This window comes from Hemitrygon akajei, unplaced genomic scaffold (assembly GCF_048418815.1).
Source record: "Hemitrygon akajei unplaced genomic scaffold, sHemAka1.3 Scf000049, whole genome shotgun sequence".
NCBI lineage: Eukaryota > Metazoa > Chordata > Chondrichthyes > Myliobatiformes > Dasyatidae > Hemitrygon > Hemitrygon akajei.
Genome location: NW_027331935.1, coordinates 852,913 through 997,091, shown reverse-complemented (window position 1 = coordinate 997,091; position 144,179 = coordinate 852,913). Strand labels below are relative to the sequence as shown.

General features: G+C 43.8%; 2 protein-coding genes across 3 annotated transcripts; one reads left to right on the top strand and one right to left on the bottom strand.

The window, feature by feature from the left end:
• Positions 1-5,349: 5,349 nt before the first annotated feature.
• LOC140721042 (NACHT, LRR and PYD domains-containing protein 3-like) lies at positions 5,350-36,915 on the top strand. Of its 2 annotated transcripts, none has more exons than XM_073035921.1 (14): positions 5,350-5,457; positions 9,131-9,299; positions 13,519-13,633; positions 17,501-17,667; positions 19,391-19,562; positions 19,659-19,724; positions 27,953-29,690; positions 31,158-31,244; positions 31,402-31,572; positions 31,714-31,884; positions 32,041-32,211; positions 32,360-32,527; positions 32,691-32,811; positions 36,432-36,915. In XM_073035921.1, exons 3-13 carry the CDS (start codon positions 13,624-13,626, stop codon positions 32,776-32,778), a joined length of 3,009 nt encoding a protein of 1,002 aa, XP_072892022.1. In that variant the 5' UTR covers positions 5,350-5,457; positions 9,131-9,299; positions 13,519-13,623; the 3' UTR covers positions 32,779-32,811; positions 36,432-36,915. The 2 variants fall into 2 exon arrangements, with proteins under 2 accessions (XP_072892022.1, XP_072892023.1); XM_073035922.1 differs by having other exon boundaries at positions 5,374-5,457; positions 9,135-9,299.
• Positions 36,916-68,401: 31,486 nt separating this feature from the next.
• LOC140721000 (scavenger receptor cysteine-rich domain-containing protein DMBT1-like) lies at positions 68,402-129,653 on the bottom strand. The gene is made up of 20 exons (XM_073035865.1): positions 129,417-129,653; positions 129,174-129,266; positions 115,513-115,617; positions 114,981-115,040; positions 107,022-107,054; positions 104,975-105,155; positions 102,987-103,301; positions 101,638-101,745; positions 90,745-90,969; positions 88,551-88,865; positions 87,626-87,940; positions 79,089-79,403; positions 76,989-77,306; positions 76,835-76,909; positions 75,111-75,422; positions 74,946-74,981; positions 73,118-73,234; positions 72,188-72,295; positions 70,231-70,320; positions 68,402-68,709 (listed from the first exon to the last, which is right to left on the bottom strand). Exons 1-20 carry the CDS (start codon positions 129,651-129,653, stop codon positions 68,696-68,698), a joined length of 3,372 nt encoding a protein of 1,123 aa, XP_072891966.1. The 3' UTR covers positions 68,402-68,695.
• Between the last annotated feature and the right edge of the window lie 14,526 nt (positions 129,654-144,179).

The following is a 144,179-nucleotide window of genomic DNA, read 5'->3' as shown; positions in this document are numbered from 1 at the left end:
TTCCAGTGAGACAGGGAGTTTATGGAGGGGTAGAAGTTCAGGGCATAGTTGTGTGGAGTACAGCATTGGTACGTTCCAGTGAGACAGGGACGTTATGGAGGGATACAGGTTCAGGGCATATTTGGGTGGAGTTCTGCATTGGTACATTCCAGTGAGACAGGGAGGTTATGGAGGGTACAGGTTCAGGGTATATTTGTGTGGAGTTCTGCATTGTTTCGTTCCAGTGAGACAGGGACGTTATGGAGGGGTACAGGTTCAGGGCATATTTGTGTGGAGTTCTGCATTGGGACGTTCCAGTGAGACAGGGAGGTTATGGAGGGGTACAGGTTCAGGGTATATTTGTGTGGAGTTCTGCATTGGTACGTTCCAGTGAGACTGGGAGGTTATGGAGGGGTACCGGTTCAGGGCATATTTGTGTGGAGTTCTGCATTGCTACTTTCCAGTGAGACAGGGAGGTTATGGAGGGTACAGGTTCAGGGCATATTTGTGTTGAGTTCTGCATTGGTGCGTTCCAGTGAGACAGGGTGTTTATGGAGCGGTAGAAGTTCAGGGCATAGTTGTGTGGAGTACAGCATTGGTACGTTCCAGTGAGACAGGGACGTTATGGAGGGATACAGGTTCAGGGCATATTTGGGTGGAGTTCTGCATTGGTACATTCCAGTGAGACAGGGAGGTTATGGAGGGTACAGGTTCAGGGTATATTTGTGTGGAGTTCTGCATTGTTACGTTCCAGTGAGACAGGGACGTTATGGAGGGGTACAGGTTCAGGGCATATTTGTGTGGAGTTCTGCATTGGGACGTTCCAGTGAGACAGGGAGGTTATGGAGGGGTACAGGTTCAGGGTATATTTGTGTGGAGTTCTGCATTGGTACGTTCCAGTGAGACTGGGAGGTTATGGAGGGGTACAGGTTCAGGGCATATTTGTGTGGAGTTCTGCATTGGTACGTCCCGGTGAGACAGGGAGGTTATGGAGGGTACAGGTTCAGGGCATATTTGTGTTGAGTTCTGCATTGGTGCGTTCCAGTGAGACTGGGAGTTTATGGAGGGGTACAAGTTCAGGGCATATTTGTGTGGAGTACAGCATTGGTACGTTCCAGTGAGACTGGGAGGTTATGGAGGGGTACAGGTTCAGGGCATATTTGTGTGGAGTTCTGCATTGGTACGTCCCGGTGAGACAGGGAGGTTATGGAGGGTACAGGTTCAGGGCATATTTGTGTTGAGTTCTGCATTGGTGCGTTCCAGTGAGACTGGGAGTTTATGGAGGGGTACAAGTTCAGGGCATATTTGTGTGGAGTACAGCATTGGTACGTTCCAGTGAGACAGGGAGGTTATGGAGGGGTACAGGTTCAGGGCATATTTGTGTGGAGTTCTGCATTGGTACGTTCCAGTGAGACAGGGAGGTTATGGAGGGTACAGGTTCAGGGCATATTTGTGTGGAGTTCTGCATTGGTATGTTCCAGTGAGACAGGGTGGTTATGGAGGGGTACAGGTTCAGGGCAAATTTGTGTGGAGTTCTGCATTGGTAAGTTCCAGTGAGACAATGAGGTTATGGGCGGGTACAGGTTCAGGGCATATTTCTGTGTAGTTCTGTATTGGTACGTTCCAGTGAGACAGGGAGGTTATGGAGGGTACAGGTTCAATGCATATTTGTGTGGAGTTCTGCAGTGGGACGTTCCAGTGAGACATGGAAGTTATGGACGGGTGCATGTTCAGGGCATATTTGTGTGGAGTTCTGCATTGGTACGTTCCAGTGAGACAGGGTGGTTATGGAGGGGTACAGGTTCAGGGCATATTTGTGTGGTGTTCTGCAGTGGTACGTTCCAGTGAGACAGGGATGTTATGCAGGGTACAGGTTCAGGGCATATTTGAGTGGAGTTCGGCATTGGTGAGTTCCAGTGAGACAGAGAGGTTATGGAGGGGTACAGGTTCAGGGCATATTTGTGTGGAGTTCTGCATTGGTATGTTCCAGTGAGACAGGGTGGTTATGGAGGGGTACAGGTTCAGGGCAAATTTGTGTGGAGTTCTGCATTGGTAAGTTCCAGTGAGACAATGAGGTTATGGAGGGGTACAGGTTCAGGGCATATTTGTGTGTAGTTCTGCATTGGTACGTTCCAGTGAGACAGGGAGGTTATGGAGGGGTACAGGTTCAGGGTATATTTGTGTCGAGTTCTGCATTGGTACGTTCCAGTGAGACTGGGAGGTTATGGAGGGATACAGGTTCAGGGCATATTTGGGTGGAGTTCTTCATTGGTACATTCCAGTGAGCCAGGGAGGTTATGGAGGGTACAGGTTCAGTGTATATTTGTGTGGAGTTCTGCATTGCTACGTTCCAGTGAGACAGGGAGGTTATGGATGGGTACAGGTTCAGGGCATATTTGTGTGGAGTTCTGCATTGGTACGTTCCAGTGAGACAGGGAGGTTATGGAGGGGTACAGTTTCAGGGTATATTTGTGTGGAGTTCTGCATTGGTACGTTCCAGTGAGACAGGGAGGTTATGGAGGGGTACAGTTTCAGGGTATATTTGTGTGGAGTTCTGCATTGGTACGTTCCAGTGAGACTGGGAGGTTATGGACGGGTACAGGTTCAGGGCATATTTGTGTGGAGTTCTGCATTGGTACGTCCCAGTGAGACAGGGATGTTATGGAGGGTACAGGTTCAGGGCATATTTGTGTTGAGTTCTGCATTGGTGCGTTCCAGTGAGACACGGAGGTTATGGAGGGGTACAGGTTCAGGGTATATTTGTGTGGAGTTCTGCATTGGTACGTTCCAGTGAGACTGGGAGGTTATGGAGGGGTACCGGTTCAGGGCATATTTGTGTGGAGTTCTGCATTGGTACGTTCCAGTGAGACAGGGTGGTTATGGAGGGGTACAGGTTCAGGGCATATTTGTGTGGTGTTCTGCAGTGGTACGTTCCAGTGAGACAGGTATGTTATGCAGGGTACAGTTTCAGGGCATATTTGAGTGGAGTTCGGCATTGGTGAGTTCCAGTGAGACAGAGAGGTTATGGAGGGGTACAGGTTCAGGGCATATTTGTGTGGAGTTCTGCATTGGTACGTTCCAGTGAGACAGGGAGGTTATGGAGGGTACAGGTTCAGGGCATATTTGTGTGGAGTTCTGCATTGGTATGTTCCAGTGAGACAGGGTGGTTATGGAGGGGTACAGGTTCAGGGCAAATTTGTGTGGAGTTCTGCATTGGTAAGTTCCAGTGAGACAATGAGGTTATGGGCGGGTACAGGTTCAGGGCATATTTCTGTGTAGTTCTGTATTGGTACGTTCCAGTGAGACAGGGAGGTTATGGAGGGTACAGGTTCATGGCATATTTGTGTGGAGTACTGCATTGTTAGGTTCCAGTGAGACAGGGAGGTTATGGAGGGGTACAGGTTCAGGGCATATTTGTCTCGAGTTCTGCATTGGTACGTTCCAGTGAGACAGGGAGGTTATGGAGGGTACAGGTCCAGGGCATATTTTTGTGGAGTTCTGCATTGGTACGTTCCAGTGAGACAGGGACGTTATGGAGGGATACAGGTTCAGGGCATATTTGGGTGGAGTTCTGCATTGGTACATTCCAGTGAGACAGGGAGGTTATGGAGGGTACAGGTTCAGGGTATATTTGTGTGGAGTTCTGCATTGTTACGTTCCAGTGAGACAGGGACGTTATGGAGGGGTACAGGTTCAGGGTATATTTGTGTCGAGTTCTGCATTGCTACGTTCCAGTGTGACAGGGAGCTTATGGCGGGTACAGGTCCAGGGCATATTTTTGTGGAGTTCTGCATTGGTACGTTCCAGTGAGACTGGGAGGTTATGGAGGGGTACAGGTTCAGGGCATATTTGTGTGGAGTTCTGCATTGGTACGTCCCAGTGAGACAGGGAGGTTATGGAGGGTACAGGTTCAGGGCATATTTGTGTTGAGTTCTGCATTGGTGCGTTCCAGTGAGACAGGGAGTTAATGGAGGGGTACAAGTTCAGGGCATATTTGTGTGGAGTACAGCATTGGTACGTTCCAGTGAGACAGGTAGGTTATGGAGGGGTACAGGTTCAGGGTATATTTGTGTGGAGTTCTGCATTGGTACGTTCCAGTGAGACAGGGCGGTTATGGGGGGGTACAGGTTCAGGCCATATTTGTGTGGTGTTCTGCAATGGTACGTTCCAGTGAGACAGGGAGGTTATGTAGGGTACATGTTCAGGGCATATTTGAGTGGAGTTCGGCATTGGTGCGTTCCAGTGAGACAGGGAGGTTATGGAGGGGTACAGGTTCAGGGCATAATTGTGTGTAGTTCTGCATTGGTACGTTCCAGTGAGACTAGGAGGTTATGCAGGGTACAGGTTCAGGGCTTATTTGTGTGGAGCTCTGCAGTGGTACGTTCCAGTGAGACAGGGAGGTTATGGACGGGTACAGTTTCAGGGCATATTTGTGCGGAGTTCTGCATTGGTACTTTCCAGTCAGACAGGGAGGTTATGGAACGTAGAGGTTCATGGCATATTTGTGTGGAGTTCTGCATTGGTACGATACGGAGAGACATGGAGGTTATGGAGGGGTACAGCTTCAGGGCATATTTGTGTGGAGTTCTGCATTGGTATGTTGCAGGGAGACAGGGAGGTTATGGAGGGGTACAGGTTCAGGGCATATTTGAGTGGAGTTCGGCATTGGTGAGTTCCAGTGAGACAGAGAGGTTATGGAGGGGTATAGGTTCAGGGCATATTTGTGTGGAGTTCTGCATTGGTACGTTCCAGTGAGACAGGGAGGTTATGGAGGGTACAGGTTCAGGGCATATTTGTGTGGAGTTCTGCATTGGTATGTTCCAGTGAGGCAGGGTGGTTATGGAGGGGTACAGGTTCAGGGCAAATTTGTGTGGAGTTCTGCATTGGTAAGTTCCAGTGAGACAATGAGGTTATGGGCGGGTACAGGTTCAGGGCATATTTCTGTGGAGTTCTGTATTGGTACGTTCCAGTGAGACAGGGAGGTTATGGAGGGGTACAGGTTCAGGGTATATTTGTCTCGAGTTCTGCATTGGTACGTTCCAGTGAGACAGGGAGGTTATGGAGGGTACAGGTCCAGGGCATATTTTTGTGGAGTTCTGCATTGGTACGTTCCAGTGAGACAGGGACGTTATGGAGGGATACAGGTTCAGGGCATATTTGGGTGGAGTTCTGCATTGGTACATTCCAGTGAGACAGGGAGGTTATGGAGGGTACAGGTTCAGGGTATATTTGTGTGGAGTTCTGCATTGTTACGTTCCAGTGAGACAGGGACGTTATGGAGGAGTGAAAATCGTGTTTCCGTTATTGTCCACACAGATCAATACATTGCAGCAGTACAAATCATTCTGGTTACAGAGGAAGTGCAGTGCAGGTAGATATGTGGTGCAAGGTCACATCGATTTAGACTGTGAGGTCATGAGTCCACTCATCACGCTGTTCGCTTCTAACAGCAGTATGGACACCGTCCTTGAGCTAATGGTATGTTTCTGTTTGATTTTATCTTCGCCCCTATGGGAGGGTGAAAAGTGAGGATGTTCAGGGTTGTGGGGATCTTTCATTATGTTGTTTGCTTTACTGAGGCAATGGGAAGTATAGATAGAGTCCATGGAGGAGAGGTTGGTTTCTATGATGTACTCTGTTGTGTTCGCAGTTCTCCGCTATTCCATTCAGTTAAAGGAAGAGCAGTGGCCGGATGAAGATGTGAAGAATCGGGATGGGATACTTTCTGAGGTGTATTAATACTGAGTGTAGAATAGAAAAGGGCATATACCAAAGTTCTTATTGTTTGTCCTGGCTTTGTTATATTGGAATCTGTTATCTATTAGTGTGCACTATTATTTCAGGATCTGTGTATTGCTGGAGGACCATTAGAGATCACCGTTGATCCCTTCTCCCTTCTGGGTTCATTTGCTCGTCTCCTGCCCATCTGCTTCAACCTATGTGCAGCCTCTACACCACCATTTCAAAGATATATATCAACTATCTTGTTCAAACTCTGCCCAGCCTGCATCCCACCAACTCAGTGATATACATCAACCATCTTGGTCAAACTCTGTCCAGTCTGTATCCCACCACTTCAATGATATATATCAACCATCTTGTTTTACCTCTGATCAGCCTATATCCCATTGCTGCAATGACATATTTCAGCAATCCCTCTTCCAAACTTTGTCTTCATTGTGAAGATTTGTTTTGTATCTTTTCCAGGGTAGGAATACTAGAGGTTTAATTGAACACAACACGTGCCAGGGTAAAAAACAGCCATTTCAATTTTATTTTCACCATTACAAAATGGCTGCAGTGTTAATCTTTGTCATAATGGAATTCATAACATCTGATGTTGAGTTTATTATTTCCTTTCTCGGTTATTTTCGGTGAGCCACTTCCTCCGTTTCCAGGGTAACGGCCCGTCAGAGCTGCAGCAAGTGTTGCACTTTATTACCGCTCTGTGGTCACCGCCTCTCAGCGTAGAGACAGTGGCCCCAGGAGCAAATACAACAGAGTGAGAGTGGGAGGAAAGAATGCTGTGAGCATTGACCGTATGGAGTGTGTTGCACAGGGTGGGAATGAACAGAGAACCAAAATATTGGTGGGAGCAGGGTGACACCTGCTCAGTTCGAGGTGTTGCAGACATTTTGCAATAAGGAGGAGGGAAAAATCTACAGTTGCAGGAAATGTAAAGTAAAAAAAAAGAGACAATGCTCGAAACGCCCAGCAGATCGTCGGCAACTTGCACTGTCCCAATTCTGATACTAAGATTTCCACAATTTCTGATTTCACAGATGTAGCCGGATGTACTCAGTTTCCAGCATTTTCTACTTTATAATTTTACATTCTGTTCCTGCTACACTGCGGGAAACATTGCAGCGTATTGTGCTGGGCAAGATCCCACACAGCAATAAGATAGTGATCAAATGTGCTCCGCTTAGCTGCTGCAGACAAGCTGGAGTCCCAAACAGCAGAAAAAGGCAGATAAAAGGAAAGTATAGACAATTTATCTTGACCTCAGTGTTTGGGAAAATGTGAGAGTCAATTGCTAAGGATGCTGTGATGGAGTGCTTGGTGCCACAGGACAAGATTGTACAAAGTCAGCATGGTTTCCTTCGGGAAAAATCACGCCTGTCGAACCTCTTGGCATTCTTTGAGGAGATTAGAAGTGGGATAGACAAAGGGGATGCAGTGAAAATTGTGTACTTCGATTGTCAGAAGGCCTTTGACAAGACGCCACACATAAGGCTACTTACCAAGCTTAGAGCCCATGATATTACAGGAAAGTTTCTAACATAGTTAGAACATTGACTAATTGGTAGGAGGCAACGGGTGGGAATAAAAGGATATATTTCTGGTTGGCTGGCAGTGACTAGTGATGTTCGCCTGAAGTATATCTGGGGAGAGACCAGAGGAGGTTCACAGCGCTGATTAGGTTCCAGGCATCCTCTGACAATCTACAGACTGGTGAGCCAGCCGGAGCCCCGGTCCCGGCAGAGGGTGATTAGGTTCCAGGCATCCTCTCACGATCTACAGACTGGTGAACCAGCCGGAGTCCCGGTCCCGGCAGAGGGTGATTAGGTTCCAGGCATCCTCTCACGATCTACAGACTGGTGAACCAGCCGGAGCCCCGGTCCTGGCAGAGGGTGATTAGGTTCCAGGCATCCTCTCACGATCTACAGACTGGTGAACCAGCCGGAGCCCCGGTCCTGGCAGAGGGTGATTAGGTTCCAGGCATCCTCTCACGATCTACAGACTGGTGAACCAGCCGGAGCCCCGGTCCTGGCAGAGGGTGATTAGGTTCCAGCTCCACCAGAGTTTGTGAATGGGAAATGGCAGGACCACCACTGCAAAACACTGACATCTCCTCCCTCACACCTTCAATGCATTTCCTCTGGTATTACAGATTTCCAAACAGCAAAAAGATACACCCTGCCTACACTATCTATTGTTTTCATGATCTTATAAAGCTCTATCAGATCTTCCCTCAGTTCCCACCGCTCTAAAGAGAACAAACCAAGATTTCCCCTTCAAGCTGAATAATATTTGAATTCATTCGTACTTAAAGTTAGGAAACCGAATCATTAACTTTGTACCTCTCCCCACGGCAGTTCCTTACATGCTGAGCGTTTCTATAATTCCAGTTTCTCTTTACTACATTCACCCTGGAACACTTTAAATCGGTTGGAAATGGACCAGTGCACAAGCTCTCGTTTTGTGATAGTGGAACGGTTAAAAAAAACATATCTTTCCCCTGTAAATTATCCTGGAACCAAATTGCCAGTTACACCTGGAAATGTGTTCAGTACAGTTGTTGCTAACAAGGTTCACAAGAATAAGCTGAGGAATGATAAACGTTATGCATGAGGAGCATTTGATGGCCCTAGGCCTGTGTTCAGTGGAATTCAGAGGGATGGTGGTTGACGAGGTGTGGGCCGGGAGTGATTATTTACACCAATTGAATAACAACAAGTCTGGATGCACTGGAAATGAAGAGGCTGCCTCGATTAGACGGAGAGTCTGGGATCTGAGAGTACCGCCTCAGAATAAAGAAGCGTCACTTTAAAACTGACATGAAGGCAATTACTTCAGCTAAATGTTGGTTGATCTGTGGAATTTGATGCCACAGAGGGTGGTGGAGGCTATCGTTGTGTATTTTCATGTTCTGGATTGCTAATTAGGTCTAGTATTATAGAAGGAAAGCAAGAGTACAGTTTTGGAACCAAACAACCTCCATGATTGATTATGGAGCAGACTAGAATGACCGAATCACCTAATTCTACTCATATATATTATGACTTGTAACTGATACCATGACTGGTCCCCGGTATGAGTATCCCACCACAAACAAGATAAAGTCATCAGATGCTGGAAATCCAAGCAACACACACACACACACACAAAATGATGCACTCAGAAGGTCAGGCAGCATCTATGGAAGAGAGTAGAGTCGACATAGAGATGTTGCCTGGTCTGATGAGTTCCTTCAGCTTTTTGTGTGTGCTCTTTTATATCCCATGCCAGGTTTTGTAAAGTGTGAGGGACGGTTTCAGCTTTCTTCACTCGGATCATTATATATGCGTTCAAGATTTAAATTTCAATGAGTTTAATTCTTTGTTCTCGTTTGTATTGTTAACATGCTTCCTTATCTCTCTGGTTAAAGTTAGACCTGTGTTATGAGATTTATCGGAAGAAAAACACACAACGGGAAGCGAACCACGACTGAAGACGAGGGAACAGCAACAAGTGAACCAGCCCGAGGACTGTGAGCACAAACTGGAGAGAACCGTTCTGACTCGGAGTTTCCATTGACTCAGTCAAGAGAAAGTTTGGTGAGTCTCATTTACTCTAACACTTGTCCTTCAGACATTACAATTCTCTACCAAGGAAGGAAATTGTTGGAGTGAGACTGAATAAACCTAGAAGTACGAGTTATGCCTAAATCAGTCCCAGCTGTAATTACTCTAGATCTGTTAATGTGCTGTCAGCATCCCAGCTCTTTAAATTCACTCCCATTCCTTCACAGCGTTTGCTCATTTCAAGCTCTAGTATTTTCTGAGTTCAGACGTTTCCTTGCTTGGCTGTGTTACGTCATAATCATCTCAAAATGCATTGAGAATTTCCTCCCTTTATAAGATGCCCCAAATGCTTCGCGCTGTAGTGGTTGCGGAAATGTGGAATTACCAGGAACTACAGCAACATGTCACTAATTCCTCTGGCTATTGTAAACTGCAATTATATACTTCCCCTCGAGTATTGCGTTATGCAAGCCTTTGCTAAGAACCAACTCATATGAAGCCAAAGGTCCAGCACCACATTTCATTTAGTGCTAACAAGCAAAACCCAGTCAATAATTTACATTTACATACCTTGGCCTCATCAAGTACTTTTCAACTAATTAAATTGTCAGAACCTATGAACCTGTAATTAAGCAGAAATAGGTATTGGAATGAATTATGTTCCAATTTTACTCTGTACCAAAGGCACGGGTTAGTCACCACCGGTTTTGAATATGGCCCAGGTTTCGGAGTGAGAAAGACGGAAGCAGGCTGATATTTCACAAACTTCAATGGAGACAGAGTTAAAGGGAAAAGAAAACAATAAACCCCAGGCCAAACAGGGTCATTAACTAAAACTCTCAAGTCTCGACAAATATTACGACGGAATGAATGGAGTTAAATACTGTCACAATGACCTAATTAGCTGACACGTGCTTATTCACATGCGCATTTGCCGAATATGCTAAAGCTGCCGAATCTGTGGTTGTGACACACGTAGTTAGTTGGGTGGGTTGAAATATGTTTTCTTCAATAACATATTAAGAACAAGAGTAACTTCCAACATGTTTCAGTGCATGGATAGTACATGTTATCGCCATTACACAGATTTGACTGTTACAACGGTAGGATTGGCTGTTTGATGTTCCAGGGTTCAGTTGTTTCAGAATGCACATGGAGGGAAGTGAAAAGGGGACAATTGGCATAACTAATCAGGGATTATCACGGCTACAGAAATGGAGGAGATCGTGGAGGGACCAACGACAGACTCCGTGTGGGTGTAAGTCAGATACTGGAAGGGCGCTATCATTCTGGGAGTATTATATAGGTGTCCCACAAAGCCACTAGTATATTCAGGAGCAGATAACTTAGCAGTGTTTGGAAAGGTGCAAAAGCAACAAGGTTGTTATCAATGTTGACCTCAATGTTTCCGATGTTGATCCCACCTCCTTATTCCAAAATGTGTCAATGTGGTGGAATGTGTTGTGCGTACAGGAAGAACTCCTGACTTAGTGTGTGGATGGACCTATTGGGGAAGATGCATACTGAATCTAATTCTAGGCAATGATGCTGGTCAGGTTGCAGACGCGGCGATGCGTGATCTTTTTTGAGATAGTGAAAACAACACCAGAACTTTTATCAAAAGGATAGTAGCTGACGATACGAAACAGTATTTAATTAGAGGATGAATAGTTACAATGGCATTCGTAGCAACTTGGGACTATAAATTCGGAAAACATTTTCAAAGGGCAATTCATAACGAAACGGTGATGGTCAGGAACACTTACAAGGAGTTCTGGATGAATTTGTACTACACGCAGGGAAAAAATATATAAACAAACCGTGGTTTACAAGAGATGATAGCATTTAGACAAGAGGAAAAATGAAATTATTCTGGTTTCGGAAGCAATATTCAAGCAAGTCTCTAGAGAATTATAAGGTAGCCAGGAAGGAGCTTATAAAGGTATTTATAGGTCCAAGGGGACTTGAAAGGTACTTGTCAGGTGGGATGAAGGAAAGGTCAAAGGCGTTCTACAGGTGGGCGAAGAAGATGGGGATGAATAGATTGAGGGTAGGACTACCTGGGTGCAAAGATGGAAACATGCCTGGAAGATGAGGTGGTAGGTGAGGCGCTTAATGAATGTTTTGCTTCAAGGTTACCAAGGGGATGGACTGTGATTGTGACGTTAGCATAGGAGCACGACAATGTTACGAAAGGGGTATCATTGAAGCTTCCAACGTACACCACATTACTACAGGAAGTGGTGCTGGTGCTTTCAGAGGCATTGACAGTGACCTTTGTGTCCTCTCTCGCCACAGGAGCCGTCACACGTCGGTGGTGGCCAAACTCTTGGAACGATATTTGGAGAAGCATAATCTTACAACTTTGGTTTTTTGGTGGTAAATGGAGAAAAGTGTAGGGGAGATGCCAGAGATAATTTTCCACAATATGTGCCAACATTTGGATCGACAGAGTCTGATCAGAAGTCAGTGTAGCATTATGCATGGGAAGACTTTGTAAAATTTTTGAAGACGAGTGTCATTGAGGGTAGGACAGTGGATGTTGTACATTGTACTTCAGTAAAGCCTTTGAAAAACTGATACGTGGCAGCTTTGTCTGGAAGATAAGGTCCCATGCAGTCCGGAGAGAGAAAGTTAGACAGATTACAAATTACTGTGAAGGTAGCAAGCAAAGAACAGTGGTTGAAGATTTCTGCTCTGAATGGTCGCGTGTAACATGTGGTGTTCCGCAATGCTACATGTTGGAAACTTTAATGTTCATTATTTTATAAGACCATAAGTAATAGGAGCATAAGTAGGCCTTTCGGACCCTCGAGACCGCTCTGCCATTCAATCATGGACTGATCTAATTCTTCCAGTCATCCCTACTCCCCTGCCTTTCCCCATACCTTTTGTTGCCCTAGCTAATCAAGAGGTTTTCTATCTCTGCCTTAAATGAATCCAATTACTTGTCATCCACAGCCGCTCGTGGCAACATATTCCACAGATTTACCACCCTCTGGCTAAAGTAATTTCTCCATAACTCAGTTCTAAATGGACGTTTCAATCCTGAAATCGTGCCCACTTGCCCTTGACACCGCAGTCATGAGAAATAACTTTGCCATATCTAATCTGTTCAGGCATTTTAACATTCGAAATGTTTTTATGAGATCCAGCCTCATTCTCCTGAACTCCAGAGAATACAGCCCAAGAGCAGCCAGACGTTCATCATACAGTATCCCTTTCATTCGTCGAATCATTCTCGTGAATCTTTTCTGAACCTTCCCCAACATCAGTAAACACTTTCTAAAATAAGGTGCCCAAAACTGCCCACAATACTCTAAATGTGGTCTCACGAATGCCTTATAGAGCCTCAGCAGCACATCCCTGCTCTTCTATGCTGTATCTCTAGAAACTCATGCCAACATTGGATTCGCCTTCATCACCATAGACTCAACCTGCAGGTTAACCTGCACAAGTCCCTTTGCATCTTTGCATTTTGAATTCTCTCCTCATCCAAGTAACAGACTGCCCATTTATTTTCTACTAAAGTGCATGACCCTGCACTTTACAACATTGTATTTCATTTGCCACGTCTTTGCCTATTCCCCTAAATTATCTGCGTCTCGCCGCAGGCTCTCGGTTTCCTCAACACTACCCGCTCCTCCACCCGCTCATCATCGGCAAATTTCAATACATTAATCCCATAGTCTAAATCATTGACACACATCATAGTTTAAAGCAATGATTTAAATACGAATGCACAAGGCTTGACAAGTAAGTTTGAGGATAACACAAAATTCGTAGATGCTTTTCACAGTGAAGAATATCGTTGCTTATAGAGGATATAAATGGCAGAAGAGTAGTAAATAGAATGCAAAACCAACACAAGCAGCAGCGATTTCATGCAGAGGCTGATGAAAATGTGGATAGAACTTCCATAAGAAATTGATGAGCAGGCACAATTGAATAATTCCAGAAAAAAAGATGAGTTGTGCAGATGGAGTGAAGAGGCCATGAGGAAATGGGCCCATTACAGCAAATTGAAACCATCTTGGTGGGCACTGTGGTCAGCGTTGTCTCGTTGGACTGAAGGGTCTCTCCCTGTGCTCTATTGTTCTGAGCATTTATCAGTGGAATGGACAGGTGGAGAGACAATGTGTGGAAGTTCAAGTTAATGGTGAATGTTTAGTACCTAAGCCAACTGGTGATCTGATACAGGGGATTGAGATACTGTCATATTTGCAAAGTAATTGTACTCTCTTTGACTCAGATTGCTGTGTGTAATTCAGAGCATCACCAGTAGGTGCAGGTTTCCCGCACTGGGACAAGGTGTACACAAGAAGACAACAATCAACAATCGTCAGTCAGAATCAGGATGGCTACAGGTATGTTCACTTTATAATTCAACGTCTGTTCTGTTGGTGCACAATAGTTCAGATAAAGAAACTTACACAGGTATTAACAGAGCACAGAAACGTTTCATCAATCAAAGTTTCCATGTTTCTAAGCAGGGTCGTTGATCTCACTAGTAAAGCAGATTTGAGTAATTGATCTATCTAAAAGTTTCAGCACAGGGACCTGACACGGGTAATGGTCGCATCACTTCGCTCAACGTTAAGTCAAGTCAAGTCAGGTCACTTTTTATTGTCATTTCGACCAGAACTACTGGAACAGTACACAGTTAAAAAGGAGACAACGTTTTTCAGGACCATGGTGTTACATGAAACAATACAAAAACTACACTGAACTACGTAAACAACACAACAACTACACTAGACTACAGACCTACCCAGGAGAGCATAAAGTGCACAATACAGTGCAGGCATTACAATAAATGATAAACAAGACAATAGACACAGTAGAGTTGGTGTTAGTCCGGACTCTGGGATTAAGGCGTCTGATGGCTTGAGGGACGAAATTGTTACATAGTCTGGTCGTGAGAGCCCGAATTCTTCGGTGCCTTTTCCCAGATGGCAGGACGAATAAAATTTTGTATGAGAGGTTCGTGTGGTCCTTCATAATGCTGTTTGTTTTGCTGATGTAGCGTGTGGTGTAAATGCCAGTAATGGCGGGAACAGAGACCCTGATGATCTTTTCAGCCAACTATCTGCTGCAGGGTCTTGCGATCCGAGATGGTAAAATTTCCAAGGCAGGCAGTCATGCAGCTGCTCAGGATGCTCTCAGTAACACCTCTGTAGAATGTGGTGAGGATGGGGTTGGAAGATGGACTTCCCTCAGACTTCGCAGAAAGTAGAGACGCTGCTAGGCTTTCTTTGCTATGGAGCTATTGTTGAGGGGCCAGGTGAGATTCTCCGTCAGGTGAACACCAAGCAATTTGGTGCTCTTAATGATCTCTACCGAGGAGCCGTCGATGTTCAGCGGGGAGTGGTTGCTCCGTGCCCTCCAGAAGTCAACAACCATCTCGTTTGTTTTGTTCACATTCAGAGACAGGTTGTTGGCGCTGTACCAGTCCGTTAGCCGCTGCACATCCTCCCTGTGCGCTGACTCTTGCTGATGAGACCCACCATGGTTGTGTCACCGGCGAACTTGATGATGTGGTTCAAGCTGTGTGTTGCATCACAGTAGTGCGTCAGTCGAGTGAACAGCTGTGGACTGAGCACACAGCCCTAGCCACCGCCCCCACCCCCCGCCGTGCTCAGTGTGTTGGTGTTGGAGATGCTGCCTCTGATCCGGACTGACTGATGTCTCCCAGTCTGGAAGTCTAGGATCCAGTTGCAGAGAGAGGTTTCAGGCCTGGTAGGCTCAGCTTTCCAATCAGTTTCTGAGGGATGATTGTGTTGAATGCTGAACTGAAATCTATGAACAGCATCTGAACGTATGTGTCTTTTTTGCCCAGGTGGGTTAGGGCCAGGTGTAGGGTGATAGCAATGGCGTCGTCTGTTGATCGGTTGGGACAGTACACGAACTGCAGGGTTCCAGTGAGGGGGTGGCGGGGTCTTGATGTGCCTCATAACGAACCTCTCGAAACACTTCATCATGATGGATGTGAGTGCAAGGGGACGGTAGTCACTGAGGCAGGACACTGAAGAATTCTTCGGCACGGGGTCGATGGTAGTGGCCTTAAAGCACGGTGGATTGGCGGCGCTGCTCAGGGAGATGTTGAAGATGTCAGTGAGAAAATCTGATAGCTGGTCGCCACATCCTCTAAGCACTCTGCCAGGAATATTGTCTGGTCCAGCAGCCTTCGACGGGTTGAACCTGCAAAAGGTTCTCCTCACATCGGCCACGGTGAGACACAGTACCCGCTCATTTGGAGGCAAACTTCACCTGAGTGAAAAAAACAGGAGATCCTGAATCAGGTGGTTGTGAGTGTAACACAGACAGGAATGTAACAGCTGGCTTGAACTTTATGTAAAAATCCAGGGTCAGGGTCTGTTTCACCTCTGGACAGACCCTGATGTGTAAGACGTCTCCAACTTTCATTTATAAAACTCAACGCCAGATGACAGGAACCTTTCCAGTATTTCAGAGATTGTGTTGTAACAGAGCATTCCAGGTTTTGGAAGAGCAATCTCGTTAACCCAGGGTTTTCTTGGCTGCTGCGCAAAGGAAATGAGGGGAGTTTCAGAAATCTGTTTTCTGTAGCCGAGCCGAGAACATTGCTAGAGTTGCGAATGGCTGAGGATCAGGAGACAGCATTTAATACCCCAATGAATGTTTGGGCTGTGGACAAATATTAGATGATCTGCTACTTGAATTTACTTTCCCAGGATCTCTGATGGGGAAACCCGGTACAACCAAAGACCAGATGTCTGTCTCCTGTAGGCATTGTGATTGTGCAGAACTCTGCCATTCCAGGTGGAATAAAAACGATTACATTGTGGAAACCGGCCTTTCTGCTCATTTGTTTCATGCTGATCAAAATGTATGAGCTTGCCCCATTTTCCTGGAGCTTTTCCCAATTTTCCCTTTTCGAGTTTTTCTCCCGTTTTTCCTGCCCACATGTTCTCAACTTTGTACTTTTATCTGTGTATGCAGCCTCCTCTGGCTGCACGTAATTTATACCCATCACCCGTCACGTGAAGAAAATGCCCCTTTGGTCCTCTGTACTCAAGTCTTGGGCTCCCTTACCCTGGGAAAAAGACTATGAGCATCTACCCTATCTACAGACCGCTTATGTTATGCACCTGTATAAGGTTATCCTTCAAGCTCCCATGATCCAGAGCAAACTGTCCCAGCGGATCCGTATAACACAAAACCCAACACCCCTGTCCAGTACTATACTGGTCATTGTACACTACACTCTTTTCAGCTTCATCACGTACATCCTTTAGATTAGCATCTGCAACTACATGCAAAGCTCTCTAAGCGAGACATTGCCAATGACTTGCATTGTTATTAAATTACAATCATCATGGAGGGGATAGGATGGGAACCAGAGGATCGGACATCATAAATGTCAGGGTAGTTATCAGTCTGCAAATCAGGGAACCGGATGATGTGCGTCTCAAAGGTGTGGTCAGTCTGTATTCAAGGGGACTGGACATCGTGTGACAAAGCAATTTGAGAATGTGTGATCCAGCAGATCTGTCCATGTGCAATGCCGTGCCTGGTCTGTGTGTGAGACACAGTCTGCTGGACAGTTAGTGACCAAGGGAGAATTTTGTTTGTGGAAGATAACTGCAGTGATACTTCCCAGTATCACAGGGGACCCTGGTCATCCGTGTGTTCAACTATTGTGTATTACTGTGTCTATCCTGTTCTTTTTCTGAGAAAGAAAGTGTGTCCAGTCACAGGCGTATTGGGATGGTCACCTGACAGGAAGGGCATTTCACATTCACCAGCACAGTCCCACCCCAAATCTGGTCAGCGTGAGTCTCTGCTCCTTTGCATGCAGAATGCCCAGAATTTTGTACTGGAGGAAATGCATCTGTCCAGATTAGAGAGTATTTCCAGGACGTGCATTAAGGGAAATGTATTCACCAGGATGGGGAGAGTATCTCTGGGAAATGACTATCATTGACAGTCCCAACATTTATTGCTCATCTTACACTTAAATAGGTGAGTGGGTGGGATGGTGGCAGAGACAGGTTTCAAGTAAATGGGGTCCTCCTGGTCACGTAATGCCCAACTCATTGTTGGATCGGTTTTAACGCCAGTGTTGGAGATTGGGAATAAATCCATCTTAGTGGCTGGAGCCAGGTGAACACTGAGGTTTGTTGAGTTGGGTGAGAGCGGTGGAGATGAGGGACATTTGAGTTCGTCTCTATATTCTCTTTTTATATTCACAGAGCCACAGTTTACAATTTCTGGCCTCCTGGAACAGGGGGGTGAGTATCGACTCTACCAACTGACAAAGTTCTACAGGGACAGACTCAAACAAGCAATTGAAGAAAAGGTTGAACGACTTGGTTGGATGTTGACAAAGAAGGGACATTTCAGTAGAGAAGAAAATGAGGTGAGTGTATTTAGTGCATTGTCACCGAACTGCCGGTATCAGAGGAGATAGTGATCAATATTAATCTCCTACATGTTTTAGGAGTTCTAAACGGCAATGGAGATTTTGATCCCTGACTTGTCTCTAGCAGATCTGATTTCAGCTGTTAAGGTGGGGAGAGCTGGGAACTACAGGTTTAGCATCACCTTTTCCTCTCACACCTTCTGCATTTATCAGTGTGATATAAAAGCAGTGGCTGTATATATAGACTGTTGAGCAGGCATTCAGTCTAAAATTAATTTTGCATCTTATCAGAAGATTGAGTGGAGGTTTGACAGAGGTACACGCAATTCATCTCAGCTCATTAATCCAGAATGAGTATTAAATTGTCAGATTGTAAATTGGGCCAACTGGCTTCACTGTAGCACTTGAGGGAGGGAAAGCTACTCTCCATCCGAGTTCCAGAACAATGAGTGGCTGTCTTTTCATATCAAAGTAGTATACAGGTCCCTTGGCCCATCTATTCCATGCCGGACCTCTGAAACTGCCTATTCCCATTGACTTGCGCTGGGCCATAGCGCTCTATACCCTTATCATTCCTGATCTGTATAGATCTCTCTTAACCCTTGCACCACTTGTGCTGCTAGCTTGTTCCACACTCTCATCACCCTCCGAGTGAAGATGTTACCCCTCATGTACCCCTTGAACTTTTCACCCTTCATCCTTTACTGAAGACCTCTTGTTGTGGTACTTTGGTACTTTTTTACTTTGGTACAAAATGCCTGCCTGCATGTACCCTATCTACACGCCTCACAATTGTGTGTACCGCTACCAACTCTCCACTTAATCTTCTGCGTTCCAAGGCATAAATTCCTAACCTGTTCAATCTTTTCTTATAAATCAGATCCTTCACACTGGGGAACATCCCTGTAATTTTTTTTTCTGGACTTTTTCAACGGTATTTACATCTGTCCGATAAGTGGGTGACCAGACCTGTGCACGGTACTCAAGATTAGGCCTCACCAACGTCTTATACAGATTCAACATCATATCCCATCTCCTATTCTCAGTATTTTCATTTATGAAGGCAAGCGTGTCAAATACTTTTTTTCCCCCTATCAATCTATCTCCGCTGACACTTTTAATGAATTTTGGACCTGTATTCCCAGATCACTTTGTTCTACCACACTCCTCAGAGCCTGTATATAATTTCTATCAGGGTCATTTTACCTGTGCAGTTTCTTAACATTAACATCTTCCAATCCGATATCACCTCTTTCTAAGAACTTTTGTTTTTTTATGACAACAGTGTCAATCCAACACTTCCACCTACCTGCCTATCCTTTCGATTCAATATTTATCCTTGGACGTAAGCACCCAACTATGAACTTCTTTCAGCCATGATTCAGTGATGCTCGCCATCCATTTTATACTCTCTCTCGCTCTCCCCTCTCTTCCATTCTTGTTGTCACATCTTGTTGATGTAATGGTGCACATTAATGGATCGAAGAAATTAATCACGTTGAATATACTGCAGGATTCAGTAAATCCTTATTCTTTCACAATATTGATTTAGAATTTCCTTTAGTTACTGTTTCTCTGTTAATGGCTGAATCCAGGGAGGATGAGGCAGCAACCCAATGACTGCATCAGTTCTGAAGCTACTGGGACCATGAACAGATAGTTTCCCTCGCATTCTCTATGTTTGTCTGCTCCACAATAAAATCATTGCTTCCTTTTGTAGAAAGTCACTGAGCTGACAGAGAAGGGAAATCGGACAGAGAGTTCCAGACTATTCCTTAGTTTGGTGATGGGCAAAGGCTCCCAGGCCCGAAGGGCGATGTGGGAAACCTTTGTGACATGGAGGACAGAGCTACCGAAGTTGGACAAAATACTGAGAGAAATACAGGAACTCGGTATGTTAAAGTCACGCACTGAACAGAAAGGCACATTGAAGTAAACAGTTTAATTATATTAGCTCTCTTTTCATGACCTCTGTTATATTTAAACAGGTCCTGATCCACAGGAATACATGAATATCCACCAAGGGTTATCTGAGTTACCCACTCATTTGAGAGGTGAGTGATGAAATGCACAAGTGAAATCACATCTCAAATGTCAGACTGTGACTATGCAAAATCTGGGAATCAAATTTCACCATTAATCATTCGCTGATCTCTGGATTAAAGTAATAATTAAGAGAATTTCTCGTTACGGCCTGAATATTCTACAAATTATTTTTCTATTAGCCCAGGAGTTGGTTGTGCTGAAGCCTTCACTCCTGGTGCTAACAACCTGGGAATCCCCACGCGCGCCAGGCAGGCTCCTGATACGCTGCATCGTCCTATGGCTTTTCTATCTTCAGACCCTTCAGCTTCAAAAACACTTTCTTCTTCCTAGTAGCACTACACTCACTTCTGCACCCTGATACGCTTGACAATTTTGCATACTTCTGTTGTCTTCCACAGAGTTTGTCCGTCATTTCCGTTTCACTCGTTACTACAAATCCGGCATCATTTTGAACTGGTCCGATACCCAACCTCTCCGCTCTTTTATTCTTCATATTTGCGGGAAAGAAAAAAATAGGTAATTTGGTGTCCTCTCTTATTATTGATCATATCCTGGCATTCCTACATATTCATGTATATCTTGGGGAGCATCTATAGCGGTTGCCTTTGCCACGACTGAGTCATTGCAGGCATCCATCACTCTGAAAAGCTACCCACATATTTTGTAAATGTACCCCATCTCAATCAAATGCCCTCTGTATTAGATAATTAGCTCCTGGGTAAAAAAAAATGTAGGGTGTCTACCATAACTTCTCCTCCCTGAAACTAGTACACCTCTGTAAGATTCCTCCTCAACCTCCAGGGTAAACAAACCATTTTTTTCAAAACTCTATTTGCAGTACATTCAGATTCAGATTCAGATTCAATTTATTGCCATTTATAAACCACAAATACAATGCAGTTAAAAATGAGACAACGTTCTCCGGAATGATATCACGAAAAAGCACAAAACAGCCCACACAAGAAAAACCCCATAGTGTTTGGTAATCCCCAATCCAGAGTCCGGAGAGGCTGCTGCGTATCGATATCGTGCCACCGTCTTAGCACCTTCCCCAGAAAGGAACTAAAAACCTATCAGAGAAACCTAAAGCTCCAAGACATACAAAACCACATAGTTACATATAGTTATAGTTAACATATAGTTTCAATAGTGCAGACAATACCATAATTGATGAAAGACTAACTGGCAAAGACCACATAATTATAACACATAGCTTCAATAGCGCAAAGCTATACCGTAATCTGATAAAGAGCAGTCCATGCACGGTTTAAAAGAAAGTCTCAAAGTTCCGACAGTTCATCATTTCACGCAGACGGTAGAAGGAAGAAAAACTCTTCCTGCCATGAAACCTCAGCGCTGCAGTTTGCTGATACAGCACTTTGCGAGCTCCGAGTCGGTCCAAAATCTTCGAGCCTCCGACCAGCCCTCCGAGCACCAAGCACCATCTCTGACGAGCGCTTCGACCCCAGCACCAGCCGCCAAGCAACAGGCAAAGCCAAGGATTTGGAGCCTTCCTCCCGGAGATTTCTCCGATCGCACAGTAGCGGCGGCAGCGAAACAGGCATTTCAAAAGTTCCACCAGATGTTCCTCCGTACTTCACACGTCCATCTTCATCAAATCTGGATTGTACACGGCCCGTACTTATAGACGACAGATATTCATTCCTGGAGTGGCTGCTGCGCGCTGTCGTAGCTCCGCCATCTCAAAACTCCATCTTGAAGTTGAAGTTGAAGTACATGCTTTCAAATCCAGGCAACTCCAAGGTGAACCCATTCTGCACCCTCTCCAATCATTCCAAAATATGGGACATCAGAAGTGAATATAATACTCCACATGCAGCGTATACCATTAAGACCTACGAGTAGAATTAGGCCATTGAATTTTCTCTGTAATTCTTCTCAACCCTATTGTCCGGCCGTCTCCCAGTAAACTTTGCCACCCTGAGTCTTGAACTTTATCAACCTGAGTTTTGAATATACCCAATGATTTGTCTTCCACAGCAGTCCATGGCAATATTTTCAAAGATTCATCACCCAACAACGAAAGAAATTTCTTCTCACCACTGTTCAGAGGGGACGTATTTCTATTTTGCTGTGCCTTCAAATCCTAGACTCCTCTACGATAGGAACCATCTTCTCAACATCCATCCTATCTAGGCCTTCCAATTTTCGATAGGTTTCAATGACATCCCCCGTTATTCTTCTAAACTCCAACAATAAAGCGCTTCTCATGCTGTTACTCTTTCATTCCCGGGATCATTCTCGTGAACCTCATCTCCAATGCCAGCACATCGTTTTTGGAAACAGGGTCCACACCCATAACTTATCAACCTTTAGCATTGCACCCTTGCGGTTAGATTATTGTCCTCTCGAAAAAAAAACCTGCTCAAATTGCACATGCTTTCCTTACTGCCAACTCGATCTGTAAATTAATAGTTGGGAAATCCTTCCCAAGAGTTCATAAGTCATATTTCATATCTGAGTTCTGAGTTTGTTCCCCGTTTAGAAAATTGACTACACCTTTATTCCTTTTAGCAAAGTGCATGATTGTACACTTTCCTATGCCGTATTTCATCTGCCACTTCTTTGCCTATTCTCCGAATCTGTCTAAGTACTTGTTCAGACTAATCTACAATCTTAGCCACAACGACATCACTTTGGAGGGTAAATTCTGAGCCTGACTTGAGATTGGTAAAACTGCAACATAACTGCAAACTCTTAACTCAAGTCCTGAACTAATAAAGACAAGCACGCGTCATGCCTTCTGTGCAAATTGAATCTTCCTGCGCGTTAAATAGACCCTCCATACCAGCCCTTGAATCTACTTTTGCGGATCTATGAGCTTGGACCCCAAGATCTCTGTGTTCGTGAACATTATTAATGGTCTTAAATTTAACAGTGCACTGAGTATTAACGTTCAAACTTGCAACACTTTACTTTTTGCCGGTTTAAACACCAGAAGTCTTTTCTACTCGCATGTCTGCAATAATCTATTTTCGATCTGCTCTATGTGCAATACCTCCAATCTTTGTAAAAATTACTGACCCTCCCAGCAACAGTTTATTTTGAGTAATTTATAAATAAAAATATGACTGATCCCAGTGTGGTCCCCCGCGGAACATCACTGGTCAAAGAACTCTAGCCAGGTAAAGTCTCATTACCCTCCGTCTGCTATGGGGAAGATAATTATGAATCCAAAAGGCCAACACATCATAGTTCTCCAGCATGTTAATTTTCTGTATGAGCCTCTAATGTGGGACATTGTCAAACACTCTGATACCCAAGGAGACAATATCAACTGTGTAACTTCACCAATCACATTTACCACCTCTTGGAAAAATTCCATCAATTTACAGGACGCTACTTCCCTCAGCTAAAGCCGTGCTGCTGAATTCTAAACCATCTCGGGCATTCTGTCTTCTCATACTCCCCTGGGGCAGGAAATACAGAAGGCTGGACAGTATGTACCACTGGTCTCAAGGACAACTTTAATTCTGCATTGATAAAATCATGGAATGGTTACCTGTTATGTTATTATTGGCTCTCAATAGCCATAAAAATAGATATGTTAAATTGTAACATCGTGCACCTCGTACCTAATAGCCAGTCGCTTAAATAGCCACAATATGCTTACAGAAGAACAGAAAGAATCCTGTTAGGGTATGACAGGGTTTTAAGAACAGCTGATTATAACTTATGACATTTTATGTCAAATGCAGATGAAAAGCAGAAATCGTTCATATTATAAGATTAACAAACAAAGAACATTTGATGCTGTCTCTCACTCATGGTTAATAAAAATTCCTACTGTATACAAAATATACCTAATACTTGTGAAATTTCTACTTCTGATGAAGCACTGGCGTACAATAATCACCTTATTAACAACCATAAAGGAACAATCACCGTTATCAAAATAAATGGAGGCATTTCCCAGAGCGACTCACTCAGCCCACTATATTTTTTTCAGCCTTTGAACACGCTCTCTGAATCGGACAAAAGTGAGAATTTACAAAATCGGATAAAAATCGGGTATCAAATCAGAAAAAAAGACAAACACACATTCTAAAGATGGGTGATCTCAGATTATTCGCCTTTGCATCACTAAAGCCAAAACAATCAATTCAAATAATATAACTAATTTCCAAAGATACAAACATGAACTTTGGATTAGATAATTACAGAACATTAATCATAACGAAACGAAACGTGCGAACGAGCTAACGGAATATAAAACAGAGCGTCAGGATTCAATGCAAAAAATGAATTAAACAAGCAAATTAAATAGATCGTCGTGTGATAAAGGGAAATCCTGCAACAGAATTTACTTCAATGCTTAAGAAATCCGCCAAACAGAGCTCAATAGTAAAAATATAGCAATGGCAATAAACACTCCGTGTGCCCATATAAATGTATTCATTTGGCATAATATCTGCATCTGAAAACGATCTGGAAAATTTGAAAAGAAAAATAAGAACTTAAATAACAATGTTTATAAAACACCATGTGCACTTGAGCTCACTTAGATTAACACGACCTCGGACAGCATGAAGACGAGGAATAACAGACAGCTTGGCTGATAGGATCCTCCCTGCATCTCCCTTCTCTTCAGCAATCGCTCTTCTGGGTTCTGTAAACTTTTTGGCTGCTCCGTGGATCAGCGTTCTCCAGCGGTCTCGGTCACAAGCCGGATGTTGCCAAACGTTCACCTCCATATTTGCCTCACAGAGCTCCTGCTTAGGTAGGTCAGCAATTAGATGGCAGAGGAGAAGACGCTATTCCTGAATCGTTGAGAATGTCGTAGCCCCCACGTACTATAGAAGAAAAAGTTATCCAAAGGATGAGCATGAACCTCCAAGGAAGACATTCCCACATTCTCAGCAGACTGGATGTCGACAGGAAGCATCTGAGCCTGGCTCAGAGTTGGCTTAGAAACAGAGGGGATGCTTGTTGCAATACAGGACCAGGTAGTTGACACATAGCTATCAAAAATACACAATAAAAGAGCAACAAATTCAGGACGATAAAAATAAATAATGCCAAGCGAGACCATAGACAATCTAACACATTACAGGATCCTGCAGCAGTTTACCACAATCTGATTACTTACACAGGCAAAATCAAGTGGCAAATTTTTGATCATAATCTATGATCAGTTGTTCGGTAAATAATTTTATACCCCAACTGCATCACTTCTGCTCTTCCGTAATTATATTGTGTTTCTCTAAGTGAATAGTGATTAGTAACGAGATGCACGACGTTACAATTGTATATATACATAGTCTTATTGTCATTAAGAATCAAAAAACATAGTAGGTAATCATTTAACGTTCTTATCAATGCACAATTAAAGATGTCCTTGAGACTCGTGATTTACCAAAATCCTGCTTAAAATACAAACTGATCCAAGACACCATACCACACCATAAATACAAACCTGCTCCACATTCAAACTGTGACCGATCCACGATCCATGGATGTGGAAACCATTGAAAAGGTGCACAGGATATTTACAAGAATGTTGCCAGGATTGGGGAGCATGCTTTATGAAAACAGGTTGAGTGAACTCGGTCTTTTCTCCTTGAAGCGAAGGATGATGAGAGGAAACTTGATACAGTGTATTAGATGATGATAAGCGTTGACCGTGTGGATAGTCAGAGGTTTTTTCCCAGAACCTGAAATGGCTGCCGTAAGAGGGCACAGGTTTAAGGTGCTTGGGAGTAGGTACTGAGGACATGTCAAGGTTTTTTTTTACGCAGAGATTGGTGAGTGCGTGGAGTGGGCTGCCGGCAACATGTGGAGCCGGATACAATAGGGTCTTTTAAGAGACTTTTGGCAGGTACACGGAGCTTAGAAAAATAGAGGGCTAAGGGGAAGCCTAGTAACTTCTAAGGTAGGGACATGTTCGACTGAACTTTGTGCGGCCGAAGGGTTTGTATTGTGCTGTAGGTTTTCTAAGTTTCTATAATACCTGCCCGGATATAATTTTACAGAATAAACATGAAAAACAACATATTAAATAGATATACCTATTCCACACATTTGTAACGTACATAAATCAATCAGTGAAATACACCAGAAATATGCTGAATTAAAAGAGGATATAGAAAGACCGTGGAACGTGAGCAGGGTATTCATTATTCCAATGGTAATATCGACAGCTGGAGTCATCATAAAATAACTCCACTATAGTACTAGGCAATTTGTTATACACAGCAAAACTTAAATAAATCTTCGGAAAGACACAACTAAACAACTCTAGAATAGTTCCAATATTCCCATCAATCACGAAATGACTGTGCTTGGCTATGCAGGTACCTCAGGTTTTGCCAGTTTGGGCTGAGAAAAAATAAACAAAAATGACAATAACTTATTTGTAAAGCACTTTTCATTCAGACGATGTCGTTCAAACTGCATTACAATGGGATAAAGTGCAAACTAGAAAATAAAAGACAAAATGTTTTCCGTTTTAAGCATGGTTCATTAAAAATGTTTTGAGCTGGTGTTTAAAAGTGGCACAAGAGTTTGCATCCCATACATAGACTTGCGAAAGTCTTTATCTCCCTGGTTATTTACAGTATATGTGCCTCAGACTTTTGCAGAGCACTGTAGGTTTAGGTGCTGAACTCTACAATCTAGCAGTGTAGTCAGTAAAGATCTAACCTGTCCATGATAATTCGTATGTTTCTATGTTTCTGTCCTTTGGCCTGCCCTTATTGTCTGGCTGCACTGCATTTCCTCGGCAACTGCAAGTCTCTTTCCCCGTACTGTTCTGTTCTGCTTTTCTTTGTACGACTTCATTGCACCGATATGATGAAATGATCTATTTGGATCGCATGCTAAAAAGTCATCCGTTTCACCTCAATACCAGTGACAATAATAAACCAATTTACAGATTTGTTGTTGTCAGAATGCAGCGCCCCTTGCTTGTTTAAGTTTATTATACCCGTGGGTGGTAGTGGGAATAAGTTCCCACGACCTATTAAATGTACATAATGGCGTGCGACTCAAATGGCCTCTGACAACTAAATCCAGCTCCTGGCCATCACGTGTGGCTTAGCTACTAAGCCTGGAGGAATCGTTTCTTCCGACTGGGGAAGGGGCAAAGGAGGCTTACTGGCGCTTGAAAACCATTCGCTTCGGACAGATCGGGCTTGTCAGCTATGAGTGGCAGCTCATTAAGGAGAAGAGAAACGCTGATCTCAAACCTCCGCTGACTTACAACTATACCCCTCATGTGAAAGACTTTAGGAGTAAACCAAGAGGGAAAGATCTGGAGCTGGAGTCCGTAAAGCAGTCCTAAATTGCATTCAATGCTGTCTGGCAGCTCTTGCGACGCTTTTGGTGCGAAGCTGTATCCGTCTCTGCCTACTCATCATACTCATGGAGAGAAGTAGGTTGCTACATGGTTAACAGGAGCAGAATATGCGTACAATACTCAGGTCAGGCAGCATCAGTGGAGAGAATCACAGTGTACTGGAGTGCGTATCTAGGCAGCTGCCACGCAACATCCATGGTTGACTCTGAGAGACAGAAGCCTCATAATACAGCGCCCCACATCCCTATTGCCAGACTGATCTGTAGCAGTTGCCAAGACTTCACCACCCTCTCCCACAAACACGTCGTACGTCACTGAGACTCTTGTGGTTTCTTCAATCCACAGAGATACCTTTCCATATTTCTACACCTCCTCCATCACTGAGACTGAAAACGGCCCATTTTCCTTCTTGTCATTCCGATGGATTATCCATTCGAAACGACTCTGTCATTCTCTCTACAAATGCTGCGCGACATGAGTATTTCTCGCATGTTCTGCTCCTGTTTTGATGCAAGAGCAGTGGACACTTGTGACTCCCCAGTGTGCAGATTTGTCAAAATGCACTGTTCTCAATATTTCCACATCAGATCAACATTAACATCATCTGTTAATGATACAAACAATGCTTTATATTTAGTGATAGGTTGTTATAACAGACGTGCAGTCAGGATTGTAAATGGATATCAGGGGAATGTTCACTTTCACAGGTAATTAGTACTGGAATATGAAGATTACACATGTTGTGGGACATCCATCGCTGTGACTTCCGGTGTCTGTGAACAGAATTTTACTTTCTGTCTGTGGAAGCACTGAATTAAATCATGTAATCCCAAATACAGAATGTTGAAATACTATTATAATGTTCTTTGTCAGTTGAGCCATTTAAGATTTTGACTATGTTCTCTGTCCCCATGGAAGATGTTCAACAGAAACACAAGGAGACTCTGCGGTCACAAACTGAAACACTGAGAGTGAACACGATCCTGATGAGTGAGAAGGAGAAGGTTTTCCAGCTGGTTGATCGATACGCTGAGCTCACGGTCATTTCTACTGTTCGAGATCGGAGACTGGTGGAACGTGAGCTGCGGTCAAGAGGCAGAGACCATGAGGAATGTAGAGAGAACCATCTCCGCACGGAGCTGGAAAAAATCCGGACCGATCAGTTATTCCAGAGCAGCTATTCCAGGAGTAAATCCAAATCTGGGACTTCGGCAGCAGTGGCTGGAGGCCCGGGGATTGGGAAAACAACAATGGTACAAAAAATTGTTTATGACTGGGCCACAGGCAAAATATACCAACGATTCCAATTTATCTTCAGTTTCAAATTCCGGGATTTAAACTCCATTAACTGCAGAATAAACCTGAGAGAGCTGATCCTGGATCAATATCCTTACTTTGGGAATTTACTGAGAGAGGTCTGGAACAACCCAGAGGGATTGCTGTTTATATTCGATGGTTTGGATGAATTCAATCACAGAATCGATTTTTCTGACAATCGGAGAGATACAGAACCCAAGCACCAGTGTCCAGATCCCGAGTGGTGGTGTGAAGTGTCTGACATTGTGTACAGTTTAATCCAGGGCAAGCTGCTCCCTGGGTGTTCAGTGCTGGTGACCACCCGCCCTACGGCGTTACATTTACTGGAAATGGCCGAGATCACTGTCTGGGCTGAAATCCTTGGATTTGTTGGCGAAGAACGCAAGGAATACTTCTTCAGGTATTTTGAAGAACAGATGGTGGCATCAGCTGTTTTCAAATATGTGGAAGAAAACAAGATCCTGTACACCATGAGCTACAACCCCTCCTACTGCTGGATCCTCGCTCTGGCACTGGGCCCCTTCTTCACACAAAGAGCCAGAGACCCACAGCGAGTTCCCAAGACCATCACCCAACTGTACTCCTACTATATTTACAACATCCTAAAAAACCACGGCCGTGAGCTTGAGAACCCCCGTGATGTGTTACTCAGGATTGGTCAGATGGCCTTCAGAGGAGTGTCCGAGAAGAAGATTGTGTTTACAGATGGAGATTTGATCAAGTACGATCTGCAGCCTTCCCAGTTCCTGTCCGGGTTCTTCATGGAGCTTTTGGAAAGAGAGGATTCTGCCTGGAGCGTGGTGTACACATTCTCACACCTCACCATCCAAGAGTTTGTAGCCGCTCTCGCACAATTCCTGACTCCGTATACCGGGGGTATCCAGAAATTCCTCACTGAAGCCCACAGCACAACAGATGGGCGATTTGAGGTATTTCTCCGTTTTGTTGCTGGTCTCTCCTCTCCAATGACAGCTCGGGGCCTGGTGGAGTTTCTGGGTCCATTTCCTTATCAAACAACATGCCGGGTGATTGACTGGGTGAAGGAGGAGGTTCAACGTCATATTCGAAACACTGGATTTCAATATAGTAAAAGGAGACTCCTGAACGCATTGCACTACCTGTTTGAGTCTCAGAATTTCGGTCTGGTTCGGCTCGCACTGGGATCTGTGGAAGCACTTTCATTCGATATGATGACACTGACTCCGATTGACTGCGAAGTCCTGTCCTATGTCATCGGACTCTGTGATACAATAAAACACCTCGACCTGTATCGTTGCCACATTCAGTATGAAGGAATCCAGCGGCTGGGACTCAGGCTGCACAAACGCCAGGAGTTGAGGTAACTTGATTTATCTCTCTCTCTGAACTGTAAGACTGCTCCATTGTGTTGTTTCAATGTAAAGGGATTTGGGTAAAATTTTATTAAATCAGAGTGTGAAGAATTGTGGCAAACGACCAGGAGATCGGTCAGTCATTCCACAACAACTACTTGTTCGTGGATTTTTGTTAATGGATGTTGGAGACTTCATCAGATCAGTGAAAAGCGGCCATTGGGTTAATGGTAGTAAATCACAGGATTGGCCGTGTTTCTCGCTGCCTGTGACATGTCCACTCACAATGTTCCTTCTCGCTGTTACTTACCCCAGACCGACTCTGACGGCAGCGGGCATTTCAGAGCTTCACACCCCCTTCCCGGTGAGGGAAAAGAGGCAGTCAACAGTCTGCCCATGAGAGAAGGAAAGAAAGACATTTCTGAGATTATTCTCCCCTGCCCTTTCCTATGTGTGACTATCACCATAGCTCCACCTGCGTGTCTGTGCTAACTACCAGGTAGCCAGACCCTTGGGCAAATCTCCTTCCCCGATTATGAGCCTTAGTTCAGAACCACTCCTCCCGTGCAATCAATTTCTGGATCATATCGTCTTGTACAATTATATTTTTCCATCAGTATTCTCCTTTGGAACCATTCTGCCCCATCCCCTTCCTCCTGTAGGATCACTCTTACCCTTCCACCTCTTCCTTCTGGTTCTCTCTTCCTCTCCCTTTTCCTCAGGTGGGGTCTCTGCCACAATCTCCCAAAGACATTTTCCGATTCACAATCTCCCCACTGTTGGTTTTTCTCCTACACTTCGGTCCTGCCCCTTCCGATGCTGTCAAGTCAATAACAATTTTCTAACCGTCGGCGATGAGACAGACCATGGAGAGATTACGGAGTCACAATCATAATGATCATTATGAGTATGCATTATGATCTGAGATACAGGGAGCTAGGACTTTACTCTCTGGAGAGAAGGAGGATGAGAGGAAACATGATAGAGGTGTACAAGATATTAAGAGGAATAGATAGAGTGGATAGCCAGCGCCTCTTCCCCAAGGCACAACTGCTCAATACAAGAGTGCATGGCTTTAAGGTAAGGGGTGGTAAGTTCAAGGGGGATATTAGAGGAGGGTTTCTTACTCAGAGAGTGGTTGGTGCATGGAATACACTGCCCGAGTCAGTGGTAAAGGCAGATACACTAGTGAAATTTAAGAGACTAGTAGACAGGTATATGGTGAAATTTAAGGTGGAGGGTTAGATGGGAAGCGGGGTTTAAGGGTCGGCACAACATTCCCGGCCAAAGGGCTAAATTACTGACATTCGGTGAACACCCTGGAACTGGGCAGTGAGGGATACTGACAGTGATGGGAACTCCGATCAGTGATTTACTGAAGGGTTTAATGTTTCCTGAAGTTTCCGAGAGAAAGAAATACCCGCACTCCCACAGTTTGAATCACTTTGTTCATCAATATGTCTGTTTGTGTTTAGACTTGGGAGGAATTACCTGGGAGATTCAGGAGTGAAACTGGTGTCTGCGGCTCTGAGGAACCCGGAATGTAAAATACAGAAACTTGGGTAAGTACCAGACTGTGGGACATTGTGTGTTTACAGTGGCAGTGTGTCTGACACTGAACATTAATGTGATCTGTAATTGCATTAATGATAAATGCTAGGGACTTGAACCATCTTCTGTCTCTTTGTGTCCTTCACATTCATATTCTCTCATCTCCAGGCTGGAAAAAGTCGGTCTCACAGGTTCTGGTGCCGAGGATCTCGTCTCCGCTCTCAGTACAAACTCATCACTGATGGAGCTGGATCTGAGTGACAATCAACTGGAAGATTCAGGAGTGAAACTGGTGTCTGTCGGTCTGAGGAACCCAGAGTGTAAACTTCTGAAACTGTGGTATGTACCAGATTCCGTTTAGTCACTGCGTGTCTGACATTGAACATTAATGTGATCAGTAATTGTGTTACTGATAAAAACTGGCGATTTGTACCGTCTCCTGTCTCTGTGTCCTTCACCCTCACTTTCTCTCAACTCCAGGCTGAACAATGTTGGTCTCACAGATTCTGGTGCCGAGGATCTCTTCTACGCCCTCAGTACAAACCGGTCACTGACGGAGCTCAACCTGAGTGGTAATAAATTGGGAGATTCAGGAGTGAAAATTCTGTCTGCGGCTCTGAGGAACCATGAGTGCAAAATACAGAAACTCGAGTAAGTATCAGACTGTGAGATATTCTGTTTACAGTCACTGCGTGTCTGACACTGAACATTAAAGTGATCAGTAATTGTGTTACAGGTGAACACAGGATATTTGAAGCGTCTCCTGTCTCTCTGTGTCCTTTCACTCTCACTCTCTTTCATCAACAGGCTTAAGGTGGTCGGTCTTACAGATTCTATTGTCGAGGATCTTGTCTCCACTCTCAATACAAATCGCTCACTGACGGAGCTGAACCTTAGTGATAATGAACTGGGGGATTCAGCAATGAAATTGGTGTCTGCAGCTCTAAAAAACCCGGAGTGTAAAATACAGAAACTGGTGTAAGTACCAGATTGTGGGAGATTGTGTTTACAGTCACTGGATGCCTGACACTAGACATTAATGTGATCATTAATTGTGTCATTGCTAAACACTGGGGATTTGTACCGTCTCTCTGTGTCCTTCACCCTCACTCTCTCTCATCTCCAGGCTGAACAATGTGGGTCTCACAGATTCTGGTGTCGAGAGTCCCGTCTTCATTGTGAGTTCAAACCCATCACTTACGGACCTGGACTTGAGTTACAACCTGCTCACAGACCTATCTGTCCCTGCTCTCCGCCGCAACATACTGATGCTCCCGTTTCTAGAATGGATCCGGTGAGTGTTTGTGTTAATGTTTATTATTATAAAATATCGTCTGATCCACAGGTTTTCTGGTGATATTTGTCTGTGAGTGATGTTGAAGCATTAACCCCAGTCCCCTGTAACGGAGACTGTTGTGTGATTTGTTTGTTTCATTTTATTCTTACATCTGTTTCAGACTGGGGTATAATAATCTCAGTGAGACCGGAAAGAAGGAACTGGAGTCTCTGCCGGAACTGAGACCCGGACTCAGAGTGATCGTGTGAACATCTGAATGTTTGAACATTCCCGACTGCGAGGTGGGAGTATTAGGGCCGATTCCAAACCTTCTCCTTTAATGGCCGACCTCCTGTTTACTTTCCTACGGAAAAGGTATTTTTCCGTACATAGAAGGGAAAAGAGAGTCGAGGGTAGATGTAGGACAAGAATGACGCTGGAGGTATTGTAATTAGGTACGCGGACTTGGTAGAGGAACTGAATGCGTAATTTGCATCAGTTTTCACAGTGGAAGACATCTGCAGTATACAGGACATTCAAGAATGTCAGCAAAGTGATGTCTGTGTACTGAAAATTACGACTGAGAAGGTGCACAGGACGCACCTGATAGTAGATGGTCTGATAGCAGATAAATCTCCTGGACGTTATGGAATGCATCATCGGGTCAGAAGGAGTAACTGAGGAGATTGCAGAGATATTAATAATGATCTTTCGAGGATTGATAGATTCTGGCATTTGCCGGATGACTTTAAAATTGCAAGTGTTACTCGACGATTTAAAAAGGGTGGGAGAAAGCAGAAAGGAAATTTCACATGTGGTAACCTGACATCAGTGATTGAGATACTGTTGGAATTGATTGTTAGGGATGTGATTATGGAGTACATGGAGGCACATTACAAGACAGGCCAAAGGCAGCAAGGTGTCATGAAAAGAAAATTCTCCCTGATAAACCAACTGCAATTCTTTGAGGAAGTTGCAAGTCGGGTAAGCAAAGGAGATGCAGTAGATGTGGTGTTCTTGGATTTCCAGAAGGCCTTTGACAATGTGCCGCACATAAGGCCACTTAGGACAATAAGAGCCCATGGAATTATAGGGAAGTAACTTGCATGGGTGGAGCATTGGCTGATCATCAGAAATCAGAGAGTGGGAATAAAGGGATCATATTCTGACTGCTGCCGATTACCAGCAGAGTTCCACAGTGGTCCGTGTTGGGACCGCTGCTTTTTGCGATGTATGCCAATGATTAATGGATGGGATTAATGGATTGGTAGCCAAATTTGCCGATGACACAAATATAGGTGGAGAAGCGGGTAGTGTTTCGGAAGTCTGCAGAACGACATGGATAGTTTGGGGGAATGGACAAATAAGTGGCAAATGAAACACAATTTTGGAAAGTGCACTTTGATGGAACAAATAAACGGAAAGACTATTATTTAGATGGGGAGATGAAAATGCCGAAATGAAAAGAGTTTGGGAGTCCTTGTGCCAGGTACACTAAAGGTTAACTTCCAGGTTGAGATAGTTGTGAAGAAGGCGAATGCAATGTTGGCATTCATTTCTAGAGGTAAGCAATATTAGAGCTGGAATGTGATGTTGAGGCTCTATAAGGCACTTGTGAGGCCACACGTAGTGTTATGTGCAGTTTTGCACTCCTTATTTTTGAAAGGATATAATGACATTGGAGAGGGTTCAGAGAAGCTTCTGGAGAATGATTCCAGGAATGAAAGTGTTCCCGTACTAGGAACGTCTGGCTGCTCTTGGGCTGTATTCCCTGCAGTTCAGGAGAATGGGGGAGGGGTGGGGTGATTTCATAGAAACATTCCGAATATTAAAAGGCCTGAACAGATCAGATATGGCAAAGTTATTTCCCACAGCAGTAGAGTCTAGGACAAGAGGGCACTACCACACATGCGGACAAATTATGTTATTCAGAGGGTGGTAAATCTGTGGAATTTATTGTCTCGAGCTACTGTGGAGGCCAAGTCACCGCGTATTTAGGGCAGAGAAAGAAAGGTTAGACAGGGCATCAAAGGGTATGGGGAGAAGGCATAGGAGTGGGGATGACTGGAAGATTTGCTTCAGCACTTGATTGAATGGCATAATAGACTCCATTGGCTTAAAGGCCTACTTCCTGTTATATCTTATGGTCTTATGGTGTTATAATGTCCTCCGGCTTCACTTCTATGATGCCAGAGGCGGTCCCATAGTGACATATATCCCCCACACGCCTAGCGTCGCTGCCTCCGCAGAAAGTCCGGATTCGATATCCCATGAAGTGAGACCCACGGAATGACACCGACGGGAAGACCCCGCAGGCTGGGGCTCAGTCAGGCTCACCAGTGTCCTAGAGTGGAATTATCGCAGAAGTGAATTATTTTGCTCTCTCTGGGCGGAGGACAGTGCATTCTGCTGTCTGGTCGATATAATGGTATCAAATTGACAAATACCTTGGCATTGTCCGTCGACTTGCAGTCAACTTTGAAGTGTGATTTTGTAATTATCGGTTACCCGATGCAGAGTGACAGAGAGAAAATGGACTAATTACTCTACCTGTCATTCCTTCTCGCCGGTCAGTTAATTGTGTGTGAATGTGAGTGAATAGTGAGCAGCTATTTATTCCTGCATGTTAGCAGCTCACACATTGTTTAATTTACATTTGTCATGATGAAAGCAATAAACAGATGTAACTTCACCAAGTACACTGCAGATGCTGTAGTCAAATCAAGACGTACAAAAAAGCTGGATGAACTCAGCAGTTCGGGCAGCATCCGTTGAAAGAAGCAGTCAACGTTTCGGGTCGAAACCTTTCGTCAGGACTAAAGAAGTAGGGGGTAGGGGCCCTATTAAGAAGGTGGGGGGAGGGTGGAAAACCAATCAGAGGAAAAATCAAGGGGTGGGGGAGGGGAAGCAGTGAGGGGATAGGCAGGAGAGGTGAAGAAGGAATCTAAGGTGAAAGCACTATGGGTAGTAGAAGAAGACTGAGTCATGAGAGGTGATAGGCAGCTAGAAGAGGAGACAGAGTGAAGGTGGGATCGGGGAAGGGAGAGGGAGGGAATTACTGGAAGTAGGAGAATTCGATGTTCATACCAAGGGGCTGGTGACTACCCAAACGGTATATGAGATGTTCCTCCAACCGAGACCCACAAGTGAAGTGTTGCCTCACCTGGAAGGACTGTTTGGGGCCCTGAATGGTGGTAAGAGATGAGGTGTAGGGACTGGTGTAGCACTTACGCTTGCAGGGATTAGGGCCAAATGGGAGATCTGTGTGGAGGGACATGTGGACCAGGCAGTCGCGGAGGGAACGATCCCTCGCTGAGACTGTAAATTATTCCAAAAGACAACCTGCAGTTGTCCGCCGTTGAGCTGGTACATGGGTAGCTGTTAGGAATGCCAAGTGACTATTCCCAACTTTACTACCGCTTGGTGAGCTTCTCAACACCGATTCACCCTCCTCAATTATTTCAATTTTATCAAACTATTCCTAACTCCCATTGTAGCATAAAGAACACTTGAGTTCCTGTTAACCTAAATTCCGCTTCGTAATTTTCTGTTGCCATACCGCACACCAACATTCACTTCGGCTCCTTACAAAGTGAAGTTCAGAGTTTTGGAATGGAGAGAAAAGACTTATGATTGTAAACCTGAATGTATTTCAGCAGTTCGCCTTCAGCACCTGCCCACGGATAATTGGAGAAGAGGGTGTAGAAGGGCTATGTACTGTAATATAATGTTTGGAAACGTACATTATTCGCAACCAGCGACATTGAGTTTTGAGTTACTTTAAGGGGCTAGTTTGATGTGATTACCTAATTGTATGAAGTAATTTTAACGCTTTAAACTTAAATTTAAATTTAAATTTTAGTGTTTAGTGTACAATAGACGAATAACCTCAGTCGTTTTTATTTCCAATAAAAACTTACAGACTGAAGTGATTAGCGTCGTGTACAGTTCACTTCATCCTGCCACATAACACCTTCGCTGTGCATAATTTTAAGCGTTGCTGGAGCCGAACGAGCCGGAGGAGTTCCCGACTGCCTGAGGACTACATTGGCATCGGCCCCATTCTAGGAGTCTACACATAATGTTTCCCATCTGTTACTGGACAGTATCACCCACCTTCGAAATGAACTGTTGCTTCTGGCAACCGGAACAATGGATTCTGTGTCTACAGAAAAGGAATTCGGTTATATGATATTGATATATAACAAATCCTGAAATAGGTTCGATAAATCATCTAATAAGATGACCAGAACTAGATTCTGCTTCTCCAGTTCTTTGTCTCTGTTGATCAGAGAAACAGACAGACCATGTTGTACATACAAGTATGATTACTCCCTTCTGTCGTCTGTACAAACAATACCATTATTGTCTTTGTGATTAACACCCAAAGTTTGACTGAAAACATTAAAGCGTCCAGTCATGTGAAGTTCATTCCATTGATTTGAGCCGTGCACTACAGATCTGAAGGCTTCAGTTTGATATAATGTGAGAAGTGTGTGTGTGTGTATGGGGGGCGAGTGGTTCGCGTTATAAGAAGATGATGTATTTCATTACACTTCGGCTCCGCATTTTCTGTATCGAGCTTTTATAGACTCTTCCCTCTTCCTTCACATAGCTGATGCATGTTCACCATGGTTACTGTTAACGAAGTAAGTGACGTGACGTCCATCCCAAAGCTTGTCTGTCACAATAAGGTACTTGTTGGATTTAAAGTAACTGCACACATCAGACTGTTTTCTTCACACTGCACAAGTTCAGGCATAATAGGTTTATGTCAATGATTACAACCTGACGCATAGTTCATCCAGTGTACTCTGTCTGAGCAGTCATGCCCACCGCCTTGTTAAAATGCTGCCTGTTTGAAGGCTCGGGTATCGAAGATGATCCTCTCACAGGTTCAGCGATGCGGGTGGACTGCTCATTCTAGTGTGTGTGTGTGTGTGTGTGTGTGTGTGTGTGTGTGTGTGTGTGTGTGTGTGTGTGTGTGTGTGTGTGTGTGTGTGTGTGTGTGTGTGTGTGTGTGTGTGTGTGTGTGTGTGTGTGTGTGTGTGTGTGTGTGTGTGTGTGTTTGTTTGTTTGTTTTAGGGTGGGAGTTCGGGGTGACTGCTTCTGTTCTGCTCTGTCCTTCCGGAGACTGATGTTGATAGGGTTCTGTGCTACTGCCAGTCTCCTGAAGCCAGGTGCTAATGGCATCGCTGCTTCACCCAGTATCCCAGGGCAGGGGTTGGGGTGGTCGGCAGAACTCCTTTCCCATATATATTTCATTTTCCAACGAGGAGAGGTTGCTACTGTTTGTTTGATGTTCTGCCCTTTTCTTCCACTTCCTTTTATTTTCGCCAACCAGTTGTCTCTTGGACAGTGTGCGTTCTCAGTCTTCTTCGTCTTGGCTAATTGCCATAATTAATCCTGCCCATCTCCCCTTACATCCTCCTCGTACCGTGGAATGGCCTGGGGATTTTCGGCTGGGGTTTGAAGGTCGATATGGTCGGAATTCGGCAGGAAGAGATTCTGTCTCCGTTTTGAAAGTGTCCTCCACTGGGGCTGGGCACGTCACGTTTGTCCGAGCATTCTCAGTGCCAGCTCCACTTGCTATTGCCGATTGTTACGATATAGTAACAATCAACATAGACTTGCGACAGGTTTTTTTTATAAACAAATAAAACATTTTTTAAACTCATCTCAACAACAAATGAAGAGTAAACAAACGACTAACTTAACCGGAAGTTAACTGCAATACGGCAACTCGAACAGATCTTAAAGCGATAAATGCGAACACAGTTCATAAAGCGATAAATCATTTACAAATCATTTACACAGTCAATTAGGAGAGGATTTTCTGAAGTAACAAATTTCTCGACGACGTGACATTACTGCTGATCCCAGCCGAAATATGCCTCAACCGAAGAATTTACGACGGACATAAAATCGGCTTAAAGGAACTGACTTTCTTAGCGAACAACGCTGCACCTAACCCTTTCTGCTATCTCGGATGCACGTTACTACCTTCTGAACGAGGACTCAATAAGGTCGATACTGTATTACCGCCGACGACTCCAACTTTTCTCGATCCTTCGGGTTTTCTGTACTTTGGTAAATTCTTCACTCTCCGACTGAACTAAAACTGGCAGCGTTGTGGCGAAACTGCCGGCAATAACCTTTGAGACTTAAGACAGAATGTAAAATTCCACTTTAAAACAAAGCTGCGTCATCTGACGAATACGCAGAATAGCGAAATCACTGACGAATTCAACGACGAACTGACCTGCGTCACAGCAAGGCTTTTCCGTTTTATACCTGTTGGAACAGGCCGTCACATGAGCTCTCACTGGCGGAAAAATTACATCATGAGACCTCACACTGGCGGGAAATTACATCACCCCACCATCACAAGACCATTATATCATGCTCACCAGATACTGAATTACATTATGGTCATAAGACATTCACAAGATACCCACGGGGTATGTAACACTGTGCGTAGGTACGAACAGGCACTTTTCAACTTTTGCGTTCTTGGCAGTCCGTTTCCAGTGGCCTTCCTGTCCGTAGACTTGAAGATATCCTCGGTTAGAGCTTGCAGCATTTGAGCATCATCTTCCTCCTGTACACGCCTCTGGTGAGAAGATTTCCCTCAGTGAGTTCCTTCACTTCGTCACTCATCGTTTCTGAAGAAACCTCCTCCTGTCGACGCGCTGGCAGATGCAGCCATTCAAGCTGGCCGCTGATTGCTGGATAGGGTGTCAGGCAATCAGTAAGTGGATCTATCCCTATGTCAGCCGGTAATGATTTTTTTTTTGGACCACTGATCGCAACATCCTCACTTTGGCCATCCTCAGAGATCCACCACGACTATAATAGTACTAAGGATATATTTCCATAATCGGAGACAGGATATATTACTCCACGGGAGCATGCGCAATTCTGGTACAAAGTACGGAATTCTAAATTGAATTGAAAGCACAGACCAGGAAAATGAAGTAATTACTGCAAAATATAAAAAAAATAAACAGCGAAATATTTGACGAGCATGAACCTCAATGAAAGACATCCTCACGACTATTACCTTACGACAAGGCATAAAAACACAGGCGTTTAATTTCCAGGATAAACAAAGAAGAACAAGTTGCGTACCAGATATAAGGCACATAACAAACAGCAGTAAATAAATGAAACACAACAGAAGCCTGTTGCTTGTAAAAGGAAATTGAAGGCCTATAGAATAGTAACATTTACAGCTGATGCCATCAAAAAATCAACATGCGATAGCATTAAGCAAATTGCATTCACAACATTATTGATGTTTATCTCCATTCAGCCACAAAGTAAAGCACTACTAGCATAGTCTGAAGTACCCTAGTAATTGAGCATTTAGAGTGCTGGGCGACGTCGGTTTGAGATTTTACCAGAATGAGCGGATAAAACAAATAATACTTGCCGTCATCCTTACCCATTAACAACATTAATTTGCTTAAACATCCTGAAGTGCAAAAAAGATACGCTACGTGCATGGGACGAACATGCGATAACAGATTCTGTAACTGTAAATCAAACTGGGCAGAAGAGTCGAAAAATTTCACGTTTTCATACTGACAACCGAAAGACATTTAATTCTATTCCACGCTCACGTTGATAGAGGTTGTGAACACACACCCAATTTTTGAGAAATTCCTCCGAAAGGTGATGGAGCATTGACAAATAACGATTACCTAATCTATTAAGAAACAATTTTTTTAAAAAAAGGAATCATATACAGTTTTCAATATAACCCGAGACTTTTTCCACGGCGATTCTATAAGCCCACGATAATTTTGTCTAGTTTTAAAACTACGTAATAATTTACTAAATGGGATTCATATAGGATATCAATACAGAGAAAACCATATTGATTAAATGTTGACTGATCGTGTCTTCACTAACGATTTGAAATTCTACTCTCCATCAGTAAAGCGAAATTAGTAAATTCAAATAGTCGAAGGAACATCCAGAGATATAACCCTGAACTCTGTCTTAGTAAAATGCAGAACATTCAAGAAAAAGATAAGTGAAATAGGGCTAGTATTGTTTTTCAAGATAGAGTATCAGCATACAGTGTAACTGATGGTCGAATATAAAACGTATCAGTATCTATGATATCAACAGGCAAAGGAAATAGATACTGGTGCTGCAAAGGGAAAACTATAGACAGAATATTTTTTTTCGAGACAAGAAAACCTCAGCTCTCAATACCTAAAATACACCAACAACAATAAACACTTTCGGTATACACTTATTGACAAATTCGTTTGGTGTAATATCGGGGAAAATACAAAGGAAAATAAGGTCACAAAAATAAGGTTAAGAGAGAAAATGAATAAAAATGAAAATAAGAATAAGGAATTAGTAATAAATATGGCAAATTTAGAAGAATCAATTGAAAATCATTCAGTAGTTTTTGTTTACAGTGACGGTGGAAGCGTTGTTGAGTGAAGATATCCATCTGTTCAAAATATATTTCGTTGAGTGTTAATCTATGACCCTGAAACTAGCGGTGTGAGTCCTGAGACACCTGAACCTTCTTCCCGTTAGCCGCAGGGAAAATACTGCGTGGCCTAGCTAGTGGGGCAATCCTCAGGATGGAAGATGCATTCCTGCGAAAATTTAAGAAGGTCAACGTGCCAAATGCTATCAATATGACATTTCTACTTATGACATCACGTTCAACGAATTATGAACCTATATTCCCTGCTCTATTAGTTGGACCACACTCCTCAGTGCCCTACCTTTCGCTATCGAACACAACCTACCTCTGTTGAGCATCTGCCCCTCTCAACGGGTCCTCCAGGCGAACCACCAGGATAGACCGGATTTTTTTCGGTGGAAATCACGGATGAGGGAAGGGTCCAGGATGAAGGAGCGGGGAATCCAGGAGCAGTCCTCCGTGCCTTATCCCTTCCCATCGACCAGGTACTGGAGACCCCTGCCGGACGGTGTACGCTGGGTAGTCGTCAGTGATCCGGGCGGGTAGAGGCGGTTCGGCAGGAGGGCACAAGGGCTGACAGACACAGATTTCAATTGGGTGACGTGGAAGGTGCGATGAATGTGCATGGGTCTGGGCTGTTTCAGTCTGACCTCCGAGCGGTTGGTTACACTCTCAATCTCGAATGGTTCCATGTAGCAAAGGGCGATTATCTTGTGTTCATTCTTGAGAGGGATGTCTTTTGAGGACAGCCAAGCCTTCTGCCCAGGCCGATAATTAGGTGCAGGAATTCGATGGCGATCGGCAATCCTCCGGTTCTGGTTGGCTGAGTGGAGCAGGTCCGCGTGTGCATCCTTCCAGATCTTGCGGCCTGAACTGAAGGCACAGAAATGTCATCAATGAAAGAAGAGGGGGTTGATAACAGAGGGAGACATTCCGGTGGCTGTACTGACAAGGGAGTTGTGGGAGTAGTATACCCAAGTGAAATGAGTGCTCCAGGACGACGGGTTGTTGGCGATTATACAGCGCAGTTCGGCTTTCAAGTCCTGATTTGTTTGACCGTTCGTTCAGTTTGACTGTTAGTCTGCGGGTAGAAGCCCGAAGACGGATTCACTGAGGCTCCAAAGGCTTGACAAAAAGATGTGCAGACTTGAGAGACGAATTGGGACCCGGTCAGATATAATGTTAGGGATAATTCCAAGAAGTCCGAAGAAGTGATAGACAAGAAATCGGCTATTTCACGGTTTGTAGAGAGCACCCACTCAGCGAGCAGACACCTTTAGGATGTAACCCAGCACCCACACAGCGAGCAGACACCTTTAGGGTTTAACCCAGCACCCACACAGCGAGCAGACACCTTTAGGATGTATCCCAGCACCCACTCAGCGAGCAGACACCTTTAGGATATAACCCAGCACCCACACAGCGAGCAGACACCTTTAGGATGTAACCCAGCACCCACACAGCGAGCAGACACCTTTAGGATGTAACCCAGCACCCACACAGCGAGCAGACACCTTTAGGATGTAACCCAGCACCCACACAGCGAGCAGACACCTTTAGGATATAACCCAGCACCCACACAGCGAGCAGACACCTTTAGGATGTAACCCAGCACCCACACAGCGAGCAGACACCTTTAGGATGTAACCCAGCACCCACACAGCGAGCAGACACCTTTAGGATGTAACCCAGCACCCACACAGCGAGCAGACACCTTTAGGATGTAACCCAGCACCCACACAGCGAGCAGACACCTTTAGGATGTAACCCAGCACCCACACAGCGAGCAGACACCTTTAGGATGTAACCCAGCACCCACACAGCGAGCAGACACCTTTAGGATGTAACCCGGCACCAACTCAGCGAGCAGACACCTTTAGGATGTAACCCAGCACCCACGCAGCGAGCAGACACCTTTAGGATATAACCCAGCACCCACACAGCGAGCAGACACCTTTAGGATATAACCCAGCACCCACACAGCGAGCAGACACTTTAGGATGTAACCCAGCACCCACACAGCGAGCAGACACCTTTAGGATGTAACCCAGCACCCACACAGCGAGCAGACACCTTTAGGATGTAACCCAACACCCACTCAGCGAGCAGACACCTTAAGGGTGTAACCCAGCACCCACACAGCGAGCAGACACCTTTAGGATGTATCTCGGCACCCACACAGCGAGCAGACACCTTTAGGGTGTAACCCAGCACCCACTCAGCGAGCAGACACCTTAAGGGTGTAACCCAGCATCAACTCAGCGAGCAGATACCTTTAGGATGTAACAAAGCACCCACCCTAAAGGTGTCTGCTCGCTGAGTAGCCCTTCCCAAGCTCATCTTTTTTTGTATTTCCCTGATTCGTTTCATAGTATTATATTATACCGAAATAATTTGTTAATAAAGGTATACCGAAAGGTTTTATTATTGTTGTTATTTTTTTACTATTAAGCGCTGAGATTTTCTTATTTCTTGCAACAAATTCTGTCTAAAGTTTTCACTTTGCAGCACCAATATCTATTTCTTTTGCCTGATGATATCACAGATACTGATACGTTTTATATTCATCCCTCAGTTACTCTCTTTTTAAAAAATACTACCTCTATTTCACATATCGTTGTCCTTAACGTTATGAGATTTTTCTTGTCCAGAGTTCATGGTTATATCTCCGGAAGTTCCTTCGACTACTTGCATTGACTAATTTCGCTTTACTGATGGAGCATATAATTTCAAAACCTTAGTAAAGAGACGATTTATCAATGTTTATCAATATTGTTTTCTCTGTCCTGATGTCTTATTTACACACAATTTAGTAAATTATGACGCAGTTTTAAAACTAGACAAAACTATTGTGGGCTTATAGAATCGCCGTGGGAAAAGTCTCGGGTTATTTTGATAAATGTATATGTTTCTTTTTTTCTTTTTTTTCTTTATAGATTGGGTAATCGTTGTTTGTCAATGCTTTATCACATTTCGAAAGTATTTCTTAAAAACTGGTTGCGTGTTAACAACCTATATCGAACATGAGCATGGCATAGAATTAAATGTCTTTTGGTAGTGTTGGGTTTAATTAGTATTTGGGTTTTTAATTAGTATTTGGGTTTAATTAGTAGTGGGGTTAATTTGTGTCGGGGTTAATTCGGGACCACCATTACAGGTCAGGAGTGGCTCACGTAACGCACATCATGTTAGCTGGAATGCGAGGGAGGGGGAGCGAAACTGGGGACCCCGCTACACCGATACTATTTGTCACGCGATACAGTAAACAAAAGAAACTCGTGAGCATCTGGCTATGGGCCAATAGATGGACCCGAGTACCTGATATTACCTAATATGTAACGGGGTATTGTGGTGGGGGGAAAAAGGGATATAAATAAGAGCAGATTGTAAGGAGAGGCCAGAAAGCGCGCCTTCTCCAGCGATTCCGTCGACTCGCTGTACCAGTTACGATTCCAGCCAATAAAGCCACGTGTTGCTATATTCCGGTGTTGGTTGTCTCTCTTCCTAAAAGAATACAGGGCAGAATTTCAAGCCCAACATTTGGTGACCCCGACGTGGGGAGGGAGAGACAACACAGGCTGGCGGGTCCGACAGCAGACAACTTGCGGCCGCAACCTCGAATAAGGTAAGGAAGTGCCTGTTATATCTAAGACTTCCACTAGATAGTTGAATTACTGAGTTAGATCTTGTCTGCTGACGGAACCTCACCAACCCCAAATTACCTCGAGGAAGTTCATTCCAGGTGCGGAATCGTGACTGGTAAGTACTTATTTTTCTTATCCGTTTTAGCAGGATCCTCCGCCCGTGGAAAAGTCTTCTGAGTGAGGGGAGTTGAGAACCCCGCCGCCCAATAGGGCATAAAAGTCTCAGAAGTGAGGAGGAGAAAGTGTTCCGTGGTACACCTTAGTGCACGGGGATTTTGACTGCGCCTACCTTAGACCGGTTGTTAAGAGGAGAAATCTCCCACGCGAAGGTCAGGTTTTGAAAGGCGACTGTCCCACATTTTGATCCTCTCTGTGCACTGGGGAGCCATGGAACACTTCAACTTTAAGTTACCAAAACTCAGACACCTGCGTGTTGAACAACCTGGTGTCCCGTGGTGGCGACTGAGCCTAAACCACGGCACTAATCTTACATCGCAGCTATTGTTAGATAATGCCATTATGGACCCCAACAATGTACTTAAGGTACTAGACCAGGCACCCCACCAGAAAGACCACCTTCTAAGTGAGGTTCGACGCACCCTTGTAGACCCCGTTCACATGGCTAAAATTTTGGATAACCTGGCAGCGAATCCCCGAGCATTTGCCAGAACAGTGATAAAATTAGGTAATCCGCCCCCTGACTGGGAGGGAATAAAGCAGGCCCCGCCACACAAATGGAAGACGGAGCTCACAATGAGTCTGACCCCAAAGTGGGAGTCACGGGATTGGCCTGAGAAGGGATCAATGCAATCAAACTTTCCGCGTGGCATTGGACCTTTAACAACCGTGCCCCTATCGGGCACCGCCCATCCGGCGAGTACAACCGCGGAACTGGGGTTTGTGGCAGTCCATCTCACGTATCCCCCTGATTCAGACTTCACCCAAAAGGAGTCCGCGACTGTGGCCCCCGCCACTGTCGCTGCAAATAGACCACGCACTGGAGAGGTGCTCCAGAGCGTCAGACACTCGATCTCCCATAACAATACAGTAAAGGAAGGTGAAAAGAAATTACACATGTTAGAAAAAAGCCTTCAGGCGTGGAGAGACAAAGGATGGTTCCCAGCCGATGACCAACCATTTCTGATCCTCTCCCTGCTGGCTGAATTTCAACTTCGTGTCCTCAATGATGTGGAAAACAGACGACCCCCCAGCCACCCAAAGCAGATCTAGCACCATCAGTCCCGTCAGCCCCGCAGGAGACTGTCCAAGCTCCTATGATGGAAATAAAAGGTGGTATTATTGACGTAAAGGACCCCATCCGAGAACATATGCTCACCCTGCTGACGCAGCACAGCCAGCAACTGAAAGAACTCACTGCCCTGACAGAGGAGGCGAGGACTCTCAAGGCCCATGCCGCCCTCCCGAAGGTAGGGGAGGACTGGCCGGACTGGTGCCTGCCCTCCGAACCTCCCCACTCAGAGTCATTCCAGCACGTCGCCCAGGCTGGCCGACATGCCGCCCTCACGATTCTAGGTGGCAAGAGAGACCCTGAGCTGAGGCGACAGACCGAGCCTCCTGAGGAGGACTCAGTAGTAGTCACAGGGTCTGGACTGCGAGCCACACTGGTAAAAGGCAGCCCATCCGTAAATCAGACCAACGAACCCGACCCCTCGGAGGATAGGGATAGCATGGACGCGGTTAGCACGCCGGGGGATGGTGTCTCCTGGCCGGGTCTACAGGGCCCCTTACTGGCCACACATGGGGGAGGAGTAAAGTATGTCCCCTGGGCCCGTACTGATCTGGACACGTTAATAAAAAAGCTGCCGCCACTAGCATTTGGTGACCGAGATCCCACAACCAGCCTCAGCCCAGCTGGCCGAGGTCTACGGCCTCCTGCGCGCTTTAGAGCTTAGTGAGGGTTTGCGAGTCAATATTTACACCGACTCTAACTACGCGTGGGGGGCTGTGCATATAGAGGGAGCAGCTTGGATCCGGCGGGGTTTCAGGACTGCGGCTGGTACCCCGGTGAAGCATGAAGGACCTCTCCGCAGGTTACTAAGGGCAGTCCGCCTACCGACTCAGGTCGCAGTGATAAAGGTGGCAGGCCACAGCTCCTCAAACACCCCCGAGGCTAGAGGTAATGATGCAGCTGACCGGGCGGCAAAAGCCGCAATTCAAATGCCCACCCTGAGGTCAGGGAGGGACACCTCAGACTGTGAGCCTCCTGGCTCGCCCCGCCCGGAGCCGGTCCAGCCGGAATCCCGAGGTTCACAGGTCGCTCCGTTGCTCCAAGCGGATGCTATGCTCCACCTTGTTGAGTTACAGGGGGCAGCATCGGCAGCAGAGCGTCGGGAGTGGATTAACAAGGGAGCTGCTCGACAACACTTCACTGTGGGAGATACGGACCACCATATATGGCGGTCCGAGGGAGGGGAGATAGTAGCACCCAGGGCATTACTACCGTCACTATTTAAGGAGATCCATGGGCCCACCCACATAGGGATAGCCAAGGTAATAAAACTTATAAAGAATCACTGGAGGGCCCCAAAATTAAAAGAGCACATGGAAAATTTGAGAGCTGAATGTAAAATCTGTAATGAACACAATGCCCGGAGACCACTGCCCCATCCGATGCTCAAATTCCCCAACCCCATGGGACCATGGCAGGAAATTTGTATGGATTTCACGGACATGGGAGCAAGGTTAAGGACCCCCAGGAACCACCGATACCTGTTAGTTATAGTGGACTGATTCTTGAGATGGGTAGAAGCTTTCCCCACAAGGGCGGAGGATGGTGAGACGGTGGTCAACGTCCTTACCCAGGAACTGATTCCCCGATACGGTGTCCCCACTAAAGTCTGTACAGACAATGGCACCCACTTTAAAAACGAACACTTGGCCAGAGTAGAGGGTGTTCTAGGGATAACCCATCGGTTCGGCAGTGTCTACCACCCAGAAAGCCAGGGCCTAGTGGAAAGAGCAAATCGAACCATAAAAGACAAAATTGCAAAAGTAATGGCAGGCACCCAGCTCACTTGGGTGGAGTCTCTCCCCCTGGCTCTGATGTCCATGCGACAAGAAAAGAATGGGGAAACCTTTCTAACACCACACGAGATACTGACAGGGCGCTCCATGCCCGGACCGCGCACATCACCACGGTGGGAGGAAAACTGGGAGACAATGAATCAGGACATGACCCAATACATGAGAGTCCTGGGCCAGATGGTGAGGCTCATAGCTAAGCAAGTCAGGAATGCCCACCCTGAGGACGCACCCCCCGAGCTGCCGCTAAAAATAGGAGATGAGGTCTACCTGCGGCAGCCAGGGCGCTCCTCCTGGAGTGAGCAGCGATGGCATGGCCCGTACCCTGTTACAGAAATTTCAAACAATACACTCAAGGTAGGAAGGGAGGGGGACAATAACTGGCACCATTTCTCGCACTGCTCCAGGACAAAGAAAGGAAGACCGATTGATCCCGATTCCGACATAGAGGAGGAGGAAGCCGAGGAAGATGACGCCATGGAAAACCCTGATATGGGTAGGAGTAATGCTCCTAGGTAAGGCGCCGATGGCCGAAGCGGGAAGGGGAGGAGATGCGTGCGGAGCGAACATCATCCTTAATGCGGACCCTCATACAGGTAGGACATTCCAGTTCGACCTGTGCGATGTGATCAACTGTTGGGGCGACAAGAAATCCTGGACTGGGTATAATGTCTACATGTGTCCATTCACCTTGGGATACCCGAACCCATGGGTAAAGGAGTGTAGCGCATGGATAAATGTATGGTGGTGGACAGGCCCAGACCAGTCCTGGCTGGATAATAGGCCAAACAATCGAGGGTCCTCCAAACCCTACTATGAGTTTAAGAGGAAGGTGAGCCTTTACAGGGGCTCTGTTTGGGGAAGAAAGCAGGGAGTGAACCCGTTAATCCTGACACTCAAGGAAGAAATACACAACCCTTTTAGTATGAAGGGATGGTCGTCACAGACCTGCTCCACTCGTCGCGGGTCAGAGGTCAGGGAGCATGGGGCGGGGGGCGTGCTCTATCTGATCATAAGGGCGGACGTGACAGGCCGAGACCCATGGGGAATTATCCGGATCAATCTGGGAACCCACACAGACCCAGGATTGGGTCCCACAGCCAGCCCTGTTCTGGTAAAGAGTTCGGACACGAATAAGATAACTCCCCGGGAGTATATTGCAATTGAGACAGGGTACGTGGAAGCAAACGCCTGGGTTGACCGAGTGGTCCAATACACCACCCAGGCAGCGATAGGGGACAGCTGGGTATGTGCTACGGGGAAACCCACACTCCTCATGAGTCCCAGCCCCTTCGAGGAAGGAAATGACACTTTCCGTTGCGCCCTCGAACTCATGTCACTAGCCAACCCCTCCGCCGGGTGCAAGTCCTGGGAAACCTATTTCCCCATGGCCCCGGCCAATGTGACCCCACCAGCCTTCAGGGTGGACCCGATCAGGAACATCACTTGCGTTACTAATCTGTCCCCGTCGGATCAGCCTTACAGAGTGGGAAACTTACCTGACAGTGCCTGCTCTACCCGGATCAGTCTTACTGGCACCGAAAACGCCACCAGGCTGACTGTCAGCAGAGCGGACCTCTGGTGGTACTGTGGGAAACGGGTCCTATATAATTGGCTACCTGTAAACTGGGAGGGGACTACACCCTCAACCCAATCCCTGATGAAATCGGGAGGTGGTATAGGAACAAGAGGGCGCTCACTGAAAGGGGGGAAAGGAACCCCGATGGGATATGGATCGATGCTATCGGTCAGGCTAGAAACATCCCGGATGAATATAAGCTGGCAGACGAGGTAGCTGCAGGTTTTGAGAGCTTTCCACTTTTTTCAGCCATATTCCCAATCGCCACCAATAAAAATGTTAACCGGATCAACCTGATCCACTATAACGTACAGAGGCTGGCTAATCTAACCAGGGACATCACAGAAGCCGTCCATGAGCAGCTATCACAGACGTCCCTAATGACCCTGCAGAACAGAATTGCCATAGATATGATCTTAGCAGAGAAGGGCGGAGTGTGCGCCCTGTTTGGTGACATGTGCTGTATGACCATAGCAAACAATACAGGCCCGGACGGATCACTAACCAAGGGCTTGTCTAAATTGCGATCCCTGGCTAATGAGCTAAAGCAACAATCAGGAGTCAATAACCCAGTGCTGAATTGGTTGAAACGTACGTTTGGGGAATGGGGGGTCCTACTTGGACAGTTGGCACTGGGACTGTCTATTTCAATTGCTATCTTTATCACGTGTGGTTGTTGTTGCATACCCTGCATCAGGACCCTAGTGGTCCGAACTATAGATCGAGCCTTGACTGGAAAGGATGGACCTCCACCGGCGTACCAGGCACCCTTGTTCCCGGTGGAAGGGGCGACCGAGGCCCTCCCGAAAGCGGACGCACTATGGGAGAACACGGACTGGAATGGGCCATACCAAGGAGGAAATTGAGAGTTGTTTTTGAATAAGTTTTCTGAAATGTTGCATGCTACTTGTAAAAATTGCGAATGTTTAGGGAACCCCTACCCATATTTTGTGACCCTAGGTCGGACAAATCAGGATGTGCAAATAGGGAGGACACGCCAAAGAGTGCTGGGGGACACTCACCTCCCTGCCTGATCCCGGCAGCCGCGGAAAAGATTGTAAGGGATGTGGGGATGTGGCCTTTGGGAGGCCAAGGGAGGGAGTGTTGGGTTTAATTAGTATTTGGGTTTTTAATTAGTATTTGGGTTTAATTAGTAGTGGGGTTAATTTGTGTCGGGGTTAATTCGGGACCACCATTACAGGTCAGGAGTGGCTCACGTAACGCACATCATGTTAGCTGGAATGCGAGGGAGGGGGAGCGAAACTGGGGACCCCGCTACACCGATACTATTTGTCACGCGATACAGTAAACAAAAGAAACTCGTGAGCATCTGGCTATGGGCCAATAGATGGACCCGAGTACCTGATATTACCTAATATGTAACGGGGTATTGTGGTGGGGGGAAAAAGGGATATAAATAAGAGCAGATTGTAAGGAGAGGCCAGAAAGCGCGCCTTCTCCAGCGATTCCGTCGACTCGCTGTACCAGTTACGATTCCAGCCAATAAAGCCACGTGTTGCTATATTCCGGTGTTGGTTGTCTCTCTTCCTAAAAGAATACAGGGCAGAATTTCAAGCCCAACAGTTGTCAGTATGAAAGCATGACATTTTTCAACTCTTCCGCCGGGTCTGATTTATAATTACAGAATCTGTTATCAAATGTTCGTCACATACACATAGCGCATCCTTTTTGTTCTTCTGCAAGTATATTCTCGTTACGTAAATGAGTGGTGAGTTGTTCAGAGTGCACGAGGTTACACTTTTGTACATAGTTTTGAAGGAAGGAAATGGCGAGATTGTGAAGGGTCTATTCTGATGTCTCCTTTCCGTCACAGGCAACTTAAGTCAAAAAATCAATTACCTCTTCAGGATTTTTATGCAAATTGCCGCTATTTGTTAATTGGTAAGGATGAAGGCAAGCATCTTTTTTCTCCACTCCTTCTGGTAGAATCTGAAATCCGATATAGCTAGGCACACTCAATGTTCAATTTCTGGTGTACTTCAGACTATGCTAGTGGTATTTAACTTTGTGGCTTTCTGGAGATATATAGCAATAATGTTGTAAATGCAAATGGATTAATGCTATCGTTACGGTACATCTCCGGCAATAATGAATATAGAGTCGAGACAGTTTTTTTTAAAAAAACAAATAAACAATTTATTAAACTCTTCTCAACAAAAATGAAAAGTAAATAAACAACAAACTTAACCGGAAGTTAACTGCTATACGGCAACTCGAACTGTTCACAAAGCGATAAATGCGAACACAGTTCTTTAAGTTGTAAATGAGAAAGTTCAAATGATTTATACAGTCAATTAGCAGAGACTTTCCTGAAGTAACTAATTCCTCGATGACGTGACGTTACTGCTGATTCCAGCTGAAATATGCTTTCCCAAAAGACTCGATGAAGGAAATAAAAACGGCTTAAAGGAACTGACCTTTTCCTAGGTGAATAACACTGACCCAACGATATCTGCTCTCAGAGGCAGGGGTTAACTCGGATGCAGGTTACTCTTTCCTGAAAGAAGATTCAGTAAGTTCGATCCTGTTTTAACGCCGATGACACCAACTTTATTCGATCCTTTGGGTTTCTCTACTTTGATGCAATCTTCACTCTGCAACAGAATTGCAAAGGTAGATCAAACCAAAACTGGCAGCGTTTGGCAAAACTGTTGGCAATAACCTTTGGGACTTCAGATAGAAAGTAACACTTCACTTTGAAACAAAACTGCGTCATGAAACCAAATACGCAACATAACGGAGTAACGGACGACTTAGACAACGTCCCAACAAAAATTCTTGCGTCGCAGAAGGTATTCTCCGTTTTATACCTGTTGGAACAGGCCATCATATGACCTCACTCTGGCGGTAAAATATATCACCGAACCATCACAAGACCATCAAGACATAACATCATGCTCAACAGATACTCAATTACATCATGGTCATAAGACAGTCACAGGATACCCACGGGGTATGTAACACCTCCCTCCAAAAAATTAGCCTGTCAAAATTTTAACAACTATTTACAAAAAGAAAACAAATGTATAATATCTGCAACATACACAATATATATAGTACTGTCACATAGCACCGTAGAAATTAATAAACAGTAGGAATGTTACAGATGTTATAAAATCACTCCATTAAAAATACATTGTACATTCATCATCTGGAGAAACAGACAGCAATCACATTATCTTTGCCTTTAACATGAGTAATCAAAATATTATACTCCTGTAACATCAGACTGTGGACTAAATTGGAGTTTGGTTTATTTCCTTAACCAGTTTCCTTAATCAAGCCGGGACCTACAACATAACTAAAGTAAGTCATAGTTGCATGACCAAATTCACTTTTGATAAGTTAATAGTTAAGTTAGCTTTTGAAACCTTTCAAATAGTTTCTTCACCGCAGTAATATGTGCTTCCGAAGTATCATTTCCTGTAACCAAATTATCAATATAGGCATCGGTATCTTCTAACCCAGAAATCACAAAATTAACCATTCGATGGAAAGTACCTGGGGCATTCTTTATCCCAAATGGAAGAACATCCTATTCTTATAACCCAGATGGGGTTACAAACGCAGAAATGTCTCTACCTCTCTCCGTCAATGGAACACAACAATACACTTTTCAGAAAATCACTCTTCGTAAGAAACTTTGCTTTGCCGAATTTATCCACAGAATATACCACTCTAGAGATTGGATACGCATCTGTTTTCGTTACAGCGTACACCTTCCTGTAATCAGTACAAAACCGAATACTACCGTCTGACTTAGGCACCGTAACACTAGGTTAACTCCAATTCGAGTTAGAAGGTCTAATAATATTATTGTCCAACATATACTTAATTTATTTCTCAGCAATTTCAGATTTTTCCATGTTCATTCGATATAGATTTTGCTTTATGGGTTTGGCATCTCCAACATCTACATCATGTGAAGCTACTAGGAACGTCTGGAAATAAATCCCTATTTTAAAAATTAATTGCTTCATCTGCTGCTTCTGCTCTGGCTGTAAATGAACTAATTTCTCATCGATATTTTCCAAAATTGTTGAGTTTTGAAATCTGGCAGAAATAATATTGTATTTAGAATGAGTTTCAGATGAATCATCCATTAAGTTCCTAGTGAGATCAGACTCATTATTAGTGACCACAACAGTCATAGTAGCAGACTGTTTCTCATAATATGGTTTTATCATATTTATATGACAAAGCAGGGGTGGCCCTCTATGATCTGATGTTTTTATCACATAATCCACGCCATTAACTTTAAACATAATTTCATAAGGACCACGAAATCTAGCTTGTAAAGGATTCGTTTGCACCAGGAAAAGAACCAGCACCTTATCTCCAGGCTTAAATGTCCTCATTTTAGCTTCTTTATCATACCAGGTTTTCATTTTCTCCTGAGCCGATTTTAAATTTTCCCTGGCCAAGCTACAAGCTTTATGCAATATACCCTTAAATTTTAAAGCATAATCCAACAAGTTAGTGTGTATCTCTTTATTAATCCATTGTTCTTTTATTAAGGCCAAAGGCCCTCTAACTCTATGCCCAAATAGAAGTACAAATGGACTAAAACCTAATGAATCCTGTACTGACTCCTGACTTTGTACTGAAAATAAATATATACCCTCATCCCAATCATTTTCATTTTCTACACGAAACATCCAAACCTCCCCAAGGCTCCTTGTGATTCTGGATGGTATGCAGACGAGCTAATCTGTTTAGCTCCCAGTTTATTAACGATCTGTTGAAATAATCCAGACATAAAATTACTACCTTGATCAGACTGTATTTCTTTAGGCCACACAAAATAAGTTAAAAATTATATAAGAGCCTTTATTACAGTTTTAGCTGTTATGTTCCTAAGAGGTATTGCCTCTGGAAACCTAGACGCAGTGCAAATGATGGTCAGCAAATATTGATGGCCAGTTTTAGCTTTTCGTAATGGGCCTGCAGAATCAACCACAATTTTAGAAAACGGTTCACCAAATGAAGGAATAGGTTGCACGTGGACCACTGGAGTAACTTAATTAGATTTACCCACAGATTGACAAGTATGACGCTTTCTGCAAAATGTTGCCACATCTTTTCTGAAACTAGGCCAGTAAAAATGTTTAAAAAACGTGTTCACTTGATCTCCACCCAAGGGCACACTATGAGCTAAAGCTGAAATTTCATTGCGATAAACTTTAGGAACTGCTACGAGGTGAACAACCTTCTATTCATTACTTGTAGAAATTGTAGGTGATCTCCACATCCTCATTAATACTCCATTCTCAAAATAATGTCCTACTGGCACCTTATCGATTTATTGCGGGAGAGCTTGGTCCTTTAATTTGATAATCTCAGTGTCTTAACTCTGCTCGGCAATCATCTCCTTCGAGACAGAGACGAATCTTCATGGTCAGACTCACTCCAAGAATCTTGATCAAACAATGATGGTTAGAAAGTTTCTGACACATCCTCAAAATTCAAATCACGAGTTGTACAGTGATGTGTAACAACCTCATTCTCCACATCAAGCTTTTTAGCCATACCTCGAGTTACACCACAGGAGGAATCTAAAATTTTAGAATCCACCTTTGCTTTGTGACTGACGAGGGAGATTTACTACCAGAGCATTATCTGAGGTATGTGTCTGATATGAGAAGAGAGCTGAAAAGGGCTTATGAACTATCTGGGACCGTGGCTGCTAAGCAGAATCAAGGAAATAAGAGGAGGTATTATCAAAAGGTGAGGTTCCCCCCACACTTGCCGGGGGCAGAGTCCTCATGAGGAATTTGGGACTACCCGGGAAGCATAAGCTGGCGGATCGCGGGTCGGGAACGCCCTATGTGGTGTAGAATCAGGTGCAAAACCTATCAGTTCTCCAGGTGAAATGAGAGGATGAGAATGGGCCTGACAAGATTCTCCATCCAAAGCCCGACCGGAAGTCTGGAACTAGTCAGAGGACTCTGCAGGGCCCGCAGTCGCTGAAGCTAGGACTAACCCCAACTCGATTCGGAAAATGGAGACCCTGATGTGTGATATATGCTGCCTTTCGATAACTTCCCATTGATTGAATAAGTGATTCCCGGACCTTCCTCTGCTGAGTCAGCTGAAGTGGGATGGGGGCTGGGTGCTATCTGTGGGCAGCGTGGGTTGTAGCGGGGCTCTGCAGGGGATGAACCGGGACTTGGCCAGGGGACAGATGGTTCTGAGTTGCAGTTTGACACGAGTGATAAGTTGGGGAAGTCCTCGCCAAGTAAAACGTGAGTTCCCAGTCGCGTCTGAAGCTGACGGGTTGGCTGAGGGCATACGGAGGTGTCAGAGAATTAGGAGACCACCGGATAGGCTGGCCAACATAGCACCGGGTGAACAGCGTGTGACCCCTACCTTTTTGGTGAGCTATGTCACTGCTGTTTACACCTACTTTGGACTCTGTGCTTTGCAGGAAGGATTGGCGAATTATCTCTACGTCATCTTAAGTCATTCTTATAGACCTTTATATGGAATACCTGCATTGCCTGAATGGTCGCATTTGTGTTTTTCCAGAGAGTGAGCCTGATATTATCAAAGGATTAAGCGAGATCAGGCTGGGGTAAGACAACTATCTGGACGGTTTCTTCTTTCTCTTTAATTTTCATACCTTGTGTATTACGGCACAGTTAGTGCCGAGTAACTGACTGCATGGACTGTGTTTGCTTTATGTGTAGTGTCTGGGATTTCTGGGATACCCACAGCCTCACAAATAATCACATTTTTAACACCTGCACAGACCTGTAGCCTAATGCCCCTCCTTTCCTAGGGAAATCTGAGGAAGTGATAGATAGGAGTTACAGCGACTAATCACCATTTGGATGCAAGTGGAATGTAGCTGAGTGACTGTCAGAAGGACGGGGTACGGTCAGCCAATGCAAAGTAGCACTGAATTTGTTCCTATCAATAATAGCTACACCACTTCGGAGGCTGTTAAGGGGGGCGACCTACCGAGGGGATCCGCAGCGACAAGGAAAATTCTAAAATGGTGACCGATATAGGATTCAGTGTGTGAACATTCAATCACTGACAACAGCAGTCCAGTAATGGAGAATGTTGAACACTGACCCATACACAATTTGAGATCGTTTCCTAACACTAATCTTATTTTGCACCCTTTCTTTAGACATTTTCTGCCTACCGTCAGAGGTGGCATAACGATGGATTGTAATGCACATAAGCTGCTTATGCAACCACCCACCATCTGATTCAAGAGACCATGATCGGGGCTGGGGTAGTTGTGCGTTCGCTACACCTTTCCAATTCTGACCCGCTGGATAGCGGAATGAAGGAGAGAACCACATTAGTTAGGGACGTATGACCACCCTCCAACCTGCTGATCTACTCTCAGTAAAACCACTACTGTGTTGATAGACAACAATGCAAACTAGAATTTCGGCGATTACTCAACTGGTGTCAGAATATCAGAAGGTGACGACGAAGAGTGCATGAGTGACATATATTGCTTGGATGTTTGTTGTCGCAGCAAAAACTTAGATTCATCGTAAGTAAGTGTGATGAATTAATTGTGCACTTCTGTAAGGAAAAGTCAAGGAAACATAGGGCAATTCTGATCATAAGTAAGGGGTGGAAAAGGTGAGCAATTACAATGTCTCGTGTGTCACCTAATTGAAGATCTACCCTGGACAAACTTTTTGATGTAATCACGATGGAAGCAGTACGTCATTTATAAGACATGAGGAAGGTTAGGATATCTTGTATGTCACTATATCATCTAGGAAATCCCCACAGATATACAATGCAGATCATTCAGAATGATTGCATTACGATGCGTTATGAAGAGTCTACTGCACCGGATCGAAAGTAAAGCAGCCCAGGGTTGTAAACTGAACCGGCTTTATCATTAGCACTGGCCTCCTCATCATCTCGGATATTTTCAAAGAGCGATACCTCAGGAAAGCAGGATCCATTATTAAGGATTCCCACCACCAAGGATATGCCCTCTGTGCATAACACCATCAGGGAGGTGGAACAGGAGAGTGAGAACTCACAGCAAAATTTTAGTAGCAACTGCTTCCCCTGTTCCATCTGATTTGTGAACCGATCATTAACTCACAGACACTACCTCAATATTTTGATCACTTTTTGCATATTTATTTTACAGCATATTTCTTCATGTTGTTCATCAACGCTTCTGCAATGCATTCCATCCTTTTCTCCTTGCAGCGATGGAGGATGGGACGTGACTTGATGTAGGTGTACAAGATGATAAGAGGCATTGATCGCGTGGATAGTCAGAGGCCTCTTCCCAGGGCTGAAATGGTTGCCACAAGAGGACAAAGGTTTAAGGTGCTGGGGTGTTGGTACCGACGAGATGTCAGGGGTAAGTTTTTCACTCAGAGAGTGGTGAGTTCGTGGAACGGGCTGCCAGCAACGGTGGTGGAGGCAATACGATAGGGTCTTTTAAGAGACTTTTGGATAGGTACATGGGAAGACACAAGCAATCTCCCAGATGTATGGATGGGCCAAGGTCATAGGGCAACACAGGAAATGAAACAGATTGACGTTAGAAAGGAAACGGTGATGAGTAGACTGATGGGACTGAAGGCTGACAAATCCCCAGGTCCAGATGGTCTGCATCGTAGGGTACTAAAGGAGGTGGCTCTGGAAATTGCGGATGCATTGGTAATCATTTTCCAATGTTCCTTAGATTCAGGATCTGTTCCTGAGGATTGGAGAATGGCTAATGTTATCCCACTTTTTAAGAAAGGAGGGAGGGAGAAAACAGAGAACTATCGTCCTGTCAGCCTAACATCAGTAGTGGAGAAGATGCTAGAGTCCATTATTAAAGATGAAATAGTGGCATATCTACAGAGCAGTGATAGGATCGGGCCGAGCCAACATGGATTTACCAAGGGCAAATCATGCTTGACTAATCTATTGGAGTTTTTCGAGGATGTAACCAGGAAGTTAGACAAAGGAGATCCAGTGGATGTAGTGTACCTTGATTTTCAGAAGGCATTTGATAAGGTCCCACATAGGAGATTGGTGGGTAAAATCAGAGCTCATGGCATTGGGGGGCAGATGTTGACATGGGTGGAAAACTGGTTGGCAGATAGAAAGCAAAGGGTAACGGTGAACGGATGTTTCTCGGAATGGCAGGTGGTGACTAGTGGGGTGCCACAGGGCCCGTTATTGGGATCAAGCTGTTTACGGTTTACATCAACGATTTAGATGAAGGCATTGAGAATAACATCAGCAAGTTTGCTGATGATGCTAAACTGGGTGGCAGTGTGACATGTGATGTGGATGTTAGGAGAATTCAGAGTGACTTGGATAGGCTGGATGAGTGGGCAGATACTTGGCAGCTGACGTTTAATGTGAATAAGTGTGAGGTTATCCACTTTGGGAGTAAGAATAGGAAGGCAGATTATTATCTGAACGGTGTCGAGTTCGGTAAGGGAGAAATACAAAGAGATCTAGGAGTCCTTGTTCATCAGTCACTGAAGGTGAATGAGCAAGTGCAGCAGGCAGTGAAGAAGGCTAATAAAATATTGGCCTTTATTACAAAGGGAATTGAGTACAAGAGCAAGGAAATCCTTTTGTATTTGTACAGGGCCCTGGTGAGACCACACCTGGAGTATTGTGGACAGTTCTGCTCTCCAGGGTTAAGGAAGGACATCCTGGCTGTAGAGGAAGTGCAGCGATGATTCACAAGGTTAATTCCTGGGATGTCTGGACTGTCTTACGCAGAGAGGTTAGAGAGACCGGGCTTGTACACACTGGAATTAAGGAGATTGAGAGGGGATCAGATTGAAACATATAAGATTATTAAGGGATTGGACAAGATAGAGGCAGGAAATATGTTCCAGATGCTAGGAGAGTCCAGTACCAGAGGGCATGGTTTGAGAATAAGGGGTAGGTCATTTAGGACAGAGTTAAGGAAAAACTTCTTCTCCCAGAGAGTTGTTCGGGTCTGGAATGCACTGCCTCGGAAGGCAGTGGAGGCCAATTCTCTGGATGCTTTCAAGAAGGAGCTAGATAGGTATCTTATGGATAGGGGAATCAAGGGATATGGGGACAAGGCAGGAACCGGGTATTGATAGTAGATGATCAGCCATGATCTCAGAATGGCGGTGCAGAATGGTCTACTCTCAGAACGGTCCGAATAGTCTACTTCTGCACCTATTGTCTATTGTCTTAGAAAAAGAGAGGGCTATGGATAGGCCTAGCAATTTCTAAGGCAGGGAAATGTTTGGCACAACTTTGTGGGTCGAAAGGCCTGCATTGCGCTGCAGGTTTCCCATGTCTGTGTTTTAAAAGCAGAACATTGATCTCAGAGTATAGTCTGCGTCTACTACCCGTTAATTTGAACATGGCATGTGACACCCACCTTCTAAATTCATGTACAATGTTTATCTATGTCATCTGATGGCCATTGACATCGATGAAACACTTCTACGAACTGAGATTCCTACAAGCTAACTGATGCATCATCGGTCTCACCACACGATAATGAAAACTTGTATTTTGCTTTTTCATTAAAAGACCCGAATAGGAACAGTGGTTAAAATGTCTGCTTGATGTCTTTTGTTCTTACTTTGAAGGGATTAACATTCGTTGGAATATAGTTTTGTTGTCTTGTAGTTGTCGTTGTTTTTCAACCGAAATGACAACATTGATATCGAATTCCTTCTGATTTTTTAAAAATTGTATTTTATGTTTCAATGATATTTATGTTGAAAAATGCCGCGTTGCACATCCGTAACCATTAAAGGGGAACGCTTTCTGAAACCAACCTCCATCCAATTGAACGCCGTGCCAAACTTTGCCCACACCCCGGGCTCTATTTGCACCTGTTCGGGTAGCAAAAACGCTTACGAAAATGAACGAGATAAATTAATCGATAAAGGAATGTAATTCATTTCCAGAGTTTGAATGTCATAATTTATTCATTCCACCTGTGAGTATTAAGCATAATAAAAATATCTTTTGCAAGTTATATAAGAAAAGGATAAACATCAACTTAAGTAGTTTCTGACCAAACACGGAGGTCCAGTCAGCGGATTCCAGAGGTGCGATCAGCCTTGGGAGCAGAGGACATTGAGGAGATGATTCGCAGGGCGGCGAATCTGGTATAAACAGGGAGTTTTGTGGGCATTCCAGAGATCCAGTCAGTGTTGGAACAGAGCTCTTTGAATTAAATAAAAGTATGGAATGGGCAAGCGGGACGGCATTGTCTTGTGTAGGTCCCCGGTGAGACTAAGGGCTTCATACTTTGTGTCATGAGGCGTGGACGAAAGGAAACAGAAGCCAAAGAAATACATTAGAGAACTTGGTCGTGGTTGCCCATTGTACAAAGCAGGCAGGATGGTAGTGGAATGCTCCTCCTGTAGGATGTGGAAAATCATGGAACCTCAGGATCTCCCCGATGACGACACACGCGAGAAGAGCAGCCAACTCCAGCTCATGAAATACAGCATTAAGAATCTGGAGCTGGTGTTGGGTGAGCTTAGGACCATCCGGGAGACAGAGCATCTAATAGATAGAGCTATTGGGCAGGTGGTTACACCCAGAGGGCAGAATTCGGGCAATCGATGTATGAACACCGAGAGAGGTAAAGGAAGAAGTAAGTAAGTGCAGGGTCTTTCTACAGCCGTTTCCCTCAGCAACATGTAAACCCCTTTGGATACTGCTGAGGGCGATGGCATATCTGGGCACTGTGGTCGGCTCTGATCCTCAGAATCGGGTGAATTCAAGCATATGTTGAAAGATTAGAGCGACTAGGCTTGTATACACTGGAATTCAGAAGGATGAGAGGGGTCTGATTGAAACATATAAAATCATTAAGGGATTGGACACGCTGGAGGCAGGAAGCATGTTCCCGCTGATGGGGGAGTGCAGAACTAGAGGCCACAGTTTAAGAATAAGGGGTAGGCCATTCAGAACAGAGATGTGGAAAAACTATTTCAACCAGAGAGTGGTAATATGTGGAATTCTCTGCCCCAGAGGGCAGTGGAGGCCAAGTCTCTGGATGCTTTCAAGAATGAGTTAGATAGAGCTCTTATAGATAGCGGGGTCAAGGGATATGTGAGTGGGCAGGAACGGGGTACTGATTGTGTATGATCAGCCGTGATCACAGTGAATGGCGGTGCTGGCTAGAAGGGCCGAATGACCTACTCCTGCACCTACTGTCTATTGAATGACATTGGTAGTTAACCTCCTTATGCATAGCTCATTTCCACATTATGAGTCATTTTGCCTGCTTCTAAAGGGTTGTTAGAAAAAAAAACTGTCCTCTAGAGACTGAAAGCAGAATTGGAAACCATTAGTTGGATGTTCAACGGAGCAGGGTCAGACACCAGAGGTGGGTCTGCACAGGGCAGAGTTTGGGGCACTGGACGTCGGTTAGGATAAGATTGTATGATGAAGAGAAGGGAATCAGCAAAGGGGCGTGACTGCAAATGACAGAAAAGCAGCATTTGGATGCTAATTGGCAGAGAAAATAATTCGCTTGTCTGACTGATGACACAAACAATGCCTGTAGTGTGGTGTCCCATTGGTCGAGGCACATGTGTGTGTTGAGAAGGGTTATAGCTATTGAGGCAGCTGTTCCTGTTTGTTTACAATGTAATATTATATCCGAATGTTTATTTTAGATTATCCTATCTGTAATAATGTATTGATTATCATATAATTGTGAGATTCTGTCCCTTACTGCATCAGACTTGAACTTATGGTGCCCTAATGAAGTTACTGTGGTCATTCATGTTAAAGCAAGATTTTGGTGAATGATATTTGCCACTTGATTGTACCTGCATAAGTAATCAGATTGAGTTAAACTGCTGCAGGATCCTGGAATGTGTTGGATTGTGTCTGGTTTCTCTTTGCATTTTCTGCGTATTGCCTTGTTTGTTTGTATTGTATGTATTTTTTTGTTTTATTTTTCTCTTTGTTAATCATCTTGTCCTGTATTTCTGCAAGGAACCACTCTTTTTCTAGGAAGATGTCTCCAAATCTCAGTCAGGTGCTCGGTGCTTCCTTGTCAACATCTAGTCTGCTCAGATTGTTGGGATGTCTCCCATGGAGGGTCATACTCATTGTTAATGTTTTCTTGCCTATAAATGATTTATTTTTCTGGGTTAGCCTCTCATTTAAGTTTTCTGGTCTGTATCTCTTATCACAATTGCATTTACACACATGGAGCATTGGATCCTTCTCATTTTTGATGAAGATATACACTTAGAAATTTTATCTGACTGTTGTGTGATTTTTTTTCATTTGTGTTATTCAGCTTCCTCCTTCTGTCTAAGGTAGTGTTAATCTACTTAAATAGAGTTTGAGTTTAAATAGGCTTTTCTAAAGTTGTCATTTCAGTTCTTATTTATCTTTGCAATTCTTTTTCTGACTGAAATGGGACCAAGATATTTTCATTTTAAAAAGCCATTGATGGAAGTGTTTATTTCCTTTGTTGTATTTGTTAACTATTGAACTCTGTTTGGCAGGGTTTTTTTTTAAGCCTTGAACTAAATTTTGTCAAAGGTTCTCCTGATTTTTATACTACTTTCTATTGTCTTTGTTTGTTGATTTTCCAGATACGTGGGTATCAAGAGTCCTGATGAAGGGTCTTGGCCCGAAATGTTGATTCCCATCCATAGATGCTACCTGACATGCTGAGCTCCTCCAGCAATTTGTGTGTATTTCTCTAGATTTCTAGCATCTGCAGGTCCTCTTGTTTCCCAGGTATTTCTAAGTTTCTTGAAAGAACAAGCTGGTAATGGGGTTATGTGGCCCTGTTTCTAAAATATTAAATAAAATCATTAGAAAGAGGTGGCATAGGGTTGGAAGGTGTAGAATTTGTGGCTAGAATTAAGGAACAGCAAATGTAAAAAAAAGTCCCTGATGGGAATTGTATAGAGACCACCCAAGCAGTAGTAAAGTATGTGGTCCACAAATTACAATGGGAGATAGAGGGTAATGTTACAATAGTCATGGGGGATTGTCATGCAGTTGATTAGGAAAATTAGAAAGATCCATCAACAAGGCAGTATCCATTATTAAGGATTCCCAGCACCAAGGATATGCCCTCTGTGCATAACACCATCAGGGAGGTGGAACAGGAGCGTGAGAATACACATCAACATTTTAGTAGTAGCTGCTTCCACTCTTCCATCTGATTTCTAAACGGATCAATAACTCATTGACACTACCTCAATATTTTGATCACTTCTTGCAGTATTTATTTTACAGCATATTTCTTCATGTAGTTATTTAACTAGGCACATCGATCCTTGTGGAGCACAGACCATTAACGAACTCCTATCTATATCGTTCTGTGGAGTCGTGACATGGCTGCAGATCATCAACGCTTCTGCAATGCATTCACGACGCAGACGTAGGAAATTTCTTATTGCAGTGAATAATGTAATATTGCTGTGAACTGCTGCGCAAAACAAGACCTTTCACGACATATGTCAGGGGAAATAATCCTGATTTTGAATGTGAGATCTTCAGTATTCACGCGTGGAAATCATAGACAGGGTGCAGAGGAGATTTACAGGGATGCTGTCTGGATTGTGGAGCAAGTCTTGTGAAAACAGCTTGAATGAACTGGCCTTTTCTCCTTGGAGCGACGAAGGATGAGACGTGACCCGATGGAGGTGTACCTGATGGAGGTGTACAAGATGATAGAGGCATTGAAAGTGTGGCTTCTTCCCAGGGCTGAAATGGTTGCCACAATGGTTAAAGGTGCTGGGGAGTTGGCACCGAGGAGATGTCAGGGGTACGTTTTTCACTCAGAGAGTGGTGACTGCGTGGAATGGGCTGTCGGAAACGTTGGTGGAGGCAATACGATAGGGTCTTTTAAGAGACTTTTGGATAGGTACATGAAGCTTAGAAAAATAGGGGCTACTGATCAGCGGCGAATCTAGTATAAAAAGGGAGTTTTGTGGACATTCCAGAGACCCAGTCAGTGTTGGAACAGAGATGTTTGAATTAAATAAAAGTATGGAATGGGCAAGCGGGACGGCATTGTCTTGTGTAGGCCCCCGGTGAGACTAGGGGCTTCATACTTTGTCTCATGAGGCGTGGACGAAACGAAACAGAAGCCAAAGAAATACATTAGAGAACTTGGTCGTGGTTGCCCATTGTACAAAGCAGGCAGGATGGTAGTGGAATGCTCCTCCTGTAGGATGTGGAAAATCATGGAACCTCAGGATCCCCCGGATGACGACATACGCGAGGTGCAATTAATTCCAGCTCATGAAATACCGCATTAATAAGCTGGAGCTAGTGTTGGGTGAGCTTAGGACCATTGGGGAGACAAAGCATTTAATAGATGGAACTATTGGGCAGGTGGTTACATCCAGAGGGCAGAATTCGGGCAATCGATGTATGAACACCGAGAGAGGTAAAGGAAGAAGTAAGTAAGTGCAGGGTCTTTCTGTAGCCGTTTCCCTCAGCAACATGTAAACCCCTTTGGATACTGCTGAGGGCGATGACATAGCTGGACACTGTGGTCAGCTCTGATCCTCAGAACGGTAAGGTGAATTCAAGCGGAGCAATAGTCATAGGGGATTGGATAATTAGGGGGTCTGATAGGAGATTCTGCGGCAGCAAAAGGGAAGCCGGAGTAATGTGTTGCCTCCAGGATGTCTCCGGAAGTTTGCAGAATATTCTTGAAAATGAGCGTGAGCAGCCAGAGGTCGCGGTAGATGTTGGTACCAATGACATAGGCAGGAGAGAGGTAGAGGCCTGGGCAGTATGTTTAGAGAGTTAGGAGGGAGGCTGAAGAGCAGGACCTCCAAGGTGGTAATCTCCGGATTACTCCCGGTGCCAGGAGCTGGAGAAGGTCACAACAGGAATATAGGTAGATGAATAGGTGACTTGGGAGATGGTGCAGGGTTTTATATTCTCAGATCATTGGAATCCTCTCTGGGAAAGGAGTGGCCTTTACAAGTGTGACGCGAGGCATGTGAACTGGAAGGGTATCAATATCCTGGAAGGGAAGTTTGCTGACGCTGAAGTGAAGAGGCAGAGGATGGGGCGGTTGCCGCACAAGGAATGACAGGTAATGAAGCACTGAGCCCGATGGTTGGAAATGTGACTATTTTAATGCAGGTCGAACCATAAACAGGGCAGGGCGGATGAACCTGGATCAATACGTTAAACTGTGATATTTTGGCCATTACCGAATGTTGGATCTCTCGGGGCAGGAATAACTGCTGAGTGTTCCGGGAGTCAGATAGTTCAAAAGGGGCAGGGAGGGAGGAGAAGAGGTGGGACAGTGGTACTACTAATCAGGGCTATTATCACGGCTGCAGAAAAGGTGGAAGTCATGAAGGGTCTGTACACTGAGTCATTGTGAATGGAAGTCAGAAACGGGAATGGGAAAATAACACTACTAGTTGTTTTTGTAGTTAACACCCTAACCCCGCAATTGTAACAGAAGTATTGAGGAACGGTTGGGGAGGCAGATTCTGAAACGCTGCAAGAATAATAGGGTTGTTGTGATGGGTGATCTTAACTTTCATAATATTGACAGTCACCTCCTTAAAGCAAGCAGCTTTGATGTAATGGAGTTTGCTAAGAGTATTCCGAAAGGTTTCCTGACAGGATATGTAGGTAAACCAATTGCAGGAAGGGCTGTATCTGATCTGGTATTGGAAAATTAATGTCGTCTCGGTGGAAGAGAATTTTGGAGGTAATGATCGCAAATCTATCTCCTTTACCATGGTGCATGAGCGAAATAGAAGCTGACAATTTGCGAAAAGTTGTAGAAAATCTAGTTAAGAAGAGAAGAAATGCTTGTGAAAGTTTCAAGAAACTATGTACTTTTTCAACTCTAGAAAATTATAAGGGTGCCAGGAAGCAGCCCAAAAATGAAATTAGGAGAGCTAGAAGGAGCCACGAGAAGGCCTTGGTGAGCAGGATTAAGGAAAACCCCATGGCATTCTACAAGTATGTGAGGAGCAAGTCGATGAGCCTTGTGAGTGTAAGACCAATCATGAGTGAAAGTGGAAACATGCGCATGGAGCTGGAGGATCTAGCAGAGGCCCTTTAAGAATACTTTGCTTCAGTAGTTACCAGTGAAAACGACCTTGGCACTTGTGGGGAGTGAAACGGACTGAAACGCTTGAGTGTATAAACATTAGGAAAGAGGCTGCACTAGAGATTTTGAAGCTATTAAGTTAGATAAGTCACCGGTACCGGATGAGTTGCACACCAGACTACTGTGGGAAGCGAGGAAAGGGATTGCTGAGACACTGGCGGTGACTTATCGGCAGCAGGAACGGGAGACGAGCCATAGGATTGAATGCTTGTAAACGTTGTTCTTGTGTACAAGAAAGAGAGAAGAGATCATAAATTATAGACCAATGAGTCTTGCTTCAGTGGTGGGCAAGTGATTGAAAAGGATACTGAAAGCCAGGATTGATGAGCATTTGGAGGGACATAATGTGCTTTAGCATAGTCAGCATGGCCTTTTCAAGGGCAGGTGCCTAATGAAACTGTCTGAATTAATTTGATGATGTAACAAAGCACATTGATAAAGGTAGAGCAGTGGATACTCTAAGGATTATAACGATTTCAGTAACGCACTTGATATGGTCCCCCATGCGAGGCTCATTCAGAAAGTAATGAGGCGTAGGATCAAGGAGACATTGCTTTGTGGATCCAGAATTAGATTGCCAAAAAACGGAAGTGACGATTGTCCATGGTTCATATTCTGCATGGAGGACGGTGACCAGTAGGGTTCCACAGTGATCTTTTCAGGAACCTCTCCTCTTTGTAAATATTATAAATGACCTGGATGAGCAAGTCGAAGTTGGGGTGGGGGGGGGGGGTGTGGGTGGGTAGCAAGTTTACTGATGATACAAAAGTTGGTGTTGTACTGGATAGTCTGGAGGTTTGTCAGAACTTACAGCGGGGCATTGATAGGAAGCAGAACTGGGCTGGGAAGTGGAAGGTGGAGTTCAGCTCAGATGTGTGAAGCAGTTCATAATAGTAGGTCATATTTTAAGAAAATGTTTTATTAATAATAAGTGTCTTGGCAGTGTTGCGGATCAACGAGAGCTTGGGCTCCCTCCCCATAGGACAGGCAAAGCTGCTGCGCAGGTTGACAGTGTTGATAAGAAGGCGCATAGCGTGATGGTCCTCATCAACCGTGGGACTGAGTGAATGCAAGAGCCTTGCGATAATGTTACAGCAAGGGAAGACCATAGTTAGACCCCACTTGGAGTACTACGTTCATTTCTGATCATCTCTCTGCAGGAAAGATGTGGATATCATGGACAGAGTGTAGAAGAAGTTTACAAGGAGGTTGCGGGAGTGGAGTGAATTCCTTCTGAGAACAGGTTGAGTTAACTTGGCCTTTTCTCCTTGAACCGAGGGAGAAAGAGAGGTGACCTGACGGAGGTGTAAAAGAAGCTGAGAAGAATTGATCGTGCGGATAGCCAAAGGCTTTTTCTCACCCAGAGCTTAAATGGTTACCATGAGTTGACATAGTTTTAAGGTGCTTAGAAGAAGGTAGACAGGAAATTTCAGAGGTATATTTTTCACACAGAGAGTGGCGGGTGAGTAGAAAGCACTGCCAACAAAGGTGGGAGATGCTGATTAAATAGGTTGCGTTAAGAGAGATAAGTAGATGAAGCTCGGAAAATAGAGAGCCATGCTGTAAGGAAATTCTCGGCAGTTTCCTGAGCAGTTTATATGATGGGTACAACACTCTATGCCAAAGACCCTATAATGTGCCGTAGATTTCCGAGTTTCTATGTTTTCATCAATACGTCCGTTAGTGGGAACAGAGCAATAGAAAATAACAATTTGAAAAATCAGCATATTCATCTTTCTGCATTGGAGGAAAGGACATGCTGTCAGTGTACTACATTTTATTTGATGTGAAATCAATACTGTAAATAATAAAAAAAGTTGTGCACTTGTTTATAAATTTGGCCTGCCAAATAAATCAAAGTTATTTCTTGTTGTATAAAAGGGATTGCAATTAAATTCCAATACCGATAAGAATAATATTTTCGTGAATATATTAAAGTGTCCAGATTTTAAATGTGCAATGTAATAGCACTGACAGTGACATTCTTTAAAATGGATTACAAGCATCGCTAAAGTATGCTACCTCAATAGAAATGTGCAACTTAATTCAAAAGCATCATATGGAATTCTTCCCTCATTTATTATAGCAGTTCCAGAGCCTGTCGCTAATATTTGACTACGGCACACTTTATTGTGCCTATATTGAACAATTCTACAACAGCGTACTCCACAGACAATAACATATAGAAAGTGCAAGCAAAAGAGTTTGTTTTTCGGTCTTCATCGGGCTGATGTGAAGGATGGGAATAAACAGTTGACGATTCGAGCTGCAAGTGACTTGGAAATCCTGAACTGTTGTCGTTCATTTCATCGTTGTTGTCAGTCGAAGAGAAAACACGGAAAGCCAGATGTAAGCGAACCTAGGACTTGGGCTCTGTTATAGAGAAAATTACTGGCGTCGAATTGAGCACAAAACACAGTTTCACCAAACAAACAGCACACACAAACTGCTTGTGGAACGCAGCAGACCAGGCAGCATCTATAGGGAGAAGCAGTTACTACGTTTCGGGCCAAGACCCTTCGTCAGGACTAATTAAAAGGGATGATAGTAAGAGATTCGAAAGTAGGAAGGGGAAAGGGAAATAAGAAATGATAGGAGAAGACCGGAGGGGGTGGGGTGAAGCTGAGAGCCGGAAAGGTGATGGGCAAAAGGCATACAGAGCTGGAGAAGGGAAAGGATCATAGGACGGGAGCCCTAGGGAGAAAGAAAGCGGGAGGGGTGCACCAGTGGGAGATGGAGAACAGGCAGAGTGATGGGCAGAAACAAAGAAAAAAAGCGGGTGGGGGAATCTAAATATATCAGGGATAGGGTACGAAGGGGAGGAGGGGCATTAACTGAAGTTGGAGAAGTCAATGTTCATGCCATCAGTTTGAAGGCTACCCAGCGGTATATAAGGAGTTGTTCCTCCAACCTGAGTGTGCTTTCATCTTGACAGTAGAGGAGGCCATGGATAGAAATATCAAATTGGGATTTGTCTATCTGATATCTGATATGTCTATCCATGGCCTCCTCTACTGTCCATTCCCATTCTGATTTGTCTATCCATGGCCTCCTCTACTGTCCATTCCCATTCTGATATGTCTATCCATGGCCTCCTCTACTGTCCATTCCCATTCTGATATGTCCATCCATGGTCTCCACCACTGTCCATTCCCATTCTGATTTGTCTATCCATGGCTTCCTCTACTGTCCATTCCCATTCTGATAGGTCTATCCATGGCTTCCTCTACAGTCCATTCCCATTCTGATATGTCTATCCATGGCCTCCTCTACTGACAAGATGAAGCCACACTCAGCTTGGAAGAACAACACCTTATATACCAGCTGGGTAGCCTCCAACCTAATGGCGTGAGCATTGCCTTCTCTGAGCTTCCGTTAATGCCCCTCCTTCTCTTCTTAACCCATCCCTGACATATTTAGTTTTTCCCCGCCTAGCGGAATATCAGGACAACCACTGTCCGTAATTTTCACACAGTCTAAGGAATAATTTATGACACTCACAACATCATTGCGATCGTCAGGAACCAGGTCAGGGAGCGATTATATATATAAAGCATTATTTCTGACGATTGCCACTGTGCAGCAAATTACTTGGGATGATGACCTATTTTGTCATACTCCAAGTATGCTCGTTTATTTCATATTTAAAGGACTATAATTCAAAGTCATTTAAAAGGGGTAAATCAGACCTTTGTTAAATTGAATGCTGACTACAGGCTTTAATAACACGCTTCTTGTAACGCAAGACCCTCACAAAACCACGAGATTGTTCAATCACATCAATACGCACATGTGACGACAATTTTCTTTGCCGGTTTATGATCACAGACAGATTGAACTAAAGTACAGCAAAATGAAAATAAGTGTACCGACCGTGTATACTGGAAAACAAACCTTCAGGGTCTTGTGGAGCATGACATGTACTATATAGATAGTCGTCGGTGTGACATTCGACTTCATTAATGGAATGAGTGGATCCAGTAACTAAAATTCAAAGAAATAGATATTCAAGATATTTATTTGGTATTTTTCTTGTTTTTGTAATGAACACATCATTCAATCATTACATCAATGACAGTATCATCATTACCATACATGGCATAATCCTTGAATACTCTTCAATGGAAGATAAAAGGAAGATGTGTGTTCCGCCTTGAATTGATAATAAAATAATCTAAATGTGTACATGGAATCGATTTTATTGCGAACTCGTGTGCGTATTGCTTTTGGAAACGCTATCATTGACGAATGAAGATAACTACGGCAATCCTGCAGCAGGTGAATGAGAACAATATATAGAAAGAAAGATAGATAGACTGATAAAGTAATACGATGAAAGGGTACTTATCACGGCTTTTCTTTAAGTGGGGACAGTTAATGTTCGGTTACAGTTCAGTCGATATACTAAGTAGAAGTAAAATGAGCTAAAGTGACTGAAGTCGTCATCCAGTTAGCAGAACATGTTCAGAGGGAGAATGAGTTCACATTTCTAGTTAATGTCTTCTTACTAGAATGTGAGTAGGCATGACCCTGGAAAGTTTGGAAGAGTGAGCCATAGTTCGTGGTGGGTAAATTATTCGGGTGGATAGTCTGTGAAATAATTTACCTGATTAAATCACGCTTAGAATATCACATTCACTTCTGGTCAGCTCATTTTTAGAACGGCATGAATCCTCAGAGACGGTGTAGAAGAGATTTAACAGAATGATGCCCGAAGTAGGGGGCGCAATTTTTAATTACAGATTGTTCGGTATAGAGTGCTCCTCCTCAGAGCGTTTTCCAAGATCGGAAATGGCTGATATGAGGGAGCTACCTTTAATCTGATTCGAAGAAATAATGCAGTGTTGTCAGTGGTAATTTTGCTAGGGGTGAAAGCGGGGAACGCCCTTTCGAGGCTGGTATTGGAGATAGATATATTAGGGCAATTTTGAAAACTTTTTATGTGGCCACGTGTGGTCAATTGCTTTATGTGAAAGCAACTAAAGAATGTGTAGGATGGGAGAGCAAAATTGATCCCGTGTAAGTTAACAGGTCGGCACAACATCGTGAGCGTAATGAACCGTACTGTGCCATGTTGCTCCATGTTCAGTGTTCTCTGTTCTACATTCTATTGTTGAACAGAGAAAAGTTTCGAACGAAGGCTCTTCGAACTTGCTGAAAAAAATCCTAGTTGTTTCAGGAAAGAGGAAAGGAAATGCCTCTAATACTCTGGGGACTATATCAGCAGATGCTGGCAGTGTATGCTTCAGATTTGTATTATTCATTGAGGTTCCGTACAATGATCATGAGTGATATCATACCACTCCAGACTCCAGACTGAGATAGCTGAAACCTGGTTCACAGCATCCCTCACAATTCATATCTATTGTGCTACGGAACAATGGATATGCATTTTCATCGTCTATTTACCACACGTATTTATGCCCTCGAAGCTTCTGACTTAATTTCCCACGTGCCGTAAGGTTTCCTTGCCTCTCATCTGGTCTCGCCTATCACCAACCAACCTGCCCTCCTTTCCCATGCTCCAGCTCCTTATTTTGGCTTCTGTAACTCCTTTACAGAGCCAATAAAATGTTTTGGTTCTAAACGTTGACCGTTCATTCTCTACCATAGGTGCACCTTAATCTGCTGACTTCCATTAGAATACTGTGTGCTTTGCTCAAGATTGTCAGCATCCGCAGAATCTCTTGTGTTTATTGTATGATGCCCCATTATTATTTTTGTTACAATTTCATTTCTGAAGTACCTACAGAGCCGTGAGTTTTTGTTGTTCCTTGATTTTGATAACAATATTGGATGAATTGAGACAGTATCAATTTTTACATCGCGGATTTTGTGTCATAATACAGACCTGAATCTTGCATCTCAGAAAAATTCTTGAATGGTGGAATATTCTCAATTTCCTCATAAATTGCTTGGTAAAAGTCAATAGGTAATCCTTGGCCACTCATTAGTGTACCTAATGAAGAGGGAGTTGAGATGAACATCGGCATCAACGAATTTGTACACGAATATTATGATTAAATTAAAATAAATTAAAATGATCTTAGTCAAGTTGAAGAGTCAGGGAACGTGATCGTTGAATCGGACTGATGTGTGCATCATAGCCCTGGCCAATCAACCGAATAAATTTGACATCAGAAGGACGAAGGGAAAGGTACAGAAGAACGAGTATATTTCCGATCTTTGTTTCATAATGAATACACATCACATTTGTATCGAAGACGAGTTTAATATTATTATTAGATAGATGTAGATGCCATCAGTATGGCAGCGGATGAAGACAGGATGGAAATTCACACGTCACTCCAGCACCTAACAGAGAAAGTTTGGCTGTGTCAAAGAAATTTAAAAGCATCGCAAATATTCAATGATAAAATGATAAGAAGAAAAGGAATGGGGAAAATGCATTCTCTTACTTCGATTGGGAGAACCGAATCAGAATATTCGAGAATACACAGCAGATTTTTGAAACTTATACGTCCAGATGTTCAGCGCATGGATGTTTTAAAGTGAAATAAACAGTGAAGCAGCTACTTACCAAATCAGATTTAACCTTCAATTTCCATTACTGCATAATGAAAATTTATCATTAATCCACGAACAGTAAGGGACAGTGAAAGCCACCATTATAAATGTCTCACAGAAGTCAAATTAATTTCGAACTAAAGCGGTGAAAACATATTTAATTTAGTCTTTTCTGCACAAAAATATTTTTTGGGAAGACCCCAACAAACTGAAAGCGTCACAATAAAAGGTCGATGTAAAGATTGCCCCTCACCACTGATTGCTGATCGTCTCCACGTAATCGTGAACAGTATTAAAAACTCAATGATGAATATTAATCCAAGAATTATGCAGACAGTAACCATGATGGATGGGGTCCAGTTTCCAAAAGCTTTAAACGAAACGTAAAAACATATATTTCAATAAACAGAAAACAAACACTATAGATCCAATGCATCGAAATTTTGAGCGATGTTTAATGAATTTAATCATATATTCAGTCATTACGATTTTTGAAAGTTATATCCCTATACATTTCATGAGAGAAAGAGCGGAGCGGAAACACAAGGACTATTTCACAATAAAGCCGGATATGTCAGAAGTATTTCCCAGAGCAATAAACGTTCTCTCCAGCCACCTGGTATCAAATCAGGATAAACACCCCAAGCAACGTCGTGTTCAAATTCTATTTTCCCTCACATTGCTGGATTGGAACAGCAAGAAGGGAAGTGAGTGTAATTTTATGAAAACAATTCCAGGAAGAAATTATTTCAACGTACTTATCTATGGTTTTTTTTCTCTTATCCGCCTCTAATCAGCAAACAGAGATTTAGCTAATAATTAGCTAATAATTTAGCTAATAATTTTAAAGATAGTGTCACTCTTGGACCTCCGTTACTCTCCTTTCTTCCATCACCTACCACATTCGCCTCAGCTGTGGCGAAGAGGGAGGGCCACAGGGGTTAGGAGGGAACTGTGGAAGGGGAGTGAGGTGGGACATTGTGGGAGTGCTGAGGAGAGAATGCTGTGGGAGTGGAGTGAGCTAACTCGATTAAGGCAACCCATACGACACGCAATGGATCCAGAAAATGTTGGTAAGCTGCTGATTATTACTGCTGGCAGTCTGTATGTAACTAGCAGTAGTGCAATTGATTTCATTCCAAATATGCATTTATAGGCCAGGTCCACATGCGATGTTGGTCTTTGTGAAGTCAGAGCAAAACAGAGGAAATAGGACCTCATAGCCTTGATACTTCTTCCTCAACGCATGCATTAAGGGTTCAAAAATAAGACTGAGCACTTGCACTCTTACAGATCGTCACCAAATCTTGAATATTATTTCGGGTCCAAAATATTATTCAACTATACTGCCGTTGAGCACACATTACAAGCTGCGCTGTCGCAGGATGACTAAATACTCATCAGGCCATGCACTCTTAGCGCTGATGTCATCAGGAAGAATGTACCGGAGCCTTGGGTCCACACAACTGGGCTCAGGAATAGTTATTATCTATCAACAGCCATGATCCTGCTAGGGTGCGTAACTTCAATTATTCTAGTGGTGAACAGATTCCACAATCTATATTTTCTTTCAAGGGTTACACAACTCTTGTTCTCAGTATTAATTTTTACTGATCCATTTGTTGACATTTTTGCTGGTTTTCCATTTGCGTACTTCGTTGCCTTTTGGTGTTTGTTATTTTTCCGCGCTTGTTTTTGAGAATTTCTTTAGAATTTCTGTTATGTCTCTATGTATGTACACTGAATGCCGTACGAAAATGAATCTCAAGGCAGTATATGACGATATATGGATATCTGATAACAAATTTCCTTTTAACTTTAATTTTTACTATCTGCAAAAATCAAAACTTTCTCAAGAGTATCGAATGTGCTACAAGTTGAGTCACAAAAAATGTTTGAACGGGAGTGGAGTTCAAATTTTTAAGAATTCTGCATATTCCTGCTTAAAATTATTGGCGAGACAATCAAGGTCCCATGCAGTTTCCAAATCATCTCTTGTGAACTTAGCAGTTAGGAAATACGAATAATCAATTCTTGATATCTGCAGCATAAATGCGATATTTAAGCGTCAAAATCCATACCTGAATTGTTGCGTTCAGCAGGAGTCACTCTGGAACCTGTGTACAGATTGAAAAGAAGTTTCAACAAACGCATCTCTGTTGGTGTTTATATTTGATGTTTCTAATTACGAAATTTACAAATCAGTTGGAGAGAAATTGAAATGTCAGACAAAGCCCAAAGCATACCAGAACAAAGAACGATGACATCTTCTTTGTGATCACAGTCGTGTTGACCAAATGATGAGGAACGACAGCTGGACAGAAACGATTCACTTCCGGTGCATTTTACTTCATCAAGCCAGACAGCAGCGGCTACCTGGGTCATTTTAACATCTTCTGGAGGCCAGAGAGCAAGGCCACACCCTAGCTGTCTGCAGACTACATTGGCATCGGCCAGATCCCAAGAGTCGTCACACACCGTGCCCCAACTTTTATTAAACCGTATCTCAAGCTTTCCGGAGCAGTTGTGACTGCCGCCAACAAGTTGCAATGGAACATCTAGGTATGAAAGAATAAAATGAAAATAACTTAACCTTGGAATCTGAAGTTCGTCAGAGAGAAAATAGAACTAATTATAGAACGCAAGGGCAGGCACCTCGGCACACCATTTCTTAATCCAACACTATGCAAATTATGCCACCTCTCTTCCGCCTCATATAATCGATATCGCTCAAATATTTACACTTGCCTACTCCAGCGGAAAGCCTATCAAAGACGGTAATTGTAAATATTTCTATATCACTCCTCAAAGCCCGTTCCAAGCAACATCATGCTCAATTTACGAATAAAGGTTTTCCTCTAACACTTCATTTAAGCCGTCGTCTGTCACCTTAAATACGTCCGTTAATATTTGGTATTTTTTTTACAATGATTCAGACTCTCTACCTGACCTGTCTCACCTAATATTATGCATCTATTAGGACTAATTTTAGGTCCGCAGAATGAGTCTGAAGTGTTTCCGTCCTTTCGTATCCAGGCAGACTTTGAGTACGTCTCATTTATAGCCCCCACATGCTTCTTGAAATGCAACGAATGGCAATATAAATAATGTGAAACCATTGACTTACATATCCACAAACACTTTTTGCAGTCAATTCCTTGCTGAATGAACACGCAACATATCTTATTCTTACCATCAGTGTCCGATTAATGAAGGCAAGTCACAGACCTTCCTCTTCAATTCATACTTCATCACGAAATGCTCAACCAGACCATGAAGACACTATCAGCCGCCGTTTTTCTGTCTTTAGTTCATCCCGGCGAAGAAAATAGTCGGATACAGCTCATGCATATCTTTCAACTCCAACCATAAATTGTAGGCTTTGAACATACGTCGCCCTATGTTCCATCTAGTTAACCACTTGTGTTAGTTTGGTAATGTAACACAAAATGCCTTGATGTTTCCTTTTCTCATATTTCCAACCAAATAGATATCTTTATCTATTGATCGCAGCCTTTATTCATCTCTCTATATTGCCTGTAGCCCGACCGCATTTATGAATCCCTCGGTTTACATATATTTGCTTCATTTATTTTGATCAAACCAGCAATGTCTCTCACCTTTTAATATCCCCATACATTCCATCGTTCACTTCCCTCCTTCCCAGGTAATTCCGATTCCCAAGTCCGTCCAGCTGGTCATAAGACAATTACTGCATATCATTTATAATCTTGCCAGATAACAAATTCTCCCAATTATTTCCAATTAACTCCCTCTATCTTCTGTCTGGGAATGGAATTTTTCACTAGACACTCCCATTTGGCAGTGCTGAACAGAGTCAAGGGAAACCAGGATTCTAGTCAATGCGGGCACAATTTCGTAAAGGGCAAAAGGAACGAAATTCATTTTTCTAATAGCGACGTTTATACAAGGTTTTCTGATTTCAGCAAAGGCGTTTCGAATTCGTTACCTTCTGAAGGAAAAGAGGAGAATGTGTTTTCTTGCAAGCAGGCTTTTTCGGTGAATCCTTCCGTCATGTTGGTTTCTGTTGGCAAAATAGATATTTTGACGATTTTATACAAAAAGATGTAAAACGTAAATAGATATAAGACTCTCTTATTTACCCTCACATACAACTCCTCCGTCATCCGAATGGTCACACTGGTGTTTTCCCCACGGTTGTGACTGACACTGCCAAAGGGTCGATTCGTGTGCAGTACATTCAATCTCATCCAACCATATAGGTCCAAGTCCCTTTCCAAATTGATATGAGCCAGGATAAATTTTTTTTATTGGTCCACATTTCATTTGTTTGCAAATCACATCTGCAGATTTGGCATCAAGATCCGTGGAGCACACTGTTCCCCAGGTCCCGTTGTACCACACTTCAATTCTTCCTTCGCATCGACTACCTCCGTTCTGCAGGCGCAACTTTTTGTGCTCTGATAAGGATGCATTTGAAACAAAGGTTTTCGAAAATTAGAATACAATGGTAATCGCGTTTTTTCTACTACAGCAAAAGAAATTAGCCGTCTTTGTGTGTGTGTGTGTGTGTGTGTGTGTGTGTGTACGTGGTGTGTAGAGCTAGGACAATCAAATAAAATGTGCATATTCAGTAGGAAGTGATAGATTAGCAAAATTAAGCGAAACCAGGACGCACGGAGTGATATATTGTGCTGAATTACTTAAAGGAGAGAAGTGGTTTGTGACGGAAAATTAAGGAATAGCTGACTGAGTGTCTGATACTGGAATCTCATCGGATTCGCCAACAATTGAGAAAGGTAAATATTTGAATTCCTTAGGGGAAGAAGTTGAAGAGCAAGGAGAAATTGTCCATCCTCAGTCCTTAACGAAACGTGTGAATTGAGTCGTTGGAAATAAGTGGACCGAGACAAACCGTCACTTGCTCTTCGGGGCAAAAGCGGTACGTGATTAAATGTGTTGACTGTACCTCAGTACCTTATTCTTAAGACTGCACCAACTAAATCCAGACTAATAGCAGACTGTGATGAAATAAAGGTGAAATTACAATATTATTTTCATTTATTCTATCCCCCGATTCAATAACAGTATTTGAAACAGATTTTAGGATTGATTTTAAAAAAAACCATTTTATATGTATTCTAGTCATTATCTTTGGAGATTCTAATGTGATCACCTACACTATTTTGAAAAGAAAATAGTGTTTTGAGTTCAGAAAAGCTGACCTCACATGAGCTTCTGGCTTTTTGGCACTTTACTTCATTATGCCACAACTACACTGATCGTGTTATCTCACGTTTATTCTTCTCTGCTGCATTAAACTCAGTAGAAAATTTGTCTTCTCTGGACACATTACAACCTTCCAGTCTCAGTATCAAATTTCTAACGTTGGCTCCTCTAGTTGATTTTGTTTCGAGAGGTACGTTTACTTCAGATTTTTTTTTTTACCAATTGCTTTAATAAGTGAGAAGCAGAGGTAAAGAAACATGGGGAGAAAGGATCAGTGGAAATTGAAAAAACAACAACGGCATGGTTTTGAATTCAATTAGTTGTTTTTTTTTGGATTTTATTACGTGGAATTTGGATTTTCCAGTTTGATAAATTGTATTATTCCGTCTCTCCTGGTTTGGATTGCTATGTTACTTCTCGTCACCAGCTGGCTCTGCTTACTTGTATGTTCACAGCTCCTACCCAGTGCATGGCTAAGTAATTGAATTTCCTCAGGAGATCGGGCATTTAAGAGTCGCTTGCATATTTTAGTCAGGCGCACTTTTCTATGGGTCGAAAGAATTTGAATCAACATCTGGATTCAACATTTGAATCTATCTTTTGTAAGAACGCCTCACAGTGCAGTCTTTCTCACAGCTCCTTGAGTAGTGTAAAGAGTTGGTGAATAATCAGTCGACCATCAAACTGTATCGATGCATAGACAGGTGATTCTTTACTTGCCTAGCTTGAGTAAAGAAAACGGGGAAACACTGGATCGAGGGCAGAAGAGTTATTAGGCAGAATCAATACTGAACTCAGGGTGATTAATGTTATGACATTAGTAATGGGAAATATGAACATTCCAGATACGTAGGGAATAAGTTGATTGTTTCTGCGTAGGTGTGCTCTCACGCATTATCAACATTTTGACAGTTCATCCTGGCCCAATGGTCTCCTTTTCTGCTTTGTTTATTTATTACAATTCCGTAGTCACTGCGTGCTGCAAAATTTTAACAAATTGAAATTTTCTTTACCAGAGCATGTTAATGTCACAGCTTCTTTTTGACTGCAGTCATGTTCGCCCCATGGTGCTGATGGACATTCCCAGAGAAACGTTTCGTTACCCGAGCATCTCATTTCATCTAACAAAACTGGGAGAGAGCGTCTTCCGCAGTAAACGTGAGTTTTATCCTCCAAAGCATATCCACAACCCAGTTGTCTGCAGACCACGTTAGCGTCAACCAGATCCCAGGAGTCATCGCAAACCACGCCCCAAGATCCACGGTAATAAACCTCTAACTGACCAGCACATGAATCTTCACTTCCGGAGAGCCGTAACTGCAAGTGGCCTATCGAACAGAAACATGGAAAATAAATCAATATATTGGAAATTATAAACATCACCAGTTTGTCGTTTCTAAAGATGTTTCTGGAATTATTAGTATTACTCTTTAAAAGTATTGTGCCGGGATGTAACAATTATTCTGGAATTTAAAAATGTTTGAAATCTAAACATAAAATGTAAGTTTGGAAGAATAGAACATATCGATAAGCGTAGAGTTGCTTCTCTCATTAAGGACGGAACTCAGCGGCTGGTATTTGGACGTTTTACCACATCTGCTGCCTTTCCATTTCCCTGCCTTTTGCACAAACGAGGAAACTACAAGCCAGTTAGCCTGATCTCAGTGTTTGGAAATATATTGAAGTCTATTATCAATGAGAATGCAGAAGATAAACAAATGTCTGACAAATCTGTTGTAATTATTTTGAAGAAATAATAAGCAGGATAGTCAGAGGGGAATCGGTTGATTTTGTGGTACTTGGATCTTCAAACGGCCATCGTCAACTGGCCACACATGTGGCTGCTTAACGAGTTAAAGCCCATTGTATTAAAGGAAATATTCTAGGATGGGTAGAACTGTCGCTAATTGGCAGTAGGCAAGGATCGGGAATGAAGGGACTCTTTTCTCGTTGGCCGCCGGCGACACGTGGTGATTTTAGTGATTTTGGACCAATTCATTTTATGTTCTGTGTCAATGATTCGGATGATTGTGTTGATGACATTGTTCAGAAGTTTGCAGACAATATGAAGGTAGCTGGAGTGTCAGTTAGATTTGAGGAGGTGACAGGCCACAGAATTACATTTTTTTTTTAAGAGAGCGGACAAAAAATTACAGATGCAGTACAGTTTCGGGTAGTGTATGGTCATGCCCTTTTCTAGAAAAAAAACGAAAGGTTTGACTGTTTCCTAACTACTGGAGAGAAAATACAAAACAAAAGAAGCGCAAAGGGGCTTGGGAGCCCTTGTGCAGGATTCTCCAAACGATAGTGAGCTTGTGGATATTAAGGCAAGAGCAATGGATGTAATTTTGAGATTATTTGAAGCTCTGGTGAGACCTCACTAGTAATATTCTGTGCCGTTTTGGGCCACTTATCTCAGAATGGATCTGCTGAAAATGGAGTGGGCCAAAGGAGGTTCACTAGAATGTCATTTCATAAGAAGAGCGTTTGATGGCTCTGGGTTGAGTTCACCAGAATGACGGGTGACTTCATTGAAACCTATCGGATGATGAAAGGCTTTGACAGAGTGGATGTCCAGAGCATGTTTCCAATGTTGTTCGTGTCTGAGACCAAAGGACACTGCTTGAGAATATAGGACAATACAGCTGTGTCATTGTTGATTATCAGCGAGGAGGAGATTTTGTTTTCGATCCTACCTGTTGTCCCCGATGAGGAAGTCAATAATCCAGTTGCAGAGGGAGGAACAGAGACCCAGGTTATTGATCTTGTTTATTAGTTCTGGGTTTTTAGTACAAAATTAATCTATTATCAAGGTACGTATATGTCACCAAAAACGACGCTGAAATTCGCATATTTAGTAAATTGATTTCCACTTCCTTTTGTAGGATTTCCCTTCAGTAGAATTGAGGTTTCCATACCTAGCTGTGATATAGCTTGTTAATATACTTTCTACTACAATCCTTTCGATTTTTTTTTGCTTTTTTTTAAATACCATGAGTCTTCGAAGTCTCCCAAGAAACTCGGGACTCTGTGTGCTGTCGCTGTAATTGCAGTTAAGTGTTGCGTCTCCGACAGGTCCTCCGAAAAAGTAACAGGGTGTAATTGAAATTTCTGACCATCTCCGCATCTGATGCTCTGTTGAGGCCTGACTCATGGACCGCTGGTTTCCTCCTCCTGTACTGAATACCTCCAATTTGTCATGCTGACTTTGAGGAGGAGGTTAGAGCTGTGGCACCACTACTCCTGCTTTTCTAATATCCATTTAAAATGCTGTTGTGTCATCAACTTTGATTCGGTGTACGTCAGTAGGGTCGTCAGCAAATTTGAGAATGGCAGAGGTGTAGTTTAAAGCGAATGAAACACGAAGCTGTGCTCACAAACTTTTGGATCACCGGTGCTGATGGAGATTTTAGACCAGACCTTGTTGTCATTCGGAACATATTGTCTGGGTCTGCAGTGCAGGATACAATTGTACAGGTAGTTATTGGGATACCGACTTCAATTTTTTGATCAGTTGTAAGGGGATGGTGGCATTTTATGCTGAACTGCAGTGAAGAAACAACCCTATAATGTTTGTATCTTTCCTGTCCAGGTGTCCCTGGATAATATGAAGAGCCAATAAGATGGCATCTTTAGTGAACCTATTGCTCTAATAGACAAATATGGGATGTCATGGTCCTTTCTGTCAAACCGCACCTTGCTATTTACCTCCGGAATTGGGCCTCACTCCCCTCGTTTAACTTCCAATCATTCCCAGATTCCACTAACCATGCACTCCTGCTTTCCATCAGAAAATGCAGGATAAAGACAACAAAGAGCTGCTAGTTCGTTGGTCGTCTCCGGTGTGAGTAACCTCGTTTCATGGTTCTTAGGACTGTCAGTTCTAAGTCTAACATCGCTCCTGGATTTTCTCCAAACCCAGAACTCCGGGTAAAGACTCTCCCGGATAACGATACCGACTCTCCTCGATACGTCAATAACGCCTCCCAAATCTGCCTCCGCGCCCGTGTTCTGTACTTGGTTTCGTCCACCTACACGCCTGTGTAACACGGACTTGTGTCCTCTGAGGCAGAGGTTGATATGTTCCATTAACAAATTCTCAAAACACTTCCTCATTGTTGCTGCCATTGTAACTGACCGATAGTTCTTCAGGCAGATCACCAGGTTCTCATAAGAAATCGGTATGTGACGTTTACTTGTATCTCTATCAGACTGCCGAAGCAAGATGCTGACGATCTCCCTGAGCACGCCAGGCAGTTGATCAGCTCAGGTCTGAACTACATGTCCAGATATCCCGTCTAGTCCGGATGCTTTTGGTGACTTTGCCCTCATGAACGGTAAATGCATGTCAGCCTCACAGACTTAAATCACAGAATTATCGGGGGCTTCGGGAATTCTTGATGTCTCGTCCAGATTTTGACCGTCAAAGTGGGCATAAAAGGGATTGAGCCCAACTGGAAGAGAAGCTTTTTGCCCACTACGTCGCTTGATTTTACCTTGTGCAAACCCTGCCAAACTTGTCAAGCTTCCTTCGTGGGTTTCAGCAAGGCATTTAGAAAGGTACAATAAGCAAGGCTTAATGAGAAAATAAGGAGACAGGGGATCCAAGGGGACATTGCTTTGTAGAATCAGAACTGGCTTGCCCAAAGAAGGCAAAGACTGGTTGTGGACGAGTCCTATTCTGTATAGAAGTCGGTGACCAGTGGTGTGGCTGAGGGATTTGTTCTTGCACCAATACTCTTCGTGATTTTTATAAATGCTCTGGAGGAGGAAGTGGAGAGATGAGTTAGTAATTTGCTGATGAAACAAAGGTTGGGAGTGTTGTAGATAGTGTGGAGGGCTGTCAGAGGGCACAGCGGGACACTGATAGGATGCAAAACTGGGCTGAGAAGTTGCGGATAGGGTTCAACCTAGATAAATGTGAGATGGTTCATTTTGGTACGTAGATCATATACCACAGCAGAATATAGTATTAATGGGAAGACTCTTGACAGGGTGGAGGATCACAGGGATATTGGGGTCCGGGTCCTTTCGACAATCAAGGTGCTGGACAGTTTGACTCCGTGGTTAAGTATGTTTCCGGTGCATTGGCGTTCATAAATCGCGGGACTGAGTTTAGGAACCGACAGGTAATGTTGCAGTTACATTGGAAACTGTTCATACTCCACTTGGAGTATTTTCCTCAGTTATGGTCGCCTTACCACAGGAACGATGTGAAAGCCTTGGAAAGTGTGGAGAAAAGATTTACAAAGATGTTGCCTGGACTCGGGAGCATCCCATATGCGAAATGTTGAGTGATCTCGGCTTTTTTCCCTTGGTGCGCCGGAGGATGAGTGGTGACAGGTTTGAGATGTATAAGATTATGAGAGGTTTCCTTTTTATCCAGGGTTTTCGGGTGCTTGGAAGTAGGTACAGAGATGACATGGGTATTTTTTTAATGTAGGGAGTGGCGAGTGTGTGGAATGGGCTGCCGGCGACGGTGGTGAAAGAGGATACGTTAGCATCTTACAACAGACTCCTGGACAGGTGCATGGAGCTCAGAAAAATAGAGAGCTACCTAGTTAACCCTAGGTAATTTCTAGGGTAAGGACATGTTCGGCATTTCAGAAGAGATAACAGATGCATTGGTCGTGACCTTACAAGAATCACTTCATTCTGGCATTGTCCTGGAGGACGGGATGATGGTAAATATCATTCTAAGAAAGGAAGAAGGGAAAGGAGAGAGAATTATAGTCCCGTTTACCGATCCACAGTGGTTTGGAAAGTGTTGGATTCTATTATATATGATGATGCTCCGAGGTACTTGGAAAACAATGATAACATAAGTCAATGTCAGCATGTTTTCTGCTGAGGGAAATCTCGTCTGATATGTATGTTAGAGTCAGTTCTTCGAAGAAGCAATAAGTAGAGTGGACAAAGGTGAGGCAGTGGATATTTACTTGGACATTCGATGTCATTTAATAAGGTGCCACACATAAGGTTACTTAACAGGATTAAATCCCATGGCGTTTAGGAAAGGAACGGAGACGGATAACGGAATGGCTGATCGGTAAGAAGCATCGAGTGGGAATGAAAGGGGCCCTTTCTGATTAGTTGCCAGTTTCGCACGGTGCTCCTCAGGGGTCAGTATTGGGACCGCTGTTTTTCACATTGCTTTCAGTGATTCAAATGATGGATTTGATGGTCAAAGCTTGCTGATATTACGAAGAAGTGTGTAGTGGTAGGTAGTGCTGAGAGTCCAAATGTATGATAACGCATTTCGATAAAAAGGAGCAATATGCGGACTATTATCTAATTGGGGGGAAGTTTCAAACATCAGAGGTGCAGAGGGAATTAAGAGTACACGTGAAAACGACCAGAGGTTAATTTAGAGCTTCGGTCTGTGGGAGCAAAAGACGAATGTAATGTTGACATTTCTCTCAAGTTGAATAGAATATAAAAGCAAGGAAATAATATTGTACCTTTATAAGACACTAGATAGACCGGACTTGCAGTATTCTCAGCAGTTTTAGCCCTATCTCTCTGAAAGGGTGTGCTCTTATTGCAGAGAGTGCAGAGGAGATTGACGATGATGATTCCGGGAAGGAAGGTGTTAACATAAGAGGTGTGTCCGACAGGTAGATCTATACTCACAGGTATCTCATTGATATCTACTGAGTGTTGACGGGACAAGATAGGGTGGGTGTGGAGAGGATGTTTCCTATGGTGTGGGTATCCAGAAGTAGATGACAGAACCTCAGTTTTGAGGGGCGCCCGTTTAAAAGAACGATACAGAGGAATATGTTCAGCCATCTAGAAGTAAATATTTGTAATGATATGCCACAGACGGCGGTGGAGGCCAAGTCGGTACGGAGAGTTAGGGCGGAAGCTCATCGTTACTTGATCAGACAGAATATCAAAAGATATGGCCAGAAGGCAGGTGTTTGGTGTAGATTGGAATCCAAGATCAACCTTGATAGATGCGTAGCAGATTCGAAGGGCTGAATGGCCTAATTATGTTCCTATGTCTTTTTTATGCGATAGCATCAAATGTGCTCACAACCTGCTGCAGCTTTCAGGATGAACCCAGCAAAACTCAAAGTGCAGCAAAATATCACTGATGGAACAAATATTACATTCAAAATTCAGTGTCGTGACTGGGACAAGTACTAAGTCAGTCAAACAGGAAGGAATCTATCGATCACACTACATGAAAATCAGCTAGAAGGTACGGCTCACTTTCGCTAGATTAAACTCATGCAGACGTAAAAGGACAGCATTTCTGCTACAATGGTGTTGAACGATGAAATGCAATCGCCAAACTTCAGGTGACGTGGGTATTGCTACCACTTGGTTGGCGGAATTTATTAAGTCTGATGCGATTTGCATACTGTGTGACATCGCTTGTTATTGAACTATGTCACATCTCCAGTCAGGTTGAAAGTAAAAAGGGTTCTCAATTTAATTGTGCAATTGGTAGATTGCGTCTTGCGTTGTCAATGGGTAGCATGTATCTGCACAAGGAGAATATCAGTAATACAATTGTACTTGTCACATAGGCTGCACTGAGCTACAAGCCAGTTAAGAGTCTATGCATTGTAGCGATGTATTTCGTTTCCTCTTTCTGTCAAGCCCTGTCTACCAAAATGGAATAAAATTGATTTTGCAAGGACGTATCAGTTTAGGTAGCTGCGTGCGTAAAAAAGACAATATGTGCATTTATCATGATATTTCCAACGAGTTTTCCTATTAAAGTGTCATTCCTTCATAGTTCATTTTCCCTTTTTATACCGATTGATATTCATTACATTTATGTCCAGGGTAAGTATCACTTTTATATAAAAGGATAGCACTGAATGCACCAGACAACAAACAACCAATTTCATCCCATGCATTGACTCATCAAGGTTAGAGTTTCAGAGAAAATCTACGGAATATAGCAAACAATTAATGTTGGTTCAGAATTAATATCACAAAATTGATGTCTCTCAGACACTCCAGGTGACTAGACCTACTGATGCGCAAAAAAAATAATTCCATGAAAATCGGTATTAGTGCACGGACAAAAATATCACCAAACTATTTCATTAAACGATGCAGCGAAAAATATTTGAAGTAAAAGACAATTATTTCCGTCGTATTTGAACGTTTATTTGAGTCCTTATCCCTAATGGTTCCGATCAAAAATAATGCCAGGCGTCAGTACCATCGTTTGGTTTTGCACTTCCTTGCAAATTTCTTCTTTCAAATTCCCCCTCCAGAACCCCTTCCTTGCGCAACTAAATGCTGAAGTTCCTTCTTTTGGAACATAGAACAAAGAATATAGATGGGCCCAGCGTGTAACCCTCTCTATGAACTGCATATAAATGCCCTAACACATAGCACTCTATTTTTATAAGGTCAAAGTATCTATCTAAGCGTCTCTTAAAAATACCCTATTGTATCCGCATCGAACACTGACAGTGCATTTCATGCACCCATCACTCTCTGTAAAAACTTACCCCTGACATCCCCTCTGTATCTACTTCCAAGAAGCTTAAAACAGTGCCCTGTTATAGTACCATTTCACTCCTAAGAAATGACACAAACTATAATTCCTATAATCTTTTTATGCACCTGTATGGTCACCTCTCACCCTCCGTCGCTCCGTCACTCCAAGAAGAAAAATCCTATTTCACTCAACCCACTCTCATAAGGTATCCTCGCGAATCTTTGCACACTGTCTACAGTACCCGCATTTTCTCTGTAGTAAGCTGACCAGAACTTAACAGAACTTAACAAGTGGAGAATGACCAAGCTGTAACATTACCTCACGGCACTGGATTGTGCCATTGCTATAACTTTGATCATCATAAATTGAGACCCGAATAGAAGTCTGAATTTGGACAGGATAAACAAGGAGACTAGCACTAAAACAGAGGGAATAAGCGAGGGATGTGGGTGGGGCTGGGGAGAAGAGAGAGAGAGAGAGAGAGAGAGAGAGAGAGAGAGAGAGAGAGAGAGGAGAGAGAGAGAGAGAGAGAGAGAGAGAGAGAGAGAGAGAGAGAGAGAGAGAGAGAGAGAGAGAGAGAGAGAGAGAGAGAAGGCAGGTAGAACTCTTGGTATTGAATTGTAATCAATAGCAAAATTTTTGAACTTCCAGGACGATCCCGTTCAGTACATATCCCAAATTATGGATAAATCGTTGAAAACAAGGGGCAAATTCGCAGTTCTATCGAGGCAGAATTAATGCCGAATCTCTATGCGGTTTGCACATTTTGCCCAGATAAGTACGTTTTTATTCATTCGTGCTCATTTTTCTATGCGCCCCTCCCAACTTGTACTATGTACAAAGTTAATTGAGTACTATAAATTTGCTCGTATGTTTTAGGAGCGGGGCTACCGTAGGAGCTGTGGGTGACTATATAAATTGGAAACATTGCAAGAGGGTATATGATTGTCAACGCCGATTTGATGAAACAAATGGAGATTTCAAAATCGGCAAGTCTCAGTGTGTCTAAATTTATCTATATATAATTAATAGCCACACGATATTACAAATAAAAAAATTCCACTTTTCCATGCTATTCACCTGAACACAGGACGCCAACGCCGATGGTGTCGGAGGAAGACCGATTCAATATGGATGTCCTGCAATTTTCGAGATGTGATTCGCTTCCTTCACACTGAAGGTCGGTCACCCACACGGGCCCTTCTTTCGCTCTGTGCCCCGAGGCGATGTAGGAGGATGTGGCCACACCGCATCGCAGTTGCTTACAGACAACGTTGGCTTCATCGATATTCCAGAAGTTATCCTGAATTCTGCTCCATCTGCCGTTATCATAAACCTCCACCTGGCCGTCGCAGCGGCTTCCTCCGTCGGTCAGTCGCAGAGACCAAATGTCATCTACAATATGGATGGGATTGTGTAAAACAGTTAATAATTAGCCAATGTATCCCAGATATGTTCAGCTATTAGCGGCAAAAAATAATTTATACACTGATTTCCTACAAGGCAATCACCCCAGAAGCCATTAAACCTCTCTTCTCAATCCGCAGGATAAAAAAACACACACACGTAGCGGTCCCAGGTATTATTCCTACTCGCCGAACATAAAGGAAGCCATTTATTTATTTTTTAATATGTCATCGTTTTTTTCAACAGTTCATAATATGCGTTAACTCACCTGCAAATATTACATCTTTATTTTTACAGATTTTAAAATGGTACTAAAATTACTATCTTGACAACAATTGCCATAATTCTCTGCACTTCCAAATATTTTCTCCTCACATTTTAGTTTTATTCACTGTGTACTCAAGGTCTGGATATCCACAATAAAACCGTGCAAATTGCAAACACAGATCGTTGCCACAAAAATTCAGAATCGTTACCTAGTTTTGCCTGAAAATTTTGGATACATTCAATTGTTATTTTTTTCTTATTTTTGTCTCTGTTATGGATATCTCTACGACCAAAGAATGGTTTCATTCAGACTAACGCTTCAACAACTCACCGGTGCAGATCAGGCTGGCGTCATCTCCATGCGAACAGCTGATCTGACTCCACGCTGAGACTTGACAATCAGCTAATCGGGACTCATTGCCCAAACAAATGTAGTCATCCTTCCACATTGACCCGTTTCCTGTGCCAAAGTATGCATCTCTGGGAGTTGCCTTTACTGCACCACACTGTAGCTGTTCACAGACCACGGCAGCATCTTCCAAGCTGAAGTACTCATCACAAAGTGTTCCCCACTGGTCCCCGTGCCGAACTTCCACCCGGCCGGAACATCTGTTGTCCCCATCAACGAGTCGTGCTACATGATTCCCTGTTTTATTCATAAAAGAAGTCAGTTAATTAATCGTAACATAAACTAATTGAAAGAACTTGCACAGGATAAGACCGCCATCTTATCGCGAAAATAACAGAGTATAGCACTATGCAGACATGTTATTTTTTAATCTGATTGAAATGCAATCATTTTTCAAATGCATTTTTAAAGTCTTGTGAATAATCTGCATATACCACGACAGGAATCACGCGTTTTTGAAGGTTATTAACAGAATGAATACCATTGATTCAAACATTGGGCCATGCAGGTGAAGAAGGGTTTCCTTGCCTGATTTCTATACAGTACTCCTGATTCTGTTGATCGTTTAGTTTCATGCCCATCACTCTAAATGTTATATTCTGTCCAAGTTGAAAATACCGTTATTCAGCACCATATTCGACCCATGCAGTTCTTTCCCACTCAATGGTCGATAGGCATATGTATTATATTTATTTATTTTCTTATTTATATGTAATATTTGAGGATGCTTCATGCATTCAAATATTGTGCACTCACACGGGACATTTTCGAATTTCTTTTTCGTTATTGGCGATTAAATTGATGTTTGTCTTTGCTTGTGGTGTATATTTTCTTTGCACTTTTCCATTATCTGTTTCCATGTTTGTTTATTTCACTCATTTCTTACTTTCAAACTGTTCATCACGTTATGTCCCAACAAGTGTCCGCTGATGATTATAATCTATGGGAATTCACAAGCTATCTGCAGTTCAACTGACAGATATATATTTGATATTTTATTTATTCTTCTGCTTCATCTTTTTACGGTCGTTATGGCTAAATTTCTAGCAGTAACATCCGAGGCTATTGCAACAAGTTATCTCGCTATAACCATGTATTTTCTATACTGGTGCAGATGCATGCTTCGAAGTGTGCGACAAAATCAATGGTTTGTGTTCATCTACAGTTCCGCAACTTTTCATCTGTGTGGTTCCGTTCAGAAGAAAGGATAATTGTTTCGGGCAATATCCAATAATCCATCAGCGTATCAGTACTACAATAAATTATATTTAATTGCTTTGTGTTATTAGATATAGCCGTTATAGAGCTACAAAAGCTGCTGCACATTTCAACGTTTAATCAGTTTTATGTCTGTATTCAGACTTGTGATAAAATCCAGTATCATTTAATTTATTCGAATTATTAATTTTCACGTTAAGGTGTACCTTATAATTTGAAAGGCGTGCTGAGAAAATTTGCGACATGTACTTCACACTCAATTTCTAAAGGAAATTGCCAGTTCGCATTTTTATATATTTTTCACTGCAATTATGTATTGTTTAATTTATAATAACGCTGCACGACCAACTATTGTCCTACAAACTTAAAAAAAAGCGTATGTCTCGGCATGCTTATCTTTGTGTACTTAACGCATCTTAACCTGCACGTTTTTGTGAGAGTAGCATCATCGTGCATAACCCCTGCTATTAAGTTCCCCGATGAAAGAAATATCACCTCATTAGGGACACTCAGTCTCTTGATGCAGAAGTAAATGTGCGAATCTACAAACTTCCAGGTTATGTGATTTTAAAAGTGTATTTGTTAAGCTTTTGTTGGTGATTTTTGTTTCTACTTATTGAAGTCTTCAAATGTCCTAATTTCATTCGTCAAAACCAAATGGAAGTCAAACATCATTTTATTCTTCCGGCACTTTCACCCTCTTAATCTGTCCGTCAATATCAGATGATAATCAGATCGAACAGTGCTCTGCTGATGCAATTCGCTAATGGGAGAATTGTCGATAACAGATATCTGGATCCTAGGTACTCACCAGAGCAGATCACACCGACATCATTCTCATGGGTGCAACGATGAGTTCCTGAGGAAAATGGACAGTCCCATAGCCTCGACTCATTACCCTGACATTCAAAGGCATGAGTCGAAACTTGTCCTGTTCCTTCCCCAAAATAAGCTCCTCCCCGCACAGCAACAACGACTCCGCATTGAAGCTGACTGCACACCACGTTGGCATCATTCATATCCCAGTGCAGATCACACACCGTTCTCCAGGTGTCTCCGAATTGCACTTCCAGTCTTCCCGAGCATTCATCATTTCCGGACACCAATCTTGGAGCTCGGTGGTCTGAGAACGATATGAAGCACAGTCAGGAAAAAGAATATTTGAACAATATGCAGCAAATTCCTATTGCGTTCATTGCATATTAATTCCCAGTTGGTTCTCAAAGAGATGACATAGTTTTCCACGTCCAAATTTCATAATTGGATATCAGAACCGAGTATCAAGTTTATTTGCTCTCTTAGTCGTTAATTAAAGCTCGATAATAGATTCTTAACACGTTTATTTGTTTTTTTATATCCTCTTTTTTACTAGAGGAAATTATATTATCTTTCTTATGGTGTGATAACAAAGTCATGAACATATCATTATAATTAAGGAAAAAACTAAGAACATTATTATTATTATTATTATTATTATTATTATTATCATCATCATCATCATCATCAACATCATCATCATCATCATTATCATTATTATTATTTCCAGATACGGTGACGTTTGTATGGGAATTTCAAAAGCATCAATCATTTTGTTTTTTTGTTTCTCAAAGAGAATACGCGGAAATGGAATTGTAAAAAAAAATGCTGTAACTTCCCCATCGTTGCCCCATGGTAGAGCCAAGTATTCAGTAAAAAACGTGTGTACAAAAAAAAAATGAATTATACATTATATATAGGAGACAAATGCTTCAAACATGAAATAAATCTGATGAAATTAAGTCAAGATTTTCGATGAAGAGATCATGGCTAAATAATACGTACACAACCCTGGAAGAACTCAGCAGGTCAGGCAGCATCCGTGAGAAAAGAGTAGCCAAAGTTTCGGCCGAGACCTTTCATCAGGAATGTGGGGAACAGAGGGCCGAAACCCAGTAATAGAGATAGGAGATGTTAGGGCCTAGAGGTGCCAGGTGGAAAACAAATCAGAGGAAAGAAAAAGGGCGGGAGGTGTAGGGGATAAGCATGAAAGAACTGTAGAGATAAAGAAGCAGAAAGTTGAAAGGGAAGAGAGGCATCGCGGGACCTGGGATAGGGGAAGGGGGAGGAGGAGGGAATTACCGAAACTGGAGAATTCAAATTTCATACCACCAGGCTGGAAGCTACCCAGACGGCGTATGATGTGTTGCTCCTCCAACCTGAGTTTGGCCTCATCATGGCAGTAGAGGAGGCCATGTATGGACATATCTAGATGGGAATGAGAGGCAGATTTGAAGTGGGAGGCAAAAGGGAGGTCCTGTCTATTGTGTAGGTGCTTGACGAAGCGATCCCCCAATCTGCGTCGGGTCTCGCCGATGTAGAGGAGGCCACACCGAGAGCACCGGATGCAACAGACGGCTCCAGCAGACTCGCAGGTGAAGTGTTGCCTCACCTGAAAGGACTGTCTGTGGCCCGGGATGGTGATAAGGGGGGAGGTGTGGGGACAGCTGTAGCATTTGAACTTGCAGGGATAAGTGCCGGGTGGGAGTTCTGTGGGGTGGGACGTGTGGACCAGGTAGTCGCGGAGGGAACGATCTCTGCGAAAAGATGAGAGGGGTAGGGAGGGAAAGATGTGCTTGGTGGTGGGGTCCTGATGAAGGTGGCGGAAGTTGCGGAGGATAATATGCTGGATCCGGAGGCTGGTGGGCTGGTAGGTGAGGACAAGGGGAACCCTGTCGGAGTTGTGGTGACGGGAGGATGGGTTAAGTGCTGAAGTGCGGCAAGTGGAGGAGATGGGGGTGAGGGTATATTTGATGACGCTAGAAGAGAAACTACGATCCTGAAAGAAAGGACTTCTCAAATGTACATATACTTAGGACGGGAGGCATAAAAATTAATTTAGCGTAGGGTCCCTTTGGAGATGGAAGAAGTTACGAAAGTCATGCATTAGATATACATATGTACATCTGGGGGTACATATCTACAGATCCCTGAAAGTTGCCTCACAGGTAGATAGGGTAGTTAAGAAAGCTTATGGGGTTTTAGCTTTCAGAAGTCGAGGGATAGAGTTTAAGAGACGCGATGAAATGATGCAGCTCTATAAAACTGTGGTTAGGCCACACTTGGGGTACTCTGTCCAGTTCTGGTCGCCTCACTATAGGAAGGATGTGGAAGCATTGGGAAGGGAACAGAGGAGATTTACAAGGATGTTGCCTGGTTTAGAGAGTATGGATTATGATCAGAGATTAAGGGAGCTAGGATTTTACTCTCTGGAGAGAAGCAGGTTGAGGGGAGACATGATAGAGGTATACAAACTATTAAGAGGAATAGACAGAGTGGACAGCCAGCGCCTCTTCGCCAGGGCACCACTGCTTAATACAAGAGGACATGGCTTTAAGGTAAGGGGAGGAACGTTCAAGGGTGATATTAGAGGAAGGTGTTTTACATAGAGAGCTGTTGTTGCGTGGAATGCAATGCCTGTGTCAGAGGTGGAGGCAGATACACTAGAAAAGTTTAAGAGACTACCAGACATGTATTTGGAAGAATTTAAGGTGTGGGATTATATGTGAGGCAGGGTCTGAGGGTCGGCACCACATTGTGGGCCGAAGTGTTTGTAATGTGCTGTACTATTCTATGTTTCTATATGTTCTAAAAAAGCGCCATTCCAAAAGATTCTCGAATTTCGTCCACCTGTACATTTTGACTAGTCCCTCTGTCATTTTATACGTGGGTTCCATATAAACTGTGGCACCTACATTGGAAAACAATGCAGTGACGCTGTTCCCTACCGTTGAAATTAGGTAGCGCTGAGGCTTCACATCCAACACATGACTTTCGTAACTTCTTCTATCTCTAAAGGGACCCTACACTAAATTAATTTTTATGCCTCCACCCTAAGCATGCACACGATGCTTTCCACAGGAAACGCTTCATCCGTAGTTCCCTTCTCCAATTATGCCTCCCCTCTAATCTTTCTCTCTGGTCATTTATCCATGCAAGTAGCCAACATTCTACACTTGTTCAGTCACCTCCTTCCTCCCCTCCATAAAAGCCTGCACCGAGTCCTTCCAGGTGTGTAACACATCCCCTACGAAATGTTAAGTTCGTCTAATGTAACTACGCTGTCTCCACTACATCAGTGAGACCTCATCAATGTGCAGCTCATTTTTCTCTCTCACAAGCGGAACTTCCCGATAGGCCAACAATTTAATTTCCACTCCCCTTGCAACATGACGGTCCGTAGCTCTACTTGTGCCACAATGTGGACACACTCGGGTTGAAGTAACAAAACCGCATTTACTATTGTTGTAGATATTAAGCCGATGGCATAAATATGGTTTTATCCTTGGAGTTTAAAAAGTCGCTTCCCCTCCCATGTGTTCAATTCCCCTCTTATAGCCTCTCACCTACCCAGCACATCCCTTTCTATCCCTCCTCTTTCCATTTCTCTGACCTGACACTTCTACGCATCTCCATAGTTTTCCCACCCACTTGCTTTCACCTACCAACTTATAGCTAAATTTCCTCACCACCTCCCATCTTTTCATTCAGGCGACTGCCCCTTTCCAATCTGTTCAAAGAAGTGTTCGCCGAATCGTTTACTCATTTGCATGGATGCTGAGACCATGTGCTGTTTTCCAGCAGCGTTTTTGTTGGCTACTGTAGATTTCCGGTATCTTAATAGTTACATTTAATGCCACAGAAATGTCGACAATATACATCTTGAAATTATTTTTCTTCGCAAACATCGACGGAAACAGAGGAGTGTCTTGAAGTCTGAATAACAGATAAAACGTTGAAACCCAGAAACATATCCAACTCCCCCTCCCCCGCACAAGCAGCTGCAACGCAGCAATAACCCCACCCACCAACAAAAAACATCAGCAACCTCTATCGACCACTCAAGCGATCAGCAAACTATCAATAAAGAACCAGACTTGCGGTATCCCAAAAACGACGTGCACCCGATAATGTATCATATCACAGGCTCGCTCTCTCCCTAATTAGGGAACAAGAGGTGTCGGCGTTTCACAGTGAGAGGGGGGCATAACAAACAACTCGCTGACTTACGATTTTAGAAGTTTAGAATGCGTCGCTTTTCCCGAGCACTCCGGCCAGTGAGTCGGCAGCAGAAAGGCACTGTTTTCCGGACAGACAATCCATGGCAGTTAACCCGTTGCCGAACTTGTTGTCTATGCAACGAGTATTTTTTTATATATATATGTGCTATAAGGTAACACCTCTGTCTGCTTTAGTGAAAAATAACTTTATCTATTGTTAAAAGGTCTCAAGCTGTCCGTGCAATATCATTCAGATGCTTTTCTACATCCTGTCAAGATTAATAGTAGCATTCACATGTCACGTCGATTACAATTATCTTAAAAATTTAAAAGTGCATTGGCATGAAGATAGCGTACAGCCTTACCTCAGCAGAATCACGCTCGAGTCCTCGGCCAATAAGTAAGACTTATAGACTTAATCATTTAATCGCAAATTGTGTACTGTTTATTATTTTGTGGTACTGATTTGTAACAGGGGACACTTCGCTCAGCATCCACCCAAACGAGATTTCCTAAGTTTGGCCGGACCGGAGGGCTCTCACCCCCGAGATCAATCCTCTGGTCGAAGCGAGTGTTACACATCTTCCATAGAGTTTACTGTTCTGAATACTCGTTTGTCATTGCAGTCAACATAAATAAACGTATTAAACTCTATGGATCTTCATCTGCATCTCCTGTAACTAACGAAAATGCATTTATCTTTGACAGAGTTTGATATCTCTGAATTTGTTTACCACGACCTTTAGGGATAGCATTCCGAAATTGACAACAAAAAAAGTAGTTTGCCAGATATAACCAGATATTTTTGTTGTTTTTTTTTTAATTTTGAAGAGAATAGAGGTTATCTGGAAGAAGCTTTCACATGTTGCCATTTTTGCTTTGTCAGTACATTCAAAATGTCATTCAGAGTCTGTCAGGCCAAACATGTCCCCATATTCACATAAGATTAAATATTTGCCGTTGTGTATTTTGTAGCATTGTTAAGTCCAACTATCTTGCCCTTTTATAATATATATGCATTAATCAAAACACGTTTCAACTTAGGTCACACGGTGGCGTAGCATTTACTGTAACACTGTACAGCGCCAACGACGAAGATCCAATGCCCTCCACGGTCTGTAAGGTGTTTCTCCGTCCTGCCAAAGACCGCGCAGGCTTCTTCAGGATGTTCCGGCTCACTCACATTCAAAATATGTTCAAGTTATTCAGGGTTGGTGAGTGGTGAACATGCTGTGTTGTATCATGGCCGATGTTCATCCTCGATTTATAAGACGCGTTTCAATGAATGTTTCTATGATTCAATGTACAGATGATCCACAAAGAAACTTAAAAAAATTACTTAATTTACTGAATATAACGTTTTTCCAAGTTATCCAATCTGTCTCCATTAAATTACTCAATTCCCAGCAATATTTCTGTATCACAAGGGTGGATTAACCACAGCTGCATAAAGTTCTAATTAGTGACAATATTCTCTTTTTATCCATATCCTGTTGTATTATATATTAGGTATCTATCAATTTCGTTTCCTCTATACAGTTGATAATCCTACGACAAGCATTTATTTCTTAATTATTGATACACATCGAAGACATGGAAATTCAAGCACCAACTTTGGATGAAAAATTGGTCACAGATGAACAATAAGACAAACTTGGTTCTATCATTGGATTCTGTCTCCTGCAGCGCAGCGCAATATCAAAATGATTCAGCTTGCCTGAAGGTAACCCGTGTGCCTCACCTTTACGAAATCCTGTTATACAAATCCTTGTGCAAAATATCTTTAATGTGTACTTCTGTGCCATGAAAAAATTCCCAATTACTTGAACAATTAATCAAGCATGTTAGAAACACGGGGTTACCCCATCACAACGTTATACAGAATATGCAGAATCAGACCCTGTCTTTCCAACAATCTGCTTTCCCCAGTGAATACAAATATCGTCCTGCGGAGTTCCTGTCGGTTGACGACGTTAAGAGAAGGCAGAAATGGCTCCAGACGATGGAAGCCCAGCAAGACGATGCAATTACCAGTTTTAGTAAAAGTTACGTAATAATTAAAGACTGTTAAAATTAACCAAATAGAGGTTAGTAATATCGAAGAATCATGTTTAAAAAAATATAGCTAGGCAGTATATTAATATATATTAGGTATGCTGTCCGGATTTTATGAGAACAGATTCCCTTGTCAAAGGCGGGGAAATCACAGCTGAACCTGAGTGTGTAAACTATAGTAGGGCTCAGTTGTACAAATTGCTGCAGTGCAAACAGAGTTTGCTTCAGGGGATTTGATGGAGAGATAATTGCTTGGCCGCAGTCATGAAGAATTGATTTGAATAACTTTCAAATCATTACAACACACACAACATGCTGGTGGAACACAGCAGGCCAGGAAGCATATATAAGGAGAAACACTATCGACATTTCGGTCCGAGACCCTTCGTCAGGACTCCCGACGAAGTGTGTTTGTTGTTTGAATTTCCAGCATCTGCAGATTTCCTCGTGTTTGCTTTTCAAACCATTATGTCCTTCTCACCTTCTGCTACAGAAAGGATTTCTTAAGCTGCAAAAAGTTGTAAATTTTGTCAGTCCCAGCATGAGAACTGGTCTGTGTAATATTCAAGACATCGTCAAGGAGCGGTGCCTCAAAGAGGCGGTGTCAATCATTAAGGAGAATCCTTCCACCAAGGACATGACAATTCCCATTGGTAACATCAAGAAGCGGGTACAGAAGCATGAAGGCTCTCACTCAGCGATCCAAGAGCAGCTTCTTTCCGTCTGCCATCTGATTTCTGAATGGCCACTCAACCCATTATCACGACCTCACTATTCTTTTTTTCAGTTTTTGCAATCTTTATTTAAATTAACTATTTCACACTCACACACACATATCATGCTACATACACACACACATACATACATGTATATATATATATATATATATATATACACACACATTTATATATATATACATATACATACACACATACATATATATATATACTTATACATGTATATATGTACACACACACACACACACACACATATATATATACATATACACACACATACATACATACACATGGCATTACGTATGTGGAACTAATGGATCAGCCGTGATGAAGTGGTGGAGTGAACTTGATGTGCCGAATGGCATAATGTTGCTCCGATATTATATACCGAATGCAATTCACATTTTTTCCTATATTTCCATGTATTGCATTCTACTGGTGCTACAATGTCAAAATATATCAAGACAAATGCCGATAATATTAATTCCGATTCTGATTCCGGAAACCCGATGGTCGAAGCAGTAGCTCTCTAGAAACGGCAGCCATTTTCAATTCCACCGTTCATGGAAATCCCTTTCAGACGTATCTCCAGTTTTATGAGGTCGAGAACTCCTTCTGAATCCCTTGATCACTGGTTCCTGTCCAGGCAATCTACAGCATTGTCCAGAAATGGAACGACGTTGTTCATATATTTTTCTCTATACAGGATTGGTGATTAATTCAGTTCACCAGCAGTTTAACTTTGTTCAAGTTTCCTACAATTCCGATAGCTTTTGATCCTCTCAAGTGTGACAATGTCTGGAAATAATTTCCTATGAAAAAGTTATTTCGGAATTGCATTAACCCTATTTTTGTTCACATTGTTTTCATACACTGTAGGTTCAATTACTGGTTTTGCGAGACAATGGCAGTTACACAACAGCAAAACTTGCCTGCATTTGAAATTTAAAATGCAACGCTGCAGTTAACACAAATCTGAACCGAATAGAAAAGAAAACAGAAGCACACAGACGGCATCATCAACGCAAAGGGGAGTACACGCACGTTCTGAGGTCGAAGATACTTCGTTATAACTAAAAAGGCAAACGGTTCTTTGTAATGATACCAAGCAATAGCGATGGTCTGAAATCATGTTCATATCTTCTCACAGAATGAATGCGGAATCTAATCCGGAGGGACGTTGGCATTCACAATGCCGTGAGTGTGATCATAAGACCATAAGATATAGGAACAGAAGTAGGCCATTCGGTCCATCCAGTATGCTCCGCCATTCAGTCATGGCTGATCCAATTTTTCAGTCATCCCCACTCCTCTGCCTTCCCCTCAAACCCTCTGATGTCGTGACTAATCAAGAACCTATCTACCTCTGCCTTAAATGCACTCAATTACGTGGTGTCCACAGCCGCTCGGAGCAAAAAATTCCACAGATTTACCATCCTCTGACGGAAGTAGTGCATCCGTATCTCTGTTTGAAATCGCCCTTCAATCTGTTCAGGACTTTTAACATTCCGAATGTTTCTATAAGAACCTCCCTCATTCTCTGGAACTCCAGAGAATGCCCTTCAATTCCTGGAATCATTCTCGCGAATCTTCTCTGAAACCTCTCCAATGTCAGAAAATCGTTTCTAAAATACGGAGGCCAAAATTGCGCGCAATACACTGTGTGGTCTGCAACTAACTTATGGAGCCTCAACATCACATCCCAGCTCTTATATTCTGCACCTCTAGAAACGAATTGCAAAATTGCATTTGCCGTCTTCAGCTCCATCTCAGCCTGAAGGTTAACCTTATGGTATCCTGCACAAGGCCTTCCAAGTCCCTTTGCATCGATGCATTTTGAATTCTCTCCCCATCTAAATAATGGTCTGTCCGTTTATTTCTTCCCCATGCACTTTCCAACATTTTATTTCATTTGTCACGTATTTGCCCTAAGTCTTTAAGCTACCTAAGGCTCTAAGCACTACACGCTCTTCCACCTATCTTTGTATCATCGGCAAATTTAGCCACAGGTCCAGTAATTCCATAGTTCAAATCATTGACATACATCGTAAAATGCAGCGGTCCCAATACCGACCACTGTGGAACTCCACTGCTAATCGACAGCCGGCCAGAATAAGATCTGTTTTCTGCCAAACAGCCAATGCTCCACCCATGCTTGTAACTCCCCTGTGATCCTATGGCTCTTATCTTGCTAAACACCCTCATGGGCGGCACCTTGTGAAAGGCCTTCTGAAAATCCAAGTACACCATTTCTACTACATCCCCTTCGTCTACCTTGCTTCTAAGTTCCTCAAATAATTGCAATAGTTCAGTCATGCAGGAATTTTTCTTTCCGGAAACCATGCTGGCTTTGGCCTATCTTGTCATGTGTCTCCAGGTATTCCGTAATCTCATCCCTATCAATCGATTCTAACAACTTCAAAACATTGATATCAGCTAACGGTTCTCTGGTTTTCTGTCTGCTGCGACCCAGATTTCTTAAATTCTGACGTAACATTTGCAATTTTCTAGTCATGCGGTACAATGCCAGAATCTTTCGACTCTTGAAAGATCATTGTTAAATGTTCCACAATCTCTCCAACTAATTCCTTCAGAACCCGAGGGTGCATTATATCAGGTCCAGAGGTTTATCCTCAGCCATTAAGCTTTCTGAGCACCTTCTTAGTTGTGAATTTCATTGCACACACTTCATTTCCATGACGCTCTTGAATGTTCGATATACTGCAGATGTATTCCACTGTGAAGAATAATGCAAAGTACGCATTTAGTTCCTCTGCCAACTCTAGGTGTCTCAGTACAATATCTCCAGCGTCATTTCCTATTGGTTCAATATCTATCCTCAACTCTCTACACTTTTCAATACTTAATTATGCTTTTAGTATATTTTTTGATATTAGTCGCCAGCGTCCTTCCAAACTTCATCTTCTCAATCCTAATGACCTTTTTTGTTTCCTTCTGCAATCTTGAACTTCACTGTAGCTTTGACCTCTTTGTACGCCCTCTCCTTTTTTTTACTTCGGCTCCCACTTCACTTGTCAGCCAGGGTTTGCTGTCCTTGCTGTCCTTCCTACTGGTGTCCATTTCCAGTCACCTTGTTCTGTTCACTTCTCATGTCATTGTGATTTCATTTACTCCACTCAAATACCAACACATTAGGATTTAGTTCTCCTTAGCATATTGCAAAGTAAACGCCATCATATTCTGATCACTTTTCCCTAAGGGTTCCTGAACCATAAGCTCTCTTATCACCGCCAGATCATTGTGCAACACCCAATTCAGCACAGACGATCCCACAGTGCGATCATCAACAAGCTGTTCTAAAAAGCTATCCTTTAGACATTCCACAAACTCCCTCTTTGGAGGTCCAGTACTGACCTGGTTTTCCCAATCCACTTTCATGCTAAAGTCCCCAAACAATATCATGACATTACTCTTCTGCCACTGCCATCACAAATCTCCTGCTGCAATTTGTAGTCGTCATTCTGGATGTTGTTTGGAAGCCTGTGTCAAACTGCCAGTAGGTTCTGTCATACGGGAGGCGTTGGAACGGACACAAATGCAAGACTCAGACACTGAAGTACTAGGGAGGGGACTAGGTGTATCAAGAAAACAGTGTGGTAGAAACGACACTGGACAAGACACAGGCTCTGGACGAGACTAGGAGACAGGGCCTGTGCTAAAACTAAACTAGGAAAGTGGGACATGGACGATGAACTAGGAATTGGATCTAGGAACGAGCAACCTGGACAAGGACTCCGAGCCAGAGACTGGACAGGGACCTCGGACCTGGGTCTTGACTCAGGCTCGGAGGTGAAAACTGGACGTGGCAAGGCAACAGGACTGGTCGTGTGGGCAGGACGCGGGACTCCAGGGCTGGACGAGGACATGAAGCTTAGACTAGGTCTTGGTGGAGGGAGAGCAAAGCAGAAGCGGGGAGCGGCGTAGCTGGACACGGACACTGGCCCTGGACGAGACCAGGACTCATGGCCTGGGCTACAACTTCAACTTGAACACGAGCTGGAACCTCCTCGGAGCATCGGGCACGGACTGGAATCTCCTCGGAGCCTTGTACTGGAGCACAGGAATACAGAAAACAGAGCCAGGACCCTTCCTTGGGGACAGGACATAGGGATGGGACTCGTACACGGTCGCTAAACACAGGGACGCAAAGAGACAATTCCAATCTCAACAATAGATATTTCCTTCTTTTGGTGTGGCAAGTCTCCGTTCTCACTCCGGCGGCTGAACTTGACGGCGATAAGGGCGAGGATGCAGGCAAGGTTGCCCCCAAGGCTTCAGATGTGGGTAGTCGGCAAGGCTTCAGGCGAGGGTTTCAGGCAGGGCTACAGGCGCAGGTTGCAGGGAATGCTTCAGATGGAAGGAAGGGAACTGTTCGGCCTCAGGATAACGGCAAAAACTGCCTGACTTACCCTGCGGAGGCAAGGACAGGAAGGGTCACATCCCACCATAGGGTAACGGCGGGAATGTCCTGACCCCACAGAGGCAAGGACGGGATACGGACGAGCCGAACTAGAAACCACACTCGAGCCAAGGATCACTTATATTCCAGCCACAATATGAGAATCAGGTGCCTGATTAAGCACCGCTGAAACAACAGACAGCCAGAAGACCGGGAGTCCGGAGTCCACGGAGCAGACCGCGAACCGGAATGAGGACTTCACGGAACGGACTATGACAGGTTCCATTTACCCTTGCCATTTCTTAAATCACCCCAGAGAGACTATGCATCTTCCGATGCTATTATCATCTCTTTCTAATGATTTAATGTTATTTCATATACACAGGACAACACTACCTGCTTTGTCCACTATCCAATCTTCCCGCCACACCATAGATCCTTGACAGATGTAAGGGCAGTTTCCTAATCCCTTACTTCCTACAGGACTCAGCTCATTTTATTCATACTTCGCAATTAGCTGAAGTTTACTGACAGCTTCGAAATAAGACGGAACGCAGGGGGACCAGCAACAGAAATTGTGGTGCAAGAGAAATTGCCAAACTTCGAGTTTGGTCTATATTAATCCCGACGACAACATTTTGTATTTTCTTACCCACAGATGTCGCTTGCTCCGTTCAATCGTTCTGGTGGCTGTGCCGGCTGTCACGTATTTACCTTTTTATGTAGGTGTTTGATATCAGAATGCTCTCTCAACATGACAGTAATAATCTCTAAACAGATAGATTTAGTACCCGATCTCTCGCGGCGAGCGGTAAGCTTGTGTTATTTTGAATCTCGGGCAGCCCGAATCAATAAAGACAGGATGTACCCAGAGAAAAGGTGCTCAATTTACCTGCGCAGATAACGCCGGCACAGTCAGGTAGAGAATGGATGTAGTAACTCCACTCTTCTGATTCACATTCCCGCAGAGCAGACTCGGTCCCGTCGCAGTTAACATAATAGGTTATAACGTTGTCAAAAACCTTTCCAAAGTGATATTCGTGTGGGGTTTTCAGCGCGGCGCCGCAGCTCAACTCTCTGCACACCACAGTTGCATCCAACAGATCCCAACCGTCAGGATCGACAGGTCCCCAGTCTCCCTCATAGTTCACTTCTAGTCTCCCGGCGCATGGACTGCCTCCTTTTTCCAGTCTCACCTTCCTACTTTCTGGAAGAAAAAAAAGATTAAACGTTAACACAAGAGTTTTAGAATAGGCTAGGAATGTTGAGTCGCAGACACAAAATTCTGACGGATCTTTGCACATCAGTCAGCATCCATCGAGAGGAGCAAAGCACAGAGAATACGAACATTGATTGTTCACGCTGAGGAATGGCCTAAGCGCGAAGCATCGATTGTTTGTTGATTTCCATATATGTTTTATTGAGATACAGGGTAATTGAGATCACTGCTGTGGGAAATGTGACTTGTACCAAAGTGCTGGGCTGCGCCTGAACCCGAAGGGTGCCGATATCCTCGCGGTGAGATCATTGGCTGACTGCTCGGGGGCAGCGAGTGGGAAAAGCCATTTCAGTCGGCTGCCATTGTCCAGTGGTGTTTCGCAGGGTTGGGTTTCTTGATTGCTTCTGTTTACGCTGTATGTCAATGATTTAGATGATGAAATAGATGGCTTTGTTGTCAGGTTTGCAGATGATATGAAGATTGGTGGAAGGACAGGCAGTGTTGAGGAAACTTGTAGGCTGCAGAAGGACGTCGACACATTTGGAGAACAGGGAAGAAAGTGGCAAATGAAATGCAATGATGGAAAATGTACATAAACATTGGTAATAGAAATAAAGGTGCAGACTATTATCTAAACGGGGAGAATTTCAAAACAAAATCAGAGGTGTCAAGGGACCTGGAGGTCTTGGTACAAAACACCCGAAAAAAGTTAACTTGCAGGCTGAGTCGGTGGTGAGTAGGACAAATGTATTATTTTGCTCTAGCGTCTTCATTTCCAGACGACTAGAATAAAAAAAAGAGCAGGGATGTGAATCTGAGCCTTTATACGCACTGGCGAGGCTTCACCTTGAGCACTGTTAACAGTTTTGTGCTCCCATTCTGAGAAAAAGATACGATGGTATTGAAAAAGTTTCAGAGGAAGCTGCGACGATGAGTCCACGAATGAACGGATTCTCACAGAACAAGGTTTAATTCCACGGATCTGTATGCGCTGTAATTTTGAAGGATGGGGAGGGGATCTCAGTGAAAATTTCGGATATTGAAAGACTTGTCGGAAAACATGTGAAAAGGACGTTTCTCGTGTCGGAGGATTCTTGGACAGGAAGGAGCACCTTAACGAAAGAGGGTCGTCCAGATAGAACAGAGATGCTGAGATATTTATTTTGCCAGAGAGAGGTAAATTTGTGAATTTATTACGAAAGACAGCGCTGAAAACCAGGTCGTTGGGGATATTTAACACAGAAATTGATAAGCTCTTGATGGACACGGCAAGAGAATTTACAGAGAGAAGACCGAGGAGTGGAGCTGAGGAGAGGGAAAATGATCAGCCGTGACTGAATGTGCAGCAGACTCATTGGATCAAATAGTCCAATTCTGCTTCTGTGTCTCAGGGTCCTACGGAGAATTTCTCTCCCACCACAGATGCTCTTCGACCTGGTCATATGAACGTGTAGTTGTGTTGAATGACAAGTATGTTTACGGTGTTTAACATCAGTACAGGATACGATAACACGAATAGTAATTGCAACATGACGGAAATAATCCCGACACGAACTGGATTTAGTGTGACGCCGAGGGCGTTCTGTTCGAGTATTGACATTAGTGATAGGCCGGAGGGCATCAAAATCACGGGACATCAGATATAAAAAGATGACTTTTACCTTTACAAACAACAGCAGCATCCTGACTGTGTGAATAGCCAGTGTCATCCCATGGATCTGATTTACACTCCTGAAGAGCGGCCTCGCTCCCACCGCACTGAACGTTCGTCGTGAATACAGTTCCGGATCCTTCCCCATAGCGACCACCAGCATAGGCTTTCAGTGCAGCGCCACAGCTCAGCTGCCGACACACCACATTCGCGTCTGGTCTACTCCAAGAACGATCATTCACAGTCCCCCAGTTTCCTTTGTAGTGAATCTCCAATCTCCCATCGCATCGACTGCCGCCATTCACCAATCTCAACTCCACGCTTTCTGGAAAATATCAGAAAATAACCACCCACGGTAAACAGCGGTTTAAGCTGGGGGCAATTGGCGCTCGGCACATCGCGTACGCTACTAAACGACGCCTGAAAGTTACAAATTCTGCATGCAAAACGTGTGATCAAGCGGGAGGTCAGGATAGGGAAACCCCTTTTGAGCTGCTTAACGTGACAGAAAGACAAGAAACTAGTTGTCGACTGAGAGCTAGAGGCAGTCTGTCGACCAAGGAGAAGAATCGGGTCGCTCCCCAAAAGACAAGGTCATATGCAATCTTCAGAGAGCGGCTGATCTGATATTCTGTCATTGTCCTACTGCACACAATCCACATTTATTGGGTAATAGAAACCAAAATTTGTTGGGAAGTGTCGAACAGAGACTTCGGGTGTTGTCAGCATCAGCAGCAAGAGGATGAGTTTAAGATTATTTAAGCTTGGGGAATAATAAGGTCAGGGAAAGTACCTTTACTGCACTGCCTGGAGATGACAGATTATCCTTCCAGGTAAAAATGAAATCCTATTTCCTTTCCGGAAAGATACTGGCATGGGCAGAGGATTGACTGACAGGCAGGAGGCAGCGTCTGGGAATAAAGTTTGCAGTTTATTTTGGCTTCCTGTGACCAGTGGTGATCCTCGTGGGTCAGTATTGGGGCCACTACTTTTCACATTGTTTGCCAATGAATTAGATAATAGAACTTATGACTTTACGGCAAAGTCTGACGATGATACGAAGATAGTATGAGGAGCAGTTACTGCAGAGAATGCAATGCGATTGCAGAGGAACGCAGACAAATTGGAAAATCGGGCAAAAAAGTGGCTGATGAGACATTATGTTGGGAATTGTATGAGAATGCATTTTGGTAAAATGAACAATGGTGCAAATTATTGTCTAAATGATGAGAGAACTCAAAACTCAGTGTTTTTGCAAGACTCGTGCAAGATTCCCGGAAGGTTAATTTACAGATTCAGTCTGTGGCATAGAATGCAAATAGGCCTTTATTTCGAGGGTATTAGAATAAAAAAACAATGAGATAATACTGAGTTTTTACAAGACACTATTTAGGTCGCACATGGGGTATTGACAACTGTTTGGGCCGCATATCTCAGAAAATATGTATTGTCATTAGGGAGAGTTCAGATGAGGTTCACGAGGGTGATTCCCCACGAAAAATGGGGTTAACATATGAGGAGCGTTTGGTAGGTTTCCGTCTGTACTGACTGGAATTGAAAAGAATACGGAGGGAGAGAATCTCTTTGACTCCAACCGAATGTTGAATAGAATAAGGTGTACGCAGATAGGATAGTTACTATAGTGGTGTATCCAGAACTAGAGCACACAGCCTCAAAATTGAGGGGCGATGTTTTAAAAGAGAGTTAAGAGGGGATCTTTTTAGCCAGACGGTAGTAAATCTCTGCCCATGCTCTGCCATGGACTTCGGCAGAGGCCGTTCTGGTTATATTTAAAGCGGAAGTTGATAGTTTTCTGATTAGTCAGGGCATGAAATGTTATGGCGAGAAGGCAGGTGTATGGGATCGAGCGTGATCCAGAATCAGATATGATGGAATGGCAGAGCAGACTCGATGGGTGGAATGAACTAATTCAGCTCTTAAGTGTAATGGTGCAGTCACCTATCAGATGTAGTTTCAATAGCAATTAGTTGTAATTGCCCAGCCCTCCGCGCAGTGAAAAGTTAAAGTTAAAAAAGTTACAAAGTTAACAAAGTTACCTGACGGTTCTGGTTGACAATCCCCGACGCGGCCTGAAATGAGAAATGCAGAATTAGATTTGTTTGTGAAGTAGTGAGATTAGGTTGTGTGATGAGGATGTTAGGATGGATATTCAGCAGAAGAGAAATAAAGTCAAAAACACAAGACAGATTAAGCTGTATCTGCGGACAAGAGTTATTTATATTTCTTTTTTTCTTTTCATAGATATTGCGCATTCTGCCTGACCGTTAAGTGGATTTCCCAATTCTTCGGTGCCCCTGTTTCCCTGGGTGTTTCCATTTCATACGGCGGTCAAGTATTAAACATTTTATACAAAGTACTTGAAAGGAGGTAAAAAAAATCGTCGCATTTTCCACGAGAATCTAAATCATAATTTAAACCAAGACAGGGAATAAGAATATAAATTTCAACATGTCATTAACTGTGCTTCGTCGCATCCATGCACTGAACGCAGGAATATGAGCTGCAAAACAAAATGTTTAGTTGCATTTCACCTGTCGCGCAATAAAAGGGAAAGCTAAATATAAAATGTGATACATAATGTAATATAAGATCATAGATAACGAATCATATTCCATCACTGTATAGTGGATTAAAACTTACATTTGAATATACCGCAGAAAGCGCTGTAACTAATAAATAACAGTAACACGGTTGTGCACAAGTCTTCAGCCTGGAACAACAACAGCTTTGGGTGCTGCGCACATTCACAGAGTTATTCATTCCGGACGCCGATGCATAGATTCCTAACATCAATTTATCTCCAGCTCTAATCATTTCCAATTTATAATCTGTTTGGAATATCATTTGACAACAGCCGCTATTTTTCGGAGGGCTAATTTCTGAGAGGAGACAGGTCCCTTAGTGTAGGTGCAATTTCAGAGCGAACCGTTTCACAAAAACCTCAACAGGAGGTTCAAACGTGTAAGAACATTTCAGGTCGCACCAGTTCTCTAATATCAGCGATTCCAACGAGAACTTTCTCAAACAATGGAATAAAAAAATTTCAATGAATCTGCAAAGTAAACAAAGCTGAGTGTTGCATTTTTATTGTCATGAATTGGGAAGATCATACAAACAGATTAAGCTTTCCTTTACACGGGAAATTAGCAGGGGAAATATATGTTTCAATATATCAATATTGCTTAATCGTAATGTTATTTCTGTTCGTTGCTCAATAATTCCCAGAATCTTAATATACTCACCGGTCCAGATATGCATAATCGTCAGTGCCACGACAGTGTGCAGCATTATAGCGGTGGCCATTTAGTAAGTTTTCCCCAGAATGTTAAAGGAGCCGGTACTGCAGACAGCTGAGAATCTCTCCAAAACCTTCTCACGCTCCACTTGATCTGAACTTTTTTTTCCCTTGAGTACACAGTATTTCTCTCTGAACTGTCAAATTTCACATACTGAGTTGTGAACTGCAATTTGCTGAAACGCACCAATGAGATAACTCTTGCCCTTTAATGGACATGATGGGGCCATCGTCTTTCATTGGCTGTGAGAAACCAATGAGCTGTGAGGAAATGAAAAGGCCATGAATCACCGACCCGATGTGTGCATCGAAACATATCCTGTCCTGTAACATTAATAAGAAATAATAAAAGAGTGTTGTATACCATTCTCTGATGATACATGGAATTATCTGAAGCATATCTCTCCAAAACGGAGACTGTTTCGCAGAAATTCATAAATCTCTGGGAATGTTAGAGCACACTCCAAAACTTATTATGTTTTTTCGCGTCTTAAAATGATGGTGAGTCCCATAACATTGAGTTCTCATTTTCCCTGATTTTTTTTTCCTCGATGCTTTATTTCCCAGTAGTTTATTCCATGGAGATGCTCTCTCTCAATCAGTCTCTCACCCGAATCAAGTTTCTCATATGCCCCAGTTCACTGACTTAATCCTTCTCCATATTTTTTTTTCTGAGCGGCAAGCTGTTGCATAGAATAATTTGGAAAAAGGCTGAAGACAGGCATTATTTTTTCAGTGAGAGAAATCAGAATACGAGCAGACAAAGAGGCACCAATGTGATTGCAAATGATGAATAATTGAGCAAATGCAGCAGGTATAATTAAAATTATATAATTATATTGTAAATAGGAACTTGCTTGTAATAAAAAAAGGGAAGGTCCGCGGTATAGAGGCAGCTATTTTGATGAATTTGTGATAGATATGCGGCTGGTAGGTTAAACTACGGGAGTAAATACCAGGAATCACTAATGACACTAATCACGAAGGTGCAACTGTTTTCATTTCAGCTCCATCATAATGCCTCTGAACAGCTGCGACTGGACATACTTGATCAGGCATCATCTGCAGCGATACCAGAAAACCAGATATCTGTTATCAGATACCAGACTTCATTGTAAAGGAAAAGGTACAAGGTAACAGCAAAATAAGTTGTTGTTGTTGTTGTTCTTGTTGTTTTTTCTATTTATTTGTTCATTTAGTTGGATTTTATTTTGTTGGATGAACAGTAATGACACTCCGTAGAGTGATGTGATCCTTCTGTCAGGATTGGGAGATGACAGAGCAGTCAAGCGTCCCTGAAGATTACGTCTGAAGATGTATCTTCAGATCCAGCTCTTCGGAGGCATGATGCGGTGATTGGAATGAAAGCTGGACCTATTGACCAGCTAGAAGCAGAGACAATTGTAGTTAGTCGGTTCAGGTATGTAACAGGCCAGTATAGATCTGTGTCTGACGGGGGATGTGTGCGGCTTGCATGCATTGATGGGGTGCCCTGGGGATATGCAGATCAGAAACAAATATACCTTCTCCTTATAGATGCTGCCTGGCCTGCTGTGTTCCACCAGCATTTTGTATGTGAAGTGAGATCAGAGTGTGCTATGAGAATAAGCTACTGAATTGCGAAACAAAGAGGTAGATGTCATTAAGAGTTTTGAAGGACATTAAGATGGCCACATTCCCATGGCCTAATAGGACTTACCCTACCTTATGGAGATGCACGTGGAAAGAATGTAGTGGAATCGATGAAGCTTTCTGTTTTTACTGTCCATTCAGCTGAGCTGCCAGTGAACTGGAGCTCAACACTAAAGAAAGGCAGTGATTAGTAGAGATGAAAAACATAATCGATTTTTATTACAAATTTCAGCAATCTATTTTAGAAACTAAGACTTCAGGAAAGTCCGGGAAAATTGGAAGTATTTTGGGCAGAATGGAAGATGAATATCTAGCTGGATTAGACGCTGCCTCAAGCTGTGATTTCCCTATGCCAAAGTACCTTTGATAATGATCTGATCATATTTAATTCTGGATTGTATGCAGTGCATCGATATACAGAACAGCAGTAATACAAAGAAGCCTATTGACATACCGATAAACACGATGGTACTGTATCATAAATAGTTTTCCCTGAGAAATAAGGACACACAACATATGACAATGACCTCGTCTTCGACTCATTTGGAAAACTAAACTTCCGCACATATTATATATCTGTAACAGGTCACCACTGAATCCAATGAATATTGTTTTGCTACTCCAAACCCAGATCACCAACTGCTTTTTTCCCCAATTTCAAAACATTATTGGTGTTATATGCTTAACCATACTCTTGGTATTTCTCGCACCAGTCATTCCTGAGTACAGCTTTGAGACGGCAACAAGCTATATAAAAATTAAAAAAAATGCATCAGCTGTTTATGTCTTCAATCATATCTTTAAGGTTAAACTGTTTGTTCAGTTAATTTACAATAGCAATTTGGAAAATTCTACTGTATTTGTCCATTCAGGTTGAGCAAGTTGTTTATTGTCAGATCCTGCACTCGAGTTATTTCTGCTCTGGCTGTTAGCAGAGATTGCATTGATTCCAAAACTAAGAACATCTGTGTTTTCTTTTAGTTTTCGTGGCATCTTGCCATGATTTTAAGGTAATGTAGTCACTCCTACTTTAAAATAGCATTTCAAAATGCGTCTTGAACTTCCAGAAAGAATACTTGCACAGTAATGATTGAATATTGTGCCTAATTTTCATTCATTCTCTGTATATATAAACTGTCTTGTCACATTCTGCAGCAATGTAGTGCATTTCTGTTGAGCTCACAGGAAACACCTGTTGTTGCACATATCTCTAATACATCTTCTCCTCTGAAACACTGACATGCGGTTTCTATATTTATTCTGTAATTACATTCTGTCAGATGTTTATGGGCCTAATTTTTGTTCCAGTCTTTTTATCCAAGTTGTAATTGTGCGAATGTTTAGTTTAAGTTTCTGAATAGTTATTGAGGAGAACTTACTGAGCTGCCCGAGGAGCAACAGAACAATTACCGACAATTCAGTTCAGAAATGGTTAGAATCTTGGAATGAAAGTCATTGGCAGCCATGTTGTTTCAAGAGTTAAATTATACGGCCATGTGTCCAAAGGCCTGGAATATTGTTCCATTGGTGCAACTAGGCAATGTTAATTCACATAATCACAGAATTATTGAATGAAACCCTCAATATACTCATGAGAATTTTGAAACAAATAAAATATACTGTTGATGAAAAAAAAAACACACTCCAGAAAAGGACCTTGGCGATTGTAGGGATGACGTAAAGCGGACTGAAAAGCCTGAGCATATGGATATTAGAGACATGAAGAAACAGGAAATGCTGGAACTTTCGGAAAGCATCTATTTGGTGTGGACTCAGACTTGCCCACGATAGGACGTTAATTCTCTTATTTTAAGCTAGTTATGTACAGCTTTGGCTTTCTGCTTGATGATGGGGTGATAAATTTAATTAGTAAGTATGCAGATTATACTAAGATAGGTGGCGTTGTGGATAATGAAGTAGGTTTTCAAAGCTTGAAGAGAGGTTAAGGCCAGTTAGAAGAGTGGGTTGAAAGATGGCAGATGGATTTTAATGCTGATAAGTGTGAAGTGCTACATTTTAGTAGGACTAATCAAAATAAGACATACATGGTAAATAGTAGGGCAGAGTGATCTCGGAATAATGGTGCATAGTTCCCTGAAGGTGGAATCTCATGTGGATAGGGTGGTGAAGAAAGCTTTTGGTATGCTGGCCTTTATAGATCAGAGCGTTGAGTATAGGAGGTGGGATGTAATGTTAAACGTTTACAAGGCTTTGGTGAGGCCAAATTTGGAGTATTCTGTACAGTTCTGGTCTCCGAATTATAGGAAGAATGTCAACAAAATAAAGAGAGTACAGTGGAGATTTACTGGAATGTTACCTGCTTTTCAGCACCTAATTTACAGAGAAAGTTTGAAAGAGTTAGGTCTTTATTCTTTGGAGCGTTGAGGGGGAACTTGATAGAGGTATTTAAAATTATGTCGGGGATAGCTAGAGTTGACGTGGATAGACTTTTCCATTGAGAGTATGGGAGAATCGAACAAGAATTGAGAGTTAGCGGTCAAAAGTTTAGGAATAACACGAGGGGCATCTTCTTTACTCAGAGAGTCGTAGCTGTGTGGAACGGGCTTCCAGTAGAAATGGTAGAGGTAGGTTCGATATTGTCATTTTAAAAAATTGGATAGGTATATGGACAGGAAAGGAATGGAGGGCTAGGGGCTGAGTGCAGGTTGGTGGGTCTAGGTGAAAGTAAGCGTTCGGCACGGACCAGAATGGCCGAGATGCCTTGTTTCCGTTTTGTAATTGTTATATGTTACAAAGTATATGTCATTGTCTAGCTGGAAGACATATCTTCTCCCAATTTACATTTCTCTTGCAGACCTCGTCAGGTTTTCCTGCAGGATTTCCCTGTATTTTTTAGCAATAATTTTACCCTCTACATTCACTCGCTTTCCAGGGCCCAGGGCCGTGAAGCATCCCCATGGCACGATGCAGCCAAATATAACGTTTAGTCAGTGGGCAAAATAATCCCATTTTTGTTTTTATCAGACCATAGAACTTTCTTCCTGCTAACGTCAAAGCCTCCCACTTGCCTTTTGGCACGCTCAAGCGGAGATTTCATGTTAGTTTTTTGCTCAGAAGTGGTTTTCTCTTTGCCACTGATGCGGCTGCTGAAACACTCGGGCAACAGCTGTTGTATGCACAGTCGCTACCATCTCAGCCACTGAAGCTTGCAACTCCTCCAGTGTTGTCAAAGATCTCTTGGTGGTCCCCCTCACTAGCTCCCTACTTACACACTCACTCAGATATTGTGGACAGTCTGCTGTAGCCAGATTTACAACAATGTCATATGCTTTCCATTTCTTGATGACTTACTCAACTGTCCTCAAAGGGATATTCGGTGATTTAGAAATTACCCTGTGTCCATCTCCTGACTGTTGCTTTTCAATAAAATTTTCGCCGAGCTGCATGAAGTGCTTTTTTATCTTCATGCTGTAACTGTTTTGTGTGTCAAGATACTGACTTACCAGCAGCTGGACCTTACAAATACGGTTGTGTTTTTACTGCATTCAAGCGAAAAAACCCTGACTGAACACGGTGATTTCCATTTAACTAATTATGTGACTTATGAAACCGACTGACTGCACCAGTGATGATTTAGTGTGTTACATTAAAGTGGGGGAGGTTGATACTTATGTAACTAGTTATCTTGTATTTTACATTTGTAATGAACTTAGATCACCTTGTAGAGATCTGTTTTTACTATAACTCGGAAGTGACTTACCATATTCTTTTGATCAGTATATAAAAATAAAAAGAAATCAATCTTTACATTCTGTTCAGATTGTATACCTTCCCAGTATGGTAAGGGTCAATTTTGACCCTGGCCCAAGATTCCCTCTGTAACAGGTGTCTATAACAAATTGTGAGCCACTCATCTATTTACGATGTCAGAGTAGCCTATCTGACATTAATAAAAGTGTGACAAATCCTTAACTAATGTATCAGAGATGAGGGACAGTTATTTTTTAGGTTTTACACCTCTCATCATTGGAGAAAACACCAATACTGTCACACAATATAATGCCCTATTCTACTTAAGACATGAAAACATAACAACCATAAAGAATGTAATATATTTTATTGAAACTGAAAATGGCAACAGCATTTGTGAACTTTAGGGTTTATTTTATAACCAGTATTATATACCCATTTGTAACCATTAAGATCAGCAAACACTGTCCACACTGCTATATCATAACAAAATCTTACTAACTACTATCGAATTATAACTATGAATTCAACATGAAATAACATTTAACCAACAAACTAAACATTCAAAGCAGTCATGGGAAACCCTGCGTGCATGGCCCTTGCATATGAGCCTAGCACATTTGCTCCAAGTAGTCGATGGTTTGCAGTTCTTTTTTGCAGGGCAGAATTTGCATCTCCCTCTCTTCTGTCCCTCTGTTTTGGCCTCTTTTCGGACTTGTTGAGCCGGGCAAGGTTCAGATTGCTGCACTGCCCTTAACACTACTGCTGAGAATGCTGTGTGGGGAAGGTGTCCTCGCCTTTGTATAGAAAGAGTCACAAGCGCCTTTCCAAGCTCCTCCAAAAAGTACCTCCTCCAGTCCCTTTTGCTTGTCCTCCAGGAATTGTACTGTAAAGGCATTGTATGTGGAAATGTCAGTGATGTTTTTGAAATATAATGAGAGGACAGCGGGCTGTTCTGCTCTTACAGCTGTATGTGCACGTGACTTTGTCAAGGTTTTCAACGCCCCATTTGTTGGCATTGTATCCAGAAAGAAGGCTGGTTTTCTGTCCCCCGATCGCTTACCTCTGCAGCCTAATGTAAAGTGCTCATGAGGATCACATTCTTGGTCTACTTTGCCGTATACAACACAACTGTGGTGTCATGGGTGAACGCTAACATAGAAGATAAGACTTCTCTCCCCCTTGTTGCAATCAGAGCAGGTGCCAGCTCCGGCCTTTCCGTCTCACAGTGCCCACCATTGTGATTTTCTTCTTCAGGAGCGCCTGACCCAGGTACTGAGACGTGAAGAAGTTGTCACAGGTTACATTGTGTCCTTTCAGCCCTTCTGTCATGTCCACCATGACGCGCACGCCTTACGTTCTCTCCGGGCCTCCCACAGCTGACTTCCCAGTACACACTTGCATACTCCAAGCGTAACTGGAAAACACATCACAGGCTGTCCTTAAAGATATAGACATAGAATAGTAAAGTACATTACAGCCCCTTCGGCCCACAATGTTGTGCTGACCTTCAAACCCTGCCTCTCATATAACCCCCCAACTTAAATTCCACCATATACCTGTCTAGTAGTCTCTTAAACTTCACTAGTGTATCTGCCTCCACCACGGACTCAGGCAGTACATTCCACGCACCATCCACTCTCTGAGTGAAAAACCTTCCTGTAATATCCCCCTTGAACTTCCCTCCCCTTACCTTGAAGCCATGTCCTCTTGTACCGAGCAGTGGTGCTCTGGGGAAGAGGCGCTGGCTGTCCACTCTGTCTATTCCTCTTAATATCCGCTATCATGTCTCCTTTCGTACTCCTTCTCTCCAAAGGGTAAAGCCCTAGCTCTACCATACCATGAGGATAGTGACCACGATGAGGATTGGAAACGCACAGTATCTCTACCTTATCAGGGGCCGAGTGCGCCCGGTTCTCCCGAACCCCAATCTTCCGAGTACTCAGATACAGTGGCCTTTCGGGTAAAACAGCAGTGGCACGGAAGGGAAGGCTCTGAGATCCAGAAAGGAAAGGGAATACCGAAGATTATTCCGAAACAGGGAGGGAAGAATCCAATAAGACCCCAGAGTTAATGGCTCCACACAGACAATTGCCCACCCGAATGCTGCCCAATCTACGAGCAGCCCCCAGTAGTTCCTGTGTTTGCACCCTGGAAGCCTCAGGAAATGATAATGATCATGAACCAGGCCGCAGATAGAAAAGAAAGAAAAACAGCACAGTTTGCTCAGCGTGTCCGCAGTACGATACAAATGTTTAATGCGACCGTGGAAAATGTATTCTGTCTCTGCAGAATGATGAAGCAGAATCAAGATACCGAACCTATCAGGTGTGACAGGCGGGAAACCAGAATGAAAATGAACAGACAGAACAGATTGCAGACTATAATTGCCTCTGATAGTTGGAATCAGTCCCAACACACCAGCCCCAAACAGCCCCCGAGTTTAATGCCTTACTATTCCAATGCTTACCAGTGAAGTTAGCCAAATGCTATGGATTGGCCTGACAATGATCAAAATGGAATATGACGAGCTTTGACATATTGTTGAGACACGTTTTTCGAATCCCGATCAACCCCGGAGGGAACTAATATTAAAGGTGAAAATGTTCAGCGGGAAGAAGGGAGCGAGCGGGCTATATCTGGGGGATCAGAAACGGGAATCAAAGCATGGAATGCACGTATTCATGTCTGCAGCCATTGGGTTGTAATCTAGCAGAATGAGACTTGCTCTGTCCGTTGGAATTTGAGATTCTATGCACGGTCAGGGATATCATCCTGGGGCTAGCGAACAACCGACAGCTTCCCCAGTTACCGACAACCCTCCACGCTCCGCGAGTGGTGGGCACTTAAATTGGATTCCACTTCGTTTGATCCCCCTCTGCCAGAGGCAGGCCCTCTGTGCTATGATCCTACAGAGTTTTCAACTGAGGAAAGCCAGTATTATGCACGTCTCGATGAGCAGAGTTTCCCAGTCACGGTGATTGGAGAGGTCAAGAAAGAGAGGGCAGTGCATTACGGGCCAAAGTTCCGGATTTCCTTTGGCGGCAGACAGAAATGGTGGTTCCCCATATAACACACAGCCTTTGCCCTGGGTTCCTTGCCTACACCCTGACGAAACAAGTCTCCAGCACCGAGGGAGACGGTCAAGACTTGGCCGCGGGCCAACTCCGATACGCGAAGGAGTCAAAGTTGAAGACGGGACATCTGGCAAGACCCTTTTTAACACTGACCTCACCCAAGACGTTGTACTACATCTCTGGGAAATTTCAGGCCATGAAGTCGACCGCACCAACAGCTCCCCCTCCCCCACCCCCGTCCGGATCACCGTGAGAAGGACAGACTCTCCCATCCCTTCCGCAATACCCCTTCCAGCCCGAGGCAACGTTTTATGAGGCTGTAAGCTCTTTTGTGGATCCAGCAGGAAAACGATGTTCAGTCTATGCGATAAGTGACAACAGTGTAGTAATTGACCAAGTCTCCTTTGCAGCAGCTGTCTCCGCCCAGAACGCTGAGCTACTTGCTCTGACTCGTGCCTGTATCCTAGCAACAGACTAAAGTGCAGTCTGACAGCGTACTCAGTTCTGACTTTGAGAATCCACCACAGAACCAATTCTTTGTAGAAGACCTTAAACAAACAATGGAAAGTCATAAATGAAGAAGGCACTGAAGAGGGAGTCCACAACTATTTGGAACAAAATAAACAGGGCCTGAGTGAGGGCTTCAGTGGAGGAGCCAAAAATTCAAGCCAAAACTGAATTCCTCGTTGATTAACGTTTCGAATGCTAACATGAAAAAGCCTGTGGAGAAGAAATCTCAAACAGATTAAACGGCGAACTTTTACATCGACTCCCGGTCCCCACATTTTTAGTCCCTTCGGGAGACCAACAAGCTCTTATTAGACAAAATCTAAGGACGGGTATGGCGGACATGGAGGAAAACGTAACTAACATCGGGGGAATATATAAGTTCCACGGGGACGCCGCTGAAGGAGAACACAAACTACCATCCCAAATGGGTTACCACCTTCAACCTCAGACAAATTTATGGGTGACACCTGTAGGACAGGTTTGTGTTCCTTCTGTGTTCTTATCTATCTTAATAGATTATGTAAATAATTCTACACACTTGGGCAAGGAGGGAATGGTTAATATCTTGGTGGCACCCTGATTTCCAGGAAGCAGCTGAAAAGCGAGCCACAGCATGAAAAACACACGAATGCTGGAAAGGGAATGTCTTGTGTTTCCGGAACGGGCGGACCTTTTTCTTCTCTACAACTTGATTTTATAAAACTACCCAAAGTATATTGTTGTAAATATTGCTTGGTAATAGTAGATGTAGTTAGCAGACAGATAGATGCTGTACCCACCACTGATATACTGTTGTAAAAATATTACTAAGAGAAGTGATTCCCTGTTTGGGATTTGCTGAATCAATAAGCTCATACAATAGCCCTCAGTTTATTACTAAGATAAATGAAAACAGAAACTGTAAAGAACTGGCAATAAAACAGCAATTTCACTGTGCTCACCATCCAAGAGCCGCTGGCATAGTGGAACGAGCAAATGGAACCTTAAAGAATAAACTAACTAAACTTATGCAAGAAACTGGACTAACCTGGTTTAAGGTTTTACGTCTGGTATTGTTCCATATGAGCTTCATGCTCTCCACTAAAACTGGATTATCCTCATCAGAAATCCTTTATCGAAAGCCTATACGTACGCGATGGACACCGGGGTTAACTCATCTCCTCCCTGATAAAATAGAGATGCATACTATAGGGGAGGAAATGGAAAAAAAGATGTGTAAACTAACAAAGATTTTCCAACGTTTGCATTCGCAGTTTCTCCAGGTCCACCAAGAGTTAGAGGATCAAGCTAAAGGGTACTATCCCACTGTTAATCCTGGAGACTTTGTCTTGATAAGGCATTGGGACAGAAAGAAATTGGACATTCGGTGGAAAGGACCCTATCAGGTGCTGCTGACCACACGCACGGCCGTATGGGAGGAGGGGCAACCAAGGTGGATTCATCGAACTGACTGTAAACCCGCCGTTAAGGAAGTAGGAGAAACGAAGGGGGAATAATATCATGATGACTGTACTAATGTTACTTTTTGTACTATGTGCCCCAAGTCTCCAAACAAATACTTTCCTTTCTCTATGCCACACATATGCAGAACGAAAAAGGCAGTCGGCTTGTTGGGTATGCGCCAGGTTACCCCAGCATGCGGAACCAGGAATACCCTTGGAAGGAGTTCCTTTGAATCGTCGTGAGATGTTACCTGTGAGAATTATGAATTCTTTGAGTAAATCCTGAGACCCATTATTGGATCGATGGTGGATATCAGGATGTAGCACAACCCAGAATTGTGGGTGTCACTGTTTTAAGGGATGCTATTTACGAATACCTACAGAAGTGACCTGAGAGAACTTCTGTACAACCTGCCCACACTCTGAGTAAGGTAAATGGGATCTGTTATTGTCGTACTGGAAGGATAGAGGAAACGTTTTTTGGAAATAGCTCTTGTACAGAAATTAGGACTGATCCCCCTCCGTACGCTGCTAACGGAACTTATCGTGTATGTGGTAAGAAGGCACATCCGTGGCTCTCAGGGCCTTATGATGACAAGGGAACTATCACGGTGAGAAATTGGACGGGATGTTGCTACTCAGCTTATGTAGTACCCTCTATATATTCATTAGCCAACATTTCTCATCATAACCAGCTAGAACGAAATAGGAGAAAAACTACAGAAAGTGAGAAATTTTGGATGATATCTTTTCCTTTCTATGGGATAGACCGAAATTCGTGAGAAGTATTCAAGTTGGCAGCTGCAATAGAACAGTTGGCGAATAACACTGCAAAGTTTTTAACTGATGTCCAGACGCGGATCAAGGATTTAACTACTGAACTATCAGCTCTGAGGATGGCAGTTTTACAGAATAGGATGGCATTGGATTTATTGCCAGCAGAGAAAGGAGTGACATTTGCTGTCAAAGGAAAGGAATATTCCAGATGAGGCTTCTAATGTTACAGATCTACCTCAGCATATCACTCAGGAGATCCAGAAAATTAAGGGAATTGGAGAAAAGATGCATGGGTTCACCGATAGTAAGGGAACCTGGCCATGAGCCTTTTAACATTTTGGAGACTTCTGGGGAATGCTTCTGCTTGTAGTCTATGATAATAGTTTTAATTATAACCACAGTGATTCTTATAAGATAAATAACGACACGTTGGAATTTAGTTTCTCCTTCTAAAATTTCAAAGTGAACTTGATCATATTGTGATCTCTGTTCCCTAAGGGTTCCTTAACCTGAAACTATCTTATCACTTCCAGATCATTGCACAACCCCTAATCCAGCACAGCTGATCACCTAGTGGGCTCGACAACAAGCTATTCTAAAAAGCCATCCCTTCGACATTCCACAAATTCTCTCTTTTGCAGTCCAGTAGCGGCTTGTTTTTCCAAATCTACCATCATGTTAAAATTTATAATGATTATCATGACATTGCCCTTCTGACACGCCTTTTCCACATCCTGGCTGCCGTTTGGAAGCCTGTATACAGCTGTCATTAGGGTACTTTTACCCTTGCCATTTCTTAACTCAAACCATAGAAACTCTACAGCTTCCGATCCTATGTCATCTCTTTCTAATGATTTAATATCATTTCTTTTACACAGGGCTGCACACCCCTCCCCTGTCTACTAACCTATTTTTCCGATACACCGTATATCCTTGGACATTCAGCTCCCAATGTCAGCCATCCTTTAGCCATGTTTCGGAGATGGCCACAACGTCATACTTGCCAATGTGTATCTGGATTTTAGGATCGTCCATTTGATTTCTCATGCTGCTGTATTCAAATGCAACACTTCCAGTCCAGGATTTACTGTTTTTACTGCACCACGCCTCTATTACCCGGTAACTCATCCCACTGGCTGTGATTAAGCCTCATCTTCTGCCTTTGCTTTCTGTCATCTCTGTTGCACGCTATCTCTGATTTATTTCTGTTTTCCACTTCCTCAGTCCTATCACTCCGGATCCCAAACTAAATTCAAATTAGTTTAATCTCTCCCTAACAGCTCTATTAGAGCTCCCCTCTAGGATTTTGCACCGCCTTCGGTTCAGCTGTAATCCATCGTTTCTGAACAGGCCGCACCTCCCCGAAGATGCCCCAAGGATCCAGGAAACCAAAACCCTGTCCCCTACACTAGTCTATCACTCACGCAATGATATGCCTGGTCATGCTATTCTTGCGCTCGTTAGCATGTGGCACGGGCAGCAATCCTGAGATTACTACCCTGGATTACTATCCTGCTTTCCAGCTTCCTACGTAACTCCTGAATTCTCTCTTCAGGACCTCCTCTCTTTTTTCTACCTATGTCATTGGTACCGACGTGTACCAAGACTTCTAGCTGTTCACCCTCTCCCTTCAGAATTCTCTGCACCCGATCCGAGACATCCCGTACCCCGGCACCTGGGATGCAACACTATCTCTATCAGGCTGACAGAACCTCCTGTCTGTTCCCCTCACTATGCGATCCTCTATGACTACCGTATTCCTCATCTTACTCCCTCCCTTCTGCTTCACGGAACCGGGCTCAGTGCCAGAGACCTGCAGGAGTTGGACCTGCAGGACGGGCTGCGGGAGTTAGATGAGTGGGTGATTGTCATGGAAAAAATGGGAAGAGCTCAGATACTAGAGAGCCCCCCTGTGGTCATCCCCCTCAACAGCATCGAACAGGAGATAACGATTACTGTCTTTCCATGACAATCACCCACTTATATAACTCCTGCAGCCTCGGGGTGACTAACTCCTTGTAGCTCCTATCGATCTCCTGCTCACGTTCCACTACAAGCTGTAGGTCATCAAGCCGCAGCTCCAGATCCCTAACACGTTCTCTCAGAAGCTGCATCTCGGTGCACCAGGCACAGATATGGCCATCTGGGAGACTGGAAGATTCCCGGGTGTCCCATATCTTACACCCACAGCGAAGGACTAACCCTAGAGACATGCTATCGTCCATGTTTATATGCTCACTAAATTTGTTCACTGCTTAATCGCCTAGAGGAGGGAACGGGATGCGAGATGTCCAATCTGCTGAGAACACAGAAGCAGAGGAAGGAAATCTAATGACGACGTTGTGATTCTGCATCAAGTAGTTCAAAAGGCAGATTTCAAGTAGTAGTTCAAATGGCATAATCTCTAATCCCCGCACAAGGAGTAGAGATTATGTAATGGGTCGGTGTAGCTACCAGCGTACAGGGTACTAATGAGGCTACACATCGAATTCTATGCACGGTTTTAATCCCTCAGCCGAAAGAAATCTTAAGAGTAGCTATGGAGCCAGTCAGAGCGGATTTAGCAGTGTAATACATGGGATGATTTATCAGCAGAGGTGAGCTAATTTGACCCTGAATTTCGAACACTTTCACAAACAATAGGGTATTTGTTGAGCATCCTGATAGAGTATCAGGATCAAGAAGGCCTTAAAGCGAGGCCGCGATGTTCGAATAAATCTCTTTTGCAACTGCAGCTCACCGACTACGTGTCGTTATTTCAGCGCTACGTGTAGCACACCGCTACATCCTTATGAATAGTCCTCTCGTAATGAATGGTGACATCACATTTACATAACTTTAAAGGTGCATGGCCAGAGTGGATAGAGTAGGAGAGGCGATGGGCAGTGATTTTTTTTTACTGGACGGAGAAATCGATATTCCTGCCTTCAGGTTGAAGCTGCGCAGGTGGAATCTGATGTGTTTCTCTTCAACCCTGAGGCTGTCAATTTGAGCAACTCCAGCCATTGCTATTCTGCCATCATCCCTGATAGTGATCTCCCATGCCTCCGCAGTTCCCTTCACTCCACTAATAATGATGACTTGTTGAGCCTTTCCCATCTCAGGGTGCAGGGTGAATTTTAACCTGTTCTGATCACTGCATCCACATGTTTCCTTTACCATAAGCTCCCTAATCAAATTTGGTTCATTACACAGCACTCAATCCAGAATTAACTTTTCCTTAGTTAGCACAATTACAAGCTGTTCTAAAAGGCATCTGATAGGTATTTTCCAAATTCCCTCTCTTGAGATCAAGCACCAACCTGATTTTCATAATGTAGCTCCACCCATCCCGCTCATGGACTGTTTGTCCCACTCCCATAGGGAGTAGACTACGCGGCATCCTCACTAGGACAACCAGACTCTAAAACAGCTACTTTTCCTAAGCAGTAAGGCTGATAAATATCGTTACCCACTAACCCACAATTCCACACGACCTCTATTTTATAATTTCCTGTCTGTCATCTTATCAACAGGCATCCTGTGCCGAGTGTCACTTTATGGATATACAATCCATCCGTGCTCAGTATATAAACTGAAGATATATGCTGTTACATTATTTGTTTTGTGTTGCATTGGAGCCGGAATAATAATTATTTCGACCTCATTTACACGTGTTTGCTAAAAAGGGAATTAAACAACCTTGAATCTTGAATAAACATTTCAGCAGGATGCAGCGTCACATTTCTGTCTCTCAGCTTTATTGCGGCAGCGCGCCACCTGGTGACAATGGAGTGAACAAATCAGGGGTCCTGTTATTGTGGCAAATCACCACCAAGTATAAGAGTTGCCCACAAAAGCGAGAGTTTTACAGCGATAAGGAGGGGTGTAGGGGCTGGAAGCCAACTCTGCAAGTGGATGAAGTGCTAGATCTGACCCAGACCACTCTCCTCACCACTAGTCAGGGTCCCAAACAGTCCTTCCACATGAGGCAACTTTTCAACATTGTGCCTGTCGGGTCATTTACTGTTTCCAGTTTTCCATGTGTGGCCTTCTCGACATTAGTTATCGATGTTGTCTCTGCGTTCTGCACTCTGTCCCGATGAGATTCTGCAGGTGTTGGAGATGCAGAGTAACATACACAAAATGTTGGAGGAAGTCAGGAGGTCAGGTAGCTTCTATAGAGGGGGATAAAGCAAAACAGAGATTTCCTGCCGAGACCCTTCATCGGGACTGGAAGTGGGGAGAAGCCGGAATAAGATGGTGTGGGGAGTGGAAAGAGTCCAAGCTGGTAGATGATCGGTGAAGGCAGATAAGAGTGAAGGTGAGTGGGTGGGAGATGAAGTGAGACGCTGTGAGGTGGTAGGTGGAAAATGCAAAGGGATGAAAAGAAGGAATCCTACAGCTGCTTTTTTCTCTGATCTCGCAAACTGGCAATAACATGGGTAAATCTAATTGTTAATATATCTTGTATACAGTACATGTAAACATACGTTTAACATATTTAAACACTTTACCACATTGTGAAGAATGCGGCAAATAAATGTTCAGCTTGGTGTTGTTTCATCCAGGCAGTGTACAAAAACAAAGTGAATTATTACACATCACAAGGCAGATTAATTTCAATCAGAAATTGCTGTAGTTAACCCGTTGTAGTTCAGCACATGCACAAATACGGTATACTCTACATGTTTGTGTAAGATAAAAATAGGACACGTTGTTATTACAGATTTGTTAATAATTTGATTTTTTATTCTTTTGCTCCAATACGAGTAAACATTCCAGGGATGATTTTTCTGTAGATGTGGACGGATGCGAAACACAATCTTGTTGAATCTGCCCAACATCTCCACGAATTAAACTCAGACACATTTCCCTGACCTGGAGAGCCACTCTGTAGATTGGAAATGCAGAACAACGGACACAAAGCAGAAACATTGAGTGTAATACTTGAACATCAAAACGATCATGTGCTCTTCTATTCAATAAGCAGAATGGTCTATACATTCAAAGCATGTCACTGTCCACGCTGATGTTGTTGATGTTGCACGCTAATGAGTTTTAATCTAATTGTTGGTGTTGTTTTTGCTTCTCTGGATCTCAGCTCATTGAACTGAGATGATAATCTCACTGCCGGCCAAACCGCCGACGTGATTATTGTTCTATGCCCACCGTTGACCGCGATGATAATATTGTTGTCTCTGGAGCTTTAACACTGACCACAGTGGCACTTTTACAGCGCGTCCTGATCATTCACTGAAAGGTATTCCTAAGGCAACTCTATTTTACATTCCTCCATTTCCTTGAGTGTTTCCTGCAGGCAGCAGATCGTGATTATCTGGATCAAAGGCTCCAACAAAGCTGTACACTATAGCTCGATGTGATCGTGTAACTAACGACCCAGGAGGAGAATTAGTCCAGATGCTGCTGTCCTGCAGCACAGCCGCTAATCTCAAACGCAGGATCAAGGCCTGTACCCGTAAATCGGCTTTTATCTCAAATGTGCAACTGATGCGTCGTTGTCCTAATGCCAATTAGTCAAAATGCATCTGGTCTTGTTCCCATAGAGATAAGCTACTGCACACCAGATTGGAAATTACATGCTATGAACACTGTTAGGGGTCACCTTAGTTTGGAAAGGGGTCCAGAAGAGGCCCTATGAATTGTGCTGCTATTAAGAGAGAGAGAGGGAGGCGTCCAGCGCAATGAGAGAGAGACAGAAACTGCTCGAAACAATGATGTTATGGTTCCTCTGCTGATTGTTTACCTTTCTCCGAAATCACTTGCCTGCTTGTAGAGAGTCTGCAGAAAGCGGTGGGCGGAGCAGGTTGAAGGACAGCTGGTGTCCAACATGTGGAGATACAAAGCAGATCCGCTGGGCCACAGACAGACACACCACGAGACACACAGTGCGAACACTGAATGAGCTTTGTTGCACCCAATTGAAGGGGTGCAATCTAAACTACCGATAGACAACGTTGATGTCTTACTCGGGAATGACTATGCAGGTGGAGACGTGTCTCCAGCCGATCTCCAGTTCGCTAACAAGCCTGCTGCTGCTGAGGCCCCGCCCATCAGTTCCGAAGTTTGTCCTGCAGGCTCAGTAACAGGAAGCATGTCAAAAAAGGCTGCTGACACTAATATTGATTTATCCGAAACTTTCTGACCGTCCCTATACCAGCAGGACTTGGAGGATAGTAAGGATGAGGTGAGTATGGAGGGTGGAAAAGACGGGGTTATCGAGCGAAGAATTCAGAGAGGAGCAAAATAAAATCCGGACTTTAAAAGAGACGGCTCTCTCTGAGGAGGAAATTCAGAATGAGGCAGTGGGATATTACACTAAAGATGGGTTGTTAATGAGTAAGTGGTGCCCGCAGATGATGATTGGCCGATTGTACATCAAGAAGTGGTTTCAAAGGTTTCCAGGGCTGAAATTTTAAACACACAAGATGCCTTTGGGGAACATTTAGCAATAAAGAATACAGTACACAGGATTATGAAGGAATTTTACTGGCCTAACATGAGGAAAAATATTGTCAATTACTGCAGAGGGTGCCACACGTGCCAGGTGGTGGGAAAATCTAATCAGGCCATCCCAAAAGCGCCAGTTCGGCCGATAGCTGCTTTCGGTGAACCATTTTCCCGAGTCACAGTGGACTGTGTGGGCCCGTTACCAAAGACTGCAGCAGGGTGTCAGTATGTGCTAAATGTTATGTGCGCTGCATCTAGGTTCCCGAAGGTTGTATCTCTCAGGAGCATCAAAGCAAAAGTTATGGTAAAGGACCTCGTCAAGTTTTTCACACTGGTATCCACATTTCAGCAGATAGTTTCTGAGCTGGGGGCTAAACAAATTGTAACATCTGCCTACGACCCGGAGTCTCAAGGGGCTTTGGAGCGGTTTCATTCAACTTTAAAAAACATTTTTCAGTGAGGGACACTATTCAGGAATCACTGGGGTTTAGTCCATTTCAGCTCGTTTTCGGCCATAGGCCGAAGGGAACCCGACAGTGCGTGTCAGTGTGATAGATTATGTCCTGAAATTCAGCGAGAGACTTAGTAAAGTATGCAACCTTGCAAGGAAGAATTTATAAGACTCCCAAGTCAAAAATGAAGCATTGGTATGATAAGAGAGCAGGGAAACAGATGTTTGAAGCTGGCGATAAGGTCCTGGTTTTGTTTCCCTTGGTGATCAACCTCCTCCATGCGAGTTTCCAGGGACCCTACGAGGTGATTAAAAAGGTTGACTCTTTGAACTATGTTATTAAAACTCCTGATAGGAGAAAGACTAATCAGCTAGTTCACCTAAATATGCTCAAACCATATCATGACTCCCAGATAGTACCAGTTAGTACAGTCATGGAACCAGCTGAGGGGGTGGAATCTGATAACGAGGAGCAAGAGCGTTTGAATAAGTTAAATATAGTGTCAATCAGACTGGACAATTCCATTATTTTGACTTACTCTACTGATAAAGTCTGTCACTTGGAGACTGCTCAGAGAACACAAGTGACAGAGCTAATTAACAGGTATAAGGATTTATTTCCCGATGTTCCGAGATGGCGCACGAGTGCAGTGTATGATGTCATTGTAAGTTCAGCCCAGCCCATTATACAGCATCCCTATACAATAAATTTGAGAAAAGTAAGCTGGTGGAAAAAGAAATTGAATACATGCTAGCAACCGGTATCATTAGGCGTCCTACCTCAGACTGTGCGGCCCCTTGTGTTCTTGTTCCCAAATTGGACTGTAGCATGAGATTCTGTACCGACTACAGGAAAATCAATGCCATCACAAAGTTAGATGCTTATCCTATCCCAGGAGTAGATGATTGTATTGATAAAGTGGGAAACGCTAGGTACGTGACCAAGATTGACTTGCTGAAAGGATATTGGTGTGTTCCTTTGAATGAAAGGGCTAGAGAAATCTCAGCACTTGTCACATCTCCAGGGCTGTATGAAAATAATGTTTTACCTGTCGGAATGAAAAATGCTACAGGAACATTTCAAAGGGAGATTGACTCGGTAATTAGAGGTACAGAAAACACAGGGGCTCACATCAATGATTTAGTGGTCTGGAGTGACATGTGGGAAGAGCACATTGTGGCTGTGTAAAAACTGTTCAAACGGCTGCCTGAGGCCAATCTAACAGTGAACCTCAGTATAAGTGAGTGCGGCGACGCTACTGTCACGTATCTGGGGTATGTAGTAGGTCAGCGGCAACTGGCTCCTATACAAGCCAAGGTACAGGCTAAAGCTGAGGTTCCCGTTCCGACTAACAGGAAAGCTCTGAGAAGGTTTTTAGGTTTGGTGGGGTATTACCGAAAGTTCTGCAAAGCGTTTGCAGATATCGCTCTCACCCTTACAAAACTCCTGGGGAAGAGTGAGAGATCTGTATGGACTGACATTTGTCAGGCGGCTTTTGAACGACTAAAAACTGTACTGTGTTGTCATCCCGTACTCAGAGCACCTGACTTTTCAAAACCATTCTCGATAGCAGCAGACGCCAGTGACGAAGCTGCTGGGGCAGTATTGTTACAAAAGGGTGCGGATGACTTTGAACACCCAGTGGCTTATTTCTCCAATTATACTGGATTTACAACGTTTCGAAGTTTATATTTGTCCTGCCCTGAAGGGGGACAGCAGAGGGAATCCGCGAATGTGGATGGTGACCCATGGACCGAGGGTGTTTTCTTCGCGCCTGAGACAGAGCATCTGTATCACTGATTGAATTCGGAGATCGCCTATATTGATCGCGTATTGTTCCACTTTCTTTTATGATTGGCTGTTCCCTGAATAGGGGTGATCCCCTGAAGTGCCCTTAATAGAGCAACGTACCATAGCAGCACTCCAGCCATCGGTCTGTGATGCACAAGAAAACATTAGTTGTACTTTTGAGCTGTTAGGTATTCGGAATTTAAACATTGTAATTATTCCTGTCATTCTAAAGCGACCCACCGAGTAGTGCCTGTACGGGGGCCACTATTTCCCTATTCTGCCGTTCCCCTCTTGGCCCTGTCACCCATATTTACTAGCTACCACACATATCTCACTCAAGGGAGTACCCTCTAAAAGACCTTCTAAAGCCAGAGGATAAGTCCGAATCAAACGGGAAATTGGGGAGCCCCGTTTGTGGTCGATTGTTCAGAACGTTCACCGCTTGTTGCAGCGCTGAATGCCATCCCTTCATAGCGTGGGGTGGGGTCACAATCGGATCTGCTGCTTCAAAACTCCATCTCATCGTGCAATCAAGCCAGCTACCTGGGGGTAATAAGGTAGCCAATAAATACCTTGCTTTTTCGCCCAATCCTGGATCTGTTGCCCTGTCAAATGGGATCCATTATCTGACTGTATTTCCTCGGGTGTGTCATCATGTGACGTCAGGTATTCTACCCCTCCAATGGTGGATTCCTGACTGGCACTAGGAAAGGGTGTGGCCAACAGGAATCCAGAATAAGTGGCCACCATTGTCAACACATATGTATTATTCTTATGTGGGGCAGGGGTCCAATGTAATCAATCTGCCATACTTTAGACGGTAAGGAGCCTGTCTTAATATGGGCGAAAGGTCCACGCGGGACAGAATGAGGCTTGACTTGCTGGCAAGTAGGAGACTTGATACAATAGTCCGACAGTCATCCACCGTCAAAGATATCCCATGGACTAGTCCCCACTCTCGCGTCCCCTTCTCCCCGAGGTGACCGGACTGTTCGTGGGTCCAGCTAGCTAGAGACACTATAATTGCAGATACCGTAGCCAATCCGCTTACTTGATTATTGTAGAGCGCCGTAGGGCTAATGTCCTTCTGGTGAACATTCACATGACACACATAAATGTCGTGCCTCTGCGCCTCTTGCCATATCTGTTGCCAATATTCCTTGTTCAGATGAACTGTTCACTGGTGCATCTGCCAACTCACCATCCAGATTGCCATTCCATTAGCCACTGCCCACAAGTCGGTATATATTCAAATTTCCTTGGTGGGGATTGAAAAGGGCAGGGTAACCGCTACAAGTTCTGCCAGCTGATGGGACTCGTCCTCTCCTTCTTGTATTAATTGCGTATCGTTCGAGGGTTGCAGACCAGCAGCCTTCCACTGTTGGCGTCCCGATAACCAATGGCTTGAGCCTTCCGTAAACCAAGCATCAGCCTTTTCCTCCGATGTCAATTCCTCGTACGGCCGGCACCATCGAATGGGGGAGAGTCCGAGAGCGGAAACCGCCTTCTCTTCATCGGTTCCAGCTGTCATAGGTAATCTGGCTACATGTTCATGAAGATGGCTCACTCCTTCGGTTCCTTTAGCAGTCCGGTCCTGTATATATATCATTTCAACTTCACTAAGGATGACTGCTGTGCACGCCCCTGTCTCACCTTCATATCTGGGGGAACACCCAGGACGTAATAGGCAAATTACGTTTCCACCAGGGCCCAGTAACAAGCCAGGAGCTGCCGTTCGAACGGAGTATATGGTTCGGCAGCCTCCGACATAGAGCGTAACCGGAACCCTAGGGGCACCCTCCTTCCGTTCAGCAGTTGCCACAGACTCCATACGGCCACGTTATCTTGAACAGACTCCTGTAATTCATACAGAGCCCCCGGGGCACTAGGTGAAAGGGGAACACCGTGTTCCCCTGCCATTTTGGCCTGCTCAAACCCCTCCTTTTGCTCATCTCCCCATGTGAATTTACTCTTCTTACGAGTGACGGCGTACAGTGGCTTCAAATGGAGAGTCAAATGGGAAATATGCCTCCTCCAATATCCTAATAATCCCACAAAGCGCTGGGCGTCCTGCTTGTTATTGGGGGTAGCTGCGGTTTGAATTATATTTCGCACCTTTTCCGGTATGAATCTCCCCAGCATGCCAGTGGATCCCCAGAAATGTCACTGATTGACTGGGACCTTGTACCATATCTTAATTCACAGCCTATCCCTTCTCTCGCACACACTGTAACAGGGACCACAGTGTCTCTGCGACACTGCCTTCGTCAGGTCCCTGTAACATAACATCACCGATATATTGGTGTATTCTGACGTTAGTCTCCAAATCACGCGCCACTATCCCGTGGCATAAGATAGGACTATGAACATATCCCTGTGGCAAACGAGTAAAGGAATACTGCCTACTGTTCCAGGTGAACGCGAACGGCTCCTGTGATTCCTCCTCCAAGAGAATCGAAAAGAAGGGGTTGGCAAGATCAATAACAGCATATCATCGACCATCTGCATCATCCGAAATATTATCAACCATCGTCCCTATGTCACGCACAGAGGAACTCAACGGGGGAGAGTATCGATTCATTTCTCAATAATCAACAGTCATTCGCCAGGACCCGTCTGGCTTCTTTCCCGGCCAGACTGGGCTATTGTACAGGAACGTGGCAGGTCGAAATACCACAGCTTGCTACAATGAGGCAATAGTATCAGTTATTTCCCTGTGACACCCCGGTATCCGGTATTGTAGAATAGACATTATCTGCGTCGGTGCGGGGATAATCAAGGGCTCCCACTTAGCCCTTCCGACTACCACCTGCATGTTCCCGATCCCAAAACTAAAGGACCCTTCCAATCCATTCCGCGCAACACATTCATTCCTGAGATACTTTCGGAGGTTACATCAATCAGGACAGATACAGAACGCGGGGCGTTGTCGTCGATCGTTACATCCCCCATCCCTTCAATATTATACTCCGGTCCCCTCCACATATCGGGATCGCCCGAGGTCACAGAATGACCTGCTCCCGTATCCACCTGAGCAACAAATCGTTGATCATTTCCCTTAGCCCAGTGGACACCCATAGGTACATAAGGCCTAGGGTTCTCCCGGGTCCACATCGAATTAATCTTCTATGTCGGGGGAACTCGGACAGCCCCCTAGTTCCGGAAGGAGTTGTGAACACGCCATTTCCCGGTCTCCTCCTGTATGGCCTTCTTTCCTACGTCCTGCAGTTCAGCTAACGATGGTACAGTGAGGAGGCAGGAGGAGCAGGAGGGGCAGCCGGCGGCTTCCTAGCTTTCATGTGCTGATGATACACAGCATACAATACACTAGTCGGTACACCGTCAATCTTGTATTTACTGACGCCTGCTTTCAAAAGTGTCGTGAACATCTCCCTGCACGTCAGGGCAGGTTTCTGTCATGGTTCTGGTTGGCTGTTCCCCTTTAACGCTCCTTTCCCCCTGATTATGCCCTAATTTCAGTCATTAGGTTTCCAATTACTGTTACTTTACTTAATTACAGCACACCTGGTTTTCATCAGAGACTGCAATAAGTCCGATGGCGTCACTATCCCGGGATGCCAGTTTGTTGGTCCATTCTCGAGAGCTACTTCGTTCGCTTCTCCGATTAGAACCGTTAGTTCTTAGTTCAGCCCCAGTTTCAAGATAGTCCCTGTAAATCCCATCTCCGTGTCAAGATTTCTCCGGCTTGCTGTTCTACGTTCACGTCTACGCCAGCCTCCCCGACTCAGTCGACGTGCCGGTGACCTGCACTGGGGTTCTCCTCAGTCGCCCCGTGTAACAGAACAAACTGGCCACAATGAACCCAGCCAACGCGAATTCCTTGCAACAAGCCCTCGCCAGCCAGGCCATCCTCTCCGGCATGTCATGGAGAACCTCCGTTCCCTGTCAGTGAACGCAAGAAAGATCAGTGAACAGATCGACAGATTATCTACCCATCTGACCCCGTCGTCTCCGAGAAATCTGTCTGACCAGCCCAGACAGCCTGTACTGGCGACGCCCAATGCGTCATCAACACGTCCGCTAAGAGAGACACACGTACCTGAACCAGAACCCTGCGCCGGAGATCTGGGGAAGTGCCGGGCTTAGCTACTGCAATGCTTCTTGTTGTTCGAGCAGCAGCCATCCACGTACGCCATGGACATATCAAAAATAGCTTACGTTATGGGGTTGTTGCAACGAAATGCCTTAGCATGGGCCACCGCGATTTGGGATAATCAGCCAGAGACCTGCTCTTCCTTCCCCATCTTCATCTCAGAAATAAGATCCGCGGTAAACAATAGACAGTAGGTGCAGGAGTAGGCCATTCGGCCCTTCTAGCCAGCACCGCCATTCACTGTGATCATGGCTTATCATACACAAGCAGTACCCCGTTTCTGCCCTCTCCCCATATCCCTTGACCCCGCTATCTATAAGAGCTCTATCTAACTCCCTCTTGAATGCATCCAGACACTTGCCCTCCACTGCCTTCTGGGGCAGAGCATTCCACATATCCACCACTCTCTGGGTGAAAAAGTTTTTCCGCTTCTCTGTTCTAAATGGCCTACCCCTTATTCTTAAACTGTGGCCTCTAGTTCTGGACTCACCCATCAGCGGGAACGTGCTTCCTGCCTCCAGTGTGTCCAATCCCTTAATAATCTTATATGTTTCAATCAGATCCCCTCTCATCCTTCTAAATTCCAGTGTATACAAGCCCAGTCACTCCAATCTTTCAACATATGACAGTCCCGCCATTCCTGGAATTAACATTGTGAACCTACGCTGCACTCCCTCGATAGCAAGAATGTCCTTCCTCAAATTTGGAGACCTAAACTGCACACAGTACTCCAGGTGAGGTCTCACCAGGGCCCTGTACAGCTGCAGAAGGACCTCTTTACTCCTATACTCAATTCCTTATGTTATAAAAGCCAGCATTCCATTAGCTTTCTTCACTGCCTGCTGTACATGCATACATGCTTTCATTGACTAATGTACAAGAACACCTAGATCTCGTCGTACTTCCCCTTTTCCTAACTTGACTCTATTTAGATAGTAATCTGCCTTCCTGTTCTTGCCACCAATGTGGATAACCTCACATTTATCCACATTCAACTGCATCTGCCATACATTTGCCTAATCACCCAACCTGTCCAAGTCACCCTGCATTCTTATAACATTTTCCTGATATTTCACACTGCCACCCAGCTTTGTGTCATCAGCAAATTTTCTAATGTTACTTTTAATCCCTTCATCTAAATCATAAATATATATTGAAAATTGCTGCGGTCCCAGCACCGAACCTTGCGGTAACCCACTGGTCACGGCCTGCCATTCCTAAAGGGACCCGTTAATCGCCACTCTTTGTTTCCTGTCAGCCAGCCAATTTTCAATCCATGTCAGTACTCTGCCCCCAATACCAGGTGCCCTAATTTTGCCCACTAATCTCCTATGTGGGACTTTATCAAGAGCTTTCTGGAAGTCCAGGTACACTGCATCCACTGGCTGTCCCTTGTCCATTTTCATAGTTACATCCTCAAAAAACTCCAGAAGATTAGTCAAGCATGATTTTCCCTTCATAAATCCATGCTGACACGGACATCGTTCTACTGCTGTCCAAATGTGTCGTAATTTCCTCTTTTATAATAGACTCCAGCATCTTTCCTACTACCGACGTCAGGCTAACCGGTCTATAATTCCCTGTTTTCTCTCTCCCTCCCTTCTTGAAAAATAGGGACAACATTAGCCACCCTCCAATCAGCAGAAACTGATCCTGAATCTATAGATTATTGGAAAAAGATTACTAATGCGTCCACGATTCCTAGAGCCACCGCTTTAAGTACCCTGGGATGCAGCTAAGCGTCTACTCACCCTCTGTCAAGGCTGACGTAGTGTTGCCGAATACTCCGTGGAGTTCCGGACGCTAGCGGCCGACTCGGGTTGGAATGATGAGGCACTGCAGCAGCTATTCCGGCAAGGCCTCTGTGATAAGGTAAAGGACAAGTTGGCTGCTAGCGATGACACTAACAGCCTGGATTCAGTTATCTACCTGGCCACCAGGTTGAAAAACCGACTCGGAGAACGTCAGAGAGAGAGAGAGAAACGGTCGTCCTACTCATTTGGCACCCCATGGCACGCTTTAACATCTTCTCCCAGCCCTACCTTCTCTCCTCTTCCCGTCCGTAGAATAGCACCCGACCTGGCCGTTTCCACCACCCCGGGAGAGGACCCAATGCAGCTGGGATGGAGCCGTCTTTCTCCCACAGAGCGACTCCGGGGATTCAGAGCTGGGGATTGTTTCTGTTGCGGTCAGTCTGGCCATTTTCGTGCTACCTGTTCCCTTAGGCCAAAATGGAGGGCTCACCAGTAGAAAGGGGGATGCTGGTGAGTCAGACAATATTCCCTTCTGTTCCCCAATCCGGGATGCAGATCCAAGCTACTGTAAGCTAAGCCAACAGTTCCTGAACTTGAGAGACTCCGGTGCTGAGGGCAATCTGTTGGATGAAAAAATTGCTTCCTAGGCTGGAATCCCTCGGGAGCCGTTGAGTACCCCTCTGGAAGCCCGGGCACTGGACGGAAGACTTCTGGCCCGAATAACTCACCGTACACTACCACTGTCTTTGATCCTCGCTGGGAGCCATCGGGAGCAGGTACAATTTAACTTAATTTCCTCTCCTCAAGCTCCTATAGTTCTTGGGTACCCTGTTAAGCCGGCATAATCCTTATATTGATTGGTCCGCCGGGAAGATAGCCAATTGGAGTCCTTTTTGTCACTCCACTTGTCTACAGTCGCCCCTTTCCCCTGTAAGAACCGCCACGACCTCATCTGCCGTTGAACCCCCCGACTTGTCCATGGATCCAGCGGAATACTACGACCTGGGACAAGTGTTTAGTAAACAACGCGCCCTTTCCCTGCCTCCACACCGACCATACGATAGTGCAATCGACCTTCTCCCCGGAGCCCATCTACCCACCAGTCGGCTGTATAACTTGTCCCAGCCAAAGAGGATTGCAAAGGTGGGTTACATCAGTGAATCTCTCGCGGCGGGCATTATCCGACCCTCATTCTCCCGGGTGGGCGCAGGGTTCTTCTCTGTGGGGAAATAAGGATGGTTTTCTCCGTTCCTGCATCGACTACCGAGGCCTAAAACATATAACCATAAAGAACAAGTACCCACTGCAGCTTATAAGTTCTGTGTTCGAACCACTTCACGGAGCCGCCATCTTCTCGAAGTTGGACCTGCTAAGCGCCTACCATATGGTCCGAATAAAGGAAGGGGGCGAGTGGATGACGGCATTCAATACCCCTTTAGGCCACCTCGAGTACTTGATTATGCCTTTCGACCTCACCAATGCCCCCGCGGTTTTTCAAGCCTTGATTAACGATGTACTAAGAGACTTTATTAACCGCTCTGTCTCTGTCTACCCAGATTAGATCCTAATATTTTCCAGCTGTCCCCAGCAACACTTTCATCATGTCCGTCAAGTCCTGCAGAGACTGGAGGAGAAAACAATATTCATAAAGCCGGAGAATTGCGAATTCCACGTCCCCTCGGTCAGCTTCCAGGATTATATTATCGACAGCGGACAGGTGATATCCCTGAACAATTCTAAATGACTCCCTTCACCGTGTATCTCTGCACTTTTATGTTTGCCGATTCTGTTATCTGTTCCTCAATGTGCCCCAGAGTATGAGTTTATTCGAGTGATGTCCCACTCGTAAATAATATCACAATCATTTCGATGTTCTTCGTTCACTCAGCTTCAGGAATAAAATCGGCTGATACCGCTGACACTCATTGCCCGGTGTGTTACCAGCACAACCATCAATACGTTTGCCTCTGGTGTAAATACTGGAGGGATATTTTTCTGTCATTTATGGATTCAACTCAGTAAACAGATGACTTTATCTGCTGCTTTATCATAAAATACCGGTTTACTTGGGGTTATCTGGAAAGTGCCCTGGTGGAAATAAACGCAGGACATCTAAACAAGGTGAGGCACCAAGTAATTTCAAATTAGAAACCATTATCACCAGAGAAACACATACAGACAGACAGAGACACACACACTTAGAGGCACACGCACACACACATACTCACGCTCACGCATACACATACACACAGACAGACACACACACACACACACACAGGCAGACACACACACACGCACACAGACACAGACACAGACACACACACATACTCACGCTCACGCATACACATACACACATTCTCCATCTTTCACTCGCACACGCACACCCTCTCACACTCATACACACTCACTTTCCATCTCCCGCTTTCTCTCCAACTGTCTCTCTCTCTCTGTCACACACACGCACACTTCCTCCATCTCTCTCCCTCTCTCTCTCTCTCTCTCTCTCTCTCTCTCTCTCTCTCTCTCTCTCTCTCTCTCTCTCTCTCTCTCTCTCTCTCTCCCCCTATCTCTCTCTCTCTCTCTCCCTCTCTCTCTCTCTCTCCCTCCCTCACACGCTCGATCTCTCGCCCCTTCATGTATTAAACTATTTGTCGATGTCTCTGTTCATGCCTTTCTCTCCCGACACCGAAGGCTTCAAACAAGATATTATACGGTTGAACTTGCAAGTTGATTAAGGGACAGAGAAAAAGAAAACAGAAACGACATTTAAACGGTCGCACGGAATGCAACGGTAGCCTCATGAATGAAAAAAAAATCATTGGGTTGGGGGAACAGAGAGTACGTTTCAATCCGGAAATGAAGAGAGGGCTGATTTGCAATCCACTTGAAATACAAATTATTGAGAGGAAACGATAGCAGTGCAGGGACAATCAACAAACGGGAGACATTCAGTCCGGTTATATGAGAGTGTGTGTTTCATTCTCCACCTGCCTGTCGCGGGCAGAGTGCGAAGAGGGGCGGTTCATTTTGTACCCATCGGTCTCCAGTGCAGTGTGAGACTGTACGGTTCATTTTGTAGATATCAGCCCCTGGTATAAACTGAGAGTGTGGGTGTCACTCTCTGGTTCAGTGAATTCATTCTATAAATACCAGTCTCTGCTACAGTGCGAGAATGTGGGTTTCATTCTGTATCTGTCAGTCTCTGCTGCAGTGCAGTGTGGATGTGTGGGTTACATTTGTGTCTGTCAGTCTCTATTGCAGTGTGAGAGTGTGGGTTTCATTTTGTGTTTGTCAGGCTCTGCTCGAGCGGAAGGTGTGTCGTCTCCGTCCAGAACCTGCGCACATCTGATACAGTGTGAGCAGGCGTATAATTTTCTCCAACTTTCCAGCTCTTCCTCAAATCAAGTAAATATAGTAAATCTAGTAAAAAAAAAAGAAGTAAAAAAAGATTCTGTATTCCCAGAACTATTTGTTAGGACAAGCGTCTTCTGCAGTCGGCTATGTTAAACGTGTGAGATGGACAGTGCACTTATGAATGATGACGTGTTATGGAGCAGTACGCCCTGTGTAATAGATTCATATGGCAAACAGACCGTTCGGCCCGTCTTCGTTGCTCAACCACATAGAGCCATGTGATTAGCGCCTGATCTGAAACTTTCTATGGCTTGGCAACACAAATCTGTACACGTTGTATGAAAATAAAGAGAATATTGAAATTAATTAATTTAAGTAAATAAGTGCCTAAGTAAGATCAGAATTTGGTAGGAACAAACCTCTGAAATACAGCGCGTGTCATGTTCCAGCAACATTTATGTGAATATATTTCACTGAGCAATTCGAAATTGCTACCTTCACCGTGTATCTCTACACTCTTATGTTCCGCGATTCTGTTATCCATTCCACTATGTGCACCTCAGTATGAGTTTGTTCGAGCGATGTCTCACTCATAAATAATATAATATTCGTTTATATATAATATGACAGCCTCAGCTAGTGCGTAATATGTTTTGTATATTTCTCATGGTGTGTGATGTGACGGTGCAGAAGAAGCTGCACTCTGTGCCTGACCCCGTGTGAGTGTATGATGGGACAGTGCCGAGGGAGTTTCACTGTTTTGGGACATCCGTGATATACTGTATTTAATCAAGGACTAATGCTGTCGAACCCCTGTCATGCTATCGCGATTGCGTTACTGCGCTGGACCTGCGCTGGGTCCTCGGAGATATTGTCGCCCGAGATTTTTACACTGCTCTCCGTACCCACTGCTAAGCTGTGCAGGGCGCCCAAACTTTTGTTTCGGACTCTTTTCCTTTTTTGTCATTTTGAAACTGTAAAAGATGGAAATAATAAAAAAAAGTAATCTTGCTTAAAATATTCAATAAATGTGTCATCTTTAACTTTTTGTCTTTTCGATATCAGGTAATTTTTATCCGCTTAGCTGCTCACAGTAACATAAATTTTGACCAGGGGTGCCCAAACATTTGCATGCCACTTTATTTTGGTTATTTTTGTGCTGAAATTTATTCCTGCCACAATTTCTTCCTTTCACATTTCCCCCGACAAGTCAATCTCCGAAATCACATGCAGTATGAATCATTTGTGAATGATTCCCTCATTCGTGTGTCTCCATCCATTTCACAGTTTCAAAATACATATATTTTAATATTTTAAACATGTGAAATTCCGCACATGATGTAATCCAAAGCAACTCACAAAACACTGGAGCAACTCAGCAGGTCAGGCGACATCTGTAGACATGAATAAACAGTTGACGATTATTCCATCATCTACCCGAGACCTTTCTTTGCGTCTGGCAAGTAAGCGGGGAGACGCCATAATAAATGGCGTGGGGAGGGAAGAGAAGAAACGAAATGCGTATAAAAGATAAATCACTGGAGCGGTCTCAATCTGTTAAGAGGGGACAGAGGAGCACAGGGAAAGCGGAAGCAGGACGGCGACGACGTGAGGTGATAGGCGGGTGGGAATAAACGTGAAGCCAGAGTGGTGAATAGAAGTAGAGGGAAAGAGGAGGGATGTTTTTAACCGACACTCATGACATCAGGTTGTTGATCCTCCGTCTTGAGTTCATTCTCACCGTGGCACAAGAATAAGCCATGAACCGAGAATATTGGGTCGGGATAAGGAAACAGAATTCTAATGTCTGGACACCAGAAAGCTCCGCTTTTAACGGCTGGAGCGCTGGTGCTCGACGAAGTGAAGCCCAGTTCATCACGGGCCTCGCCAACGTGGAGACGGCCGCAACACATCAGGAGAAGTGTTACCTCATCTTGAAGACTTGTCCGGGGGAGCTGAATAGGAGGAGGTGAATGGCAGGTGTAGTACGCTGACCGCTTGCAGGGAAAAGTACCGTGAGTGAGATCAGTCGTGAGGGAAAGATGACAAAGGGAAATCACTCCCGAGCGATCCCTCCCGACAGCGGAGTGCTGGGGTTGGGAGGTAGTGATATGTGTCTTTGAGCGATCCCTTTAAAAATATGGTCGGCCTATCCGCGCTCACCTAACCTTCCCAACGCCTTAACAGCGACAGTGTTCCTTTTGTCCTTATCTAGCACACAATGTCAACCCGAATTCAACATATTCTACATTTCAATTTCCACCATCCTACCAGGAATCTTATGTTTATTTCTCCCCCACCCCCGATTCTCCGCTTTCTGCACGGTTCAGGTGCAACGCCTTTTAATTCTGTTTGGGAAGCCTCCAACCTAATGGCGTGAATATCGAGTCTCCTACCCGTAAAAATGCTCGTTCGCTGCTCTGTTCTATTCCCTACACTGGCCTCTTCTCACTTTCCTATCACCCCGTCGTGGTCCCCACCTTCTTCCCTTTCTCCTATGGTGCACTTTCCTTTCCCATCCGAGTCCTTCCTCTCCAGCTCTTTAGCTTCCCTGTCCTGTTGGCTTCACCTGTCACCTTCTTGCTCTTCTCCTTCCCCTCCACCAGCTTTTCTATTCTGCCGGCTTCACCCTTCCTTTCCGATTCTCAAGAAGGACATTGGACAGAAACGCCAACTATTTTATTTGTTCAATTCCGTGAATACTGTCTAAACAACTGAGTTCCTCCAGCATTTTGCGTGTGCTGCGTGTAATATTTGGTGGTGAGATATCGTGCCGGAGCTTCCGATTCGAATGTGTTATTGCAGTGTTCCTTCTGAGCCAGTGATGGCTCGTTGTATTCCAATGCTGAACTTGCGTTAAAAGCTGTTCCCTATAATGTTCAGGTTGGTAATGACTATGGAAACTTACACTGATATAATGAGTTTCAGAGGCCAGGAACTCCCATCCTTGCAGCGACGACAATTTGGAACTAGTTACTCTCAAGTACAGCAGGTTGTCATTGTTCTAACTATGTGATTTTGAGATGGTCGTGTGTCTAATATTACATTGCAGGAAGAAAGTGTTGAATTTATTTGCCAGTTTTACGGCTCCGGGTTGTGACTCGGAAAGGAAAGGCTGCACCTGCTTGAAACAATTGGGCAGGCAAAGGTAATGGAACCGAATGAACAGAGTTGCAGATGACAACAGATGAGTCTGTATTAGGGCAGCGTGAGTGTCAGGAAATGTTGAAACCAGGGTGTTGTGTTCGTCCATCTGGGAAGAATCTGGAGCGACACGGATAATCAATGGACAACATTCTGACCTCCTTCTTGAAAGTAGAGGAGACGTATGCTGGTCAGATGGACCCTCAGTATCGGATCCGTTTCCAAATGAGAGTGAGAGGGGAAGTCAGCACCTGCTTCAGCTGCTGCCTGAACTTAGTCTGGCTGACGGCGTAAAGAGCGGTGTTCGTGCAGCAGCTCAGAAGTTGCAGCATGTAGCTCAGTTCATTGAAAAATGTAGGTATCTTCAACCAATATGGGACGTCCACTGCAGAAAGCAGTCTGTTCCACATTGCCATCACCCCGTACAACGCCCATAACAGGATGAAATTTCCCGAGACGACCAGCAATAAAACGAGGGACTTTCTGCGGCTTTGCATCTCCGGGTCTCCGGAACTCTGACCACGGCTGGAAGCCCGGAGTCTGCCGCGGGCTCTGCTGACGAGTAAAACGTTCGTGATGGTGAAAGCATTCAGCAGGATAACAACGAGGAACGGGATCACAGTCGAAAATGCAGAACGAGCGACATCGATTACTGTCCAGAATAGTGACCCCAGTAATTCCCATCTCTGCATGCAAGGCCACGCTATGTTCGAGGAGGCATATATATCTTGGACCATGAAGAACCAGATAACGTTCTTTAAACAACTCAGTGCAGTCACTGTGCACAGAACCACAGCCGCCGTTCTCCCATTGCAATACTTAGCGTTTAGATCCTGGAAGCAAATGGCCACAAATCGATCAAAGGTGAAGGCGACGGTGAACCAAACAGAGCAATCTGTGGCGGCCTGCAATAAGAAAACGTGGGTTCTACACACGCGGACGTAAAACAGGAAGGAAAAGTCATCCGGAAAAGACTTCGGAATTTTCATCAATATAACGTCCAGGAAAACGACCGCTAGGTCTGCCGCTGACATGGCCATCAGATAGCGGGTGACTGTTTTAGAGAGTCCGCACTTTCCCCGTGATAGTATGAGAATCGTCAGCACGTTCACTGTGAAAAGCAGAAGTACAGATAATATACATCAAACTGAGAACATCGTTGTAAAATTTACTAAGAACAAAATCCAATACTTTCACGATTCAGAGGTCGAAGAATTTATCGTTGATTGGAGACAGTTTCTAGTTCAATCAGGGATTAATATTCAATACGAATGCTAATTAGTGGAAGTGACGTCATCCACTGGACAGAAGACGTTTTAAAATCCGATATCCGAGTGAGGACAAAAATGAGCGGATGTCGTTTGCAGCTTTTCTCTCCCCAAATAAAACATACAATCTGTGAGACGCCGCAAATATAAAGTTCAACATGAGCCACATTTCAATCGAACAAATCGTTCTGATATTTGCCCCGGTTCATTGCCGTATCATCGATCTCTGTACACCATGGTAACACACGGCCAAAATCAATAAGGCAAAGTTTGTTCTTTTTGATCGAATACCGTGGCTGCATGCAAAATGGAACTGAGGTCAATGAAATTCATAACGTTTCAGCTGGACATGGTTCGGGTAAATGCCGTAATCTTTGTATCTTCTGCTGCTTTGCTCCTGCGTTATCAAATCTGACATTTCATAAGGAGCCGCGGATCTGATCAATATATTTGCTGCGGAAACTGTCGGACGCTCATTGAGCGCCTCGGCCACTAGACCACAGGTGGAGTATATTTGGAGATTGTTGGAAAGCATTAATACCCAATGAACACACGGTTACACAGAGAGAGTGTGAGAAAGCTGCAGGGAATCGAAACTGGCGGCATAAACAAAAGCACGAATATTTAGGTCAACCCAAAGTGTAAAATAAAATAGTCATGTAGAGGTCCGGTGGAGAAAGTACAGCAATGTGACCAGAAGTAAGTTAGGTACAGTTAGATTCAACGTGCAGACAACGCATTGTGAATGGTTGGGGTGGTCAATTTCAATTTCCTCAAAGCGGCCGGGTCAAGGCAAGAAGCTGTCTTGACAACATTAGTGAACCAACAAGCACGAATATTAATAGGGCGGGTTACAGATTACGTAGTAACTTCACACACTGAACAGATGGTCTTCACGTTTTTATTAATTCCAAACCGACTGGTTTTCCGTCTTTCCCATTGTCGTCTTGCATTCAGTTGCAGATCGGACTGTAATATCCCGCACTATCTAAACTAACCCCCCCCCCCCCCCACACCCAATCCCCGGACTGATGGAGCTGTTATTTCTGGGCCATTTTACTTCTTTCGCTAAGGACATTAACCTGTTTCTACTAATCTTCCTGATTTGTTCCACAGTTACTCTTTCTGCGGATAGAAAATGTTCGACTGTCTGTCAGAAGTGCAGATGCCTGTACTGTGTGTTGGCTAACCCTATCAGAGTTTGCAGCCTGTGTTTTGGACTAATAAAATCATATAAATGCAGAAAGCACTCTTTTTTTCTTCTTCACGAATCACTGTTTGGCCGCGCTGAATACATGACGTGCCAGACCGGCCTTTAGCGAGAAAGTCAGACATGGTCCACGTTTTGGTGAGGAGCAGAGTCTGAGGTGCAGCACAGATATTGATTAGAGATTCGGAAGGGGGATAGAGTGTAGATGAGACTTCTCCCTCTACTAAGCCAGTATTGAACAGGGAATTATGGGTTCATCATGCCCGGTGACAGAGAGAAACAAAGTCTTTATCAGCCGAAGAACTTTGATTCTAGAGAGGAGGCGCCGATCTGTGGTGTTTACTTTGAATGTTGAGTAATGGAGAGGACAGAGGCTTGCTCTGTGCTCACAGTCAAAAACAAACAGACGGATAAAGACGTCAATTGCAGCTGCCGTGTGATATTTATGGAAGGTTAGTGCAGCGGGCAGGGACAGATTTTGGAATCGGCGCAAATTTAAGTTTACATTCCCGATAGGTAAAAAAGCAACACAAGAAAATAGAACGGCGCGTATCTTTGAAATTCCGCGGTGATTGGTGCCGTCTACACGATACACTGGAGCAACTCAACAAGGCTCGTGGACAACTTCCTAAACTACGACTGCAAACATCTAGATGTTCAGGAGCAGCAAAGCATGGCGATTCCGCTGCCTGGACATTTCCCTCTAAAATACGCCATTGTAACGCGGAAAGGAACATCGCAATTCCATTACAGTCTCTGAGTCAAGACCCTGGTACTGTCCCCCCAACAGCCATGTGGGATACCCAGTCCTCAAGTACATCAGCTGTTCCACAAAACAACTGACACATCCGTTCGCAAAGACAGGCAGGGATGGACAATACAATGCTGGGTCAGCTTGAGAAATTCACGGCTCTTGAGCAAGTAAAACAGAAATTGAATGTAAAGATTTGACAGCATCCCTAACTGTCGGAAAAGAGAGTAAGTCATCAGTCTAACCGGGCGTTTTCAACATTTACCGAATATAAACGTGGAGTTAAGAATATATATCAAGCAAACAAAAAGGACAGAGTGTACTTGTGGGTAACATGGGGAGCAGTGGACGTGACATGCGTGTTGTGTGCGATAATAAAACTATGGTATAGCTAACGCTTGAAATATTTTCAGCATGAGACATCGACTTACCAGAGATGGCAACAACAGCAAGAATTGGGTA

Excerpts from the sequence above, each read along its gene's own strand:
- LOC140721000 (XM_073035865.1), bottom strand. The coding sequence starts at position 129,653 with ATGACAGCTGGAACCGATGAAGAGAAGGCGGTTTCCGCTCTCGGACTC. Across the intron at positions 79,404-87,625 it reads CGTTGGCGTCCTGTGTTCAG|GCCACTTGCAGTTACGGCTC; the intron begins GTGAATAGCATG and ends TCTGTTCGATAG. Across the intron at positions 76,910-76,988 it reads CGGAGGAGTTGTATGTGAGG|AAACCAACATGACGGAAGGA; the intron begins GTAAATAAGAGA and ends TTTTGCCAACAG.
- LOC140721042 (XM_073035921.1), top strand. Across the intron at positions 17,668-19,390 it reads TCAGTAGAGAAGAAAATGAG|AAAGTCACTGAGCTGACAGA; the intron begins GTGAGTGTATTT and ends TTCCTTTTGTAG. Across the intron at positions 31,573-31,713 it reads TGTAAACTTCTGAAACTGTG|GCTGAACAATGTTGGTCTCA; the intron begins GTATGTACCAGA and ends TCTCAACTCCAG.